At 40.6% G+C, this 144,179-nt stretch overlaps 1 protein-coding gene across 21 annotated transcripts; it reads left to right on the top strand.

The window, feature by feature from the left end:
• Positions 1–7,347: 7,347 nt before the first annotated feature.
• LOC141476950 (transducin-like enhancer protein 4) lies at positions 7,348–105,577 on the top strand. Of its 21 annotated transcripts, XM_074165886.1 has the most exons (21): positions 7,348–7,392; positions 7,826–7,923; positions 9,102–9,165; positions 10,589–10,633; positions 39,241–39,303; positions 48,332–48,436; positions 62,446–62,650; positions 83,567–83,575; positions 85,761–85,768; positions 91,735–91,854; positions 92,419–92,472; positions 93,120–93,272; positions 94,527–94,659; positions 94,885–95,078; positions 95,262–95,338; positions 100,071–100,320; positions 101,403–101,650; positions 102,552–102,699; positions 103,297–103,447; positions 103,771–103,847; positions 105,470–105,577. In XM_074165886.1, the coding sequence occupies exons 1-21, from the start codon at positions 7,348–7,350 to the stop codon at positions 105,575–105,577; spliced, it is 2,355 nt and encodes a 784-aa protein (XP_074021987.1). The 21 variants fall into 21 exon arrangements, with proteins under 21 accessions (XP_074021987.1, XP_074021986.1, XP_074021988.1 ...); XM_074165885.1 differs by lacking the exons at positions 83,567–83,575; positions 85,761–85,768 and adding an exon at positions 76,170–76,179 and having other exon boundaries at positions 62,446–62,654; positions 94,885–95,084; XM_074165887.1 differs by lacking the exons at positions 83,567–83,575; positions 85,761–85,768 and adding an exon at positions 76,170–76,179 and having other exon boundaries at positions 62,446–62,654.
• The last annotated feature ends 38,602 nt before the right edge of the window (positions 105,578–144,179 follow it).

The following is a 144,179-nucleotide window of genomic DNA, read 5'->3' on the forward strand; positions in this document are numbered from 1 at the left end:
ATGATGATGTAATTTGTGCTAGGAGAGCATGAACTGTCAGCTCTCCGGACCCAGGTGAACAGGGATAACAAAAAGGCAACCACATGTGTTGCTTTGACATAATCTGATGACTTAGCAATATTTTTCACATCACCCCAAAATATGCATATAATCTGTAAAAGCCCAATTTTGGCCATTTTCTGAAGGAAGGATTGCTACTTCCATGGATATGTCTGTGTCCAAATATAGAATCACTGTACATTAACCCATTGAACACAGAAATAGAAGCAGAATGCATTCAGTGGTTCTCAAAATCCATTTACCATTTAAAAGTTTCAATGCTGAAATACACTAAAAGTTTAAAACTGCCTGGACTTCTGTAAGACAGCAGGAAGTTTACAGTGTGACTAATAAATTTACTTGCAGCACATCATCTTGACTATTTCCATTCTGAATAATAACTGGAGAGGAATTATTCTTCCCATTTCTTAGGAAGGAAAAGTGTATTTAGAGCACAACCCTGGTTGTTCATCAGATGAAAAAACACTGCTGTCAAATTAGAGCTTTCCATTCTTTTAGAAGAACAGACATATATACACCAGCTATTTGTTGAAATCAGTCTCTGCTGAAGACATTAATCTTTTTATATAGTAATTCCATAGCTACTAAAAGAGATGTGTACATCTTACTCATCAGTGTTGCTCCTGGGGAAGGTGTAAAGAAAATAAAACTGTTTCACAATACGTAGTATCTAAACTTCCAATTCCTGGTGCTTGCTGATTCTGCAGTACAATGACAGCCCGCAAGACGACGTCAATATACAATTGAAGATTAAAAAACAAATGGTGTCTTTATCCTTTCAGTGCAACCAGGAAATTTGCAGTATATGATGTGAAAAAGAGAAGTGCAAAATCTTATTTACACTCTAAAAATAAGTTAAAAATCTTTTTTGAATTTTTGCCCTATATAATATTTTTGTGCTGCTCAGTTTACTCACTTTTGCCAAAGTACAGAAATGTAAAAGGGTCAATATAAGGAACATTAAACTAAAGATATATTACATTAATTTTAAATTATTTTGCTTTGTTTTGACCTGTTACCTTTCAGTATGGCTTTCCTCATCCTACTTAATGCACCTTGAACTTGTAAAATTAAATTGGTTTACATGGTTTTCTTGCAGGACAAAATATAAATCATTTGACAATGTTAATTTCCAAACAGTGGTACTTTCTCTTTTAAAATATTATGTGACAAAAATCCCCTTTTCAAGTTAATATTTACTTTTGAAAAGTTAAAGTTTTGCAAAATGTGGAGTAGTACTCATTGCATCTAAGAAATCTTGAGTCAAAGACTTAAAGAACTGGGTTTATTCAGTAATTAATATGTGCCAGAGGCTAAACGGTGACTTTCATTAATGATGTTGTGAAGGTTGGGATAACTTGCTTTACCTTCAGGGGCAAAGACTGCATCTCGGGTAGCACGAAGGCATGCTAAATCCATTCTCCTTATCTTCTAATACTGCTAGCAGGCTTCTAACACAGTAAGCACTGAAACCTGGTTAGAGAAGTTGAAAGGCTGGGTAAAATGGAAACCATGTGTTTTCACAGTCATCATTCCTGAGAGGGAAATCCTCATCCTTCTTATATTGGGGGTGAATGCAAGGAAGGCTGTCGTGTGAGCAGATGACTTCTTCCTCGTTATAACTCTAGCTTTCAGCGCTTAGACCACCCCACACTTCTTCTTATTAAACTATTTGAAGCTAAGAAAGATTTTGATCTAATGCTGCAAATGAACTGGGGCGACTTTAAGTTACTGAGATTAACATGGTTCCCATGCATAAAGTGCACTAAGAAATATTGTTGTATTCTCCTCAGGATTATAACTGGTTACCTAGCTGCAACATGACTATGAGGTATAATTTTGTGAAAACGTTTTTTTTTTTTGGGTCCAGCTTTGTCAGTACAAGCCATATTGCACACATTCCTTGTTTATTGCAAGCTAGAAGAATGTTGCCACACAATGTGGGATAATCAGCCTTTAGCAAATGCTGCAGGTGGGCCTCAAGACTAAGTCACTCCCTTGGCGAAAGGGAGGGGTAACTAGGTAGCATTCACATCTCAAATCTAATAAAAAGGTGTAAACGCAACTTAATGATGGCATAGCACTTCTCTGAGGGAGTTAAATTTTCTTCCCAAAGAATTCATCATGGGTTTTCCATGGAAAAAAAAATATTCCTTATTGCTTGTTCATAGATTTCAATGAGAAAGGGAGCATTGTCTAGGAAAAACTGCTATAATTTCAAATATCTGCCTAAGCCTCGGTATCGTACAAGTTTGCAAATTCAGCTTCAAGTATGTGATAGGCCCTAAAATGCTAGCCTTCCTGCAGAAAAAAAACCCAAAACACTTCTGTGGACTTTAACAGAGGTTTTCATGCCACATCCCAAGCGAGTTTCTTCTAAGTGGAACTGTGTCACTGCAAGAAGCCTGCATGCAACGAATCAAGCAGAAATAAAGTAAGACTATGAATCCAAACCACCAACGCCTATAAAACAACTGAATATAATGGGACTTTGGCAATGTTAAAGAATAACGTGAAGACTTTACTGAAAAATAGCTTGGAACATGCAAAACTTGTTTTGTGAGAGAGCTACATACAAACTGACGTATAAATCGTGGTATTATACATACTATCATAAATTCTCTTAGTGTGCATACTAGCTACAACATATCCCGAAGGTCACTAATCAGTAATTTAGAAAGTTTTAGGTATGTACTGAGACAGGGTCACTTGATAGCACTTGTAAAACACAAGAACATAAACCGTGTGTCATGCTGTTACATTCTTCTACCAGTAAAACCTGGCTTAACACCATAATTAAAAGTTTTAAGCAGAGAGAACTTCGTGCCAATTCAACTGAGGACCTCACTGAGTTTATCCTTTTTGAAAGATAAGAAGAGCACTTGTTACACAGTGCACTTAAATAGGTAGTACTGATGTAAGATTTACTCTCAGGCATTTTGAACGGATTGATTTATCAGTTTAACACCTTTATTTTTGTGAGTGTATGTGTGTGTGTGTGTGAGTGAGTACACAGCTGACAAAGCATGGTGACCTAGTAACTTGGTCCCAAAATAAACCGTAATAAATTGCAGAGCTAGGCACAACTCACTTGGTCTTCAGCTACAGTCATTCCAGACAGGAAATCTGTGGGGTTACATACGAAATGGCCTCAGGATTGCACCCTTTATTAAAGGTCCTCTGGCACTGATAAATCTCTGTATTAAGGTTATGACTCGACTATAAAAAAAATGTGAGAGTGAGTTAGAAAATCTCAGCTGGAAAACAGAGTTTCTTTTTCACCTATCCTGTAAAATGCATATATAAACACACACTGTTCTGTTCATTTCAGACCTTAGACTTTGAATGTAAACAAAAGCAGACTAGTTCTGAATTAATAGGAGTGAAATAACCCGTTGCTTTTCTTGAGATCGGGAGAAAAAGAATGGATGCGACGTTTTGCAGCCCCGGGCTCCTCTGTGATATTTCATAAAGGTTTTTCTACACCAGTCAAAACTCAGCACACTTACTGTGCATATAAAACTGCCTAAATATTTCTTGCAGTCGATTCACTTATGAGAAATCTTTAGCAAGATGTGTAAAACATTTAAGAGCTACCTTCTCCACTTGCTAGATAATAGTACAGGTTATATAACCTACCATAAAAGATTTTTCATAAAAGAAGGAAAAAACAAGGAACTTTAAATACAAAACAGCCTATATTTAAAGACCCATCAAGGCTGTGTCAGAAGTGACAAAAGACAGGAAAATAGAATGACATTGACATTCTGATCTTAATTCACATCATTTAAAAGTGGCAAGTTATAGTGCACTTTCTCTTAAACTTCTGAATTTCATGGATCTTGTCAGAATGCTGCAAAACTGTGCAGAAATAGAGAGTGATTAGTTATGTAAAGAGTTAAGTATGTACATATGCACATCTTGCTGAAGCTTAGCAAACCAAACTCTGCCCTCCTTCTAGGCACACAAATTCACTGAAGACTAATGGGCAAGCACCAGTAAAGAGTGATGCTTTGACAAACATCAACAGTAAATTGCTCTCCAAAAGAGGAAGGACTGTGTCTACCAAAAGGCTGTATGCATTTGCCTTCTAAGGTGTTAAATACCAATTCCATTTGAAGCTCTGTATGCCATGCCAAACTCATGGAGGGCGGCAAGGAACAGAGAATCCTACTGCTATCTTCAGAATTCGTTTTTTTTCAGATATAGTGTTTATTTTATAACTGGACTAGTCCTTTTCCAGGTTGCAGATGTGGTAGTAAAATCTGCTGAGCTTGCCCATCATGTTTCCAGAGATGCTTGCAGCTCTGTGGAGCGAGTTGTTTTCTTCTGTTCTTGCACAGCTTTCAAGCACTTGGGTGACAAGCATTTAAGCATTTGCAGATTTGGCAGCAATACTTCTGAATGTCAAGACTTGATCCTGACCACGTGAGGTACGTGGTGAACGTCCTCTATTTCAGAGGAGTTGGAAGGGCTCCGCTGCCTAGTGAAGGGTGCTCATGACCAATCTTTTAAAAGCATTTTTGGTGCTGTAAGATTTAGACACATGAAGTGTTTTTTGTAATTAGGCAGGTGTTTTATCTCCAAATCTTTAAACGATTTTTAGAGGTCTAACTCTCACTGGAACACTGACTATGAGCTTGCTAACTATGAAAATTCTGGTGGAAACGAAATGCACAAGTGGGCTGAAGGCTGGAGCATTGCAATGCCTGATGTGTAGACATTTTTGGTGGTATAAAAACAAAAGGCGGGAAGCACACGTTTTGGTGCATTTCCCAGTGGAGCCCTTGGCATTTAAGGCAAAAAATTTTCTTCAAAAGGATTCAGAATCCCTTGCTGCAAAGTCACCATGGAGGAAGAAGATTTTGGGTGACAAACTCTACTTGGGAAAGAGGGGGAATTTCCATCCCGCGCCTTCTGGGCATCAGCGGAAGCCATAAACGCCATGATCCCCTCCACCAGCGCTACTGCCACCCCACTTCAGGGCCCGCAGCCCCCTAACACCAGGCCCATCCTCAGAGGCCGGGCCAGCAAGGCCACACCCGGCTGGCACTGTCCCATCCGGGCCTCGAAGTGCTTGGCAGTTGCAGGCCCAGCAGTGAAGATCCGTGGGCTGCAAAAAGAACTCAACAGCCACAAAAAAAAAAAAAAAAAAAAAAAAAAAAGAAGTATATATAATTTAGCTACCGCCGGTAGGGGACCAATCACCGGGTGCCGGTTTGGAAACGACAGACTGAAGCACTCGAAAGCACAGCAGGCGCGGAGGGAAGGGAATAAACCCCAAGGCCGGGCCCGTCCCTCATGCGTGTTGCCAGCCGCGGGGCTGGGCAGAACAGCCGCTCTGGGCCGTTTTTGGGACGCAGCACCACAGAATTATGGTTTTTTGTTGTTGCTTGTTTTTTAGGTTTTTTTTCTTTTTTTGTCCTGAGGGGGTAACCAGGGGCAGGGGACTCACAGCGGCCGGGGTCTGTGGCCGCGCCGCCGAGGAAGGAGGCCTGGCCTACCCCAGCCCCACCCCGGCGAGGGCAGTGGGCCGCCAGCGCTTCTCGGGGCTCGCTCCCGGTAAGCAGCTCCCCGCTTCCCAGCGGCGGCAGCGCCGCTCCTTCCGACGAGCGCCCCCCTGAACGGGCCGGGGTCCACCCCGCCCGCCGCCCCCGGTGTGTGTGTTGGGGCGGGGGGGCAGAGGGGGGAAGAGGGGGGAGGGTGGCTTATGGGGTGGGGAGGGGGGTGTGTGTGGGTAACGGCACGCCGCGCCTGTCTCTTTAAGGAGCCGTTGCCCCCCAATTAGCGCGCGGCCCCTGTGGCGCAGGCCGCGGGCGGGGCGGGGCGGGAGGCGGGGCGGGCGCTCCCCCCCTTCCCTTTTCCCCCCTCCCCCCACCCTCCCCCTCCCGCCGCGCCACCACCTCGCGCGCGGGAGGCGGCGGGAGCGGCGGCAGCCGACACCGTCCCACGTTACTTTGATTGACGGCTGAACAAATGTTTCCCCTGTTCGAACGCCGGCGCGGCGAAACACCAGCCATCTGCAGGGCCCCGCCTCAGGCGGCGGGCGAACAGGAGCGAGGAAGTCGTCCGATTGGCTGCAGGCGCGAACGGCGTCAGGTCCCCACGTGGGGCCCTCCCGCCCTCCCCCCCCCCCCTCGCCCTCGGTCCCGCACGCCCATTTGTCAGCGGCGAAATGATGGGCATTAAGACAGAACGGCGCTTAATGTGCGACCGCCGCCGATTGGTCGCCGGCGACGCCCTTCATGGGCGGAGCGGCGGAGGAGGGCGGAACGGGACTGCGCCGCGCTGCCCGACGGGAGGTGAAGTCCCGGCGGCGGCAGAGGGGGTAAACAACGGCGGCGGGCGGACTGCGGCTCCCGGCGTGCCCCGCGGGCGGCGGCGCCTTCCGGCCTTCCTGAATATGTATCAGAATGTTAATGACCCGCCGCCGCTAAATTTGGGCAAAGGAGTCACCGCGCCAGAGCGGCGCGGAGCGGAGGAGGCGGCGGCGGGCCGGGCAGGACCGGGTGAGGTCCTGGTACGCGGCTCCGCTCCCTTCCGCCGCCCCTTCCCGGAGTTTCGAAAGGCGAGGAGGGGGGGAAAGAAAAAAAAAAAAAAAGACAAGACATAAATAAAGCAGCCCGGACCGTACCTTCTTTTTCATCTTTCTCGCTCTCTTTTAAATTTTTTTTTTTATTATTATTATTTGGAAGTAAAGAACTAAAAAGACCGGAAAAAAGCGAGCGGCCGAGCAGCGCCAGCCGGGGAGATGCGGTCCGGCCGGTAGGAGGGAGGACCGGCCCGCCGCACAAAAGGGTACCGCGCCCCCGCGGCGACAGACCGACCGACCCGTCGCCCGCCCGCAGCCGCCCTCCCCGCCGGGCCGCTCCGCCCGGCAGCAGTAAAAGTTTTCAGAAGGGGAGAAAACTGCCGGCGGGGATCTCCGGCGGAGCGCGGCGGAGGGGCTTTCCCCGCCCTCCCTCAGCCTTTCTCCTCCTCCTCCCTCCTCCTCCTCCTCCTCGCCCGCTGCCGCACGGGGCTCGCAGCCCGCCGGAGCCCGCGGAGCGGCTGCGCTCGGGAGAGCCGGTCGGTGCCGCCCGCTGACCGCCCCCCGGGGGATGTGGCAGCGGCCCCCGTGCGCCGCGGACCCCGCCGCCGTCGCCGCCGCGCCTCGTTGCTGCCGGCGGTGCCCCGCCAGCCCCGGGGCGGCGGGGCCGGGGCGTCCCTGCCCGTCCCCCCTGCCGCCGCGCCTGCAGCCCTGATCCCCACCGCTCCGGCCGTCGGCGCCCCCGCGAAGCGGCGTGGATGATCCGCGACCTGAGCAAGATGTACCCGCAGACCCGGCACCCGGTGAGTGGCGGCGGCGGCCCCGCGGGCAGCGGCTCCGGCGCGGGCACCGCGGAGTTGTAGCCATTTTCTTATTGTTGTCCGCCGCGCCCGCCGCCGCCGCCCCGGGCTGGGCTTTGCTCTGCCGAGTTGCCCCCGCACGGTGCCCGGAGGTCCCGGCGCCCGCACCGCTTCCCGCCGCTACCGCCGGTGCGGGGGGTCTGAGCCGGCGACGCCTCCCCCCGCGGCGGCCCCGCACCGCCGGTGGCCCCGTCGGGGCAGCATCCCGGGGCGCTTGGGGCATCGCGCGGGGCGGGCGGGTGTCCGGGGGCTGCGCCTCCGCCGAGCCCGGGGTGGCAGGGCCGCGGCGGGCGGGCAGGGGGCGGCGGGCGGAGGGAGCGGCGGGCGGGCGGGCGAGAAGGGGGCGATTAAAAGACCCGCTGTTGCTTGCTTGCAGGCTCCTCACCAGCCAGCGCAGCCCTTTAAATTCACCATTTCCGAGTCCTGCGATCGGATTAAGGAGGAGTTTCAGTTTTTGCAGGCTCAGTACCACAGGTAACGCTGCCGACTTTCGTCAAGCTCCGCGCCTCTCGCCGCCTTCCACCGCCGCTGCCCGGCGGGGCAGGGGCTACGGGAACCCCCCGACGGAGCCCAGGCGCCGGGGGGACCCACCCCGGGCGGGCGCTCCCCCGCCGGACCCTCCGCATCCCGCCGCCGCTCCGGGCCGGGGGTTCACCAGAGCCCCGAGCCAAAGGGTGCGGGCAGATTTTTTCGTTTTTCCCCACGCTCTGGTTTGTGGTTGTTTGGGGGTTTTTGGTTTTTTTTTTTTTGTTTGTTTGTTTGGTTTTTTTTGGTGTCTGGGTTTTTTTTTTTTAAATTATTATTATTTTGGGGGGATGGGGGGGTGTTTGGTGGGAAAAATATGTGGCTGGCTGGGCTCATCCTCTGCTTTTCTTCAAAATGCCGCTCAGGACGCGCATCTTGTCTTGGCTCGGCCCCCTCGCGCCTTTCATTGACATGTCAAGTGCTGATAACCTGGAAGTGAGGCGGCGAGCTATTTCATTATCCTTAGGTGGAAGAGCGCTGTGTCCTCAAAGTGACAAGTGACTTCTGGCAGGATTGCTTAGCGTTCTTCTGAAAACAAACTGAAAAACCAGCAGAGGTGTTCGTGTTTACCACGGTATTCCTTCAATTACCTGCAGTGTTTTCCTTGCAGTTCTGTCATCAGTAACAGAAGAAAAAAATAATAAAAAATCCAGCAACTTTTTGCTCCTTGAAGTCGTGGTATGCGTTTGTTTCCTTGGTGGGTTAAATGAAAACAAGAGGTGTTTCTAAAACTCATACACATAAAAGCTCCGAAATCCAAATTATGGGTTTGTAAGTGGCTTCTCCAGCTTGTTATAGGTACGAACCCCTGCGTGCTGCTTCTGCAACAACCAGTGTTGTGGTGGTTTTTTGTTTTTTTTTTTTTTTTTCGCTTTCTTTTTTTTGGGGGGGGGGGGAATACTCTCCTGTTTAGTGTTAGCAGTTTGCTTAGGAGATGAGGATGTTGCACAGTATTCTTTTGAAAGAGGAAAAGTACAAACCCCACCCTGAACTCCTAAGCAAGAGCTGGCATACACATTTCTGGGTGTTGGAGAAATGCTTGAAAAGGGGAGTAACCTGCGCTGAGAAGAGTGTCGGTTTTTGTGTTATGAAGTACCCATGCTTTTTTCTTTTTGTGTCTTGAACAGTTTAAAGCTAGAATGTGAAAAACTGGCCAGTGAGAAGACAGAGATGCAGCGACATTATGTCATGGTAAGCAAGCTGCATAACAAATTCAAAATGTCTATTAGCTTGGTATACTGAGACCGAAATACATTTGGATTGCTGGAGGCGAACAGAAAGATTATAGTAGTGCTGCTGTTGTTGAGGTTGCATCAGTGCTTCCTTTATAAATCCTTAGTTTCAGGGGTTTATAATTTGTTTGCAGCAGTTACTTTCCACACGAAACCTGCTTTTCAACGTTTTAAGCAATTGGGGATATTTCTTCCAATGCTAGCAGACTACTTGTCAGCCCTTTAAAGCCATGTACAACTTTTATAGTGTACCTGGGGATGATGTTTTTGCTTTTGCTGACTTCTCCCAATGATCATATCTCTGTAAAAAGATTCTGGATAATTTTTTTTTTTTTTTTTTTTTCTGTGAGGGGATTAAGCTAAAATTGTACATGTACACATACAAGCCCAAATCCCACTTCCTTAGAAGAGCTGTTGCACCTGGGCAGCTGGTTCGTTGTTTCACTAAATTCAGAATGGCAGGTATCTCAGCTGTGAAAGGGATTTCCTCAATGGTTGTGGTCTGCCTGGTTGAATAACGTGCACAGGAAGACATCTCTAAATACATAATTGCGTGATGGATCATGATAACTCCAGAGTAGCTCTTGCTATCTGCTCTTTTGTACAGCTATGAAGTAGTAGCCGTTTTCCATGTGTACCCGACAAATGATACTCCTGTGTTTACAAAAAGAGTAAAAAACCTTGGAAAATTCTTAACCAAGAGCAGAAGCAAATGTTAAGGCTTACAGTTGTCTTTTTCATGCCTGATGTGCCTAAGTCTTGGGGATTGCTTGGTACTAACATTACACATTGAACTGAGTTCCCCGCAATACTCGGGCAGAACAGGACGTACTTAGATTGGTGTGTCTGCTTTAGCTCTGAATTTCCATGCTCTTTAATTTTTTGCATCCCTGCAATTTAATTGTAGCTTTTTTGTGTTTTTAATTTAAAATACTGAATAACCGGTCTGTTAGATGTTGCTGATTTATATGTGTGTCTGGCTTCAAGCACTTTGGGCAGTTTTTTTGGCATCTTTTATGTGTGCTAGGGAGTAAAATCTTGAGCATTTTCTGTGTGGCTTTTTTCCTGTTTCTAATATTTGACTCTGGTTGTGGTTATGTTTTGTGATTATTTTTTTTTTGTTGACTGTTTTTTTGCTTGGTTTATAGCTGTTCCTTGTAAATTTGACATGAAGCAATGTAGATAAAGCAAAAAAAAAAAAAAAGAACCCAAACAAACAAAGGGTTGCTGTGAAATGCTTTTTTGAATTTCTCTGAGCTCTTCAAGGCCAGTAAATGTTTTGGGTCTGTATGTCTTTGCATAGATAATGTTTGAGTCAAAGTGAATTTTGGAATGGTTTTCACAATTGAAAGGTCTAATGGAATAATTTTCTTCTTTCTCAGTATTACGAGATGTCCTATGGGCTGAATATAGAGATGCACAAGCAGGTAGGTAGAGACTTTGCGTTGTGTAAGAATGCTCTGTAATTTCTCCCATCAGTCTTATAGCAGGTGTGTATTCTGCATGACTTGCTTTAGTTGTGTGCTTGAGTGCATTGGAAATTTTTTTTGTACCTAACCTGGCCCTGAAACTTCTGTTTTATGTGTGGTATATGGGTTATGGTCTTGGCTACCAGTTGTGCATTGTTCGGTTGACTGTCCGCATGCAATCTCCGCACATGCCAGGCGTTCCTATGCTGCACGGGGAGGGGGTGTGTGCGTAGGGACGGGTGTGTGCGTGCGTTATTCACCTTCAGATCCATCTGACCTCGAACCTTTGGGATTTGCTTTTCGGGATGATAGCTGCATCACAAATGCGTATTAGGTGTTGAGGGATTTGCATTTGTGTGCGGAAAAGACTTCTTTCTCTTCGGTTAACCTGGACTGATTTAAGCTGGAGCTATAAAAGCAGTTGATGCACAGCCATGTTCCTGCTTCCCTCAGGCTGCTTACTTGGACCTTTGTCCAAAAACAGCATCTCAAACACAAAGAGTAAATGAGCATTCTGAGAGGATGTTAGCATGCTTGGTTTTGTGTCTTGAAGTCTAGCACTTAGGCCAAGATTAGCAGGAGATTAGTCAGATGGAGCATGATAGTGTAAATCAGAGTTTCTTATTCAGTAATGTGTGTTTTTAACCTTCTCTGGAGGAGAATGAATTAAACATCTGACCTCTTTTCCAGTGAGGGAACTTTTTATATGGCGGAGTTTAATACTGACAACTCATTTTAGCGAACGGTTGAGCAATTCGCCAGCATTGCTGGGGAGTGTAAACTGCAGAAATAAAGAAATGGTTGGATGGGAGAAGAAAGACCATCTGAAAATCGGTTTGTATGCATTTCCGTTCAAAGTTAGGGATTTGGAACTTTTCTGGGTTGTAGAAATAGGATTTCTTTATCTTGCTGAGAGCAGACATACAAGTCAAATGTTTTTTCATGTTATTTATTATATTTTGTATTCCATTAGCATCCCAATGCCACAGACCATGCATGCTAGGTGGCATGCAAATATGAAAATGGTGAGATTTCCCACCTCAAAGCATTTTGCACCCACATCTCCAAACTGGTGGGACCTTGTACATACATGTTATTTTACAGGCATATATATAGACCTTTTGAATTCGGATAACCTTGTCACAGGTGCCTAACCATGAAGACTCAACAAGTGTGTTTAACAAATGGTTGAGAGGAAAAGGCTATGGTTGCAGCTGATCAGACTGTACATATGTACCTGGTGACTCTCTGGACCTGATTCAGGTTGCGAGTGCTGGTAAAAGACTGGCCAGTGACTCAGAGGTGTTGCGTCTGTTCTCTAATGAATAGCCAGATTGTTTCAGGTCCCATTCAAAAATGAAAAAAAAAGAAAACAAAAACTCCAAAACCCTCCAACCAAACAGTAAAGTAGTAGATACAGAAACAATTCACAAAGACCAGAGTCCTTACAGGCCACCTACGTAGCAAATTCTTACAGGCGTTTGAAAGCAGGCATAGTAGTCAAACTTGTTTATATTTCTACATACCCTTGTTTTTACAGTAATTAGCTGTATGTAGACTTACACTGACTGCACAAAATTCTGTGAGACAAAATCAGCTTGCAAGTGCAATGTGTAATTAAATTGTTTTAAGTGAGGGGAAAGAAACCCCCAGCAAAAACCCTTTTAATTTCTAAATGCTCTGCTTCAGAAATTATATACAGTTATGGTGATAGAGTCGTCAGTGATATTCTGGAGAAATTAAATACGTAGTTACAACCAAGTGTGGGGATTACAAAGAACTACATTTTAATTAAACACCTTTTTCCATTACTGTTCAGTCTGTTCAAATTAGTAGTTTAGGATTGTACTGTCATGCAAAACATTTAAATATTTTGTCAGATGTTGATTCAAATTAGATGTGGCTAAGAAACTTGTTCACTATCATTCTTAAATCTGTTATCAATTTCATCTCTCTCACGTCTCCCTTATTGCCACAGTGGGTTGTTTTTGGTTTGTTTTTTTTTTTCATTTCTCCATTTGCTTCAGCAACTGCAAAATATTTCCAATCTTGCTTTATGATCACATTGTTAGGGTCTAATTTGATACGTTATATAGATAGCGTTGATTGCTTCATTTGATGCGCATCAAGCTTTTTTAGTCTTCCACCTTAAATTCCCTTCTCTTCCTCTCCCATCTTTGAATTTTACTCAGCTGAAATTGAGTGATTCACCTTTTTTTTTTTTTTTTTCCTTTGCGCCCCCCCCCCCCCCCCCCCCCCCCCCCCAGCTTTCTAAATTCAATCATATCAAAAATCCTGAGGGCAGTTTATCACATTATGAAATACAGACAGCCCTGCAAACCACCTACTTATTATATTTTCTTTCTTTTTTTTCACTTTAGCACAGAGGCATATCTGTCTTTATTTGTTTTTCTGGGCAGACAGCCTTGGTTCCTCTCAGGTTCTTTTCCAGATGTACTCGCTGGATGCCCTTGTAATGGAAAGCAGGCAATAATGCAGTGAAGTTGCCCTTCGGCGTAATTGGGCCTAGTTCTCAAGATCAGGTTAGGCTTATTCACTTATTAGATTTGCGTCTCAAAGGGTTCAAGAGCAGGACTCCCTGGAGTCCTTGGAAGTACCCTAGTAATTGGTGGCCCTGATATTTGAAACCTTTGTGTGTTTTTCTGTTAAAGCTTCTGTTCTTCTTGGCTGCTCCCAGCCACAGAGTATTTATTTTTAGAGAAATTTTTCACTGGAACAGAAAATGATGGCTGTGATGGAGTCATGACTCTGTGACTTAGCAAATTGATAAAAGGATAAACGCGCAGAGAGCAGCGGTAGTGAGTGTGCCTGTGTGCCTGGTGGAGGGGGGGGGAGGGGGGGAAGAGCATCTCTTTTCCCACCCCCCGTGTGATGCTCATCATCAGTCATCCTGTGTTGATTTTGATAGAAGACTATTAAAGTGAAACCTATGGGGAATTTGTCATTCTGAAAGGAAAGCTAATGTAATTAGTACCAATTAAAGTACATTTAGTAAATTGGATTTAATCTTAATTAAGCCTGCATAATGTTGCCAATTTTTAACAATTATGTTTGAGAACATAATTAATTTAAATTTTGGTAACTGAGTAAATAGCATTAGACTGGTAGAATTAGTCATTTGTTTTTTTTTTTTTTTAAAGATAAGTGTGGGGTATGTTGTGACATGTGGTGTTACAGCCTAAAATAGTAAGCTAATTTTTGATATTCTGTTCTAGGATCAATAGAACTTCAAAATAGACACGTTACAACAACAACAAAAAAAGGCATTGAGTTGAGGGGTTTTGGGTCGCAGTATGAACAGATACTTCCCTACAGTTTTAAATTTCCATATTAGTATAAATATGAATGCTTGAGTGTGGTCTGAAGATGCCCATTTCTTACTAAGTTGCTTTTTTAACATTTGTTTTTAAGAGGCTCAGCGGTTAGTTTATGAATGAAAAGTTGATGTACTGATCTGTGTTTCTAATATACTGTCGCTACTTGGTGGTGGTGGTCATTTGGTTTAATTTCTGAAATTAGGCTGTTTTAATGTTATGGTAAACAGTTTATTTAAATTACTGTAATCAAACATGCTTGCTGAAGGTTTTAATTCAGAATTGCAATTATCGCTTAAAATAAGTGTCTGTATTTGGCTACAGATAACAGATATTTGTGAATGGGACTGATGGAAAGCATAAATAGGATACAGCATTCACTTTTTGATTATGTTTTTTCGAGGTGGTAGTACGTAAATTCTGAGTCGCTCTTTTTGGTTAGACCTCTGTCTTTGAACTAACGTGCATGCTAGAATGTTGTATTTCAGCGTTTTTGAAAGAAAATTCGGATCTTTTTAAGAAGCTGAGTATTAAAAAATAAATGAAACGACTTTTTAAGATCACAGTTAAAAAAAAAAAAATCAGTCCGATCCATGTAAATTTTATTACAAGACTTGGGCAACAACCATTTGAGTGCTGCTAAAATATTAATTGGGTAGAAATGAAAGGGCTCTGCTAGCTGATAGGATATCATAATCATAGCTGCAGCAGTTGATGGTAAATGATGATAAATGGCATTAGGAACCTTTTAGCAAACTGTAATAACTACGAGGAGGGAAGCAGTATGGATTTGCATTATATCTGATACCCTCTAGTACCAAGTGGATTGCCAATACTGCTTGTTTAGCATTTTCTAAGGGCAATAGGATATTGATTTCTGACTTACAAGGAACGGCTCTATTTTCGCCATTGAAAAGTATTGCAGGTTGTTAAGAAGAAATTGACTTGAAGAGGCCTGACTGCTGCCCATCATGGAGCAAATAAAGCAAAACTGCCGAAGCATGGTGGAGCAGCGAGATGGGGCCCTCAGCAATTTGTTGCTATTAATTTACCATGCTCGACAGCAAATCAATCGGCATCTACTTCATCTGCTGGAGAAAATGCTGTCCAGGGCAGATAAAAGGCCCTGCGTGGTACAGGGAATAGACTGGATTGGCCAAACGGAGGCTGCAGTTAATGTGTAAATAAGTGAAATCAAGGCCACTGTTGCCGAGAAAGCTGTTTTTAATTAGGTTGGGGCTTTATAGTGAGCTATTTAAGAAAGTAGTATGGAGAGTAAGGGGAGATTTATTGCCGACTGAGTTAATATATGGGCTGTGCGACATCCCAGCCCTGAGTCTGCTTGCTTCTTAAGCCTTAGTAAATTATTTCGGTAAAGGGGTAAAGATGGTAATCAATTTGTTTAATTTCGGGCAGAGTTTTGACTGTTTTTCATCTTCATGGCCTTAAAACACATATATCACAGAGAATTGGTTTGTTTATGCGTTATCTTTGTAATGGAAAAATACCTTTTTTTTTTTTTTTTTGGCAGTGGGGTAGGCTTGGCATGAATGTGTGTGCATGCATGTGTGCACATCTATTTTTTTTTAACACAGTCAGTAGTTGAGTGTATATTGTCTTCCGTTTGAAGAATAGCTGGAGAGCCAGCTAAAATTATACGGGCTGAATTTGTTTTCCATTATAAACAGTAGGAAAGATTTAATAGAGATACAGGCAGTGGGTAGTCTGGAAAACTTCAAAATGAGAGAGATTAGAAGTGAAATTTTGAAGACTGCAGCTCACACAGGACTATTAAGGAGGAAGAGAAAAACAAGTGGGTTTTCCATCAAAGTCGCGAAACGTAAAAAATAGGTTGTCAAATCAGTTTGACAACTGAGGCTTGTTTGTCCCAGTTTTAGGTTATTTAGCCTCTGAAGCCAGCAGAAAAGCTTAGAAGCTTATGAAAAGTTAGAAAATGTATTATTCTGCAGTTAAACCAGAAACCTTTTACTTGGTAATAACTGCTAAGTTCTGAAACGAGGTTCTGCGCTTTCTTTTCCTCACTGTATACCTCTTGCACAGCCTTTCTGTGGAGAGGTCCTGTTAATTACTGGGGAGCTTGCTGTTGCCACTTCTCCTCGAGTTACTGTTGAAATAACCTCTCCCCCTGCAACTGCAGAATAACACACATGAGGACAGGAACGTCTGTTTCACCCTGGTTTTGCTGTTCATAAGGAAAGGAAAGTGGTGTTTTCCCCCACTTGCCTTTTTGGCAGTTCAGACAGATGCTTAAGACACAGGAAGTAGCACAAAACGTGCTGAGCAAACTTTTAAATTAAGACATACACTCTGTTTTTACTGGCAAAAAGCTGTGCTCTACAGTGCTTAAACATAAAAGCGTTTTTCTGTCTTTGAAAGATGTTAATTGCCGTGATGCTGCCTCACTGACTGTGAGTTTTTGTAATTACAGCGGGGGCCAGCGGTGACCCTGTTGTTTAGGATTGCGTAGCACCTTCCCCCATAAAAAAATTCTTGCAGATATATATAAAAATACATTAAAAAAAATATATATATATGTGTGTGCATTTTATTTTTTTTTTAATGCAAGAAACTCCTTTGCCTTTGCTGTTTGCGACAAGGGGCACCTTTCTGTCACGAGCCCCCGGCCCCTTAAGGGCAGTGGTGGGGGAGAGAGAAGGCAGGGGAGAGGGAGCGGGGATGTGGTCCTCTGTCCACAGCCGGAGCCCCCCTCCCAGCTGGCATGCCGCTGGCTCTTTGGGAAATCCGACTCCGACATAAGGCTCCTGCTGAATGGTCAGAACTTCCTACCTGCCAGGAGAGGGACACTGTGCCACCATTTTGTATATCACAGCTTTTGCACCATTTTGTGCGGTGAGATTTGCCTTCCTCTGCGGGTCCCAGAAAGAAGTGCCAAAGCACAGGAAAAAAGCACTAATTAGCAAGGAGGTTTCAAAGTGGGGTATCGGGGTGCCCAAACTTTACAGCGTCAGTGTAAGCTTACTCCTGTCCCGTTGTGTATGTGCATCATGGTGGCAGTTCTTAAGTTATACGCGCTCTGATCTCGTTACCAGTTTTCCTAGAGGACCTTGTCTCAGCACACAAAATAGACGTTAGGAAAGTGGAATTAAGGCTGCAGGGGCGATTGTAAATCTGGCTTGAAAATGTTTGGCTGCTTGGCTCGACAACTGAAATAACTTTAAGCGTAAGGATTCAGACGTGAAATAACTGCTATTGTAAGCTCCTCGAGGCAGGCTTTCTGATTTTGGTTTCTGTTACAAAAAGCGAAGGGGGTCCTCACACAGGTCAATCACAATGTATAGCACGGACTCTATGCGTTAAAGCCAGCAAACAGATTTTGTGACTCTTAACACCAAGGCTGTCAAATATTGAGAATTCGGAGTTATCAATTTGGTCTTACTTTTTTAATTATTTTTTTAAAAAGGAGAGGAAGTGATGTACTATTTGCAGATGTAACAGAGAACTGGGTTTATCACAGACGTGGGCCAGTTTATGAACAGTGCGATTATAATTGTTACAGAAGCCATTTCTTTTGCTGTCTGCAGATTGAGCACATCTGTTGCCACTGACTTTCAGAAAACCTATTTAGCCACAAGGCACAGCGGGAGCAGAACAAAGATGATAATGTCAAACACAGGATGTATAAACCGATACTTGTGTTAACTAACAGATGACAATATACTTGAAGCTGAACCTATGTATACTCAAGAAATGCTATTCTATGAAGAAATAGAATGTTTGAGTTAAAAATTAATCTTTATTTTAAAATGCAAAAATATGAAGTAGTTTTAAGAATACCTATTTGTCTCTCTGTTTATCTGTATATTTTTACAGGTTTTGTCTTGGTTCAAGATGATATTTTTACATGTCCACCGTGTCCACTGGTACCTTGAAGTACTACTTCTGTAAATTTTTTCCCTTGATACTGTTTATCTTAGTAGTGGTGCATACTCTCTAGTCAGAGTAGCAGGAGGCATTTTGGCTCTATGTCAAAAGCAGGTGTCCATAATTTTTTTTTTTTAAAAAACATTTTTTAAATAAAACTGCAATATGTCACAAGTAGTAACCAGAACTCTAAATAGTGCTTTCTTGTCCATGTGGATAGGATTTAGACATAAGGAATCATCTTTCCTAGCCCAGGACAGGTATGTAATGCTCTGGTATTGAACACTGTCGTGTTATGGCTAAGACTTTTAAATGTGCAAATATCAGGCAAGTCAAAGTTATAGTCCCCACAGTAAACTTGAATTGGTCTCTTTATGGTTATGTATTTGTATGGTATGCTGTATTGCCATCTCCAAATGTTAAATCATTCCAGTCCCCAGAAAATAATGAGATTGATTGAAACTAATCATGCGATAAAAATAATAAATTTGGGGGTCTTTTTATTTCCCTTCTAATTTTAAGCTGCCAAACTGCGCTTAGCTCATGCTTCTTAGTTTTTCCTGCAGTATTCTTCCGTAATCACTTTTCTCAAGTAAAGAGTGAAATGTCCCAAGATCAAGGGAGCTGAGTATGAGATACAGCTGATAACTTTTGTCATAATTTCCTATTCTTAGAAAATGTGTGAGGTGTACTCTCCTAAGAAAAAATAATACCAAATTAAAATTACATACATGTTCTTTCTGGAATTGCTTGCTAAGTTTTTATGGATTATGTATCAGAAGATGGCACGGATATACTGGCAGCAATTCCCCTTTCTGTGTTAGAAGGAGAGGAAACACGGGACATGGTTTGGAGTGGAGGTCTTCTAACCTGGCCTCTCTCTTTCGGTCTACTTAAATAGTTTCTCTGCAGTATCTTATACTGCCAGAGGTTTCTGACATTTACTGGATGAAATTCAACTTCTTCAAGGGAGAAAAACCTTTCACTTATGTTTGGGTTTTGGAACATTGGCAATGAGAACATGTGCTTTTCTTTTTTCTTCTGTTTGCTTAAGAACCTCATCAGAGCATCTCACAGTTGAGCAGAAGTCAAAATCTGTCCCCTTCGTGCTATAAAGAATCAGCATAACAATAGGTCCTGCCAATAGGTTTTGTTTGGCATGTGTCATGTTGTGTGCTGTGCGCGTGGTGTGTATGATCACTGAGAGCAGGTAATTTTTGAAAATGCTACTCTCTCCTCCATCTTAAATACGATAAACTTTTCCTGTATTTACTCTGTCTGCTTATGTGCGTAGCTTCTCTTAGTGTCGTGGTTGGTTGGAGAATTTGCAAATACCAGACACCCCCTCTGACCCCACCCTGGCTTACTGCAGGGAGAGGTGGTTGTCTTAGGGCTGAGTAGGCGGTGATGGAGTAGCACCCTATAGAGGGCATGGTGAGGCTGCTGCTAAGACAGGCAGAAGAGTATTTCAGAAAGCCAAGGGGGCCCTTTCCCCTTGTCTTTTCTGACTTTGAACCCAAAATCAACAAACCGAAACAGGGCCAAGACATGCTCTCTGCAAATATTTGATAAAACGTGGTGGTATTGTAGGCAGTGATAGCAAATGCTATTGAAATTTAACACTGACAATTTTAAACCCAGGAACAGCAGCAAAAAGGTCCGGCCTGGGTCTGTTGTGTCCTCAAGGCAGAGAGCTTCCTCAAAACTCATTATGGGGTGTGTGTGGGGTTACAAGGAGAGGCTCAGCAGGGGATGGGGGAAGAGCAGGTAACCTGAAGCCCACTGAGCTGGCATGGTGGTGTGATCCTGGGGTCCTCCCTTGCAGCAGGTGGGAGGAGGCTTGTGTGATGGTGCACAGACCTCAGTGTCTGGAAAATCTGAGTTGCAGGGTGTTCTTCTTGACAGTTGCTCCATGGCTGAAGCCATCGTTTACCACGTTAACAGGACAGCATTATTTAACAACAATCATAAGGCAAATTGGAGTGTGTTTTTGGTTGGAAGTTAAGGGAAGAGAAGGCATTCTGATCACTCATTTTCTTTCTCATATCTCTCTGCTTCTTGGCAGGAGAGATGGAACTTCATTTTTGCTCATTCCTTATAACACAGATTAGCTAACTGAGGGCTTCCAGGTTAAAATATTTGGATATCCAGTTAACTTACCTGTCTCAGTAACTTCTGTTTGGTCACAAACCAGTTACTCCTTTTTAACACTTGACTCAAACTTTACCTTTTAAAACCCTGGGGAAAGTGGAGCAATCATTGAGGAAAGTTTTTGTCTTGGACAACTGTTTCTTGGACAAATGTTTCTTGCCATTTCTAGACTTTCACAGGAATGAATAAGGAGTTTTCAGCCATGCCTCGTGAATGAAACGCTTCTGGACTTCGATTTGAAAACAACGTGTTGTTTTCCTATTATACTTTCCTATTAATGAATGCAAGGGAGGCAAAATAACTGTAGTGCAGCCCAACTAAGGCTAGTGGAAGGAGGTATGCTTGTCCTCATGTTGTCATGAAAGCTGCTTCACTGAGGGCTGTGCAGGGCCAGGTTTCTGTCAGTAGCTCTGGCAATGTCTCTCACCGGTGTCCTGTCTGCCTTGGGAGATCCTACATTGCGTTTGAGGTGGAGAAGCCACCATCTAGCTGCTTGGTAGCCAGTGGCAGCGTGGATTCCACATCATCATTCGAATCCAGCAGCAGAGCCAAGCTATGTCATGCTTTTGGCTTTGAGAGGGATGTGGGGCTCCATGGGATTTTTATGGTGGCTGCAGGATGAAGGGTTGTGGGTTCGGTGCTCATCCTTTGTGAAGCACCGTGAGTCCGCAGAGAAAGCCAGTGTTGAGATCTGCTCTGTTTCTTGCTCTGGATGCTTGCAGATGCCTACCCAGCAGTGGCTGGACTGCCTCGCAGCTGGGGAAGAGGCCATTTTTAAGTTAAAACATATGACGACTTACCAGTTTTGGTTTCTCTGGCCACGAGCTCACGTTCTGCAGCACTTCGTGAAAGTTTCTTAGTGTTTCTGTGCCTCTGTCTCCCTCTCCGAAATGGTGATGATATTTACATGATAGAGAGTGGTCTAAGATTTAATTTGTTAATGTCCATTATTAGATGAGAGGCTCTAGTGAATCACACAATATTGAATGAATAAGTATTTGCTGTGGTGGGAAGAGGACTCTTTCCAAACCCGTGTCCACTGTGTAATGAGGTCCGTCAGTGCCTTAATTGCTGTGGAATGCCTTTTGTTCTTACACGCCAGAGGTTGACGGAGGTGATGCGAAAGATACTTGAATTGTCCTCCTGCCTGCTGCTCTGTTAATTGTATTTGGAGATAAAAGTTGGAAATATGGGGGGCTGGTCTTGTGATAACATTTGGAGAAGGAAAGCAAAGAGAATAAGGCCAAAGCTGGTCAAAACGCTTTTGCTGGATTTTTGGTTTGAGGGAGGAGGGCAGAGAACAAGGAATGATTGGAGGAAGCGCATTAATTGGTTTTCTTCTCACATCCCCTATTTCCCTGCAGTACCATTCACTCTGTATGACAACCATCCACTTTCACAGTGCCCCCTTTGAAAGATGGCACTCTGCTGATGTGTAAAAGAGAGTCAGCTACAACACCACTACTGTCTGCTTTCTGTAGTTTTATAAAGCATGTGACTAGATACAAAGTAGATGCCTCTTCTTAAAATATTAGTCCATAGTGTTTGAATAACACAAGAAGATTGGAAAAGACTTTGTGCATAAAATACACCCCGTGCATTTGTGTCAGTGTTAATAAAGGTTAGATTGTGTATTCTTATACTCAATTTACCCAGTAGGCTTTCTGTCCTAATTGCAGATAGCTGTTGCAGTCTGAGCACGTTGCTTATTTACAATTTTTATCAGTACTTCTTAATTTCTGGGGATAGACTGTATGTTTTCTTTCTCAGTCTTGTCCTAAACAGCAACAGTTACAACAGCAGCAACAAAATTCAAGCACTGATGAGGGTTTCTTGCTTATTTGTTGCTTAAAACAGTCGATGGAAGAGACACTGGACTTCTCCAAACATCAAAGGACTTCTTGTGTCAGAGTTACTTATGTATTTGTCCATATGTAAATATGGAGGTGTTACTCTTGAAAATAAAATTGCGTATAAGATCTTGATTTAATTCATTCAAGGGTGACATCCTGCTTCCTTTGCATCTTTCTGCTTCCATGTACTTCTGTAGATGGCTGCTAAGGAAAACAAAGCTAATAATGTGTCTTTAATGTGGACAACGTGAGAAGAAAGACATATTCCATGCAGCTGTACAAGACACTTAGTTCTTTTCCCTGTCACGACATTCCCTGGTTTATATCTACAGACTGGTGACACCAAAACATGCATCCTGTTTCAGTTATTGGTTGCATAAGAAAAAGTCTTACAATCCTGTGCCTGTGGCATCCTGGAAATTTCTGGGGAATGGTTTGTTTCTGATATTTTTTCTAAAACCAGATTTGACTGAGGATGACAATTGTTCTTGTTCTTTGGTTTGATCATGTAGATAGAGATGTAAACAGCAACAGCACCACAAGATTGTACAAGAAAAGAGCCCCCATGAGCATACACGTGGAGTGTTTTTTTTCTGAGGTTGTAGGTTTTCGCTTGAAGAGGAGTTTTCAAACACGTATATGAGATGCTTTTCAAACTGACATTAGCAGCCTTGTTGTTGTATGCTTCCAAAACTTACCTTTGTAGAAAGACAGAGGGCTTCCCTTTGCAGATACAAACGTCCAGCTTCTTTGCATGTGCAACCGTTTTTTTTTCCAAAATGGCTCCAGGCAAATGGACATACAGGCCTTGTGAATGTATGAAATTATGATATTTTGTCCTTTTTTTAGTTGCTATTTACTTAGCTCTGTTTTCTGACTGGAACTCAGGTGTGTATTTCTTCTAAAGCATTGATTTTTAACAAGTCTTTTTGTGGGGGAGAGAATAATCCTGGGATAATCTCAGTTTACACATTTTCAAGGAAAAATGCTGCTGTGAGTATGCACTATATTAAGGGTCATGAGGTTTGTTTAAGCCTGTGAGAGAACCTGCAGAGCCTGAAAATCTGTAGGCACAGGAAATACCTCTCCGTATTAATGTGAAGCAAAGCAGGGAGCTCCCAGGTGGATGAGATGCAGCCGCCATAGTCTGGGGCTTTGCGGGGGATCCAGGTACTAGTTTTTGGACTATGCTGTCAAGGGCTTCCCTTGAGACCTTGGAGAAGGCACTTAGACCACTGTCTGCAGCAAGACAGGAGTGATGTTGTGGGCACTTTTGCAGCAGTGGGCTGCAGGGCCAGCTGAATGAGGGCAGAGCGATGCTTGTGATGTGTGGGGCAAGTGAAATGATTCAGCTCGGAGCCAAAAGGAATCTAACATGTATGGAGGGTAGCTCATAGGGAAATGTTGAGATGACGGGTGTGTCTTAAATCTCTCACTACTTTAAAGCTGAAACACAAAAGTTGGTGCTGCCAGAACATGCTGCCTTGGCTTGGTAGTCTGAGAATCACTTTTTGAAGAGTGGTATCTAAACTTTATTTTCAAGTGTAAGCGTAGTGCGGATTTTTCTTAAACAAAAAATGAACAAAAAAGCCAGCAAAGGCAGCGCTGTTGGTTCATCTTAGTTCAGCTACTTTACTGGTGAGACCCACGTTTCTTCTCTCCCAGGAGAATGACAAGGATACCCAGCAGAAAGCTGTCTGGTTTGCATGAGATCCTTAATGGTTCAGTAGAGCTGAAAGAGGAGAGATGCATGCTGTGCTGTCGGCCTGGAAAGACTCTGGCCAGCTGGAAGGAGTTGTGCTGGGTTCCAGTCCCTGCCCTAAACCTATGTACATGTTTTAACCCATGGTGGTTTTTCATGTACGATGATTCTGAGGAGGAACTGGAAAAGTGACTTCCCTTCTCCAGTGGAAGAAGAATTGGGAACATTTCCTTCCCAGAGTTCACAAAAACCTATTAGACAGGGTGTTCTTCTAGGAGGTGGGAAGGAGAAGTAAAGAAAGAATTAAAGTCATGTACATAATGCTTTGAATAAACTCTTTAACCACTAAACTGTTACGTAGAAGTCTATCTGTTCTCCACCACCCCATCCCCCTTTTTTTTTTTTTTTTTTTTTATGTGCTGCTGCTGTATTTTATGTGGGAATAATTCTGGCAGTGGTTCTCAGCTCCCTGGGGACATGGGTGGAGAAGCACTGAGTTGGGAGAATTGCAGGGGAAGGGTGTTAACAGGGCTTAGTTGTGAACTGCATGCCAAAGAGCCTGGTCTTGTCGAGCTGAAGACTCTTAGGAACGTATCTAGAAGGGGGACTCAGAAGGGTTAATGGGGAGCTTCAGTACTAGAGATAGAAACTCCTATGCACTTCTGCTGAGTTCAGCACTACCTCATTCCTGAGTGTGGGGGGGAAGGGGGTGAAGATTTAGTTTGGGATTTCAGTGACTAAATTCATGTGGTGCTCCAGTCTTTATATTTGATAAGCCTTTTTTTTTTAAGATGCAAAGGTACATTTATGTATTTATAGGTATGGGTAGGTGTCCCCCTGTGCTTAAGAATTCTTGAAAATGTTCTTGAGCATCTCTCTGTTCCTGACTTTCTGCCTGAATTACACGTCTAGTCTGCTTAGGCATTTTTTTAAATCCCATTACATACCTGCTGGAGACTTCACCTCTGGCTTTCACTGCTTCAGTTCTCTGTCTGGGAACTGGAAGTAATACTACATTCTGAAGCATAACCCTTACCAAAGAGGAGCTTTTGGAGAGTGGTATGTTAAGAAATGGGAGGTGGGATGTTGTTACATGGAAGTCACTTAGAAATGCATGTGTTTATCTCTCTAGATTGTAAGATGCTTGGGACAGGGTGTTCTTTCCCAAGACAGTTTTGACCTCTTTTTGCCTCCCATGTGAATTCTGCTCTTTTCTATCCCAGCTGGAATTCGTGTGCTCTAGTGATGTAGCTTTCAGCAGTAATGCAGTCAACATTTTGGTTTGTATTAAGGAAGTTTGCGCTTGGTAATCTATTTTCTTCCTTTGTTCTCCATCTGGAAAATGAGATAATACCACTGTTTTACCTGTGTGGGATTTTTTGGGGAAAAGCAAACCAAACTTTCTTATCTTACGGTAGCGTGTCCCTACCTTCTTCCTGCATGCCCAAACCGTGGCAAATGCCAGAGGTGAGGCTTGTTGCAATACATGCAGTAGTTGCTGCACAGGGGGATCTTGATTCTCTGGTACAAGCAATCATATTGTAAAGCTAGGGAAAATACAGGGTTTGTTAAACCTTTCTGTGCCTCCTGGCCTTATGCAGAATTAGTCTGAGGTAGGCTCTTGGTGTAGATCTAAAGTAGCTAGTTTCCCAGCCTCTTTTTAACCTCAGTTGAATTTCTACCTGCCCATTGGGCAATGAAGCTGTGCAAGGCTCATTCTTCATTTATTTGTTGCAGAGGTTGAAGGAAGGTAATGACAGTGTGAGCTGTCAAAAGATTAGGCAAACCAGCTTAGTAGTCCACGCTGAGGATCACAGCTTTGGTTGAGTCTTCACTCCTCAGTATGTGAATACCCCACACGTGTGAGAAGCTATAAATGTAGTTTTGAGCATAAATTCGAGTTGGACTTGGAAAAGAAATCCTAGTCTGAGGGCTGGTTCAGCATAATACAGGGGAAAGGTTTGATATCTGGTACCCTCCACTGAAACACTTTGGTAGAGCAGTGGGGCTTAGATGATAAAGTAGGTCACTTTCTATATCCGAGCATCACTTTGCCACTAACTTTCTTGGTTACCCTTCCTCAGAAGGGTGCCAATTTTGGAGGCAGAATAGCTGTGAATTTAGCAAGACTGTAACATCTCTTAGTGTACAGTCTAGCTTAGTCAGTAGAGCTGGAGAAACCCTGGTTTACAACCATATCAAATGAAACGGGTTCTGTGGCACATATTGACAGTAATTTTATATTGCTTTGGGCTGCACTGGCGGAAAATGGCATCTATTTTTAAAACTTTGTTTGCAGGTAGAGAGTTAAGATGAAGTGGTTTTTGGTGCGTGTGGTTGGTGTTCAAGAGTATGCCTGAAGTACTCACAGGTGTGCTTTAACCACCATTGAACAAACATGTTAGGTGCTGTTAACTGGGGAGTCAGCAAGGTTTTACTGCGCTGAGTATTTCTCCATCTTCTGGGGCAGTTCTGCAGCTAGTTTAAGGTACCTTCAGTGTTCATGAGCTGAAGTTATGCTTGTGGTGGTAAAGTCACTGTATCACTTGTTGGTTACTGTTAAAAAATAACCTCTTTCTCACTTCTCTTTCCTTTGGTTTCACCTACGCAACATGATGTGTTACAGTAGTGAAAACTGACTTATTTCAATAAAGAAATAAGTCATTTGAACTGCCTTCCCTTTATAATAAAGGTTAATATTTTCCAACTTACTCTTTTATCTTCACTGAAGCTCATACAATGGGAATGCAGTCTGAGCTACCCACTAGTCATCAAACCTATTTCCCTTCCTCCTCCCCCTAGCCTTTTCCGTTGTCGTGAAAAACAGATAATGATTACACACAAACAGGTTTGCAAACAGACAGTAGGTAGTTCAATGATTTTAAGGTTTCCTTCCTTGTATTCTGGCAAATTTCTAATGCAAACAGAGTAGCACAACTAAGTCTGTAATTGTCATGGGAAGCTGCTGTTACAAAAAGGAATAATTATAATAGCTTGTGCAAAACAGATTCTCATAAAACAAACCAGATACAGCCTCTGTGTATTCTTGTGGGTAAAAATGTTAAGATTTGAATGAGTATTTTTCATATACATGCTTGCCTGAAACCTTTTTGATTAACAGGGTGGCAAGATTATAGACCTAGCAAACTAAATATGAAATCAACAAGCCCAGAGACTGCATTTTGGTAAACCATAGAATTACTCCAGGGCAAACAGCCAGAGACCCATTAAAAAAAAAAAAAAAAAAAAGACTAGCAACAAAAAAAACAGGCATGGAAATGTGGTTTTGCTGTCTGTCGTGCTGTCTGCTGTAACCAAAAAAACACATACATTGTATTATGAGTGTGTTTTTTTTCACAGTTTTGACCACAGCACTTAATTTCTTCATCTGACCACTGCCAAACTAGTATGTCCACCACTAATGTACACTGGTTTTTATTTATTTATTGTTTTGAATTGACTGTGCAATTGGGTATTGGCTATTTGGTTTACCAGATGATCTAACAGGTGGCTGCAAAGTCTAGTCGAAACTTGCAACCAAACCAGATCATGGTGCTAACCCGAGAGGTGAAAAGTTTAGGATGTGGTTGATAGCAATACGTCTCGGTTGCAGGGTAGTGGAGGAAGTGAAACAGAGAGCCTTCTGATGCCCAGAGAAGTACCGGTATCTGTGACAAGATGAACAGCTTGCCAGGAGTGCTGCTGTGTGGTTTGCTCTCTTAACTGTGCTCTTGTTTTCTGACTCAAAGGAGTGTTCACAAAAAGTCTCAGTGAGATGTTGTGTGTCTGACACTGAAGTTTTCTGTGCACCTCAGGTGGGCAGACGATAGCACTGGTAATGAAAAGGGTGATCCTGCATGTGGGTTAACCCAAACTGGGTCTAGGATGGAGTTTTCATTAAAAAAAAAAAAGTTTTTTTGGGGGGCTAGGTTTTAACTTGGATAAATTAATTGCTTGGTTCATCACATACCCACAAAAACTCTAGCAATACAAGGATGGGATGGGCAGGAGTAGCTGGGTTAGGGGAGAGCCTCTTCAGTGTCTGGTTTTATGCCAATTTAAAGTGCGTGTGAAGCTATGGCGAAAGCCTTCTCTCTATCTCAAGAGCAGATACAGCATAATTGGTGGGTGCGTAATCCATATTTCTGGCCCAGACATCTTTAACAGGGGTGTCATGGGTGCAAAATTGGACCAGTTTTATGAAGGAACTCTGTTTGACTGTTGCCTTCTCTGGTAAGAACACATTTAAGGAGAAATGCATTGATACTGTGTGGTTAATCTGTTTATAGAGTTACTTACCCCGTTCATGTGCTTACATTTGACCTACTTTCCACGTTCTAGATGTTTTTATTAAAATCTATGGGTGCCGTATTATGAAGAGTGCACTTAACATATGGTGCATCTTGAGCTTTTGTCTGAAATTAATGTAGTTCATAGTAGCTCTCCACACACAAAGTGTGATCTCACGGGGAGCTACAGCACTGGAAAAGGTTTCATGAAATCTACATTTCACAACCAGAGAGTTCCTCTTTGGTCCATGCCTCCTGTTTTTTATGGCATCTTTGTAAACTTCATGCTTCTTTAAAAAGTTATTCTAAGTTGAAATCCCTCTTGGAGGAAGAGTATTTGAAAACTTCAATGGTGTGGTGCTGTTGTAATTTAAAGATAAAAGTGATTTATTAAAAGCTGCTTGACTCAGAGTCTGTCCTGGCAGAAGTTTTACTGGGGGAATGCCATTCAAATGAATTGAAGATAAAGATCTACTTAGTGCATCCAGCTGTCTTGGACAAGTGAATTTCCTGAACATATTAAGCATACATGTCCTACAAATGCCTTAGCATTTGCTTTGCAAATGTGTTGTCTTAGGTAGGTTAAAAAGAGAATTGTAAACTGCCTATTTATTTTAGATGTACTTCACTAGCAAAACTACTGCTTGTTAAGATATTTGCATGTTGGAAGGATAAAATTACCTGTTCTTTCCTTGTTCTCCTTCACTTAGGGGAAAAATAGCAAGAAAACCCAGTTGCAGGAATGCTGAAATTTGAATAGAGTTATTTTCAGCAGAGGTAGTTATGATCCACAATGATCAAAATTATGAGCCATGACAATTCATATCAATATTTTCTCCTCAATAGGAGTCAGAGCTACAGAGTGTTGTTTTGTTGTTGCTCTCAGGAAAGCAGCATTCTGCTGCATCAAGAATCCCCTCCCATTAAGCTAGTTGTTGCAGCAAGTGTTTTACATAAAAAAATGTGAATATGAATCAGTATCATCTGAGTGGTGGCATAGAAGTGTGAAAGTCTGGAACTTCCAGTCTTTTCTTGTTGGATGAATGCACTTGCTTTGCCAGCTTCTTGGTACTGTCCCTCTTACTCTCAGGGCAACCTGCTCCAGAGAGAAGGAATTGGGATCCTGACTGGCAGTGTCATCTTACGCGGTTTGGTGTAAACCCTGGGTGACAAGGCTGGTGACGATTCATCCTAACTTGCCCATCCATAGACTCCTGCAGTATGGAAGTTCATAGCTGGTGCTTCTTAAGAAATGTGGCATTGCCATCTCAAAGCATGAGGAAATCATGAGTCAGCACCTGAAATGGAAACTTGTGGGTAAATTCAAAGTAAAAGAAAACGTGCCCTACTTATACACCCTTAGTGTTTTATATCTTTCACTTATTGAGTGTTTATTTAAAAAAAAAAAAAAAAAAAGCTCTCTTGGTGGTAAAAGGGAGAAAAGTGTCCTAAATGTAATCTGATTCTCAGATGATCACTTTATTCCAGAAACTGGAACTTGATAAAATACCACCAAGGAGTAAGAAACATTTATCTTCAGAAAGAATTAACAGGTATCATACTTCCACTTGGTTTAAAAATTTAGATACTAACATGCCTTATTTGAATGTGTCATTGCAAGGACCCAAAACTGAAGCTTGATTATAGCATTCCTATAAAATCCGCTGCACTGTTCTTTCATCTCTTTTGAGATGTTAAAATTATGCTTTTGTGTACTGGCTGAAAAGGGGCAGGATTTTTATCTGTTATGCCAAATACAAAAATCTGTTACTTTAATCTATGGAAATTGCATCTGAGTATTGCTCATTTTCATAGTACAACAGGAAGGTGCAATGGAAAAGGAGTTAAAATGTTCTTTCCTTTGTGCAGACTACTTTTCCTTGAAATAAATACCTTTTTTTTTTTTCCCCTGGATTTCTTAAGCTAATTGATAGCTATTCACCACGTGTTGTGAAATTGCTGAGTACGAAGAAGAGATGAGGGATTGAAGGGGAAACATGACAAAGTTTTCAAACACTGTAAGAATTCTTCTAACCAGACCTAACAAACCCATTGAATAGATCAGCGTGCTGGTTCCTAGTATGTATATCTTTTCTGGAAGCAAACATAATCAAGAGTGATTATCAATGAATCAGACAGGCTATGGGCTCCACCTTTCATGACCTGCAGGGCTGAGGCGGGTAAGTAAAGGAAACCAGAGGTACAAGAGAAGTAAGCTTTTTCCTGATGCAGAAGAGCTGATTCATGACCTCCAGATGAATCTGGAAGAAAATAAATTGAGTTCAGCAATCACATTGCTTCTCTTGTTTTTGTGGGGGACTTCTCATTGCTGCTTTCATTAACTTTATTGATCAGCTTTATGGAGTTCATTAAAACCTGGAACAACACAACACTTGCTGGAGAAACAAAATTTTCTTCTTTCTTTTTTGTCATATTATTGCGTGTTACCATTGGCTTCAGTGTTTTCTGCAAGCTTCAAGACTGAACAGTACAACCTTGTAGATGTAACTGGAAGTCTGGCACAAGCTGTACACTTTTCAACTGTGATAGCATATCAGCTTCTCGGGGATTAACATTTGGAGCGTAGTGCTCCAGAGTAAGCACTGTAGCCATAACACAGGGAGTGGATGTAGGATAATGGGTACCTATAGCTACTTCTGAGTCTTCCTTTGTGTGCATTTGCAAATGAAAGGTAAGTACTGGTGGGGATCAGGAGTGGACACTGACAACTCTATTTTGTAATGGGAAAATGATTTTAGTGTTTATTTTGGGGTAACATTTAAAAAGAGCGTCAGAAGCCCCTTTCCTAAGCACCATATATGTAAATTTTAAAAGCATGATTTTCTTTTGGATTCACCTGCTAGAGGTTTTCAGCTGTTTCACAGAATCACAAAATCACAGAATGATATGGGGTTGGAAGGGACGTCTGGAGATCATCTAGTCCAACCCCCCTACCAATAGAACAGGTTGCACAGGAACTTGTCCACGCAGGTTTTGAACGTCTCCAGAGATGGAGACTCCACCACCTCTCTGGGCAGGCTGTTCCAGTGCTCTGCCACCCTCAAAGTGAAGAAGTTCCTTCTCATGTTCAGATGGAACTTCTTATATTCAAGTTTGTGCGTGTTACCTCTTTTCCTGTCACTGGGAACCACTGGAAAAAGACTGGCTCCATCCTCTTGACACCCACCCTTTAAGTATTTATAGCTGTTGATCAGATTCCCCCCTCAGCCTTCTCTTCTCCAGACTAAAAAGACCCAAGTCGCTCAGCCTTTCCTCATAAGACAGATGCTCCAGGCCCCTAATCATCTTTGTAGTCCTCTGCTGTACCCTCTCCAGCAGTTCCCTGTCCTTCTTGAAGTGGGGAGCCCAGAACTGGACACCGTACTCCAGATGAGGCCTCATCAGGGCAAGAGTAGAGGGGGCGGATGACCTGCCTCCACCTGCTGGTCACACTCTTCATGATGCACCCCAGGATGCCATTGACCTTCTTGGCTACAAGGGCGCATTGCTGGCTCATGGTAATCCTGTTGTCCACCAGGACTCCCAGGTCTTTTTCCTCAGAGCTGCTCTCCAGCAGGTCAGCCCCCAACCTGAAATGCTGCCTCCTTAATATTTTTCCAGGGCAGTTAAGGACACCTCAGATATAAGCCTACTGAGAACAGGTTTTGACTTTCTCTCACCTGTGTTTTTTGTTTTTTTTTTTTTTTTTAATTAATTTTCATGGTGTACGCATTGAAGCTACTGATCTGCAGTATTTCTTTCTGATTGCTTTTTCTGCTGTCTCTGAGAAAGAGAGTATGAACTTGTGATGTAAATAAATAAGGGACTTTCTGCATCCAATTAAATTAAAACTGCGTGCTAAAACCACTGTATACGTATAGTTGCAAGGACAGGGTCAGACCGGCTTGTGCCATTTCCAGGAGGTGCAGAAGAACAGTGGTCAGGCTCTTTGGAGGGATGTGTGAGGGGAAGACTCAAATGGTAAGGAAGTGGTGACTGTGCCTGTGCTGCTGTGTTTCAGCTGTTAGGGGAAAAATTAAAATGGGAAATTCTGGCCCAATTGAAGCTGGGAGACAGATGTAAAAGAGTGAACTCAGTGTTGAAGCTGCCTTAGTGTGATGCCACAGGTTTGCAAGCATAGTAAAAAGTTTTGTTGTTTTTTAAACTATGAAGTCAGATTCCTTCCGTTGGTGGGGAGTGGTGGAAACTTCTCATCCCTATGTTATGAGGCCATACTCCACAAAACAAATACTCCTGTGAATTGCTGAGGATTGCTGGTAGATAAAGGGATAGTACCTTATAAAGGACTAAAAAGCTCTGCTGATGGAAACAACACCTCCCTTGGCAGTGTCCTCTTCTTACTCATTTCTGTCTGCTTTTTCAGCAAGTCTTTCTTGCTGCCTTCAAGGAAGGGAAATGGAAGCCAGTCCATGCCATTTCAAGTTCCACTTGCAGCCTTCTTTCTGGATGCTCTGCAGATGCTTGTGGCAGGGCAGGGCAGGGAAGGATGCAACTTGCTGCCTGGTGGCAGCCTGAACAATTGAAAGACTATGGGGATCTCCAGGCTGTGCATTTCTATTCCCCTACTTGCTGGTAGAAGTTGGTACTAAGAAAAAACATCGACTTCTTTAAGTGACAGGCTTGAAGCGTGTTTATATGTCACCGTACTTGACTTGCTTTTTATTGTCTTAATCATAAATGATTCAATATATATCTTTTCTTGCTCAGTTGAGCTCCACGTGGTTCTTGAGACATTAAATAAAAGCCATATCTTACCAGTTCACTTCAGCGGCCCATGGATTGGGATGTACCTTAGAAAATTGATTTTGAAAATTCTGCCACTCCAATTTATTGCTTATGTTGCTGTCTGCAGTATTTTGTGCAAAATAAGCACCTAAATTAACTTACAAAGTGTAAGTATCAAGTTTACAGTACTTCATGAGCTTAGCTGGGATATTTGTAAAGAAGCTTGGCAGGAAAGTGAGGTGGAGAATGTACCCATGGTTATTCAGTGGAGTCTGGTGGTCCCACTTGCGTTCAACTCGTACATGCATTGCTCAGATTAAATCCCCTGCACTTGACAAATTGGCTTAGTGAAGAAGTTTTCTGTTTAGTATCCTCACCAGAGAACGTTTCCCTCCACTCTCTTTGACTAGAAGACTCAACTCTTTGTGCCTCCGTTTCCAAATACCATTCCTTTAGGGCTGATGAGAAATTTTATATTCAGGGCTTGCAGTATTTCCTCCAGTTCTGTAGCACTGGAGTAAGCACTTCCAGACAACAGTCTGTGATTAAAACAAAACACATTCTTCTTTATGAAAGAAGAGTTAATTTTCTGTGAAATACTAAGATTAGCTTTTTTGCTTGCTTTATTCAGAATTGTGCTATGTCTCATACAATGTAATAATGTTTTTTGTTTTCACTAATTTGTGAAATGCTTGTTTAGATATTATGGGTGTGTGCATGTGTTCTTGGTAAGCACTTAATAAACTAGATGGATCTTTTTGGCAAAGGCTGCATTGTGTAGAACAAATTAAACCTGAAATAACAGTTGTTTCAGATTATTTTTCTGAAAGTGTAATTGCATATATTCTTTTTCCTACTGGCTGCTGAAATGGGTTTCCCAATAGTGTTTTATTATTCTGTTTTATTTCAACAATACACATATAGTAGTTTTGTTTCCATTCCACTGACAGACCTACAGCCTCCAGTGGTAATTCTTTACCAGCAATTTTTTATAATTGTAATAACTATGGAACTTTGTGAAATATAGTGGAAATATTTTCTTGAAGTTTATATACTATAAATAAAATCCTAATTCTCTTTTTTCCCTCTGCCAAAAAAGAATGCAAATGGAGGTTTTTAAGCAACAAATTGATTCTGAACTCCCTATGTATTAGAACATTTCTGAGTATTTTAATATCTGGAGTTTATATGACTCTTGCTTCTCTTTTAGACCCCATCTGTGCTCGGACATACGCTGAAATACTTACCAAGGCACTTAAACACACTCTCATATTTTACTGTGTGCTTATGTCCTATTTTAGCTCTGTGCGGCAAGGGTAAATTGAATTAAACCCCAGCGTTGCTCAAACGGGTTTAGGAGTCTAATGGTCTGTCAGATGCTCCCCTCTACATACAACTGGTAGCTGCAGAGCTGTGGTGGTACCCCGAGGACCAGGTTTGCTGAGCGCCCTTCAGGGGCTGGGTTACCTTGCAGGACCTCAAGTGTAACCTTCCCCACAGACTTATCTTCTGAACGTGTTTCAGAATGCTTTGCAGGCACTTAGGAACTCAGGTCAGGCTTTTAGGCATATTTAGGCAATTAAATACCATTTAACCATTGGCTTTGGTCTAAAAGGCTTTGGTGGCTGAATTGGCAATTTAAGCTATTGCTCTTGTGTTGTATCACTGCAATAATGCTGAAGGACTGTTAACTGTTACGGCTCTTCATTCCTTTACTTGGATCAGATTCTGGCACAGTTCTTTGATTATTGTCTCTTTATAGGCATAACAAAATGATAAAGTTATTAGCATTGTAGTTAATAAATATTTAACCTTTCTCTTTAAAAAAAAAAAAAAGATGCCATGCAAGTGACTATGAAAAAACCTCAAAACTGTTAAATAGTGTCTTTTGTAGGTGTCTCCCAAAGGATGCAAACAAAACAAGCTTGTATTACATAGTAAAAAGACAATTCCAGCCCAAGCCTTCCCTGCTTGCCTCTCCCTCATCTTTTCTGGTTCCATGCTGTTGTGTTTTTATGCAAAACCAAACATCTTTTGTGTTTAGGGAAAGAAGTAATAGAAGTGTCGGTGTTTGTTAACATATTTGACAAACTATGGCAGGAAAAGCTATCCTTTTTATATTTTGGCATGAACAATCGCCCTTTTATTGGACCATTAATGCTATTTCAGAGCATCACGCTGTATCCACAGGCAATAATTTAGCAGCTGTTTATCAGGAGCTTTCATAAAGCTTTGAATAGTATTATAACATTCAGTAACCCTAACAACAGCATTTCAGAATCTGTGCTGGTTTAAATGGGATATCCGTGAATGTAGTTGTTCAGGGATGCGTGACCCACATAACCTATAAATTTGATTGGAAGTTACAGTGCTGGCATAGGCTGATGGATAGCAGATTAGAGCCCTGATTAACCATGTGATTCACAGGCTGGGAATATATTGTCCTAAGAAAGATTCATCAGATGCAATCAGAATTTCAAGTGGTCAGATGAAATTCAAATGTGCTGTGTGCTTCCCATCCCCCTGTCCCCCCCCGCTTCTTTGTGCTTTTCTTAGGTTGCCCTCTGTTATTTATTTATTTATTTATTTATTTTATTTCCAGAGCTGAAAAATACTTCTTTGATGAATCTGCTCCTCACCCTAAAGCTGTCTGTCTGTTATTCATCAGAAAGCAGGTCGCAGTTCAGTGAGCAGAAGAAAAGATTTTAATAGAAGCTGTGCCAAGGGCTGTAATGCATCATTTTAGGGCCCTAATTACATTACAATGACAAATATCAATGGTGACAACAGCAATAACCTACATCCTTTAATGGCTATGCTGGAAAAGGAGTTTGGGCGCTGCGCCATCAGATTAGACTTGGTTTCAAAACATAGGCCGTTAGAAGTGTGTGTGTCCACAGTATTACTGGCCTATAACTGAAGTCCAGTGGAAAGGCCTGTAAATAAATGATGCCTCTCTAAAGCCTGGTCCCATGGGACAAAAGAGGCAAAATTAGATGACCATGCAAGCAGCCGTGTTTCCGAGGCAACTTTGGCTTTCCATGTGAGGAATTGGCTGCCTGATTCTATGAAATCATACTTTTTCCTTCTCCTGCCAGTTAGGCTGATCATGAAAAACGCATTGGGCTGACGTCTGAGAGAAAAAAGAAGATCCTAAGCTGGTTTTCAAATGTAGAGTTTTAAAAATCGGTGTGAGTGTAGAAATGTGAAGTAGTCTCATGTCCTATTTTGTGTCTGACTTTGTACCTTATGCAAAGGAGGAGTTCCCAGGCCCTTTCTAGTGGCAGTAGGAGTCGGCCTACCAAGGTGCTAACTTGCGTTATCGGTACCTGCACCTTCAAGTTTTAGGGTGATGTCGCAAGAAACCCACTCTAGCTAGCTTCAGGCAGCTGTCTCCTTCCCTTGTATGTTTTGCAGTAAACAATCAAGCTTGTTCCTGTGGTGTTATCCTGGACAGTTAATTGCAGAAACAGTTGTGTCAAGGCAGAGTGTACTTTGTATTTACTATGTGAAAATGTCTGGCTTCAGATTTTTGGGGTCTTTCATATCATTGCTTGAACGTACACAAGTGTTTTCCTTTATGGCTTCCTGCTGCTTATGGTCTCCAAAGGTAGCTGGTTTGTGTCTTGGTCGTGCTGTGGCTCTTCGGTCCCCTGCTGCTCAGTGGGGCTGTTTCCTTGCTGCCCAGGTGTCGAGGGTGATAAAGCATAACTGTACGCACGCACAGGCAACTGGGATGCTCGTTGTTAAAGGAAGTGAAGACCGTTTTAATAAGGAAATAGTGTGAACACTCGCTTCAGCATAGCAAGGGCTTCTCGGCTTTGCTGTGACTGGCCCAGCGGGCCCCTTGCCTAGCTGAGAAATGCTGCTGGGGAACGTCTCGGCATCTCTTGAAGCTGTTAGCAAGATCTTTTTCCTCCTCCGTAGACTGAGCTGGGTGCTGTCTCCAGCAGCTCACTTTCCTGCCTACAGCATGAAAAGACTTGCTGTTCTGCACTCCAGTGGGATTGATATCAAGAGGTTTATTACGGTTGTGTAACTGTTCATATTCAGTCACCTGTTTTCAGTTACTTGCAGCTTTTTGGAAGACGCTTTTTAGCTTAACATTTTCCAGGCTCAGAATCTGCCGGGGGTGAATTTTTGTATAAATACTGAGCAAATATGTTTCAACCACTTTTTGGCCAGGAGAGCAGTAGAAGAGAGGTATACTTCTTCTGTTGGGGAATGGGGAGGGAAGTGATCAAAAGAAAAAACATCATAGTTGAAATAGCTGGGATTAAGTACCTTAATTGAGAAGAAATGCCTCAAAGTGAGTTAAACAAAATTATTTTTGTTGACTGAGCTATATTCTAGCTGAACTAGAATTTACAGGTTTGATGGAGAAGTCAGTAAAGTTTTACAGCCTGTGTTACTCAGAAGGTCAGATAAGACAATTTTAACAGTCCCTTCTGGCCTTAAAATCTGTGAATCTACAAGCCTTTAAAAATTACACGCTGAGCTCTTGCATGGCACTTCGAACTGGTTTTATACTCAGTTCCCAAACAGTGCAGTAGAGGCATCCAATGAATGTAGCTGTGATAGGAGGGTGGTCTTCTGCTGAGCACAGCCAACGCAAAGGCTCCCCCCAGAAGCTGCACAGGAGGTGGGAAAGGATGCGACAGGAATTCTGAAGTTGTGTAGGAGGAGTAGTGGAAGAAAGCATTGCATGCCTTTATTTTTTACTAAGGCAGATATGTATGTTAAATGGCAGGTCAGAGGGGCTTCAGCTGAAGCCATGATGGCAGCACTTCGGAGTTTTCATGTGGAAAAGCCTCGAAGAGCAGGATGTGTGGTTTTCTGTTTGGTTTTAAAGCACTCAGGAGATTCCTCTAAAAAAAAAAAAAAAAAAAAGGCAACGTGGCTGGGACCCAAAATTTGGAAATGACTAAATTAATGGTGCTTGAACCTCTAAAGCACAGGTACTTTGGAGCTGTGCATTATATGACGGTCTGCAATTCCTTAATCAAATATTGTTTCTCACATAATGCTGTATTGGATAGTGCAGCCTCTCTGGCTGAAGCTTACATGCACACATCTTGTCGTTCCCTGTACTACTCTGTGTAACAAGCAGTTCATAAATCTCCATGTCAACCAGTATAGTGAATGCCATCTATTTAAAGGGGTGTTTAAGTTTTACATTGTGGGATATCTGATACAGGCACATACAGACCTTTGGAATTAGCAGGTAATTTAGCTTTACAGTGAACAGAACATATTCTCAAGTGTCCTTTAAGGTACCTATGCTGCCGAATAAACAGAAAAGGTGTAAAAAATGTTTTAAAGTGCATAGCTTTGACGAAATGAGGATTTGCATAAACGGTGAAGACCAGGGAGAAGATACTGGGACAAAGTAACACAGAAATTGCTGTATAAATAGCCTGCTGGAGTTTAGATGGATTTCAGAGAAATGAAGGACTTCTATTGCGAAGTAGCATGTGTTAAGTCGAGTGTATCACAGTATGCACAAGGGGGCAGAGTTAGTTTCACATGTGCCCTTACCTCTAGCGTACCATGTCTTCTGGTTATGCAGCTGTGTAGCTGTAATATTGCCTGAATCCAGATTTATTTCATAAGTGGTTCTGGCTTTTTTACTGCTAGTTCTGAGCCTTTCTTTCCTATGGGTTCTTTTCTAAGCGTTCGCAATTTAGAAAACAGCATAGCAAAAAGGCTGGAAGGGTTGCTGTTAAAAGAAGGAAGCCCAACTTGCACAAGTTTGTATGTCTTCGTCATACAGTTAGTGACTTTGCAAGAGGAAGAGCATTTTGTCCTGACCCTGGTTACAATTTATTACAAGAAAGTTATGATTTATTGTAAGAAAGTCTGTGTGGATTTAAATAGTCTGTTTCTGGAGCTATAATTCTTGTGTTATCTCCACATCTCCTCTGTCTCTGTTGAGATTTGCAGATTAAATACACAGAGTAAGAATTCATCTACGGGGTGGAAATAGAACATTGTGTATTATTCATTTCTGATCACAGCTGCAACTGAAAGTAACTACTACTTACCTCGGGTTTGATAGCAGCATAAATATAATACAAGACTGCAGTATCCCCTTCTAAAATACGTGGTAGAGTGATTATCAGTGAAGTTGTATACTGTGTTGCTAATTTTCTCATCATATGCAGTGTTAGTATAGAAGTAATTGGTTTATTTGTTCCCTTCGCTTACAGTGGCATTGCTGTAATTTGAAATGATCCTTCTTTTTGCCTCTAAGGGAAGAGCTTAGTTCGATACACAGTATTTTTTGTATGTTTTTTTTTTTCACATCTCCTGAAGATTTTTTTAAAATGCTCTTGATTGCATAATCAGAATTAACTTTTCTTTGTGTCTGTTCTAAACTATGTTTTTTAAGGAAAGCTTCTTAGCCAGAAATTACTAGCTTCCTAGGTATTGTTGAATTGGTGTCCACATGCTTTTGTTATTTTGATAATCTGTTCTGGTCAGAGGATGACTAGAGATACCAAACAAATGTATCGTCTGTGTTCATGGGTGACCATCACATCTGAGGATTTATATAATTGAATTTATTTCTTCTTGTCACTTGCAGGCAGAAATTGTCAAGAGGCTGAACGCTATATGTGCACAAGTCATTCCCTTCCTGTCCCAAGAGGTAGGTAGTCATTTGTACTGGTGCTAATCTGAACGGTTGCCCCATCATTATCTATTACAAAAGTGGGACTTTGTGGTGCGGCTGTTTCTTTATGAATCTCTTCGTGCTTGTAGATGACTTTCCACTGTGCTGTTATCACTGTAACTTCATTATCTTCGCCATTATAATATTTAAATTTATTTATGAAATGGAATGTGGTATAATGTGCTAAACAAAATTTTAGTTGTTTAAATGTTTAGCTGTTATGTACAATGCAATTTTTCCTACAATTATGACTTTGTAGGTCTGAAATCAGAGGTTAGCTTGCAAAAATGCTAGAAAGGCATGATTTGTACTACGTTCTCGGCAGCAGGCATTAAAGTTTGGCAGAAACTTCTATTTTGGTATACCAACTAGTGATGTTCAACACAGTAGGCATAGAAATGCAGCTTTTTTCCTGCCTTTTTTCTCTCTACATCCTGGATTACTTATTACCTTAAATCCTTTTATGTTTTCTGTGTATTTGGGGAATATAGACAGAAGATTGAAACTCACTGTGAGCTAATTTCTCTAAGCACTAATTTTCTCCAAATTATGATTTGCTGGTATTACCTCGAGTGCAGTGTAGATACTTTGAGGGGCACTGGGATTTGGGGGAGTTGATGGGAGCTAGCGAGGGAGCCTTGGAGCGAGAGGCATGTGTGAAGTACAATGAAAGCGTGGTTCATGAAAGGAGACCTTGGGTGCGTGGCGGCTTCCCCGGCCCACCCTGCTGGAGGAAAGAGGCTGGAGACTGGGGTGTGCTGGCGCGGGCTGGCATGCCTCTATTTAATGCATGGTTTCATTTCAGTAGAATCTGTAGCCGAGAAGTCAAAGCTGGAAGGTGGATTTCTGTGCATTGCATCCGTAAAAGATCGTGCCTGAGAACATGCTGCGACTCTTTCTCCCACCTTTTCAGTTGTTCCGTAAAGTGCCATTGCTTTTCAAGAGAGCTGCTTATCCTGCTGCAAACAGGAGGCTGTGTGCTTCCTATTAGCATTCAGCTAATGCCCTGCGCGTGTGCATCTGTGTGTGTTTGAAATGAGAACAACGCTATCAAAACTAGAACCTGACAATGTTCATGAGCGCCGCTGTACTCTCTGCTTATAAAGATGGATTTGTGGAAACTAAATGATGTGTAATGATCTAGTTACATCGCTGGGGGACCAGAATTCAACTCCTGCGTGGATCTAAAATAAGTAGCTGTTGATTTTGTACTTTGACTGCTACAAAATCTCTCTACATCTGGTTATGGGGTTTTATTTTCTGTGCCGGAGTAGCACAGCATATAAAGATGAGGTGTAAAGCTGATTCATCCTCATGCTAAAGTGAGCACTAAATTGACATGATTTTGAAACAAAGGCAAGGGTGAGTACTTGGCAGGCAAAACTACGATCTTGGCAAATACATGGGATCAGCATTTCCACAGCAGAGGTATCTTCTCTAGGGTATGGGATACTGTGCTTAGAAACTTTGCACCAGTATACTGCTGCAGGTACTGATACTGCTGCTTTCAGCTGAAATGCTAAAAAAATTTTTATTGCTGTACACAAGTCACACTGTTCTGCCTGCTCTGCTTCGACCTCATGTGCTTTCTTGGAGTAGGTGTTTTTTACCAATTAGACAAGCAGAGGGATTACATGGGCTTAGAATACATTTGAAGAAAGATGTGTTTGATTCACAGTGACTGACAGATTTTGGCCTTTGATTTTGGAAATCCTAGCCTCCACCTCCTCTATACGCTAATGTGGAATTGAGGAAGAAAAAAAAAGAAAAAACAAAAAAAGAAAAAGTGGTAGGTTTTTGAGCTTTGATGTTAGAGGCATCCCACTGAGGTAGGCATGGGCGTGCTCCTTTTTCTCTGCTCCATATGCATTGTGCTCTCCTGTCCCTGGAACTAAATCACCTTGAAGTCATTCTCCTGAAAGTTGGTATTGGTACAGTTTGAGTCCCTGCCTTAGAGGGAGGAGGCCCTGTAAAGGCTGTGCATTGTACTCCCTTCTTTTCTTCCTTAAAGGAGAATCTCCCATATTTTCACATGCAGTAACATGGGAGCTATGAGCACAGGGCCCTGACCACTGTTTAACAACCTCCTGGCCATCAAGCTAGGCATGGAGAGCAATTTTAAAAGTAATTCTCGTCTTGGCCATTGCAGTAGCTGGTCATTAATATGCTGGTTGTAAGAACTACATCGGTAGACAACTGACATGATCCAGATCGTAAATTTAGAAAATGATGTTGTCCCACTTCTGTCATGGGTGCACTACCCAGTGAAGGCTTAAGCACACCAGCATCAGTGTGCTTAATGACTGCTGTTCATTTTGTTAGGCTTTAGTTCAGAGCTTTCAGTTAAGCAGTTTTAGATCTGAAAACAGCTCCCATACGCCTTCTGTGCTAGCGAGCCTCTGCTTTTTAAATCCGTGGCCCATAAAGCTCCCTTTACCTGTTTGCACGTCTGGTTTACCAAGTCTTACAGCTTTTCTTCTGTGCTTGTTGCACGATGTCAAAGCTCTTTGGGCTACAGGAGAGATGGAGAGGTCAAAAAAAGTTCACAACTTCAGTGTTTTTACATGCATTGACAAAACCAAAAGGGAGCACTTTCAAAAAGCCAGTGTAGATATTCGTCCCGTGTGGAGGCAAGTCTGATTTTTAGTTCACCTAGCAAGATTAGACAGCAGAGAGGGACTGAAAGCGGAAGCACAAAAAATTTTTTCACGTGTCTTGACAGTGTCACTGATAGTTTTCATATTGGTGTTAGGAAAATCTTGGTAATTGTTTGACCTGTTTTAGTAGAAACACTTGCTTAAATCAGTTTATATTGGCATATGCTAACGAGGTAAAAGAGAACTGGTTTGAGTATTCTGCTAGTCTTTGTTTCTATCTGTGTTTTTAAAAAGTGAGTGTCAATGCAAGCCTCTTTATTTCATCATCTAGATTAATAGGGAATTGAATTGCAGTGTGCTTTTGCTGTTTACGCATTTTGCATACAGTCTAATTGTGGAATAGTGGCTGAAAAATGCGATCAGGCTCCTTTGTATTGTGCCTGAGGGAAAAATGAACAAAATACAGTGGTTACATGCACTGATGGCAACATTATTGCCTCATAATAGCACCGGGTTAACTTGTCTTATTGCTTGTTAACTTTGAAGGAATCAATGGCTTGCGATAACTCACTTAGAAGTAAGAAATCGTGGCCAAAATCACTAGAGATCTCATGAAAAGGATGCAATTATAATACATCACCCTACTTTGTACTAGTGCTTTCTTTGTTTCAGGGGGCAATGAAGTAAAGTATTCAGGAAGTTCTCCAGATCTGAGTCAGTTTTACTGTGCTGTACAGTCATCTAAGCATGTATTGAAAATAAAGTTCCTAACCTTCCTAAATACACAATCAAGTGGCACCTTGTTTTCACATTGAGTCCGACTTAGGCACACTGAAAAACAGCACCAAGAGATAACGAGCTTCGCATTTTGGTAGGAGTGACTTTGTGGTTGAGGCATGAGATGGACCTCAGGGGTGATATGTGTTCAGTTTCTGCTGTGGTTGCAGGCTTCCTGTGTTGTGACAGTCATTTTCCACCTCACTGTGATGTTGTGAGATACCAGTCTGCTCAAGTAGTTCCTATTGCATAAGGTAAAGGGGGTGCCTGCAAGATTGCAGGGTGAAGACATGGGAGGTTGTTAGGACTCAGTTAACATAGTTGTGGTCTGCTGCAGTTGTTACAGATAATTTGATGTTCACATCATCGAATGATCTAGCCAGTAAGATGCAATTCATTTTGGGTCTATAGCCTTAGATCATGCCTCTGCTAATTTACGCTGCGTCTCCACTGAATGTACCAGCTGCAGCACAGTGTGACACTTGCACAACCCTGTGGCTTTCAAGTTGGGGCCAGTTCCTGTCTGGTCAAAGTGATGCGTGCAGCTGGCTGCAACCTGTGGCTATCATTGTGGGACCCTGTGGGCTAGTGAGTGCTGAATGACCTCATGTGCTGGATAGTGGTATTTGGTATGGCTGGAGTTACTCGTATAACATGGCTACCATCTTTTGAGTAAATATTGACTGTGTTTATATTCATGAGACACACAAGAGCTTGCTGATTTACAGCTAACAACACAGTTGTGACAACCTGGAGCTCAGCACAACCTGCAAAAGCTGTTTGAGAAGCCAAACAAACGTTCACGGTATTGTCCCCTGTCAACCTCCGTGGAAGCATTACGTAGGCTGGAGGAGGCTGTAATAAACTTTTTCAGAAGGTGCACTTTCTATTCCAACTGCCAGTGAACTAGCTAATAACAAGCTAGAAGGATTGCTCTTTAATAGGTATCTACAGTTCCCCATGCACGATAAGGTGGTCAGATATATTTAGGAGTATTTCGAAGACCTGTAGATGTGGACACAGCTTACGGACATGGTTTATTGGTGGACTTGAATTGTTAGGTTAATGGTTGGAGTTGATCTTAAAGGTCTCCTCCAACCAAAACGATTCTATGATTCTAAGTACAACAAAATGCCACACACTGGCATGTATGCATGCAAACAAACATACAAAAAGGAAATGCTGTGTGCAGTCTTTTCTATTCACTTTAATATTAGTTGATGGTTTTCGTGTTACAAGATAGATATGGGCCATAATGTGCTGGCTCTTCTCTGTAAATACATTCCCTAGAGGTGCTTCTGAAGTTCGGTAAATTTGGATGAAGAGTGTGAGATGCATTATATAGAAGCAGAGCAGGAGTCCTTATGTGCTGTCCAAAAGGAAGTGGTTGTTGGTGATAGAGATGTGAGAGGCTAAGAAGACAAAATTATTTTCCCCCATCTTAGACTTGCCCCAGACTAGAGCTGAAAAAGTAAGTACAAGGAAGCTGTCAGGTAAGTGTAATCCTTCTACCAAGGAAGGCATTTTATTAGCAATTTATGCATATATTGTTAATAACGTTCCTACATCTTTACGAAGTGGTTATTGTGTCATGTCTGAGTTATGGTGCCTGGGTGCAGTGAACCTGCTGGTTCCATTTAGTTTTCTAAGCGTGTGCTGTTCTCCACAGTAAATGTGTGTTTGCTCTCCAGTTCCCACTAGTTTTTGGCATGGCCTTGTCTCTTTACGCTGTCTCTGGATCAGGCTTTTCAGAACGGCACTGCTGAAGTTCTTAAGGAAGACCAGGCCTGTACTCCCTCTAAACAGATAATACAGCAACAAAATAATATGAATAAAACATAGCAGAGCCCGCTTGCTTCTGCAAAGTAGATTGTTCAGTGAGTTTTGATTTGGATGTTGTTGGCGGGGCTGGAGACAGACTGGAATTAGGTGGTTTTAACAGCAGCATCTGTGTATGCACGACAAGGGGAATTTTGTTCACTTGGTTGCTGTCAGCACAGTTCCTGGTCATGGGGGGCCGCAGGGAGCTCTGACATGGTATGAAAAGCCCAGGTATTTTCCACCCTGTTGCAATGCCTGTGCAGGAGCCAGGGCTAGGTGGCAATACAGGGTGGTGAGACATGATGGTGAAAAAGCCCAAATCCTTCTTGTGGTCTCTGCTGTTGCTACCCACCGTGAGACTGAGAGGAGGTGATTTTCCAACACGAGGCAAGTGCAGACACACCGCTCATTACGGAAAGCAAAAAGGGGTGAAGAGAAGAAACAGGGAAGAAGTTAAAAAGGAGAAATGATACTAGTCTGCGTGACAGGTGGGGCAGGGTATTGAGTTCATTGCTCTGGCCTGTTAAATGCAATGCAAAATACTGTTTTCCCATAACTGAAGAAAATGTCATTTGCTTGTGTGCACAGAGGAAGGCTAGCATTAAACGTGTGTGAAAGCTGCAACCCTGTGTCTATATTTGGTTGGTGAAAAAGTAACCCTTTTTCTTTTTTTTTTTGTGTTCTTGCTGTTTTCACTTGGCTGTAAATCACTACGTGATCACTTGATGGGCAGGCTAATGTGTGCTGCTGGGTTTTAACTTAATGCTGCTTGTTATGGCCGGGGAAGGCGATCAGGCAAGTAAGCACTGGAGCCTTCTGTCTTTGGGTCCTCCACCCGTTACTGGGGTCAGGGTCGGTAAGGTGGAGCCCCCCACCCACCTCGGGTTCAGAAACGCCAGGGGGCAGCTGGTGGGCTTTGCCCTCACCACAGGGAGACTCTGCCTCCCCGTGTCTGCATCCACTGGAGTGTGGGGTTTGCGCCTGTGGCTCAAGGTAGCCCTGGGGTCCCCTGTGGGGTTTTGGGGAGCTGAGCAGTAGGCTGCTTGGTTGCTGCGGCGAGGTGGAAGTGAAGTGATGGAGAGGCTAATTACAGACCATCTAGTTTGGGTCTTTTGCATACTATGCCACTGAAGATTAAATCAATGTAAAAGCAGCTAGCAATAGGCGAGTTTTAATTGTCTCTACCGTACCTAATTTCAGTTCAGCGTTACAAGGCCCATGGGTTTTCTCCTCTCTGTGAAGGCTTGATCCCAAACCTATTAGAATCAATGAAAGATGCCTTGTGTGGATGCTTAGGGAATTTCTGTCTTATAGTGCTTCCCAGCAGTAATCTTAAAGTGAGATTTTGGTACTCTACCCTTCTACCTTATCTTCCCCTCACTTGGGAGCAAAACAGTGTTTTTCCCAAATACTCATCAGAGCCATTCTTTGTATGTTTGCTGTAAAGGAAAGGAAAACATTCAAACTCTTGTGGAGTTGACTTATTTCCAAAACCTGGATCAATATTGGAGTAATTTCTACAGTAACTTTGATGTTTTCAGGCTGGCTTTCTGTAGGTCCCTCAGAAGTTTTTTCTTCCCCCCCCGTGGCCCTTTGAACAGGATTTAAGTTAAATGGGTGTCGGAATTGAACGCTCATATATACAAATCGAGAGCTAGGTCACTTTCTTTACCTCAGTGCAAAAAGCATTGCCTAGGAAATGGTAGGAAAACAAAGACAACTGTAAACTTCTCAGTAAATAATTATTTATTTTTTAAAAGTAATCTAGAAGATTTTTAAAACCCATTTTTGGGTTTGGTTTTTTTTTTTTTTTTAAATTACTTGATCAGAAAAGCTATGACCCATTTTCGGTGTGGCTGACCTCCACTAGAAAGTGGTGGTGTAATTTTTATGACCACCCTGTTGCCACACAGAGCCACATGTCACTAGACTTTCACCTAGATAATCAATGAAAGCTGTACCTGTCCTTAACGTATGATGACCTGGAGATGATAACACATCATCAGGAACTTCGGGCTTGAGTATTGTAATTTCCTTTTTACTGGGTATCTGTGATGGTGATACACCCCGAAGTTTTTGTTTGTTTGTTTTTTGTTTTGTTTTCTGAATGCCAAGAACACATTTGCTTGTGTGTCTCCTGCTTTTTGTCCTTTACATTGTCTGCTTATAAGTGACAGATTTGGTTTACGTTAGCGCTGTAGCTTTAGAAAACTCTAAATGGGACTGCTGTGATTCTGTTTGCAGCAGTATGTTATTTACTCTCCTGGCATTTTCTTTATTTAATTCTTCTTTGCTTAAAAACAAACAAACCTTAAAACCATTTTCTTCCTCCAGGAGTGTTTCTAAATTACCTCCTTCATTATTTGCATTTATCCATTTTTCATAGTTGAGGTCAGCATGTCTTACGGGTAGATTTTTAGACTTGCTGATCCTCACCCTGAAGGCTTTTATGGGAGAGAGTCTATAAGTGAAAATGCCATTTTTGTTTGTGCATTGCAGCGAGAACCAGCAGATCTGAGACTGCTGAGCCTTCCAGTGGGGCTCAGGGTGCTGCTGGGGGAGTCTTTATGATGCTCTTCGCCCACTCGTTGTGTTGGAGGAAGTCTTGAGGGTTTGGGTCCCCACCTTATTTTGTGCAGCTTTCTGCCCCTGGTAAGGAGGCACGGGAGGTGTTGCTGCATGGCTGGTACCGTGGCTCTGCTCTGCCTGTATACACAGCTGTGGGGGGCAAGCTGGAGGCTTTAAGAGACCCTCTCAGCCCTTTCCTTAAACTTTGCGCCAAAGAACAGCTAGACGTTGGTTTCGACAGAGCTGATGTTTCATTGTTACGGCTTCAGCACCTCTCGCGATAGGCAAGAGCTCACTTCTCTACCTGTTCAGCGTGTGGCTGTAAATCAAAGGTGACTCACTGCCAGTGCAGATCGCACAACCGACTTGCAGTTCTCCCTGACTCCCCCCTTGCACCAATTTGTTGTGTGTGATCCTGACCCTGTGAGGCTGCCTCTGCAGATGAATTTGCCACTGGTGGAGCTCCGAACAGGCATGGTTCTGCTTGCAGGATGAGGACCTTATTTTATTTGTAGTTGTTGTTTTCAAATAAATATCAATCAGTTTTCAGCATACAGCAATTTTGCATTTACTGCAGGAATACAGTATCACTCAGACTGAGATAATATAACCACTGAAGCTTGTAAACTGTGTTGTTAATTAGACCATGTGTTTTTGATGGACTTTTTAAAGCTATTAAAATTTACGTGTTGGGGATTGAAATAATTAGTTCTCTTTCACATGTTTGACAGAATTGTGAATGGCATTTTAAATTCCTTTCTTACGGTTGAGCTGCTTTGAAATGTACCTAGAAGAAGAATCTGTATACCCTTCAGTGATGTGGCTGCCATGTGCTTGTTGAAAACACATACCTTTCTTTTCCAGTATGCTTTTTTTTTAAAAAAAATAATCAAAAAGTTTCCTTCCAAATACGCCAACAACATATTTTTAGTTGGCGTGCAAATTCAAGAGCACACTGTGCTGATGAACAAAAGAAAGACAGTTCCCCGTTTAGCCAGGCTGTAAAATAGCTCTTTGGGGAGCAAAGATGTAATTCCTGGCAAGTAAGTAATGGCATAAAAAAGCCCTCCCCTTACCTGATACTCTTGCAGATCAACACAGAATGTGACTGTCTCTGAGAGAACAGTTATTTCAAGCCCTGCGTGTGTTTGAAAAGCAATGAAAAAAGATAAAAGGAAGCATCTGTACTTAATAATTTATAAAATAAATAATTTTGTTCTGTTTCTGATCTTCATTTACAGCACCAGCAACAAGTGGTGCAGGCTGTGGAGCGTGCCAAGCAAGTGACCATGGCAGAACTGAATGCAATCATTGGGGTATGTGGTCTTTCCGTTTTAGCTCTAATAGTGCTTGTAAATAGCTTTTCTTTTCCTTTCTCTCTTGTATGAACTCATTTCCATCAGGTGGGCAAAAGTTATGGGCAGTTCAGTAGCTTGATCTTCCTAAAAGCTGGTTACTACATGAAAACTTTTGCTTGCACTGTGCTGGGAAGATTAATGGGGTAATTAATGTCTGTATTGTATCCATTCCCTGGAGCTGGGTCAATATCTGTTTTTTTGTTGTCCTTTTTAAGTAACATTGCTTCCGTTGCATACTGCCTGCCAGTTTGCTTTTGCTGCCACCGTAACAGGTTTTTCCCATCCCTGCTGCCCAAATATTTTTCTGGGTGGTGGCTCAAGACTACGAATATTTACTGCACTTTTTATTTTTGCATTAAAAAATAGCTGTTGCTTTAAAAAAAAAAAACAAACAAAAAACAAACCAAAATTGACAACAAAATGACTCGTCACCTGTATGATCCTAGACGCCCTGCTCCCAGTCATCTAAAGTCATCCATCTGTGTGGAGCCCCTCTTCTCAAAGCTTTACTGTTAGTGGTATGAGCCCGGTATAGCGGGTTTTATGGATGTGGGCAGCCACAGTATTTACATTTTACAATTGGAGAGGAAAGGCATAACAATGAAAGCTGTGGCTGTTCGCACTACATAAAATAAAGGTGAGAAGTCATAGCTTAATAGCACATTATTCACATGTATAATTATGCAGCTGGTGCAAGCAGTTGTTTAAGTTATTCTAATGAAGACACTACAACTGTACTTCCCATCTTCTGCGCCCTCCCAAATGCTTTTTCTTTTGTGTATAGATTATACATAAAAGTCTTTTCCTTTTTTTTATTCAGTGTATCAAACACACTTTGAAATGCTAATTATTCCATTTACTTTCATTAAAATTCAAATTGCTGAGTGAAGATGTGGATAAGGGTCGCCGAATAATCAATTTGAAGTGAAGATACTGCTTCAATTATGCCTCTGTCTTTTAACAAGGAAATCAGGACTCTCTGATCATTGCTGATGGTAGTGTAGAGCAGTGGTCTGATTGTAGCTTGTTTTTAATAGGCTGTTTCTAACTATTTTGTATCCCTCTGACCACAAGAAAACACTGGTAGTCAATTAGTAGATATAAATGGAAAAGAGTAACCTTTATTTCCTCTGAAGTGCCCGTTAGAAAGAAGGGGGTGAATCGGAGCGAGTCGTGTAGAATCATGAATAACATTTGTTGTACGTCTTTTACGCTCCAGTGGGGAGAGTGGGAGATGAATAATTTCCCAATTAGTTTTCATTACCTAACCAAAAATATTGCCTTCTATTAACATTCTTTGCATAAAGTAAGTAGCTACGGGTTGGCTTCTTTGTTAAAGAAGTTCTGTATCTGTGTGCTGCATGTGTGTACGGAGCGCGTGTGTGTGTACGTGCACGTGCTGTTCTATGTTAGTGGGTATTTGCACATGCATGTGTATGAATACTTCACAGTCTACTTGTGTACATTTTTGCCATTCAGCTTTGTATGTGTGAGAGAGACTGCAAAAAGCAATTTGCCATCTAGTAAGGAATAAGTTGATTGATGTAAAATATGTGATGTTATAGATACTGGCTATTGCACTCGTTATTTAAGTTTATCCTGCCTTCATGAACCACTAAACCACACGGAATAAATACAAACAGACTAGACACTTGTCTCATAGCCTGGCAGTAACTTCTATTGGTGTTACCCCACCAGACAGAAGTAAATTTTCTGTTTTGTTTGTTGCTGTCTGAATTTATCTATTCAAGTCAATTGAAATTCTATTGCCTGAAATTTTCATAATGTCTGAATTTTGGTTTTGTGCATTAAAATAGGACAGCTCTCACCTGCCTCACAAGACTGATTTTTCCTTTGCTCTACTGCCTTTTTTACTCTCCTGTTTCATGTTGACTTAGGAAATGCTGTGTAGCCCTCTCTTTAGTTTTAGAGAAACAGGAGCAATATGGACTGAAAATTTTGTGTTCATCAGGTTTAAAGAGAAGTAATGTAATGCAATCTTTGAGATTCATGAAAAAAGATGGAATAAATAGGATAGCAAGTTTTCAAAAAAGCTTAAGTCCTAGTTGCGTGGATACCCACAATAATGTTATGTCTGCACTTAGAGAGATTTAAAATCTAAAAATATAGCATGGGACTAAAAAAGGCTTGTCATACTTTGTAAAGTGAATACCAATAAAAATAAAACAAAGGACGTAATTAGAAATCATGGCTTTTCTATATCTCTAATTATGTTGTCCTGTATTATTTTGCAGTTTGATAAGTCTGACAGAGTTCATGTTCTTTTAACCGTGTGATATATTAAAAGCTTCTGAAGTTCATTTGCTCTCTACCGTTTTTAAGAATACATCTTTTAGTTACCCACTGATCTGTGTACCACGTGAAGACAGAAGCACTGTTTGAGTTTTTGAAATACAACCGTATCTTACGTTTCTCTGTGCTTTGGGGGGGCCTATTCAGTTCACCTCAGTCATGGTAAACCCTTTCGGTTAGAACAGAAGAACCCTGGGTTTGAGTTTAAAATGGGATTTTACCAGAACAGAGGATGGCACAAGAAAAGCATCAAATGTGTGCAAATCACGTCTCTCTTTGTGTTTCACATGTATATATTTTTGTATGAATGTGCTCTGATTTAATGGAATCTGATGAAGCACCTTTTAACTTTGCAATATTATTCTATCTTCATTGGTAAATGAACCAAATCACTGATCCGTGCAGTTTAAATGCAAAATACTGAAGTGAGCCTGGAACCCGGAGAGACTGCTTGTTCTCCTGACAATAAACTAGTTGTGTTTAATGGAATGAAACACAGTTATAATGACTTCTTTCACAGGTCATGTTCAGTTTAAAACTGTTGACGGGCTGAAACAAGTTAAATATCATTTATCTTCTTCTGGGGAAATGCAGAGAGAAAAACTAAACTAAAACTAGGTATCGTAAGCATGCTGCAGGAAGACTGTGAATCTGCAGGCATCCAGGCTCTGCATCTCGTGTTTGCCTTGGACAGTATGGTACGGCATTCTTGCTCAGGGCAATTTATAGCGCACATCCAGGTTGGGTGTATTGGGATGAGCAGTGTGATGTATCCAGTTGATCTTGTCACATGTCATAGCTGCTGTGTTTTTAAATTATAATCTGCAAGATCACACTGTTGGAACCACACACAAATTGTAGCCTTAAATCAGTAATATGATCTAATTAGAAATGATGTTTACATTTCCTGTATTATTAAATTGAGACATCTAACTCTCTTAAAATGTTTGGGCTTTGGTTTTTTTTACATCCATTATAGTATACAATCGGAACATGCTGTGTGAATGTGGTTACGTTTTAATAAGGGAACCAGGGAATTAACTTGTAACTTTATAAGAATTTTATCAGTCTTTTTTTTTTTTCTTTTTTTTTCTGTGTTTAAAATAGTCAGTTTTCAACTGCAGTTGAGTAGTAAGGCAGAAGTGGAGGCTACTGCTTGTGTGCCTGTTTATCACACGGAGAGAGATAAATGTACCAAAAACTTAAGAACAGGTATGTGATGGTGTTCAAAGAAAATGCAGTTTAGCACAAGAAATGCTGAACCTCAATTTTTAGCAGTGACATTTTAATGATAGGAAGTCTGCAAAATTATTTGCCATCAATTGTGAAGGCAATAACAAGCCTTGGTGGTTTTTCACACCCTCTGTGTTAAGTGCTTTCAGAATGACAGCGTAAACTGTGTTGGAGAACTCCAAGGAAGTAAAACTGATTAAAATGTTCATGCTTGAATGGTGCTGATGGAATAGTTCATTTGGACTTTCTCTACCTCCTGCAGCTCAAGCTGAAATATTAAAATTCAGTGGATTTAAATCTCTCTCCCCTCAGCTCAGGAAAAAAACATTACATTTTAATAGGTTTTAAACTCATAATTCATTGGTTTGGAGCAGCACTATTAAATCTATTTAAATATTACTTGTATTACTAAGGAAATGATTTAAATTATTTTTCCTGTGCCATTCCATACATCTGAGTGAAAAAAAAATAATGGTTTTGGTTTAATTTTTAAGCATTTTGTTTTATTATGTCACTTTTATTATCTTCTTTAAAAATAAACAAATGGCAGTTACTGGAAGAAAGGACTCCTGCATTGTCACATGTAATCATCAAGCTATAAAGTTCCTTCTTTAATACACTGCTTGTCACAATTTCTACCCAGTGTTTGAGGCCGAGGTGCGTGTTTGACCCATCTCAGAAGATGTGTAATTTTTGGTTGCTTTCAAGTGACTAGTCCATTTTACAGCTGTGGAGAGCAACGCCTGTTTAAAAAATAACAGTACGCTGTCACAGGCACGGATACCTTTGAGAGCGTGCAGCACAGATAAATGCACGAGTCATAATAAAAACTTGGCATCAGTGCATGCTATCCTTCCCGTGGCACCAGTGGTCCAGGGCTCCTGCCGCCAAATGCCGAGGCGCTTTTTTGCATTGATGCTTAACATACAGAGGCATCTCCCACTCCCCACAGAGGGTGGGTTGTTTCTGCCTCTCGTGTGTGCTTGCATTGAGGAAGAGCGAGGGGTTTTTGGTTGAACCAGAGCAGCTGAGGGGGGAATGTTTTGATTCCAGCTTGCATGGCAAAGTCATTCCTGCCAAGGAGCGAGAGCTTGAAGGAGGATGGGGAAGGGCAGTAGAATGAGCAAGTGTGTTGTAGCACAAGGGCAACAGTCACTTGTCTCTCCATCCCATCCGTATTGCTTGTTCAAAAGCCTGTTAAGCTGTGGTTGAAGTTTAAATGCTGTGAAACAAGTTGGCCACCTGCTGTATGTTGTACACAGGTTGTTACAGTGGGAAGCTGGCATAGGAGATTGACTTAGTGGTTACGTGCTTTGAGTTGTCTTTGTGTACCCTAAAGAAATGTTGAAGTTCATTCCTTCATGTCTAATTACTCTAGTTCGCTGTTTGTATATTGAGGATGTGTGATAATATGGTCCTGCGAATTTTTTAACACTGCCTAGTGCTGACTGAAACTGAATTATAGAAGGAATTGGAGATACAGAAAGCTGTTGGGTGAGCACTTTAGGTTTTGAATTATTTATCTGAAGTCTGGCTAGGTTAAAAACGCCTTGTTTTTTGGAGGAAAGAGGTGTTTTGTAGGGATTTTTCTTCTTCTCCCCTTATTCCCAGGTGCCAGCTTCAGAGAGCGCCTTGCAGGTGAGGCCTAATTTAAATAAATCTTTTCCGTATGCAGCATTATCCTGATTTAAAAAGCTGAAAATGAGGCATAGGATTTTTTTAGGGATTTTTGAGGGAATTAATTAGAATGTAAGTAATACCAGGTTCCATATTTATGCAAAAAAAACACTCCAAGGATGGATTTTAAATATTGTTGCTGCACTTGGAACGTGCTGCCTCTGTTTTCCTCTTTTCCTCTTATTTTCTGTAGCTGTGGTAGCTACTGAATTTATATTGGTCCATCACTATATGAGCAGTCAGTAACGTTGCAGTGTGAAGTGCAGACCACTTACTACAGCTCACTGCCAATATGCTGATGCCAGAGGCCCTGCTCGTTATGCTTAAGTAAGTGCCTGTGACATGAGCGTTACGGCTCACATACTCTATCTGATCAGGCAGGAGAGCTGACTTCTGCCTCCATGTTTCTCAAGGTTTTCCAAACCCTGGCACGAAAGCTATGTGACCATCATATTATTTTTTTTTTTAAATTTAGGATTAATCAGTGCAGATATAAAGATTCCTGCAGAGAATTTTCTCCATGTTCTACAGCATGAATGTATGTAATATTTTCAATATTTTATTTAGGACTTAATTTTTGTATGCTCTCACTTCACACACAGTAGAAAGGAGAAAAGGCCGTTGCCAAGGTGGTCTGTACTTCAGTGTATGGAAGCTGTCTTCAACCAAATACAGATTTGCCATACCCCATCAGACTCTTGGTCCATTATATGCTATATATTGCCTTCAATGATGGCCTTATACCGGTGCTTTGGAAAAGAAGAAAAAGTATATAAAAGATCTGTTTGAAGTATTGTGAAGGCAGGCGCTTCCCAAAAATGCTTCATTGCAAAATCAGCAATGTTTATGTACTCAGTGGAGATGCAGCCCGTTTAAATATGTACCCTTATTGTACAGTGTAGCCTAAAGACATTTATTATTGTGTCATGGTGTCATACCACAGAGTACTGATATTACCCCAATATATTTGTCATCTAGACTTCTTCCCAACCACAGGGGACTAGGACTCCATACAGTGGATGAGTTAAGCATTTGCTTTTCTTCAGGTATGTGGGTGTCTTCAAACTTAAATGTAGGCTAAAGCAAGGACTTTAGTGCTTAACTGAAATGGACACTAAGGTACTGCATAAGGAAAGTATTTCCAGATGTTAAGTTCATCCATGAAGAAGGAATTTAAGAGGTCTTAAATCTTTAAGTTGTCTCATATTTCAGAATGTTTTGCTTTTGTTAGTGAGACAGTTCCTTGCTTATTGGTTGGTGAACTTTTCACAGGCATTGCCTTGGTATATGAGTGCATCACAAGCATTGATGAACTTACTCCGGTAATGTTTCTGAAACAAGGGAGTACTGCTTTCCCTATTCACCTTTGGAAGGGGCTGAGGCAAAGAGAACAAGTGGTCGGTCCACAGTCTTGGAGCTGCAACTTAAGCCCAGGTGATTTTGGTCCTTGTCAAGACCTTCTTGTATCAAAGCTGCTGTAACTGGGTAACTGCACTAAAGCAAAAGAAATTACTGTAAGTTTCAGTTATTTGACTAATGGGCACAACATTAAGCAGACAGAGCATTTCATCTTTGAATGAAATCTACTTGGAGAGAGGGAGAATGGTGTCCACGTGTCCTAACACCTAGCGTTCACCTGCGGGAAGAGGCTGCACACCACCAAGAAGGGCAGGCATTACAGTGCTCTATACAGGACCAGAGCTGCACCAGAAGTGGCAGCCTTTAAAGATGCAGAATGGGTTGGAAAGAATATTATGAATCCAGGCAACCCAGATTTTTATCCCAATCAAAGACAATTTGCTGAAATGTAACACAGTTTGTGTGTTATAAGCATGACTAACCAGTGTTAGCACTTACTGAGGTATGGAGCCTGTGCTTCTCAGTAATTGCAATCCAGAGATCTGACTTGCTAAGGGATGACTTTGAAAGATGCCTTAAAGAAATGCATGTGTGATATGCATAACATGCATCTCTTTTATGCTAAGACTACAAGGCTCTTAGACTATACCTGTGAGGAAGCTTAGAAGTGAATTATAGTTGCCACATAAAAGCTCTGGTGGTAGAATTGCTTATAGATTTAGCAACTCAGGTTTCTCTGTGACCAGTGGCATTATTTAACTTTTCTTCTAGCTTTTGTTGTTTGATTCATTATAGATCCTGGACGGTACTTGTTTCAGTTTTCAGTCACATTTACGTAGCCTAGGGTTTCAGAAACTTTTTTATGTGAGGACCCTACAAGAAGCTTATTTAGGACTCTGCTGGGAAAAGTGTAGGCATTGCTCTCATCTTCTAATTCTAAAGAAAAGAAGACCAAGATTCACCAGGTCACAACAGGTCACAAGGTCTTTTCCTACTGTCAATCCAGAGGAGAGAAAATGTCTTCCCAGTGTCCGTGGGTAGGACATGAGTGGAGCACTTGGTAAATAAGATACTTGAACCAATGTGCACCTGCCTATCCAGAGCTGATTTTTTCCGTCTTTTCATCTGTGATAGAAGACACACCGCCATCATTACTCTTTTCTCTGCATTCGTCTTTGTGAAAAGGTTTTGAAGTTGAGGTTTGCTATGTGTGGCACGTTTCACACCACTGGCACTCTGTATGGCAAGACCTTGAGCAAACTTGGATTTGGTGCTTTCTGCATTCTCTTGCAGGAGATGTGGATTTTCTTTTCCTTGACTAACAATTGATGGGGGAGAAGGAAGGAGAAGAGAGCTTAAGTGGCATGATCTATGTAAGAATTTCTGCCCTTTATTAAATGATAATAGAAAATGATACTAAAGAGCCTGATTCCTCTTCCCTCTGCCCCCAGTGTGAAATTAAGGTGGAGAGGAGTCCTGCAAGCAGAAGAAGGAACTACTGAACTCCAGGATTCTGGGGGAAGGTGCCCTTGGCCTTTTGCAGGGGACTAGGTTTTTCCTTTATTAAAATGCTTGTCTTTTTTACCACAAATCTTTTATTTGCTAGTGGGTTGTATTAATTTTCTTGTTACTTTTGTCCTATTGTCTACACTGTTTCACTGAATGAAAAATAGTCATGGGGGGAAGGGAGGACAAATAGTGAAACATGTATCCTGACAGATGTTCCTACATATATGATTAAGAACGGAAATGTGCTCTGCATACATTGCCTTTCATCCCACAATATGATTCGGGAGATGACTTTTTGTTCCTAGATCACTTAAAAGATCTTTGAGGCAATTTGTAGAGGTATGATTCTGATTGTTTCTTTGTTATTTATGTAGGAGTTCTAAATGCTCCCCTTCTGATTAATGACAGCTATTGATTTTTTTCCTTCCCCCCATAGTTTTCTCAGCGGAGCTTGCATTTCTCCTGTAGAATCAGCATCCTCAAAGGCAGAAATTACTGATTCTCAGAGAGTAGGAAGCTTGCCATTTGCCTTTTTCTTTTTAGTTTTTTTTAAATATTACTATTGGTCTCATCCTTATTCTCTTTCCTTTTTTATTGCTCTTCATTCTTTTTCCTAGATTTTGTCTAACCTGTGCATTCATTCCCCTTTGTGAACAGAAACAATGTCTGTGTTTTCCAGTAGATCAGCTGCGTATGAGTGTTTAAAGTTCCCACCAACCTCTGATACCTTTCTTTCATACTGGGCACGTTCCTCTACAAAATGATCTCTCTCTCTACACTACATCTGTACCACAGTCTCTTTACGGTTAACCAGTCATTTGATATGTATGCATATAGCTCCAGGACCGTTCCACTGGAGGAACTGCTGCATGACTCTTCGTAGGCTGTTTTGCTGTGTTTTTCTTAACATCAGAAAACCCTTTTTTGTAATGGTATGCCAGCAAAGAGAGAACTGTACAAAGGAAGTACAAACAGTGCACGTCATGTCAGGGGTGTGAACAGGCATGAGAGATAAAAATTCATGTCATACTGAGCACACTCGTAACTGTGTGCGCCAAAGGACTTCCATTTCTTGCTGGTCTTGAATCCACTGACACTGATACTGTGTACTCTTGAGCCATTGTTTTTATGTCTTTATTTCCTCTTCATCTTGGTTACTCTTGTATCTGTATGCTGTTTTACTAATGACTCACTCTGAGCATTCAATCACTTTATCTAACAAATTTCAAACAAACACCAAAGCTATTCTATCCAGATTTTTTTTAGATATCTTCCCAGCAGTATTGCAGGTATGGGTAGTGCACGTGCATGTGTATAGATAAAAAATATCTTTTTGAGACATTAGTTTATTAACATTAGAAATGTCTTCAGGTTAGAGGAGTATGTTCAGGTTGTTTGGATAATGGCTGTGAGCTTTCAGGGTCTGTAAGAGGAAAAGTGGTAGATTACTGCGACACGGAGCTGCTTGGAAAGTATCCAGTAAAAACTTGAATCTTTTCCAGGAAAATAGGCTTTGAATGTGCTGACTATAACAAGAGAGCATTAGAAGTGAATTTGTTAGTGGGTTTATTATCACATTTTACTTTAAATTTGATCTCTTAAGTTGTGTTGGGAAAAGAATTAAGCTAAGCATCAATATTTAGAATTGCAGTTGTAAAAATTAGTGATACTCAGATAAGACCCGTTTGCAAAGCCTTTTTACCCATTTGGTTAGATGTGGCTTTGGAGTTATTTTACTCCTTACTGTAGACTGCCCAGAAGAATATACAGAAAATTAATAAAAACGCAAACAGATTTTTATTTGACATGTGTTACTATTTCTTGAAGGACTTACTTCAGTTTTTACTGCAGAACTAATTTGAATTATCGTCTTCCAAAACTTATTACCAAAAAGAACTTGAGTCTTCTTTTTTGGCTTCTTTCTGATTGCTGGGTTACCCTCATTCTTATATTTTTCTGTATTGGATGTTCCTTAAAAACATTTCAATCTATTTTGCAATTTTGTAGGGCATATTTCTTGGTAGCTAACTGTTGCTGGTTTTATTTTTAAATAGTTCTGGAAAATTTACAGCATAATAAAGCCTGGTGTACTGCCTTCGCAAGTTTTCGCCTATTTTGCATTGATGCTGAAAATGTATGCTTGACTTTATGCATACTGTAGTCAACTGTGATGGGATTGTCTAAAGTTACACCACATGCTAAGAGTTCATAAATAACATGACTGAGGATAACAAATTAAAGAGAAGATGGAGGAGTGGGAAGTGAAAGCATTACAGCAACATCAAAAAAATTATGTGGTTGCTTTGTTGGCTCATTTTCAGCCTCTCCTTGCAAGTTTTTAAATTGTGTCAGATTTTATGATCTAAATTCATGGTACAGGCAGAAACAAACGTAAACTTCCTTCCACAGTGGAATATTTCTGTGTGGGGAGAATATCTTGTCAGTTGTCTTACTCCTCCGTATCTTTGGCATTTTAATGACTAGGGGAGACCACATTTTTTTTACCGCACTTTATCACTAACCTGATGCCAATTGGGTTAAGGAATTGCCTGTGTTTTTATTACTTTTCCTGTAACCAAGCAGCTGCGTACAGGCCACCTGAGAATCTGGTGCTCACAGTGACACCCATGGGCAGTGGAAAAGCAAAACCAAGCTGTGAATGTTGTGGGCATTGTAATATAGTAATAGATCTTAAAGGTCTGGAAATGGCAGTTAGAGATGCACTATCATTTGGTCTTTTCTAAGTATGCCTATTAGCAAACAGTGCTTAATTATGTGATCATACCCTTTTTTTTTTTTTTAACTTTTGCTCTTTTATATTCTGAGAGCAAACGCCTGCCCAGTGTTTCACTTGAATTCTTGTCACTTCTGGTTTTGGGCCACTGCCTCGCTTTTGCCATACAACGTTGCTCACTGTGTTGGAGGACCTCACAGTCCTCTCCTGTACCAATGCAATCCTAGTCTATGACCCTCCTCCTGTTGTTGAACTTTTTATCCCACCCCGGTCTAGCAACGTGCATAATATTGTCTGTGTTTTTGTGGCACAGGCATGTGAGTCTATATTGGAATTTTGGGTGTTAGCTTAGATTTGTTTAGCAGTCTGGTTTTCATACCAAATTGTTTTCTTTGTGCCATCAGAATGTGACTAAATGGCACCAAATTTCTGCTGTATCAGTGAATTACACTTTTGTGACTGTGGGGGCATGTTTTTTCCAGATTTCATGTTCCCATCATTTTCCGTGGAAGAGCTTGATCTCTTCAGAAAAGTTCTCCATGGAAGGAAGGCTGTGGGTTGGGTTTTTTTCCCTGCTCTCTCCAGATATTTTCAGAGCTCTCTGCAATTCAACTTGCAGTGAAAACGTGTCAGTTCTTGGCCCAGAGGGAGTGGGCCAGCCATGCTGTTCTGGGTGACCTCAAGTCACTAGATACTGAGGTATCATTACCCATATTGCTCTTAATACCCCCATTATGTCTGGGAGGCATTAATGATGTTTGGCGCATCCAAGGTGTGGTCCATGCTGCTGTCTTGCTGAGCTATGCAGAGAGATTCCTGACAAAGCAGCAGTAAAAAAGAGGACTGAATTTGTGGTGCAGTTTTCTTCAAGCTCTTTGGAAATCACCCTGTATCCACAGAGGAGATAATTTAGTGCAAATTGGGCAGGTCAGTAGGCAGATCTCTGTGGATTGTACAGTACTGTGCAATGAGTGTCGCTCAGCTGGCACACATTGGTTGACAGTGAAATAGTTAACGTGTGGAAACCTCTGTCATTGTTGATATTCTCAGGCTCTTCTCAAAGTCTTTGCTTCAAACCACTGTTAGATTCAAGCAGATATCTTCTCGCAGTGGTTTATACCATGTTCTCAAACAGGAACAGGAAATTCCTTATTTAAAATGAGACTTCAGAACGCAGGTTATTTTGTCCATTCCTTTTCCTTCTCTCACTCTCCTCCTCCTACCCGAAATCAAGCATGCCAGATTGTTCCCTTGCTGTAAGGCAGCCCCATTCAGACTCTGAAGCTAAACAATAAGCTGTTGGCTCTTGCTTCATTTTGTTGTAGTTAATTTAAAATTCTGAGAAAAGAAGCATCCTTCCATAAGAGCATCAAAAAAGCAAAATGTGTTTAATACTTTCTATAAGAAGGAGCACCTGCTGGAATGACTCAGGTTCACAAGCAAGGAAAGGACTGAGCCTTCCCTCTTCCACCTGGTAAAAGCTTTTTTCTGGTTTTCTTTTTTTTGGTGCTTCTTCCCCTCCTGCCGTTTTTTTTATTTTTTTCCTCACCTTCCTTTTGGATCATTCCCCTCTGTTCCCTGGCACTGATCTGGGTCGGATGACATGTTCGTGCCACTGCCAGTCTGATTCCTCTGGCTGGGTTGTATTTCCCAGAGTAAGAGAAGGATCTGTACTTTCACCAGGAGGGTATTGAGGGTGGCGTGCATGCAGTGTGCCACACGAGTTATCTAGCGTGCTGTATGTGACTCCCAGTTTTTTTACTTTCAGCTCACCCTTATGTAAAGATTCATGCTAGGGAGGGGAGGGAAAAATCAAGTGAACACCACATTTATTGTCTCTTGATTGATTGAAGAGCTGGGTTGCAATGTGGGAAGTGAATTTAGGTTCAAATGAAAAACAAAAGTAGGACTTGAATCTTCACGATTAGGAATTTAGAATGGAACGTTTTCATTCAAAGAAAGTTAAGTTTTAATTTGTTCTTCTTCCAAAGTCCTGTATAGAGACATGCAATGGGGAGAGAGCAATCCTAGAGGACTCCTGATTCAATTTATCATGAATCTTGAGCAGTGACTGCCTGAAAACAAAAAGGAAATTTCAGTGCTAATCTGGTTACTGTATGAACAGCAATTAGTTGGACAGTTAATGGGCAAGTCTTAGACCTGAACAGATCTCTCTTGGGATATATTTAGCATAACTTTTTCACCTGTTTGTTTTGTTGGGTTTTTTTTCCCCCTGCCTTCCCATTAAGTGGCAACAAACAATCTTATCTACCCCACAGTAGTGGGGTATAGTATAGCACAGAGCTTGATGCAGCCCTGGCTGAGGTCAAGCACTCCAATTCGAACCTCTCAAGGGCTTTCTCTATGTGTTGCCAGTGTACTGGTAAAAATGACTTTAAACTCTTGTCAGTGCAGTTACTGGTGCATGCATCACAGTCCCACTCAAATAAACCTGTCACAACACAGAGTCAGCAGCTAGAGAAGAGTACAAGGGCAGGCCTCTAGCTTTTCATTCGAGCATCACTAAACGTGCACAGAGTGCCCAATTATTTCAGCATTATTGAGCAAGCCTACAGGAGGACCCAAGCCTTGCTACATTAGATTTTCTTTAGTAATTTGCTCAAGTACCGCTGAGGACACTTAAAGGGCTTAAAATGGTGGCTGCAACCAGTTTCCTTTTCTGGATTGTTAATTCAGGTTTTCTCTTTCAAATTAACTCTCACTGCATGCTGTGCAGTAGCGCTGGGAGAACTGTTTAACACTAATTTTCTCAATTTTCAGCTTTTTTCTTTTTTTGCATTATATAACTGCTTTTATAGTTACATATGTTTTGATTAGACATGTACGTAGTGCATTTCTGCTAGAAAGAGTAAAATGTAGTATCACTGTCAGAGAAATAAAAATTTCACCAAAAATGTAAAATTCCTATTCCTTTCCTTTATTCTTATTTTATTAAAATTTTTTTGTTGCTCTTTTTATTCAGCCTGAAGTTTAGTGATTGTGTTGTGTCCAAACATATGGACGTTTTTAAAACACCAGTATGTTTGTGAGTTGATACCTGAATCGATCGGATGCATTGGTTGATCTAATCAATCACATCTGATGTACAGCATCAATTGGACAACCCCTGGCTCCCCGAACAAATTCAATATCTGTGTTTCGTTTTTCACAGCAGCAACAACTCCAGGCCCAGCATTTGTCACATGGACATGGTCTTCCCGTGCCACTCACTCCACACCCCTCGGGCTTGCAGCCTCCAGCCATCCCTCCCATTGGCAGCAGTGCTGGTCTCCTGGCACTGTCCAGTGCACTGGGGGGGCAGTCCCACCTCCCAATTAAAGATGAGAAGAAGCACCATGATAACGATCACCAAAGAGGTAGGTGCTGCTAGATGAGTGTGTGTCTTCATACGTTTCTCTCTTCTTCTTTCATTTTCATGAAACTCTCCTCTTAAAAAAAAAAAAGGGGGGGGGGCAAAAAAAAAAAAAAAAAAAAAGACTTTTCAAAAGTATTCCTAGCTAATTGCCTCAGTGTTCATTATCTAACAGTAGCCAGAAATTGTGTTCAAATGCTAGAAATCCAGTTTTATAAATCTGGTGGTACAGTATTAATAATTAACTGTACAGAAAAGTTAACATCTGTGCAATTTATTATTTAACAGACATCAGGATTCTTTCTTCTGAGTATGATAAATGTGTAATTTTATGTAAACTAACTAGTACTTTTCTCTTTCTCTCTACCCCCACCTCCTCATCCCCTGCCACCGCCTCCTCTCCTCCTTGCGCACGGGGGCTGCTCTGCGTGCAGACAGAGACTCCATCAAGGTAGGACTTCATTTTGCAGATGTAAAGGGTGGCTTCAAAGAGCTGCACGCTGCTCTTTCTGAAGTGTGGCTCAGTGGTGGAAAAAGTCGCAAAGTGAAACTGGGTTGTCAAGCTCATGCTGATGAGCAGAGCCCTGCGTAGACTGTGTATCATGCTTAGAAAGTGTCTAGTAGTGGGGACAGCTCGGGTTGCAGGCGACGTGCCGTCCGGTGGGTTTGGGGGAACAGCATTGAGGCTGTTCCTGGATATAAAGAAGGGGCTGCCCAGGGTCTCTGCTCAAGCTTGTGAGACAGAAATAGTTAGCCGGTAGTTTTAGGTCATTTGGAGGCTGTAAACTCTAATTCTGATATATCCTAATAATGCAGTTAATGGAAGGAGAGCTCTGTCACTTGCAGGGGAGGGGTGGGCTGCTGCTCACTGTCCTTGCCAAAGCAGTTTGAGAGCAGTGAGCTGCCATCCCCTACCCGGACAAGGGTAGTACTTACAGTGAGGATCCTACCTTCTGTTTCCAAAAGTTAATTTTCAGGGTATGAATGGCTCTGCAGCATACATGTGTGCGCCATCCCATGCATGGTAGTGTTTATAAGCAGATGTAGGGCACACCTTGTGGCTTGTGTAAATTTAAGCATTCAGTGATGCATACAACTACGATTCAGCGTTTGTGCCTGGATGCTAGTCCATACTGGATAGCCACCGGAGTCTTTCAGAGGCTCCTGGGCTTTTAATGCTGCAAGTGGGGAGGTTTTGGCCGTGCCCTCTCCTGGATCCGTCTGCTTTCATTGCTGCTGCTGGCCATTTACCAGCTTGCAGCAGACCTGGTTGTTGCCAGCTATGCGGTTAACTACCCAGCCCCAGGTAGCTGGGTGCAGTTACAGAGGAGACTCAGTGGCTTCCACAATTTTCAGGAGCATAAGATTAAGTCTTTTTAGGTGATGGTGAGTGTGAAATGGAAAATACACTTCCCTTACAAAGGGCCAAACCTATGCCCGCCTTATTGAGCGCTTACAACCAATTTGTCAAGTTTTTAGTGGTGCTTTTTTGTAGGAAGGTGTAATTTATTATTGGTGTTGGCCAAGTGGCAGAAGATGTGTTTACAGCACGAATCTTGGGGTGCATTAGACAAGATTACCAGGAGCTTGCCAGGCAGATGTTACTGGTGAGCCCCAGATGACATCAGGAGGAGCCGGTGTTGGGCACCAGGCTTTGCTCCCGCCAGAGACCTGTCTGGCCAGGGCTGCCGTGCAAGGGTCTACACCTTTGCTTCCCCAGCAGCTCCAGGTGAAGACTTGTCCCGTAGCCTTCCCCATACTGCCACGGGCAACTCTGCCACGTCCCAGCCGAGTGCAGCTCAGCCGATGGTTGTCAGTTTTGCTGTTACCCACATGGCTTTGCATAACAACCAGGAGCTGACAGGAACTGTCAGTTTTTTACAGTGAGCAGCAAAGGCACTGAAGCTGTCTACCCGCAGACATAGGACAACAACGTGTCGGATTTCACTTCAACTTCCTTGTCATGAGGGCTAGAAACTGGAATTACCGCTTTATGCAGCAAGGCTGAGGGCAGATTAATGTTGATTTCCCTGGAACACCCCCTGTTTGCTGTGAACAGATAGGCTTAGTCCATTTTCTTTTTTCCTGCACCCAAACAAACGAGTACAAGTAAGGCAGATACCTAAATGTGGGAATATAAACCCACCTGATTTCTTCAGCGATTTTACATACCTGTACAGTTGGAACCACGAGCGTTTCACTCGAGAAGGTGAATGAGGAGAACTGCCAGTATATGCCAATCACTGTTCTTAAACAAAATAGCTAGTAATGTTTCTGTAATGTCTGTGGGGTGTTGGGGTGTTTATGCTGGCATGGGTGTTTTGGGTAGTGTTTATACCAAAGAGGCTGATTTTGCCTGGGAGTGATTCAAAGGCACTGTTATTCATACAGCTTTGAGACAGAGAGGAGGGCGTCCCTACTTTGTGCCAATTTACTTTGAAATGATAAGTGGATGTTTGTCTTGCATGGTGTTCAGGTTGTGAGTTGGCTTGTGTGTCAGCATTACAGGGCTTGCTGCCAGCTTTGCAAGGTGAAATAGTTTGCTAATTTCCTTAAATGTTTTCAGTGATGCCCAGAGTAGCAGTTAGTCGCTTGTTCGATCGATCTGTCCTCCCTTAAGTGGCTCCTGGTTAAGAGAGGCTTTTTATGATTGTCTGCTATGTGACTTGAGATGGTTTTTGTCAGCCAGAACGTGCCAGTTGCCAGCAGCTGGAGTCTGTGTGCTTGTATGAAATAATTTATTCATGCAGGATAATGCTCCTTAACATTTAACAGGTAATGAACGTGACATAAATTTCTTTCTTGCTTTTAATTTTTCCCTTTCCTCTTCTAATGTGCAAACAGGCAGCTCTGGTACTCTAAATAGTAAGTAATTTTTGGCCATCTGTCAAAAGAAAATTTCAATACAAATTTAAATTAATGGTGCCTGAAATTTTTTATAGCTCCTCTAAAAGCCTCTAATGTGCAGAAAATTCTGAATCTGCTGGTAGTAATTAGTGTAGCATGTAATGAGGATATGGGCAATGTTATACAGCCCCAGTGTAACATTTTGATATGGTAGCAAAATTTTGATTTATACAAGGTTGTGCCTGGGTTTAATTGTGAGAGACACTTTAAAGTATTTTCTTGCTGATACAGATTATTAAGCAGGGCAGATTTTAGAATAGCTCATAAAGTGTAAATTTACGCTTTAGTATATGATTTAGATAATGAAGGTACCCTGCCCATTTCTACAAAGAAAGGAGTTCAGCTGAAGTGTCCTGCTTCTTGCCACCACTTCCAGCGCTTTGGATTTGCTGGGCTGCTGTCTTTGTGAAACTTTTGTCTCTAGCTGTGCTGGTCCCGATCCTCCTCCTGGTTCAGGCCAGGGAAAAGGCAGTTTGCATCACTCCTCTAAACATGATGTTTTCTGCCTGGTAAGCCAATGCGGGCTCGCATCTGTCCCAGCACCTTCCTGGAGCGAGCAGTTCACTGCTGAAACGAAGTAGTCGCCTTCCAGATGACATGAGAGTGTCCAGGAGCAATTCCTGATCAGCGTTGGCACAGCAAGCTCCGTGGAGAAGTGTGGCTTTGGGAGAGCTTTGATTTCATGTTGGATTCAGTCCTCCGAATCCTTTGCAAAGTTCGAAGTGTGGGAAAACTCCAGGGGTGGTAAACTGGGTCACGGGAGCGCTCTTTGTGCAGCGGCAAGGCTGCTGAGCAGACAAAGGGAAGGGAAGGGTGGCAAGTGCCAGGGCTGTGCTCAGAGCGCAGCCCTGGCTTAAGGGCTCTGAGGGAATATAATGTGTTTAGACAGAAAGACAAACAGCTCTGCAGTTAACCGAGCACCTTTTCACAGAGGGCTTGGTGTGTCCACTTTTCAAAGCAGTAAAACTTCTTTAAAAAAACAAAACAAAACAAAAACACAACCGAAGGATTGTTCTTCAGTGGGTTCTTGCTTGCTAATTGCACCCCATAGGATTTTTCCACCTCCTGCAAGAACTGCTGACAGAGGAGGCATGTCATTCTTCCCAGCCCTGGTACCCTCTCTGGGACAAATGGCAAAAGTTTCTCTGGTCCCTAACAAAGTCCCTTCTGTAAAACATACCTTGTGAAGAAGCTAAGGAAGCATTTTGTGTGCAAAAGCACCACCTGGCAGAAAGTAGTCTAACACTAGCAAGCACATCCCGTGTCTCATGCTGTGGCAGCTGGAGTGAAGGAGCCCCCCGATGCTGGCTGGGCTGCAGGCCTGCCAGAGGTAGCCAGGATATCCCTGAGCAGGTTCTTCAAGAACTTGAGTCTTCTGAATCACTGCCTCCTATGCAGGATTCCTCTCATGTAACTTGTTACCATATCTGTTGTTTTCTGTATTAATTGAATAAGGAAAAATACTGAAATGGTGCGTTGCCTTTGCTGGGTTTTTTTTTGTTTGGTTTGGTTTTTTTGTGGTTTTTTTTAACCTGAATTGTAAATTATTTGAGGCAGAGACCATGCCCATAGTAAGACTTGCCACCGTGGTGGAGACTCTTCATTTTGGTGCTGGCAGCAACAAGTGCCAACGATTAAAAGCTGCGGTCTTGTGGCAGGAATAAAATAGGTTGTTTGAGATTCCTCTGGAAAAAAAAAAGTTTTAAATGAGAGGATCTGAAATAACACATCAAATGCAGGTTTGGGATGAATTTCTGTGCAACATGCTAGTGAACTAGGAGAAGTCTGTCAGGACAAATTCAAGTGGGGTTAGCAATAAGCTTACTTTTGCCTTAATCTGTGTGAAGGCTAATAATAACACGGGGCAGATAACAGGGAAAGTGGATGGGTGCTATTCCCACTTTCCATTTACATTTGTGGTGGCAGGTGCTCCAGTGCTTCTCAATTTAGCTTCTTGAGCTGTTAGCCACTATTAAGTGTTTAGACCTCTGTTCATTTAGTCTGTAAGTAAGAGTAAGCTGCTTACTCCTGCAGCTGTAGTTTGATACTTTAAAATAAATAAAAAAAAAAGTTGTATGAGTGTAATGCTTCTGGAAAGAACAAAGCAGTTTAAAATCAAAATGCCCAACATGTATTCCCAACGTGTATTATAAGACTTTTGGGTATTACCAAATGTAATTACATTGCTCAAACTTAGTTATTCTGCTGGTAGAGGAATATCACATAAACTGCTGTGAGGTACTGCTGTGGACTTTGTCTTAATTGTCAGGTTTCTTTTAAATGAGACTTCCTCTAGTGGCACAAGTGTCGTGCCAAATGTCTTTGCATGCAGTATGTATGTAACAAGCCAAAGAAATGTAGTTATCTCTTAGACCCCTAAAGAAATTTACAGGATTTATTTCCTGATCATTTTGTTATTTTGTCACTTTAGTACCATTCAGCTGAAAAGTGCTTCACAGGCTTGTTAAAATCCAAATGTTTCACACTCGTGTCATGGATTCTGCTCCTGCCGTTCTCCGTTTGGAAACGAGGCATTGTGTGTATTTTGCTTTCCGTAATGATGAAGCGGTAGTTTTAAGCTGAGTATATTTGAACTAAACTTTGTTCTGCGAGAGCTGTGTTTTTGATCTTCGTGGGTGTTTCAGGGGTAGTGATATCAAAATATAATGAGTAACTTCTGTTGGCTTGCGATACAGTAATTTTTTCAGTATTAATTGATATCTGCCTCTGGGCGTGTAAGCTGTGCCGAATGTAACAGGTGCCCTAATTCCAGAAAATGTGTTGTAATTGTTTGTTTATGGAACAGATGAATAAATATCTGTGGGGCATAGCTGGTCCTCAGGTGGTGAACGTGAATGGATTAATGATGTGATTGGGTGAGACATGCTTGTTTGTTGCAGTCTCGTCCAGTAACTGTCTGCTGAAGCAGAACAAATATTAATTAGCAGGGTCCTGTTTGTTGTCTCGGTCTATCTTATGGAGCTTATTTTTTGGCGCTGCTTTTTTTTCTTAATAACCTTTTCATGGCTAGACTTTCGTAGCACGTCATTCAAGCCCTGTGGTTTTTAACAGATTTTTGGAAAATGAAACTGAACCTCAGGTGTGTATCTCCGTGGTGTGTTTTTTTTCTTTTCTTTCCCCCCACTTCCCACCCCAACTGAGTTTTACATTTCTTTCTTTCATTCAGTGTCATATCATTTGCCTTTTTAATGAGGCCGTCTGGGAATTTTAATTTAGTGTAGAGCATTTGTACGAAAGTAACAGCACATACTCTGGTATCAAAAGAATTAGCTACTTCTGCCATTTTCAATGGCTTCACCTCCTTTACCCAATAGATTTTTTTCCAGCTTCTGTGTATAAGCTGTACACTGGCGTCTTACCTTGCACCCTTTTGCCAGTTACCACAGGGTGACTCTTGTTCGGTGGTGTGCCCACATTTGGACAAACTCCTGCAGCTATCAAACTTTGTTTTGCCACTTAGTGATTTAGGGTCACTCAAACATTCTCTCTCCAGATGCTCTTTTCACCCAGGAGGCAAACACTTACATGGGCTGTAATTTCTAACCTGAGCAGTCATGTCTAATTATTTCCATGGCAACAGACTGTGATGTTGATAACACAGGATTATGACTTCACGTCGTAGAGTAGGAAGAGGAAGTTTGCTGGGGTGAGGAGGTGGGTGGAAAGGTCTTCTCTAGCGCAAAGGCTTTGACAATGTAATAGCTGGGGGAAAAGAAGCAAAGGGAGGGAGTGAATTTGTTTATTATCTCTTTTGAAGTTCTCCTCATTGTAAGCGTGCAATTAAAATCATACTTTGAATGCTGGCATTGATGGCTTACACCAGTTTATTCATGGTGAACGTGTCTGGAATGAAGAACATGCTTGCAGGTCGGGTTAAATAGGTGTTAGTCAAAGTAATGGGAAAAGATAAACAATACTTACCATTTTTTGTCAAAGCGGGACACAAGCTAGATGGCTGCTTTTTGCCTTATAGACATCTGTTGGCGCTGTGATACATTTTTTTTGTTGTTGTTGTATTGAGCACTTAGCGCTTTGATTTTGAGTTGTCTGTAAAACCCTTAGACCTAAAGTAACTCAAACAACCCTTACTTCTATTGCAAATCCTTTGTTTGTATTGCAAATCAATGGATTCCTTGAGCATGCTGATTATCTGCTAAAGGGAGGGAAGGAGGACAGATTACTTTCTGGAATCAGCGATTTAGATGACATGTGTTGGAAGTTTCTGTCCTCTGGCTAAAGTCCCTGAATGCTAGTAGTAGGTTCATATTTGTATTGCTATTCCAACAGTCAAACTGTTGTCAGTCTCTTAGGTTGATTTTAGATTCTCAAGTTATTATGCAAGCTTGTTGAGTACATCATGAATTACAAAGTTTTAGCTGTGCTTTGAGGGAAGAAGCAATTAGGTCGGCCAGCAGGAATCGGCCATTGAGGGGAATTTGCAGGAAAGTTACACCGTGTCTCCTGTCTCTCTCTGGTACAGCTCTAATTGAGTCGAATAATTAATTAAATATCTAAAGCTCGATTAGCCTATTCTGCATAGCAATTTGAGAAGTCCTGTGTTTTCTTGAGCGACATTTGGCCTTTTGAAGAACAAAAAATTGGAAATGCTAATGTTTTTCAGCCAACTAAGGGAAGAAAATAAAAATGTCTCCATAGCAACAAAGCTTCTTTCTAGATGGTTTCCTGAGATATTCCTGAACCAGAAGCAGATGTCTGATTTGAGAATCTCGCCTCCTTCAATGTAAACAAATAACTTCTAGGCAGGTGTTGGAAATAATATGGAAATCCTATTAAGGGGCCCTGGGTTCCTGTCACTCAGGAAGCCCCTGCCACAAAAGGGTTGGTTGTCTGAATAAAGGAGGCAGAGTAAATTCTCGTTAGGCTTTAGCTTTTCCCAGGAAATGATTGTCTCTGCGTGCTCTTTCTCCTGTGAGCCTGAATGCAAGCGTTCCTTCTATTGATCCCCGCTGCCACCCTTGCTTTCTCCCTCTCCTCTCCTGCTGGATTAGCGCTTGATGTTGGTGGTGGCAGCGGCTGCTGCTGCTTGGGGCGTTGTGGCATTTGTGATTTTAACCCCCATCCCTCCATCCCCAACCCTGTCTCGGCCAGTGAGAGGACAGCCAGAGGAGATGTCCAGTGCCAGCCTGGAACGAGGAGAGGATGGGAAGCGGGTGATGGGGAGGCAGAGCAGATGAGTCCTGGGCAGCTTATAGCTCCAGCTTGTTTGTGTGAATTTATAGATGATGTTGTAGCCCTTGGCACTGCTAGACCGAGCATCGTCTGGACATGGGATTGTGCTTTTCCTTCTTCATAGGGACCATGGCTTTGGAGGGGCTGTGGTAATGGTTTCGATGTGTGTAGCTTGCTGGTGTCGCATGTTGGAATTCACAATGAGAGTGTGCTTTTTCTCTTAATGTATCTAGGAAGTTGTTGGGTCTTTTTTTTTTTCTTTTTAATTCTTTCGAAGTTTCTGAGAAAATGTGCCTGCTGTCAGTGGTCTGTTAGTCTAATGTGACACTTGTGCCACCTTAGCACTTGCCGGTATCAGTTTTGCCCCCAGACCCCACTGTGCTGAGCCCTGCACTACCACAGCCCAGGGACCAGCTTACCTGTAGCCTAGAGGCGAAAACTTCAAATCCGGGCATCAGGTGGGAGCAGGCGCTGAGGACACATTTTCCAGGGTTTCTAGGCTGGAAGCAGACACTGTGTGTATGCGTGTTCCCCCCCCTTCTCCGTCTCCACTTTTCTCAGTGTGCCAGACGTGCATAGTGATGCTCTTAATAACACTCAGAGGGTTAAATGTGGATAAACACAAAACAAGGCTTCTGAAAAGCCTGACGATTATCATGCAGCATTTCTCGGACTATAGCCCCCGAGACGCACTTCATAAAGCCAATAAAGCGCACACCGGTGGTCTCCCGTTGCCCTGGCAACGGACCACAGGGCACCCTGTGTGTGAAATGCATGAACATCTGCGAATTAATCTTTTTTAGTTTGTTCTTTCCTTGGCACCGGCGGGGCCACGCTGGCTGGCAGCGGTGGGGGCTGGGCTGGAGGGTCCCCCAGGGATGCCCCCAATGTCTGGCAGAGGGGGTGAAGCCGGGCCCCTCCCGGCAAGCGCTTCCTGTGGTGGAGGGACGTGGCCTGATGGCGCTCTTGCAGGGATGCCGTTAGCTTGCTTTTGGCTGCACAGGGGAACAAATAAAAAAAAATTCTCTTAACACATCTCTTGATGTGTTATTGGGCTTGTCGGTCTGCCATGAAAAAAGCAATCTGAGGGGAAAATTGAAATAAGTGCTCGTGTCCGTACCGCAGTTTACTGGACTTCACGACTCCCGTGCTCTGCTGTCACTGGACCGTGGTGGAAACAGAAGTCGAGGGGTACCAGCTCTGGCGCAAACCACAAAATGGAGCCGTGTAACTGCCGGGACTGCGCTTGAGAGATGCAAAGCCCGGGTGGTAACCGCTGCCTCCCAGAGTGGTTACCCAGGGCGGCAGGGACGCGGGTTCCCCACCCCTTCTCCTCGCCCCCACCGCAAGCACCGCGGCGGGATGCGGGGAGCGGGATGCGGGTCTGGTGTCCGGCCGCCGGCTGCCAGCGCAGGGCTGGCCCCTCCGCTCTCCACCGAATCTCCGGGAGGACTGTAGGGGGAACACTGTGTATGTCGTATCATCGGTGAATGCTGGATGTAATCAGTGTTTTAATGAGGCATTGGAAGTGAAATGCCGCTTTAATCTGCTAATTGCATTAAGAGGACAGCAGATTGCTCTGTATCACTTCTTTTTGAGCTGCGAGCTTATCAAAGAGTACCGTGGTGCTTTTAAGTGAGGTATTGCAGCCAGTCGGACGCTACTTGTTTGCATATGAATATATTAGCAGACACAGCTGTACCTCTGTTTTTCTGCCTCCCGAGAGGCAGTGAAAGCAGCTGTGGGAGTTTCCTTAACACGTACTTACGAGTAAGTGGGGCGGGAGGGAGGGAGAAGGGAAAAATTTCGACGCGGTTTGTTCCTTTCTTCATGCAGAGGGTGAGCGCTCGGCTGTCGTAGCTTCTCCGTGCAGTGAAGCAGCCACTATATTTTTTCAAAGGGGACATACAGCCATTTCTTTACTGTATTAATTTGGCCAGGTCAAAGTAAATAGTAACACTGATTTTGCTGGCAGTGTCCTTCCTGGTCACACTGGTGTGTACTGCAGAGGTGCAGTGCAGGGCCAGGAGAGGTGTCTCCCTATGGCAGCTACCCCCTGGAAGGAGAGTTGTCCACAGGGGTGTGTGGTGAGAGTTTGGCAGACCACATGCAACACAAAACTTAGCAGCTACAGCAATGTATTTCTGAGTCTTTCGCTCATTTTATTTTAATAACAAAGTGGCCAGACTGTATAGAAATCATTGCTTGCATTGAGTTGAAAAGCCAATCCTGACCTAAATAACATGAAGCTTTGCCTTGTAGTGTTACAACACCATTAGGCAGGCATTAGTAAATCATTGTATTTGGCTTGCAGTAATTACAGCTGTGTGTTGGTGTTTCTTGTCACTCCCTGATATGTTTGCTGAAACCATACCTGTTGATGCTGTATTTCTGTCCCACTTCTCTATTTCTTTTGAAAATAACAAACTGCAATTTATTTTAGCCCTTGAGGAAATGAATGTTTTGCTTTTCCTCCCCTGCTTCGAGAAAAGAGTTTCTTGCAATGGCCTGCAAATATTATTTTGTAATGAGCTTTGCTGTCCCCTACTGCAAAATATGAGAGGAATTCTGTCTGAATAATTTTAAAATAATCCCTTTAAAATCAATTACAGTAAACCTTGTGGGGTGAGAGAAACCCTTTTTCCGCCATTCCCTTGAAGTACAGTTTCTTTCCAAGTGCCCTGTCAGGGTGCATAATTGGCATTAGAGTAGCAAAGGCACCCCGCTTTCAGCACAAAGGCAGCCTGTCCAGTGTCGGTTGGTGCCTTTATAAAAAGCCCTGTATGCTCACCACGCAGGTTGCCTAAAAGTTTCATATCACACTGCAGGTATTTGAAAGCAATTATGTATTTAGCAGACCTTCTGCAGGACCCTTGCATGCTTCATGAAGGTTTTCTGGTAACTGCGTTTTCTCTGGCCACGGCAAAGACTGGAGGTGCCATTTCCTGGGGAGTACCCTTCTTCCTGCTCCAGGGGATGAGGAAGAGGAGACATTTTTGTGTGGTGTTGCCTCTCTTCCCTGTTATTTTTAGAGTATCTAGCATCAGACTGTGCAGGTTTTTCCCAGTTAATCAGTGCAAGTCACAACCCTTTTCATATCAAATGTTTTCTGTGCTGTAGTACCTCTCTGTTGTGCCTTTGGTCTCCATGGACCCTAAACCCTTTTGCACATACTGCTAATGACTGTAACAGCACTGCTAATTCCGATAAACAAATTTAGCGTTGCAAACAGCAATAACTTGATTTATAATAGTAAATTTAACTGAAGTTTCCCACTAAGTGGAGGAGGGCTGAAACAGGTACTAACAGCTGTGGGAATCACAAAGTAACGGAGCTGTGGCTACTGTAGACAAGTGTTTCATAATTGTTTTGGACAGAAAGAGGAAGAAAACTTTATTTGATTGAAGAAGGCTTTTTATGTTGACAACACACAACTCCAGAGATTGCCACAGTGCAATCACTGTAAAACTGCTTGTTTTACAAACAAAATATGTTACATTCTAATTATAAAAACAAAAATGTGTGTTTTAATTTGACATACAGACAGAATTTCTCTTACTATTTTGCTAAGTCTTAAAACTGCCAGGGTGTCTTTCTGGAATACTAGTTACTCAGCATGCACAACTGCTACTCTAGATGTCAAAACCAAAATATTTATAAGTGTATTTGATATTGTGTTCTGGCTCAAGATATGTATCCGTCCAATACTGCACTGTGATGTATAAGTAGACTGGTCTTAGAAAAAACATTTGTTCATATCCAAGGTTGTTTTTGCCAATAGTGAGATTAAATCAAAACAGGCACCACTTGTTACCTAATTTGCTTATTTTCTTAAAGTTTACTTAAAGTTTAAAAAGAATATGTTAATGTAATGATATGGTTGTGACAAAAGCCAACGAAATCGAGGAGACAGACATCTGGAGATGGCTGTTTCCCACACTAAAAGAGGCAATTGAATTAAAAGATGTAGTTCTTAGCACTTGGTTCTATGCTGTATGACTAGTTTCCACTGCTCTTTGAAAGTGTAAGCATGAACCCTCGTGAAACCTCTGGAGAAAAGCATGTGAACATTCGCCTTGTGGCTGCAGAGAAAGAAACTCTAAGGTGGGTGACTAAGAAGAGGTCAAATGAGCATGTGGGGAGCAGAGGGGGAGAGATGTGGGAATAAATGCATGTTTCCTCTCTGCATCCACCTTACTAACTGCTGTGCTTATTTTATCCACGTTTTACATAGTCTCTGGAGAGACCTCTTTTACAACTCGCGTGAGAGAAGAGGAAGAAAAATCATAGGCAGTAGCCTTGATTATGCTGTATAAAGATCAGGCAGCTAGTAGACCGAGGCATGCCTAGTGCTTGTCTGTTAAAAGCTCTTTGCTCTTTATACAGTGACACCAGAAGCAAGGTGTAGGAAGGTGTTAATCCTCTGAACCCTAACGCTTTCCAAGATTATAGGTTACCATTGTCTTCTGTTACATGAGAATTTGCCTAATGTTTCCTTTTCTCCTGTCGGACATCTGGTGGCTCCTCGGAAATATTTGAAGAGCCATCGTTTAGTAGTTTACAGGGAAAGCCTTGAATAATTCACACAACAAATGATTAGGCAAGCACTTCTCTATCTAACTGAATTATTCTGCATGTTTGCTGAAGCAGTTAAACAGGAGAACAGCATTTCCTTCTCCGGAGGGTTTACAGTGGTAGTATTGACCCACCTAGTTATTGGGTTTCAGCCTTTTGTTGACACTGTTGTAAATGAAAGCAGCCTGGACAGGCACTGAGCAGCTGGGCTGGATAATTGTGAAGGATTCATGCTTGTTGCTGTTACCCCCAGTGTTTGTAGTGGGTTGTTTGCTTTTACTTTTGTTGAACTGTTGACAAAAGCATTAGATACAAATGGGAACAAATAAAGTGGTGAGATGCCAGGAGGGCTTGGCAGTAATGGTGGTTTTCCTTCCGACTTAAATGGGGAATTTCGACATTTATCTGGATGGGAAATGGAAGGTGTGTTCAGCATTTGTGTGATTCCCCCCTCCCCTTTCCCTTCCCTTCCTTACTGCTAAATATGTTTTGGCAAACACAGGTGAATAAAAACAGAGTGGAGGCAATTTTGCCATTGCCTCAACGCTTTGGCACCGCATTTTTGAGGCTCTTTCTGACTGTGGATGTCTTGCTGGGCAAATCCAGTTCCTGGCATGAGAGGATTAAGTATAAAAAGGGAAGGGGAGAAAAAAAAAAAAAGAAAGAAAGAAAGAAAAGGAGGGGGAGGTAGAAGGGGTAGAGCTGAGAAAAGAGAGGATTAAATAGAACAGTATACACTAAGTAGTATAGCCAGCAAAATTGAAGTCATTTACTGGAACGCTTTTAATTTGGTTTAAACAAAATACTCTTTTGTATATTCAAATGGGGAGTAGCTCAGCTGTTGTGAAGCCAGAAAATTAATGGTATTTTTAGTGAAATAGCAAAAGCATGTCAACAACATAGCTGTGGATGATAATGTTGGCATTTTATTCATGAGGAATTATCAATGCAGGTTACTGGACAACATAGTGTGACTGGAATGATTGAGCACAGGGGGGAAGTGCTGTCCTTCTATAAGATGATTTCATTTTGCATTTAGTCTTTCAGGAAGAGAAGGAGAGAGAAAGTAAGCATTTTAAAAAAACATGTCTTGAGACTGCCTATCCTTGTGATCTCTGGCTCCTGGACACTAACCTTTTTAGCTCTGTCTAACTTAAGGTTTTGTCATTGCTTCTTTATACCAGGTGTTCTTTCTTGAGGGGAGGCAGAAGAATAGAGTCATGTTAGGATATCTTTGCTGAAAAGACAGTTTGGCCCTGGAGGAGCTGCAAGTTTGTTCTAACCATCTCTGGCTCTCGAGTTTTGTGACTGAGCATTGTTTGCTTGGGACCCTTAATGCATTTAACGTGTTGTGAAATATGGTTACCTTGGCCGGTCATGGAGGAAGTTAGTGTATGATCTGGAAGGTCTTATCACTTGGCAGGAGAGATACTTCATATTTGTTATCCTGGCTATAGTTTTCTTGTAGCAATCAACCTTGAAGTGTTGTCAGGTCAACTGGAAAGCGGCAAATAAAATTCATATGGCGCAGTGGTGAAGGCACCACTGCGATGAAAGGAGAAGACACGGTTTTGTATTGCTGTCTGAAGGCATACAAAGGTAGGTAGGTATTTCTTGCCTCTGCTGTAATGTGTGCATCTGGTGGTATCTGAGGTGCTCACAGGGTTTCAGAGCACCACAGTTGTCATACGCAGGTATTTTTTGTTGTTTGCCTTCATGCAGCTTCAAGTTGTGCTAAAACCAAATGCCATAGTAGCAGGGTAATCGTAGTGTTTATAGACCCACTTTGAGCAATCATCCGCTAGTGTTTTCTTTATTCCCCTTTGTTATGGTTGCCATATTGTTCCTAGCTTCTTCACAATAAGAAAAGAAAGGAAGCACAAAAAGAGATAAGGAAGAAATTGCCTTTTATTGCTGCCATTGCTAAGGTTTCTTGTAACATGCAGCTTGTTTGTTGTGCCAAACCACAACCCTGTGGACGTCAGCAAGAAACGTTTTGCCCAGATGTTAAATACTGTGGGATCAGGGCCTGAATTTGTTATTAATCCTACAAATATTAAAAGAAAGTGAAGAAATATCAAGCTATTTCCAGCAAACATGTACTGGGAATGGTGTTACTGTAAATATCAGCTTGTGCATGATGAATCCCCAATTCTTTTTGACTCCCTCTTTGGGGAATACCCTGAACAATTCTACAGGGGGCGAAAGAAATTCTCATAGCAAATTTCAACCTTGAATGAAGGAAAAATAGAAATCTCTGAAAAGCAGGGACTTAAACCCCAATCAAAACAAGTATATTCCGTAATCATGTCTGCATAGCATTTGGGAAATCCAGTTTTAGATCATCTAAATTGTGTGAGAATTCAGAAAAAAATAACTTGCAAATGTTCCATGGCATTGCCTGGATGCCTTTTTAATCAAGCTTGGATACTTTTCTGATTTCATGTGAAACGCACTTTCCACTGTACTTGGTCATACAGAGTTACCTCTTTAAGCTAATAATCTGCTTTGCTTGCAGACCTGTGAGAAGGGCCCCAAGCTGTGCTTTGCCAGGAGAAGGCACGACTTTCAGGAAGCCGAGACCTAGAAGCAGGAAGGTGCTTCTGGAAAGAGTTTGCATTGGAGTAACAATAGTTTTGAATGATTACAGGAGCAGGAAGGAGAGAGAGAAGTGGCATACTGCATAGGCTGAGTTTGGATTGGACTCGCCCAAGTCTCAAGGCAATTATGCATCACAGCGCAAGACTTTTTTGCATAGTCTGGTGTCAGATAGTAAGAAAATGGAGTGTAAACTGGCCAGGTAGGAATAAGAGTGGAGATGGGAAAAAGCATACAATATTGTAGCACAGGAAACTGAAATAATGAGAGAGAAGTAGAAGCATGACAGGGAGGTGATGCCCTAAATCAGTGTACAAAACCTTTAGCACAGAAGGTCTTTACTGGCAACTTGCCATGAGCCAGTGGGCTGCACCTATTTTGCATATAATTTACATTGGATTTTAATCAGATAAGTGCACACCCTGTTTGTTTTTCTTATTTATGGAGTGCTGCACTGTGTAGCATAAAGCAATAAAAGACTATGTACATGGTGGGTTATAGTAAAAAGAGTGATGATGGGAAGACTGGCTCTGCATTTTTGAAGTCAGGGAAGTTTATCTGACATCTGGCTGTCTTTGAGAAGGCCTTACACATTCTGAAGGTTTGAGATTATGAGGAAGCTGCAAGTTGGGCTTTGTTCACATTTCAAATACATAAGGTTAATTTGAGGAAAAATTATTTCAAAGACAAACTTGCAGGTAGCACATTTCCTGGTTAATTTTGTTACGCACGGGTAATTTAAAAAACAACAGCAACAACCACCAGCAGTATTTTCTTCCTGAGATTTTGTTCAGAATATTTAGTTAGTTACATCTCAGATGTAGTGGCTTTAGGGTCTCACCAGTTTAGCTGATGACAGTTTTACATATGATGCAGAAGTCTTTCCTCTTTTACATTTCCTATGTCTGTGTGATACAGATTTACACAAACTAAGAATGGGCTAAAGTTATTATTTGTAGACATACTAGTTTCTGGAGTTTAGTATAGGCAGTCAGTTATAGTAGTTGGATTGCTCTAGTCATCTAGTTGCGTTTTTGCTGATACAGGGAAGACTGATTCTGTCTCCGCCCCCCTCCTTATTTTTCCATTTCAGTCTAGGATATTTAATGGATCCATCCCTCTGATACTGGAGTACCTCCAAATCTTCAATGCATTAATCCTCACAACAACCCTGTAAGGGAAAGAAACTCTCTTTAGGCTTCTGAAATTATCCCTATTTTATAGATAATGAACTGAGGCATGAAGAGGCTTAATTGACTTCACACAATCAGATGAAGGAGCAGCCTACTGAACCTAGATTTCCCAAATTTCCCAGTTTTCCATCCTTCCCAGTTTTAGGTTTTTGCTCAAATACCAGCACTGCCTTGTGATCCATTTTTACCTAATTCTTCCTTTTAAGACCTATTAGTGGATTTGAGTCCCATTCATGGCAAGTGTGCGCATGCGTCTTTCTGGTGATAGCTCATGCGGACTAGTTTGCCTGCTCAGTTGTTTTGGGCTAATTCCGGTTTCAATTGATTACCTCATGTCTGCATGTTGTTTTTTTTCAGAAGAGAAGCTTTGGTTGAATTTTCATCCTTCCTCTGGGTTCGACTACATTGCTCTTGTGTGGTGTGGATCCCTCAGTACCGCACGGGGTTGTAGATGTAGCAGAATTGGTGGAAGCCCACTGCACTGTTGGGAGGGTCATGGCAAGCGGAGCATGCCTGCGATATTCCCCCCCGAGGCTAACCAGCCGTCACATAGCATGTATACACCATGCCACGAAGCACACCTCCGAAACATCAGGGCTAATGCTAAACCCACCTTGGTAGCCCACCACGCACCAGCAGCATGGCTGAGCTGTTACCCATCGCGTTACCTCTGGCCTGGGGCCACACTAGCAGGGCTCTGCAGCTTTCCACACATGGAGAAAGACTGTCAGCCACACAGACCAGGATTGTCGGCACAGTGCTCTGCTGCCAGCTAGCAAGGTGCCCAGTGCGAGCTGCTGCACAGCTGGAGGACTCTCCCAGGCTTCCTCTGGTGCTGCTGCGCAGCAGGCAGCTCCAGAGGTGGATGTGGGAATGTGATTTTTGTCAGCAGTGAAAGTACCCTGTGGGGAGAGCATGTAGGCAGGGAAGAAGGATTTCCATCTGTGGGCTGGAGCTCTGGATACAATTGTGCCTGCTGTGAAAGAGCTTGTTACACTTTCTCACTGTAAGGGCTCCATCTGGTGCTCTAGGTGTCTTTAAATGGAAATTTATGTTGACTGTCAGAACTAAAGTCTACGCACAATGAGCAGTCTGAAGGTCTTACCAGTCACAAGAAATGCTGAAAGCCTTTCCTTCACCTCCCACCCTGTAATATAAGGGGCAGGGAAGGACAACCTTTTGATATAAGGGGCAGTGAAATGGACAGTGATGGACTGGGCAGGTTCAAATCTATCCCCATCATAGTAGGAAGCAGCAATGAAGACCCACTTTAAAATTCAACATTTTCTCTGTCTTAGGGCAGGATTTAGCTTATCACTGAGAATAAGGAAGGTGGCGTTGCAAGGAAACAGTCTGCTGTTGCTCAAGCAGCCCAGATGTTGGTTAGTAAACAGTGGTGTGACTTGCAACTCAAACTCTTAAATTCTAGCAGGAGACTTGCTGGCAGTGCTTTGTGTACTCGATGTAAAAGTTCCCACTCTCTCATCAGGACAAGCGTGCCCTACATTGTTGTTAACTTTGAAGGTTGGTGTGTGCAGAGGTCATCATCATAGTTAAGCCTTGCATTAGGAAACACTTTGCCAGCTATTCTGACTTCTGCTTTGAAAAGTCCTGGTCTTGGCAGCTTCTAAGGAGAAGAAATGCACTGACAAACTGCTGCAATCTGGGATATAATAACCCATTCCAACTGAGAAACCCATTTTACAAATTATCCCATGCATCCTTCCCAGCTCCTTTTTTTTTTTGCCTTCTCACCATCTAGCTGCTTCAGTCTCATCTGGATCAGTCTTTACAACTGAAATAATTTCTGACTGTGCATAAAATCAAGCTGTTTGGTTAGATGTCCATTAAAATTTTAACGACTCCAAAGCAACTCCAAAAATGCTTGTCTTTGGTGTTGCACTACCTGAGTGAGTGGTGGCTAGAAGAAATTTTTCATATTGAGGAAAGCTTGAGGAAGCTCTCCGGTAGCCCTCTAGCTCCTGGTTTTATAGTGCTGCTTGGGCCTTTGATCTTTACACTCTTAATTGGCTCAGAGGGAGGTTATTTACAGTCAACAAGAAAACTACCTTGAAGTTGTCATTTTAATAAACTTGTTACTTGCCAGCTTCTCTAGAGGCATCCCAAATGGAAATAAACATCCTTCATTTTGTTTTATAAATAAATTTTAAAAATGGTTTCCTAGACAACCTTGATGAAATGTCAACTTCTTCTCAGATCTAAACCCACACCATAGGTATTGTTATCTCCATCCCTGCTGGGTAATTTGTACACTGCAATAGTTTGTTTGGAAACATGCCTGTTGTTCTTTAAAATGTACTTAATGCTAGATTAGAGAATATAAGACTTTTTTTTTTTTTTTTGGTCTCCTGTTTCTACCAGCTCATTTCTAAACCATTTAAAATAAAGAGCTTGAGCATGTATGGTATTTAAAAAACCTTTCACATGATGTTTTTAAAACAGATCAATTTCAGCATTAAAGTGTTAGGAATTCAGCCAAGGAAAATTCAACTCAGGATTGTATAGCTGTAATGATAATGTATTATACCCGTCTTCCTTGAAAATTATTGTAACCGTAAAGTTGAACCTAGTGAATTACATAATTTAGGAGCGTTTGCCAGAATGCTGTTTTAGGGGGATTACTGTAGTCTTCCCTTAACAAAAGCAAAGGGAAAGATGGATCGTATTATGAAGTACTTAGATAAGGGAGAACAGTCTTCACAAATTATCTAAGATAACTCATTTGAATAGAACAGAAGGTCATGTGTGTGTCTGCCAGTTACCACACTTAACTACTTGACAGGATGTAGGGGGGAGTAAAAGAGGGAGATTTTTGCTTTTCTACTCCTCTAGCCTGAATTAAAAATGTATTGGCGGCTCATTGCTGACATCAAAACATTTCCAGCCAGCCTGAAGTTAGTATTTGATTGTGCTTTTAACGTTTAAAAAATTAACAGCATGACCTGTCTAATATAAATAATGAAAGGCCCAGAAAAGTAAAAGCTACCGCTGCTTCCCTTGGCAAAGCTCTAGGATGTTCAGGAGTTGTAATGCATCTAAAAATCTGGCGGAAGGGAACTGTGTGTTTTATTTTTCCAGTCTTCAAAATACCTGTTGTACATATAATGCGCTATTATATACTGATGTAACTGCTTTAAGGCTTGACTGCAGGACCTGTGTTCCCACTACTGCTCCATCCATTCCATTTACCAGAGTCCTTGATTTGAAGAATGAGACTGGGGGACAATTATTTTTGCAGCAGGCTGATGTCCAGATTCAGGGTAGCGCACAGTAGGCTTCTAAAGTTCAGCACGTATGTACGTTCCTCTGATTTTTTTATCTGTCTGCCTTGTGACTTCCCTGAGATCAAAGTGTGTGCCTCAAATCTGGCATCTGCTTGAGTGCTTTCCTGGATAGGATATGGGATAATTTCCTGAACGAGGGTCTTGGGAACGCAAGTAAGGGAGTCTGGATGAAGTGAGGCAGATATAATGGGCTTGGATGTTATTTGGACAGAGAAGCGAACAGTAGTGCTCAAAGATTTCTAACTGGAAGGTATTTTTATAGGTGGTTGAGAGAATGTTTTTCTTCAAAATCAGCATGACCTGGAATTTGCAAATATTTAATAGCACCTGGCCATGTTTTATCCACCTGCCTAATTAAGAGACTGGTTGGTTAATAAATTCTTGGGTGCTTAGCAGTGTCCCTGGCTTCTTAAATTACGTAGGATACTAGAAAAGCATAAAATATATCAAGTCTTCAGAAGCCACACAAGATCTGACAGGGAAAGAGATGAGCGAATTGCCGGTCTCTTAGTTAATACCTGAGAAAAACACGTGAGCATGTTTCTGCTGATTGAAGCAATCGGGATGTGGAGTGAATGTTTCTGTTGAATTTTAGGGTGCTTTTTGTAATCATGGTAGCCTCTTGAAGGCTACATCTTTTGCCATCACTTTTCTACTGATCAGGTCAGGAACAAATAGGATTAAAAATGGGGGAAGGGAGGGAACAAGTCAGAAACTGTGGAAAGAGATCATCATCTCTATCTGTGAAGTAGTCAGTTAAAACAATAATTTGCTTTGTTTTCTTATCATCTCCTAGGTCATCTCTGCAGCAAAACAACTACAAGATCCTTTAAAGAAAAACAGGCAGAAGGAAAGAAAATGAAAGTGGTTTTCTCTGAAGGGTTGATACATATGGATAGATTGGAAGGGAACAAAAATGTGAAAACTCAAAAGTGATGCCGTTGCCATCAATATAACCTACGTTAGATGTAACCAAAACTAAGAATGTGGGGCACTGCAGTACCTGATTGAAAGCAGCTAAACGGAGTGTCTCATGGGACTGTTGTCAGACATGGTCTCTGTGGTTTTAATGCAGCAAAAAAAGGCTAATTAGTGCTAGGTTATATCCTTCTGGTCAAAATGAAGAATTAGATAGGGAACGTAAATCCCGGGAGAAAGTTGTTAGGACCTGTCACATGAAAACTGAATCCACTTAGCTATCCACGGAGAAGGAAACGCTTAAAGTCTGATCATTACTCCTTTAACATGGAAAATCTGGGGGGCGTGGGTTTTTACCTCCTAACCTCTCTTGCCGGTACTGATGAGATTTTTATAACCCCTGTGGCTTAAGCTGCTGCAGGAAAGTGTTTGCATTCAGCTTGGCTTGGTGCCGTACAGTCCATTTTAATCACTGTGCAAAGTGAAAGGATAACAGTTTTACTGTGGTGCTCGGTCTGAAAAGAGGGTTCTAAGCAAAAGCCGGTTATTCTTCAAAGGGATTTCGTGATTCTTGCAGATATTTTTTAGCAAAGTGTAAAGCATACTGACATAGGCCTTTAATGGCTATCATAAAACATTCCCTCTTTAGTGTTTTCTTACTTCTCTAAAAACTAACCAAATCACCTTGTGTGTTCTGTTTAAATTCAGTCACTATGAGAATGTAATTAGTGTTAATATTCTGAATATATGTTGGATGTTGGGAATTTTCCATGCATGTCCGACAATCGGCTTTTGAAGAAGGCTCACAGAGCGCTGCTGCTGCTTTTCCTTGCCTTGTGGCACGCCGCTGAATCAAAGTCCGTAATGCAGGCTGGTGGTTATCCTGCTCTCTCCCTTTCATGGTGGTGAGCCCACAATTAAATTGCTGCATTGAATGCTCCGGCTGGTTGAGCTTTTTCTCTTGCCCTGTGATTGCGTGCTCTCCCTTGCTCTTTCTCCCTAGTTAACTCCCAATACTCTCCTCGCTGTTGCTGTTTCTATTTTGCTAGAGCTGCTCAAACTGTTTCAGGTCTCTGCTGAAGGAAATAGCATGAAAGATCAGTAATTGGAACCCCAAATAAATATTTGAGGAGAGGAGAGCTGTAGTTCCATGTTTCCTTAGCACTGCTCTGTTCCTCAGATTTCCGAAGATGATTATACTTACCCTCAGTTCTTCTGAATCTCTGTAACTCGGTGGCCTTTGACCCCTCCGTTTCAGTGTGTCTGATATTGGATAAAGTAACATTTAGGGGTTTGTGTACTGTGATGACCAACATGCAGGTTTTTCATGGATTTGGGCATTTATTTTCTGAAATGGCAGCAGCAAGTTTTTTTTCTGTCTGGAAGCATTTCCAGGCTTGTGCCATTGTTATCCAGCAGTGCTTAATCTTTTTTGGGATCATTAGGGATGGAATTCCTTTGCAGACTTCATATGCCCTGGGGCTGACCCGCTGTATTGCCTATATCAGTTGCAATTTGTGCCTTAACACCTTCTTGCAAATCTTTTCACTCCATCCAAATTACCTACTCTGCTGTGTGCTGAAGCATGTGGTCTTAGTTTGGGGTCTGTTCAAAAGGGGAGGAGGTGGAAGTGCAGGTGGTGAATGGAGAATGGATCAGGTGAATTGCTCTGTGGATTAAAGGGGAGGATGTTTGACAATGCCTGGGTTGTGTTACCATCAATTAAATTCAATATTTACGAGTTGGCAGATGTGGACAAGAGCAGACTTGATGGTAAATGTAATCTGTGAACTTTGAAGCTTCTGTAAACCTATCAGAAGTGTTTAACTCCTTTTCCTGCCCATCTGTTTCTTTTTCTTTTGTTCCCTGCTGAAACCAGGTCCTTTGTTCAAACTGTCTTACGTACCAAAGGGTGCTTGTTATTCTAGCCACACTCCTTGATTTCACTACCTTCATGTGCCTGTGCTAAGATACACTTTAACCTAAACCTGTCTTTCGTTTTTGCCTCACAGCTGTGTTCCTCTACCGCTTCACTGCTTGTACTTAAGCTGCATCGGTTCTTCTCTCCATCCTTTGACCCTCACAGTGTCAGTAGTGATTAGGCCCTATGTGTGTTATGTCCTTCAGCTGGTGATTACTGGAGAAGCTGTATTTTAAAGGATTTATTGCAAAAATCTGTCTGTGAAAGGCTAGCCAGAAGCCCTCACCATTGCTTTAAACAACTACTTTTCTTGCCACCAGCATGCACCTGTACACCAGGAAGGGCCAGAGAAACAACAGCACATGCTGATAGGATTATACGTTAAAATTGCTAGGTATCTCCAACTTCCGCTGTGTGGCCTGCTTAGCTTTTCCAGCAAATTGATAAGTGTATGTTGGAATACATGACTGGAATTAACGTGTACAGCCGGAGTGGTTTATTGTGCATTTTATCACCCATTTCATAACATCTAGACTTTGATGCTTTTAATTAGCATAGATTAAATATTGCAGTGGTACCACCAGGGCAAACAGTTCACCACTGTAAACAGTTACACAGATATTTTTAAAGAAATTACACACACATATAAATAATATACATACATATCTATACTTCTGTGCATGTAAAACTTTTGAGAACATTTGTATTTTGAAGACTGGCTGCTGACCCTACACTTTCTCTTTATTCTGGACTTCTTATCAACATCTTATTGCTCTTGCAGCAGCACTGCACATCTCGGCTTTGATGTTTTTTATGACACTTACCCACTAATTAACTTCATTAATTTTGCAATTAGTGAAGTTAATTAGTGGGTAAAAATGCTATATAAAACTTCAAAGTTTGCATTTTAATCATAGTTTGTATTAAAAATAATTATCACACGCTTGATTACTAAACTCAATCCAGTTAGCTCAGAGTCATGTGATAGTAAAACCAGCTTTGTTCTGTATCTTTCCTAGCTAGTTAGTAGCATTTTTCACTAACAATTACTGAGAGTTTGTCTGGTATCTGAAAATACAGCTCCAGGGAAAAAGCAGCGAATGAAACGAAAAAAAAATAAAAAAAATTGATCATGGTATGGCTGAGTGGAAGTTGCGTTTCAGCTTGGGTAAGTAGAGATACAAGTTGGAAAAGGGGGAGCTGAAAATACTAAAAGAAGTTCACTGTGACTGGTGATATATGTGGCTACCAGCCCCCCCTCCCTCCTTTGGTGAGCCATTTCAGAAGAGATGTGCTCCGGGCTGTACTACCTGTGTCACCTTGATCACAACCCTCTGCATGTACCTAAGGGGAAAGGCATGGTAAGGAAAACCCACTTGCCTAAGTAAGGACAGCAAAGTGGGGATGTTGGAAAATTAAAGCAAAGAACATAAAATCCGTGAGGCTGGAGTGGATACTGAGATGTAGTAATAGCAGTAATAGTAATGTAGTAATAGTAATAATAATTGTAACAAAAAGGCGTAGTAGCATTGTAGGTGTGGGTGACCTTAGGAGCACAGCCACTATGCAAACACGCCATATGGTGCCTATAGAGCAGCCCACAGCGTTTCACACCTTCTCCCTCAGTTTAATAAATGTACCTGTGCCTACAGGTGTATGTAAATGAATGCATTTTTTTTTTTTGGACGGATGGATGTTTCTTAGAGCTACGCAGAAGGTTTCATTTGTGGGAGCTCTTGATTACAGTTTTCGCATGGTCTCGGTGGCCTGTGCTGGACTGCCACTTCTTCTCACCCAGGTGTTTCTTATGCTCTATCGTGTCAGAGCAATCTTTTTTTTTTGTTTGTTTGTTTGTTTGTTGTGTGTTTCTGATGTAAGCCAGTTTTGTCTTAGAGAGCTCAGTGCTTCAAGCCTGAGCCTGGAGCAGTGCCTGAGTCTAAGCTCCAGTGCTGGTACGTCCATCTATAACATTGGCACCAGCCAACCAAGCAGTGTTACTGCCTGGTCATTTCCCTGCATTGCATATTGTATCCATTTTTATAGTTTCTTTTATACTTTCACCAGACTTTATAACAGCAATAATGTCATTCAGATAATTATACAGTAATTGACCGTAGCGTTGAGCATCCTTGGCTTTTACTGCAGTTTGCTTAATACTTCAGGATGGTCAATTATCTCGTAATTCCCACTTTGTTGGGAATTATTGTTTTAATTATTACACTCCAAATACATCATTTTGGCATAGTAGTAAGGGTACGCTTGGGAATGGTCATATTCATGAATGCTTTAAAGAGGTACCAGCTTTATCATGTGGGAGGGCTTTTCATCCTGTCATCTCTAGTCATTACTTTTAACACTGATTTCATTTAATTATCATTTCATCTGCTCAGGCCAGGTCTTCATCTGCAGGAGCTAGCATATGGGGAGTTGGAGCTTGCAGGATTTGAGAGCAGTTGGATGGCTGTACAATCTGACCATATTGATTTCTTTTCTGCTGTGTTAACAGTGTGAGTCATCTATATTAATGCAAGTAACTTCCAATGGAAGTTTGGGGTAAAACGGTGAATTTTTTTTTTCTTTTCCTAGCAGTCTGAAGTATTAATGATTGCAAATAGATAGCGAGCACGCTGATGTTTGCCCCGTTACTGGTGAGAATTTTACAGCTGCATGAGAGGCTTGTATGACCCTCTTTACATTCATTTAATTTGTGCCTGCGTGGCACTTACACTCCACCAGGAGCAGTGTCCTGCCAATGTTGGAGAGAAAACAGTGTAGTCTTTGCGGTGGGAAATCTTTTCAGTTAGCACTGTGCTCAGCACTGCCCAAAACAGAGACTGAAGCATAGCATACCGTGCTTTACAGCCTGGTGCAAAATACGGTGGGTCCAGTGCCAGAAACACGCTGTCTCACTTCTTAAGCAAATTATGTGAACAAGGCAAAGTGTTCCGCCTTTCTATAAATGTTTATGTTCAGTTGGTTTTTGTCAGCATTTTGTGGTGTATTTAACATGCGTTAAAATGTTCTACCTAAGCAAAATATGAAAAACAGATACATTTTACTGAAACAGAAACTAAATGTAACCTACTTTCACCAAAGAGTATTTTTTCCTGTGTCTGATCTAATTATTGTATGTGAGCAAACTCAGTGTTGGTTAGTAGGAAAATGCTACTATCTAGTAGATTAACGCATTTTATTGAAGAAAACAGCAGTGTGAAAGAACTTTATTTCTCTATAAATTTTAATAGTTACTAAAATGAGGACTCTGGCCCATTAAGTTACAGCCTGCCAAGTCATAATGCTAAATCACTTAATTTCTCTAAGTAGCTATCCTATTCCAGCTTCTTAAAGGCAGCTGTTAGGAGAGCACTGATGTTTTAATCAAGGAACAGGGAAGAGTCTGACAGCTGAACAGTGTGCCTCGATGGAGGTTTTCTTGCACAGTCTGCAATTATATGGATGTCTCTTGGAGTATTGTAGACTTGCACACCCAGGAACCAAGGTGTGGGTGGGTATAGGATTATATGTAGGCGTCTGATGTCAGTGGAAACCATGAGGACATTGTTACGTCCCAGTGTTTCTCGCTGAAGATAGATCCTTGAAAGTGTTTACAGGCTGAAAAGCTATTGCAAACAATAGTGGGAGCACAGTATGCATAATGATAGTGTTGTCCCACGCACACTGAAAATAGTAGGTGTTGGGTCCATATGAAGATCTAGAGCACAGCTCTTTGGCCATGTGTGTGACATATCTTTATTACTTAGCCTAAGAGATAAATTTAGATCTGTCAGCACCAGTACCAGAGATCCCATGAAGTCAGAGATCTTTATGTGGCAGATGCATTACATTTTGAAGGGAAAAGACACTAGTACTGCAGGGGTATTGATTGACTGGCTCCATGCAAAGAAAGGGGTAGGACAGATAAAAGTGAGAAAGTTTAGATTTATTTGTAGTAATAGACTCATGAGGCAAAACGTTAATCCTAGTACACTGGCCAAATTTCAGTTTGGGAAATGAGATTCTACCCACTGTCAATAGGCGAGTTGTCTCCATTTTTCTGCTAATGTCAGGTGAGATACCACAGCAAAATCTTTTCATATTGGTATCAGGTCTGATCCATCTGTCAATGCCCGATGTGGTGCTCATCCTTTATGTGCTAGTGATAATTAGCTGCTTTTTCATTCTAGTAGGGAGCTTTAATTTATTACTTTATTAAGCAGTGAAATCAAAGATTAAAATGGTATCTATAGCACATAGCTAACTAGATTGTGAAAAATTAAACTATATATTTTCAAATTTATGAAAATAAATATTTCTATTTAAAGAAGTGCAGTAGTTTAATTCTTTAGACACCACTCTAATTTGTAGTTTACTGGTGATTATTTTTCTTCATTTTAAAGCAAATTGCTTTCTGTAGGGTGAAGTTGAGAAATAATGAATTGAATTCACGTTACAAGTGACTGCCTCCCAAATTATAAATGAATATAAATGTAATAGGAACATACTATTACAGTCTTTTGCAAAAGACTATGCTATATCATTATAGTAAACAAATACATTTTTCAAGCCATCAGTTCATTTAATGTTGCATTTCTACTTGGCCTTTATTTTAAGGGCTTCTGTGCCTACTGCCACTACTGTATCCAAGTGTCTTAACATGTGTTGTCTCTTCAGAGCAAAAAATAACATTGTTAGTTTGTGTCATTTGCTATAACAGTTGATTAATTACCTGCTTTAAAGCTAAATCAGTGAACGTATTTTAACTTGTATTTGCTCAGGATGGGAAATCCTTGTCTACCTATTTTATACTGTCAGGGAGAGAGAGAGAGGGAGGGAGGCAGGCAGGCAAATGGGAAAGGCACAGGCTGTGTTCAGCACTAACTTTGTTCTAAAATTTTTATTTCCACTTAGTGTACTTAGAGGGTAATTAACAATTACAGATCAAAAAGATGGAAGATCTTTACAAATTCCACCACTCATTAATCTGAGCTGCTGTTGACAAGCATAGGAAAATTTAGAGAAGTGGAGAGGAGGATCTGGTGTCCCAGCAGGGAGAAGTGTTCTCTCATGTGACTTGGGCAACAACCACAGCTTAACTTCTGTGGTTAAGTGTTCTTAATCTTTACCAGAAATTTGTTGTGTAATAAGTTAAGGAATAGAAGAAATTCTGTAATAGCAATGGAACAGAAGTTGCACAATGTAAATGCTAATTTCTTGGTTTGCGTTCCTGGTAGCAGCTATAAAATAAACCTAAGGAGGTGTGCACTGAAAATCCCAAAACCAAGTTGCTGTGTTGTACAGTTTTATGCGGAACAACATCTGCCCATAGCGCATGGAGGAAGAACTCTGAAACCAGTGTTTCTGGATGAATGGGAGGATCTAAAATGTGGCAGTAATGACTTTTTTGGTGGTTGTTCCTCCCACCCCTTTATATAAGGATGACAGAGAGATGGAAACAATCAGCAGGGTTTCAACTGAGAATTACTTTAATCTTCATTCCTGTCAGCTCCAATTCTGCAAAATGCCTGAGCAGATCCTTACTTATGTACGTTCAACCATCGGCTTCAGTGTGAGATAAAGTCTAGCGCATGCTTAAATGCTTTCTTGAATTAGGTCCAAAAGCTGCTGCTAAAATCAATCCCAGAGGGAACTTTGCATCTTTCATTACTTCCTTTTGTGTACCAAGATACAGGCTCCATCAAGCTTTGGAAATACGGTAGGAGTTGATAAATGTCACCTGCCCTGTTTAAAGGAGTAGAGGAGAATTGTTGGATGACAGTGCACAAAGTACATATTACTTCCTTTCTCTCCTGTCCCATGCGTGTGCTCTTTAATGATCATTACTAAGCCAGGGCTGCAGAATGGCGACAGACTCACTGAGCCACTGCATTGTGTTTCTGTCTATTGCAGGCATAGCCTGTAATTGTAAAAGGTGCCAAAATAAAATGAGTTGAGGTGTTTTCCCCTGTTCTTTACTGCTTCAAGACTGTTCAGAAGCTTGCTTCTTCCTTTGCTAGAAATCTTAATTCAAACCTTTGCTGAAGTGTGATTTACCTTAAGACACCTTGTTCTTCTTGATTTACACAGGCAAACACCCACCCCCACCTCTTCTGGGAGTATTGATTTAACCCTGTATATTTGTAGAGGAAACAAGCCAAAGCCAGGCCAATGCACAGTAGGCATAAAATGGTCCCAAGAAGCTCTACGTTCACCCCATTGACACTGCAGATGGAAACTATGATCCATTGGTTGATTGCCTTTATTTGTCTCTTGCAATGCATTGTGCACTTTTAATACAAGACACTTGCTGAGTAGCTATCACTGATTAAAACCCAAAGTGCTATCATGAGAACAACTCCAGATCGTATTATTGGGCTAACTTGTATTGAGGCTTAGTGACAAATGAACCACTGTTTCGAATCAGCATCTGATGATGTTTTCTTCATCTCTTTTCTGACTGCAGAGCTCTTCTGTATCTCCCTCAGCCAGTTTCAGAACAGCAGAAAAGCACAGAAATTCAACAGATTATTCTTCAGAGAGTAAAAAACAGAAAACAGAAGAGAAGGAAATAGCAGCTCGTTACGTGAGTACATTGACTGCATTGTGCATTTTGAACTTAAGTGTTCCTCTTTAATTTCACCTGATTCCTGCTGCATAATTAGTTTTAAACTTGAGGGTCAAATTTTTAACAGATTCTTACTGCCTGTCTCTGACGTCTATGCTGGGTGGAAGGTTTCAGTGTCTAGGATTGATAGTGTTTTTAACAATATAAATTCAGAGCACCTGGAAGGCATGTGACAGGAGGACTGAGCATTAGTTAGGCTGGGACTTCGTAGATCTGGACTCTAGCTTGACTCCGCTTCAAAGTAGCGCAGAGCAGCTTTGGATGAGGATTTTCATCCTATGTCCTTGTTCACCAGTGTGAAAACTGAGAAGAATGCTATAACTGTGGCAACATGTTAAGCAGAAGCCCAATAGACGACCTAAATTTTATAATTGTATTACCACATAAAGCTTGGTAAAAGTAAATGCTATGTTGCATTGTTGTGAGCAGCCTTGCCTTTCATTGCTTTATAGTTTCTTAGTACTTAAGAGATGTTTGGATATTAAATGAATGTTTTTAACTCATTGTGACTTGTCGTTGCAGGACAGTGATGGTGAAAAGAGCGATGACAACTTGGTAGTTGATGTTTCCAATGAGGTATACATAATGGTGTTTTTTCTCCCTTACAGTGGTGGTGGTGGTAGGGATGTCTTCAGACATTTCTGTGCATATTGGGTATATGAATAAGATTACAGCCTTTGCCACCATAAAGGAGCTTGGAATGCCTGAGGGAATCCAGTCAGGTTGTCTTTCTTTAGAATGCAAATCAGTTCTTTAACATTTATTTCTACAAAGAACCTTTTTGTTTCTTGTATGAACCAAAAGTTGAGATATTTGAAGCCAACCCAGCACAGCAGATAGGATCCAGCTTGTAACCATATCTGTATTTTCTTTCACTCCAGCCATGACTTTATTTGTGAACTTTATCAGGTCTGCCAAGTGCCTCAAACCTTTTCAATCTGTCACCTGACAAAGGATATTTACTTGCCTATTTCAATATCCATAGATTTTTTACATTATTTTTCATGGTTAATAGCATCAAATTTTAAGACTTTCTTTAAAAAAAAAAAAGTTGTCTTTCATTATCCATCTTGATCTTACAGTTTTATCAGTTAAATCAATTAAGAACTGAAGGAAGATGTCACTTTTTATGACAGATCTTCATTCCAAAGTGAGAATTGCTCAAGACAAGCACTAGTGTCTAGTGTGGAGTTATTATACTAATCCACATTGCTGATGTTTAGGATCCTTCCTCTCCCCGGGGGAGCCCAGCACACTCTCCACGGGAGAACGGCTTGGACAAGACTCGACTGCTGAAGAAAGATGCACCGATTAGTCCTGCATCTATTGCATCCTCCAGCAGTACTCCTTCCTCCAAATCCAAAGAACTTAGCCTTGTAAGTGCTTCAAAGTGCTCCTGACCCATGATCATATGCTGAAACAAGTGCTTACTGGATTTCTGTCTAGACACAATTTGGATGTCCACAGCTATCAGTAAAGACCTATGAACCATCAATTTTGAAGTCGTTTAATTTATCTCTTCAAGGGGATTTAATAAAATAGTGAGGAGAAAGTCCACAGCCTTTCTTTTTGGGATAGGAAGAGGTTATTTTCACTGGTGGTGTGGGTAGATGATAGATATGCTGTGCTGAGAGATGTTTTTCTCCTCCCCCATATGAAAAACTGTCATTCTGAGAATAAATAAGAGTACACAGGGGTTCCTTGAGCTGTTTTCCTGTGCTGTGGTTTATAGCAAATTCAGTTCCCTGCTTGGATGCAATTTGGTTGTTAGCTTTGTTTGAATTACCAGGCCATATACAGCAACAATAATTTTTATTTTCTATCTAAAAAGTAATCTGTCATTTACAAGAGCCTTCCTTGACTTGCATCACAAATAACAATGCCCAAAAAAAGAGAGCTGCCTGCAAGTTGGGGGTGTTCTTTCCTTTCCTGTTTGTGACCACAATTAATCACCTTCCTGAGCTGCACAGTAACTCCCTTCTCAGTTCTTCACAGGTCAGGGTATGCGATTATTTAAAGAAATAAATAAAAAGAAAGCTTAAAGTGAATGTAGTGCTCAGGAAAGGTGGATGGAATGACAGGTTCAGACCTGGGAGTCAGTGGTTTGTCTGATGAACAACCTTGTCACTGCACAGTTCCTGACTTTATACCTATCACTGTCTCGATACTGTGTTTCCAGCACCACATTTGGGCATGAGTTGTTGGTCAGTTGTGGGCTTTTTTTCTGCTCCTCTTCTCCCCACAGCAGTAGCCTCTCACACAAACTCATAATCGCAATGGGAGTGGGTCCACCATGAGCTGAGTGAGACTACCAACAAATTTCACATATGCTGCCAATGTAATTGTTAGGTGGCAGTGATTTTCAGTCATTGACCTCATTCTGAATCATATGGATGCCCCTGATGAGGAAAGCTTTGACGTCTCTAGTTAATTCCCAAAGCCATTCTGTCTTTTTCAGTGTCGCTGCAGCTTCTTTTCATTGCCAGGGACTGTTGAAACCCAAACCTGAAAGCTATGTATCACTAATCACGCACACTGTGTAATTACGCACGCTGTGATTGTCGTTGGCTCTCTTTGCAACCACTGGCTAAACTAACAAACTCTCTTCCTTTTTCCTTTTTGGTGATTAGAATGAGAAATCTACCACTCCTGTGTCTAAATCAAATACCCCAACTCCACGGACTGATGCCCCAACTCCAGGCAGCAACTCCACTCCCGGACTGAGGCCAGTGCCTGGCAAACCCCCAGGTGTGGACCCACTAGGTTAGTGTCTGTATATATCAATGGTGTGAAACAGGCTACCTTTAAATCTACAGTGATGAGGCAGTATATTACAGCTGCTTAAACTGGATGCTGAGCTGGCTCTTCAGCAATCTAATACAGCATATACACATATATATGTATGTATATATATTTTACTGTTTGGCAAAACCATATTTCACCCAGGCTGGGCTGGCTGTGTGACTTCTCTCTTTTTTCCCCTCATAGCTTCAGGTTTAAGGACACCTATGGCAGTGCCGTGTCCTTATCCTACTCCGTTTGGGATTGTGCCACATGCTGGTATGAACGGGGAGCTAACCAGCCCTGGAGCTGCCTATGCCGGTCTGCACAATATTTCCCCTCAAATGAGTGCAGCAGCTGCAGCAGCAGCAGCAGCGGCAGCTTACGGGAGATCTCCGGTGGTAAGTGTTTGCTGCTAATGCATTCAGTGTTGAGAGCAGTTTATATTAGATGTAAGACCTGTATCTAGTTCGGTTTCTTTGTAATTTGGGGAGTATGCTGTGGAAAACATGAATTAAGCAGTCTTCCTTTGCCTAACTCCCATCTTTAATATACCTTTTTCTTCTGCTTGGGGAAAACTATAGGTTGGTTTTGATCCACATCATCACATGCGAGTCCCAGGCATCCCTCCCAATCTCACAGGCATCCCAGGAGGAAAACCGTGAGTAGCAAACATTCAACTTTAAAAGTTAGTCATCTGTTGAAGTCGCGTTCCCCTGCCAGTTGGAATTCCCCTTAGCTACTGAAAACTATTGTGTGAATGGAAATAAATATAGCTTTTCGGCAAGGGCAGGAGAAACACTGTTTAATCTTAAAGTTGCATTTGTAAATTTGTTTTGAACATTAATAGTAGCCGACAAGGAGTGGTTGATACAGAGTAAAGGAGATAGAAATAAATAGAAAAAGGAAAGGAGCTGAATTTCGAGATGTTACATGCTGAATCTAACTGGTTGCTCTTATATGGAAAGGTGAACCGGAAGGAGATCTTGGCCTTCCATCTCTATTGAACTCTGCTTCTCAGTTTTAAAAAATGATTTCTTTGTTCACAAAGGCCTTGCAATTACTGGCAAACTTACCAGCTGCAATAAACAGCAGTGTGCAGAGAAAGGAACACTGAAATGTTTTGTTTGATTGAAAATACCGGAAAGAATTATTGTATCATAATGTTCACATTCATCCTTGATGGAACTGACCGTAAAAGGTGACCTGCTCTACCAGGCTTCGCTTGTTGTGAGCCTTGGAAAAAGAATTACACAGATAAGAAGAACTCTCTGCTCACATCCCTCTTGAGTTAGAGAGGGGGAAAAAATAAAAGTGATGCAAACCATATTGATCCAGATTTTATGTAAGGGTCCTCCACTTCACTTGTTGCGTGACATTGTGGGAAACTGTGACCAGCTAATACTGGAGAGTTTGAAGGGAAGGACATGTTTGTGCCATTCCTTCTCTCACTCTCGTATGTATGAATGTGTTTGTGGAGGAATGGTTGGGGGGTACTCGCACGGTTGCATATATGTGAGTAAATGCATACGCTTACCTGCCAGTGAGCATGTCAACACACAAGATTAATAACATATTATGGTGACAAGCAATCAGTTCTAGTGCCTGTAACTCCTCTTATCCATATGTATCACACAAATCATAAACCATGCCCAGGTCTTTCAGACGTCAGACACTAGTTACCACCTCAGGTTGACTTTCCTGCTAGTTGCACTGCCCTGTTAGCTGGCTGCATAAGGCGAGTATGGAAATTGGTGTTCAGCAGCTTCTGGACCAGCCACTTGCATTGAAAATTTTGTGGGGTATGGATCTTCATCCTACACCTGCAGCAGGCACGTAGAAGTGTCTTGCAATAATGTTCAAATATTTGCTGGGTTCAAATTCATCGCTGGTGGAGTTGGTCTCCCGGAAGGAAGGGTGATTGGCTTTACCAGGCTTTGCTTGCTGTGGTCTGAGAAACGGCAATATCAGGAGTGCAGAGACTTCCCTGCTCACATCTCACCCGTGTTAGAGACGGGGGGAATAAAATGTGAGGCAAACTGAAATCAAACTGGTTCAATTCTGGTGCATCTCCAAGGTTTTTGAGTGTTATTGACATATTGATGACTGTTTTAAACATTTAAATGTAACTGTCATTTGTCTGCCGTAGGGCCTGAAACCTTTGAAATCTGTGGTTGTTTTAGCATGATTGCATTGATTTTTCTTCATCTGAAGTGCAGTACTTTTCACAGCTATCATTCAGGATTGTTGCTTTCTCATTTACGCTTCCTTTTCCCTTGGAGCGAAAGTTGTGTAAATTCTCCGCACTGTTGAGTGTCTGTTGAAATGGAGCAGGCAACATGTGGCACATTGGGGATCTGGCCCCTAGTAACTCTCATTTCACTTTGGAGATATATCAAAACACTGAGGATTGTACAATATACAGGTAGAAAAGGTAGCTAATGTGAAAAGAAGAAAAAAATGCTCACCAGGTGTTTATAGTGTCAGATATTTGTAAGATACTTAGAGTACTTCAAATACGCAACATGCGGTGTTAGTTCTCAGAGTGGGAAAAAAAACCCAACCACTCAACAACCACAAAACCAAATGAAGCAACAAAGCAACAGTTTAATCATATGTGCTGGTATGGAGTAATGAATAGACTGAGAATAATGTAGTCACAGATCACTCCAGATCTAAGCTTTATTTCTGTAATTGTTAAATATGTTCCCTGTAAGCATGCTAAAAATTGCTTTGGCCATATGTCCAGTTGGCGGCCAATGACGAGTGGAGTTCCTCAGGGGTCGGTACTGGGACCAGTGCTGTTCAACATCTTTGTCGGAGACATGGACAGTGGGATAGAGTGCACCCTCAGCAAGTTTGCCGACGACACCAAGCTCGGTGGCACAGTCGACACGCTGGAGGGAAGGGATGCCATCCAGAGGGACCTGGACAGGCTTGAGAGATGGGCTCATGCAAATCTCATGAAGTTCAACCAGGCCAAGTGCAGGGTCCTGCACCTGGGACGTGGCAATCCCAGGCACATGAGCAGAGAACGGCTAGTGAGCAGCCCTGAGGAGAAGAACTTGGGGGTGTTGGTGGACGAGAAGCTCAACATGAGCCGGCAGTGTGCACTGGCAGCCCAGAAAGCCAACCACATCCTGGGCTGCATCAAGAGAAGTGTGGCCAGCAGGTCACGGGAGGTGATTCTACCCCTCTGCTCTGTGCTTGTGAGACCCCACCTGGGATACTGTGTCCAGCTTTGGAGTCCTCAACACAGGAAGGACATGGACCTGTTGGAATGCGTCCAGCGGAGGGCCACGAAGATGATCAGAGGGATGCAGCGCCTCCCCTATGAAGACAGACAGAGAGCTGGGGTTGTTCAGCCTGGAGAAGAGAAGGCTCCGGGGAGACCTCATAGCAGCCTTCCAATATCTGAAGGGAGCCTACAGGAGAGTCGGAGAGGGGCTCTTTGTCAGGAAATGTAGTGACAGGACAAGGGGTAATGGTTTTCAATCGGAAGAGGGGAGAATTAGATTAGATATTAGGAGGAAATTCTTTACTGTGAGGGTGGTGAAGTACTGGAACAGGTTGCCCAGGGAAGTTGTGGATGCCCCATCCCTGGAAGTGTTTAAGGCCGGGCTGGATGGGCCTTTGAGCAACCTGCTCTAGTGGGAGGTGTCCCTGCCCATGGCAGGGGGGTTGGAACCTGATGATCTTTAAGGTCCCTTCCAACTCTAACCATTCTATGATTCTGTGATTCTATATAAGTATCATGGCTCTGCAGAGAGTGACTGCATACAGAAATCAGAAAAGATGATAATGAAGATCCACTTGTTTTGTTAGAGATTTCAGGTGACCAGCAGCTGCTTTTTTCAGTACCTTACTGCACCAAACAGGAATTAGGGAGATAACGAGGAGGATATTTCAGATTTCTGCAGTGATAATCAAACTCTAATTCTACTTATATAGGCAGTTTGCTGCTTCTGACAACCACAGAAATCTGTCCTACCTTTCCTGAATGTGTTTAATGTCAAAAAATATAGAATGATGATATGATCTGTCACTCAGATCTGCCAGAACAAGAAACAGAGCTCAGGATGGGAAGAGTATATAAAGCTCTGGGAATAGGGCAAAAAGGTGAAAATGCAGTTGCATTTTGTCCCACTAAAAATTATTGTTCTAGTGTTAATGCACTATGAATCTTAAATAACAAATTCAATAGTTGAATTCTGAAGACTGCCTTCTTCAGTGACTTTGAAGCAACAATTAAGGAAGTGATCTTCCTAAGTATTCTCATTAAATGACTTTTCCTATGATCTTTTCTCATCCCACCACTGTGACAATGGATTTTTTTATCACTTTTATGATGATTTTTTTAGGTCTAAGGAAATTAAAGCCTTCCGTTAAGCATATCTTGGTCTGTGTAGGTGAATCCTCTTATAAAGTTTGTGCTCTTGTAATAGATGTGATATGTCAGGTAGCATCTCAGAACAAGACAATTTCACAACCTAACTGTTCTCCCTGGGAAATATTTTGAGATGAAGCTGTTGATAGGTTATTCACAAGTGGCATAACTGGCAGTCACACAACACATTCTTTCTCAGTGAGAGCCCTGATTCTGGCAAGAGAAATTGGGATTTGTATTTGTTGTGTCAGGTCCACACAAAAAAAAAAAAAAACCCAAGGAGGTGGGGGAATAAAAAAAGAAATGAAAAAAAAAAAAAAAAAAAAAGAAAAGAAAAAGACAGCAAGTCCAAACGAAGTAAAAAAAGTTTCAGGGCATTTTTGCTGGTCTGTCATGTCAGATGTCAGCAACTGTGCCTTGAGGACTTAACTCCTTCACAGTGGAGGTTTCACTGCACCCTTAGATACAGTGGTGGGCAGTTTCACTCAAGGGTCATGGGACCTGTGGTGCAGACAGGACAGCGTGGCAGCAGTCCAGCTGAAGTTTGCACATGAAAGTCAGTAAGGGAACAACCAAATGCCCCCTGGCAGTTAGCTACCTGCCATGCTCTGCAGGAGCCAGCCAGCTATTTCTGTCTTCCAGGAGGCCCTGACCCGACCTGCCTTCCCTTCTCTGCATGTGGTGGTGTCCCCGTGCCCCAAGTTTAAGAGTAGTGTTGTGTATCCTCACTCATGCCAGAAATCATAATTGCATGAGCTGTAAAAGCTCGTTTGATTGGTAGATGATGCTTGACTTTCCACATTAAGAGTAGTGAAGTTTATGCTTAGAGTGCCATGCTATAAATAAATAAATAATTTCTGCTTCACATGATTAAAAAGATTGCAAAAGGAGCTGAGTGCACAATATGAGTGCCTGCCTTGGAAACATACCTTTAATTCTGTTTTCCTACATAGGCTTGAAGAAAAACTTCATAAATCACCCCCCGATCTTTTTCTTCCCCCCTCAGAGCGTACTCATTTCATGTAAGTGCAGATGGCCAGATGCAGCCGGTTCCTTTCCCTCCTGATGCCCTCATCGGTCCAGGAATCCCCCGCCATGCCCGTCAGATCAACACTCTGAACCACGGGGAGGTTGTGTGTGCAGTTACCATCAGCAACCCTACGAGACATGTGTACACGGGTGGGAAGGGGTGCGTCAAAGTTTGGGACATCAGCCACCCTGGGAACAAGAGCCCTGTCTCTCAGCTGGACTGCCTGGTGAGTGAACAGCAGCATACAACAGTGGAATAAGATAGCAGGTTGTGTTAAGATTGAAATGATACCTTTAAGGTACAAAAAACTAGTGGCTATTTGGGTGCTGTCGTTGGTGTCAAAGCTCGATACTTCATTTATAATTTTGTTGTTTCTTTTAGAACTGAGTTTGAAGTATGTTCCTTGTCATACTTGTGGTTTTTTCCCCCCAATGAATGAAAACATCTTTAATATCTTAAAATTGTATTGGTAGGGAGAAAGATCAAAGACAGCACAGCAAATATTGTTTATAAACTTTGACATTTGTTGGCAATCTTAAAGCTTGATATCCTATCATGCTAAAAATTGCTGTCTTGCTGCTGTGTTCTCTGAGAGTATTTGAAGATTGTGTCACATATTTTGTGTCTGCCTATGTGTGTGAATGCATTGCCCTGTCTTAATGTGACAATTAAAAATATCCTTGAGTGTTATTCACAAATTATTTGAATGTGATAACAAGATGAACCATTGTTAGCAGCTTTTCTCATGTCATTTACCAGTTCTTGGTAAGATGTTGCTTGTTACAGAGGCAGTAAAATGAGATCTGTGCAGCACATGTAGACATATAATGAATTGCTACACAAGTTGCTACACAAATGAAGAAGATTGCCCAAATATTTTCCTCTGACATCTCCTAGATGGTGGCAGCAAGTCTCACTGGAACAGGGGGGTGGGAAGTGTGCAGGGAATTTGGTACTCCCCCATGCCGAGAGGTTAATGTGCTGAAATAAACAGAGTATGAAAATGTAACTTTCTACCCAAGCTGTCGAATACAGCTATCTTGAATTGTTTTGGGCTGGGCTCAGGTCTTTGCATTTTGATGCTAATTAAGATTAAATATCTCTCACTACCAAATTTTGTAGATCAAGTTTAAGTACTTCCCTAATGTCATGTAATTTTCTGGCATTAATACACTTTATCATTGTCATAAGTATAAATGGCTCATTAAAACCAGGAGGGAATACAATACTTTTATGGATTTCTGCTCTCATGTTAATGCTGTTTTCCTTTCCTCATGAGTAATCTCTTGATGGCTTCTGTCTCCACAGAACAGAGATAACTACATCCGTTCCTGCAGATTGCTCCCTGACGGCCGCACCCTGATTGTTGGTGGGGAAGCCAGCACGTTATCCATTTGGGACCTGGCAGCTCCAACTCCTCGCATCAAAGCAGAGCTGACATCTTCTGCTCCGGCTTGCTATGCCCTCGCTATCAGCCCTGATTCCAAGGTCTGCTTCTCTTGCTGTAGCGATGGGAATATTGCAGTGTGGGATCTGCATAACCAGACTTTAGTAAGGTAGGTCGACAGAACTGGATCTTTGGGTTGTGAAGAGTTAATTAGACACGGCTCTTATGTGCCTTTCTGTGTACGTATGCTGTTTTCTTCATGGTGCCTGCATAGCTGCTTCCAGTATTTCATTGCAAGGCAATAGCCATGGTAATACCTTGACAAAAGTCTATATATTTGTTTATAGTTTTAGAGTGTTTCATAAGTCCAGGCCTGTTGAGCAGCCCATAACTATAATTTCCTAAGATCAGCTGGTGTTGACGCTGATGTAGGTTCTTTTGAACAGATGGTTTTCTTTGTGTCCCTGCAATACTCTGTGGTCACACTCCAATCTCTTTAATTGGTGCTCCGTCAGATACGTCTTGGGTACAGAAGTGTGTAAATTACTGCATTGCAAACTTAGCATTTTAGGAGTATGGGCTGTTGCTCAACACTGATGTACAATAAGCTAGGAACCAGTCATACAGAGCTGCTCTGCTCACTGCACTGTGTGTTGTGATATGTAATATATCGGTATTGCGATGAACAGCAGGCTTTTACTCCGTGATGTTCCCATTTAGAAAGCTCTTTTTTTCCCAGCTTTGTTGGTGACATGCAGATTCTTCTTAAAATAAGTGAATTCTGATGATCGTGCTACATTCCTTTATGGGAAGTGGGGTATTTTCAGTCAAACAGTGGGTATCACACAGTCAGCAGCAAAGATCCCCAGAGCATCTGACTCTTAAAGTGTGCTTTTTGAAGTCAAATTAGCGCTTAGCTGTCTGGCCTGATTGCTTCATCAATTCATCATAAAACTTACATGGTTGGCTGCGTGTCAGGTACCGAAAGAAAAAGGAGGCATTTTGTATACATGCTGAGAACCAACTCTTTCCAGTGTGAAAATGTGCGTATCTTCCTTCAATATTTTCAGGCAATTTCAGGGCCACACGGATGGAGCGAGCTGTATTGACATTTCTAATGATGGCACCAAACTATGGACGGGAGGCCTGGACAATACAGTCAGGTCCTGGGATCTCAGAGAAGGGAGACAGTTACAGCAACATGACTTCACATCGCAGGTTCAATCTCAGAAGCTTTGGCGTGTTAAGAAAAATCTGTCATGGTTTTCTAAAACAAGCACTTCTGGTTTTTGGTTTTATTTTAAAGCAAAAAAAAAAGCAGACTCAAAGAGAACTCCAAAGAATTTTTCACTTAGTCTCACACCTTTTTTTTTTTTTTTTTTTTTTGATGTGGCAGCTAAACATCTTTCTGGATTATGACTATTTGACAGATTAGTACTTCTCCCGTGAGAGTAGTGGAGAATCCTTTTTTATAAAAGAATTGCCAGATTAAAGTGCTCCTGTGTGCAATCTGTTCCTGGTTCTGTAGATTCTTGTTCAAAAATATTTTACGAAAATATTTTTAAATGCTGTCAGATAAGCTAGGACATTAACTTTTATAGCTTGATTCATTGCTTTGCTATTACAGTTTTAATTGAGCTTTGTTTACATGAACTAATTTATCTTGATTACTATAGTAATTGGATTATCATGTTTTTAAAACTGTAGTAGACCAAAATGTGTTTTTGCATAGTGTTAATAGTGTGGCAAGAGTAGGTTTTGAATATCTCAAGCTCATTCCTTTCCTGTTTGAGGCATGTGCTGTGTTAATTCCAGATCTTCTCACTGGGCTATTGTCCAACTGGTGAGTGGTTGGCAGTAGGAATGGAGAACAGTAATGTCGAGGTGCTGCATGTTACTAAGCCGGACAAGTATCAGCTGCATCTTCATGAGAGCTGTGTGTTGTCACTCAAATTTGCTCACTGTGGTAAGCAAATCTTTCTATGCCAGTCTTTTCCCTCCTGAGAAATTCCTTCAAGATTACCCTTAAATGAAAATAGGGGAATAGTTAAAAATTTGATGTTAAATTTAATTATTAAAATTATTTTAAAAATTCTGTATGACTACTTTTTTCTGTGAACTGCTTATGTTGTGATTGAACATCGTAGTGCAACCAGATGAAAATGTGGCTGTTCTTTGGGTGTGTTTTCCATTAATGTGTGAATGCATTGGTTTTATGATCAATCTGTTTCTTGGGGTGCATTCCTTGAAGACAAAATACAACAATAACACTTAAACAATCTGTTGCAGGCAAATGGTTTGTAAGCACTGGAAAAGATAATCTTCTTAACGCCTGGAGAACACCTTATGGAGCCAGTATATTCCAGGTAATAATCTCCTAAAATATATTTTCCACATACATTACAGTGTAGTAGAACTGCACATCTCAGGATCTGTCATTAGCTTAAAGAGTTTTTAAATGAAAATTCTTGGCTAATTACTATGTTCCTTTAAAACTTTGTCTGTAATTAAAGAGAGATGTGCTTTTGTCCTTTTCTAACATTTGGGTAATTTAGCTCTTACAATAAAGTAGCCCTTTAATCCAAAATTGTTTTTAATACCCTTCTTTCTCACCACCTTGTGCGTCTGGCTGTAGTACAGTACCCAGGTTGTGATGTTAGGTGAGTATTCACTGAAGGTCAAAAATGTAGCTAAAACAGTGAAAGTCATACTCAACAGGTGTATTTTTGTTGGATAAGATGCGTAAAGTTGGTGGATGGACAGGCAGACTCCTGAGTTGAAGACTGTAACCTTACGGAGGAGCTCTGTGGAGTGCAACTGGAAGTTGTAACCTTTGTAGAGTCTTTAATGCCTCTGTGCCCAATGTTAATGGCACTTCAGGGCCATTAAAAGCAAGTGTGATTTTTGGCATGTCCTTCTCTTCAAGTACCTCTAGACTGCAAATTTTTTGAGAATTAAGTGGTATCCCAGTTTAAATGGTCAGGTCTCACCCATACTGATACCTGCCGTGTCTCTGCCTTTGAGGACAGCACAGTTTGCCTTGACATGAGAAAGCTGAGGTCTGAGTTTTCTTAGTGGAGGCTAATCAGCTCTGGAACCACCTCCCACAGAGAGCCCAGATTGTCCTCACAAGAACACATCGTCCTTTAAAGTGATGTTAAAACCCCAGAGCAGCTTTCTTAATGAGGGGTAGAGAAAGAAACTTCCTGCACAGTGCAGCAGAGTTTCTTGGCAAAACCCCAGCATGATTGGGAAGTGTTTAGCTCTTGCAGAGACAGAAAAGAATGTGGATATATGTAAAGAAAACATGCACTAAAACAGCAAGTGGAATGTGACAATACACATCATCTCAGAAAAGGCAGAAAAGCTGGGAGAGACAGAGCTACTGCATCCTGGTGTATCCTGTCTCCCGTTCACCTGCTGTACACTGTTGCACATCATATAGCACCACTGTGTCTTTTCATATGTGCATCCTCCCTGATACTAGAAATTCCTTTGTGCAAGACTTCTGTGTTGAGGAAGCGGTAGGAGAAGATGCAGTTACTTCTGTGGATGCTCTTTGTTTCATACCTGTGCGTGGGTAGGGCTTTTGTAGTGCTTCTCCATATGGATTTCTGGCTTACACAAAAAAAAGAAGGGAAGAAGGTGACTTTTTACACATTTTTATGCGAAAGCTAACATATAAAATATCAATAAATGCTCATTGCTCGTAAAGTGTACAGAAAGGACTGCTTTTTGTTTGATTGATGGATTGTCTGTAGGTTTGTAACATTCACTTTCCGCTACTGTTTTTATTGCTGTAGAACTTTAGGTAGAACAAGTTTGGAGAAAGTCTTGTAGCAAAAGCTGCCACTACAGTACTGTTATTTAAATGAGCTTTTGGTGTAAACTCTTCCAATTCATCTTCAAGCCCTTCTGGACTGAAGGATTGGAAAGACATAATTTTCTTTCTTCCTTTTTTTTTTTTTTTTTTTTCCCTTTCTCGTAGTCCAAAGAATCCTCATCTGTGCTTAGCTGTGATATCTCTGTGGATGACAAATACATTGTCACTGGCTCTGGGGACAAGAAAGCTACAGTCTATGAAGTTATTTATTAGAGACAAATCCGAATGCAGACAGAACTCCTTCTCCTAGCACTTTGCTGTATATTCCTTTTTTTTTTTTTTCTTTCTAAACTGAGAACTTAAATGCTCATCACAGTCGTGGAATTTATTTTTACCTTCTTTACTTGCTATTGATTTGTGAATGCTCATTAAGAACCTGTGATACCAAATTGTCAGATACCTACTTGGAAGAAGATGGAATAACCATACTTAACAGTGAACTTGGCTCTTTAATTATGTATTATAGCTGTAATGTATTTATTTTGTTTAAAGAAGGCTTTCTAACAATGAACTGACTAAATAAAGCTGTCTGGCCCGGCTTTAGTTTAAAATGTGCATTGTATACTTTGTGTTTTTGCAGGTGGATAAATTGGGGATCTTGGAGAAGGATGTTCAGGAGATAATTAAAGTTACACTAAATAGACTTGTAGTTTCTATTTAAAAAAATAAACTTTGTTATATTTTTTAGTCCTGTTCTTGGATGAGACCTCTAAGTGTTATTACAGTATAATTATTTGGTGGGAAGATGCTGTATCTTAACTATTTTAGACAGTCTTGGAAAATTAGGAAATTGCAAACTGTAGCCAGTAAACTACATGCCTGTGATGAATGGCAAATTCAGTTCACATCTAAATTAAATTCACTTTAAGTAAGAATGTGCTAATTTATATATTTGCAATGTTAATATAGCATCTTGTGTACAGATTTGTTCTCAATGCTTTTCTGTTGATAAACATAAAGCATTTTGGTGTCAAGCTAGGTTTTTTAATATAAACACCTCTCTTTGTTATATTGTAGAGAGTACAATAAGTTGCCTCAAAGAATCACCTTTGTTACTTCTGGAAACTTTTACAATGTTTCCTTGAAAATGGGGATATGTGTCTTTGGGCAATTTTTCAATTACAAGAGATTATGAAAAATATTTGATATGTTCTTTGGAAACTGCACTGAAATAAGAATGGATGCCTACCAATATACAAACTACAAAAGCAATGACCTCTGAGGTAGGATTTACAAGAGTACTCATTCCGACATACAAAAAGGAATGGATTCTCACTGGGATAAGGACTTGCTTTGTTCGCCAGCAGTTCAATCCAAGTCTTGATTGGATGTCCCTAAAACGGACGCAGACTGAGCCATTGTGCCAGAGACAACGTGTTATCTTTTTATGTTGTTGTTGTTGCTGTTAAACTATGATCTGTGACTTTTTTTTGAATGCTTTAAAAAAAATCTTTAAGTCTGTGGATCTGCTGATGTACAGTGCCTTTGCTGCTATGGATCAAAATCAAAAGACCCGTGTAGATAAATCTTATTGTATAAGTAGAAAATTACTTAATTTCATACTAGAAATGGATTGATGCTGCAAGTTAAAATGGACTGTTCATTGAAGTTCCAAATGTGGTAGCAAAAAATGGTGTCTTAAGTGCTTAGTGTTTGATGTCATTAACAGTTTCGTAATACTCTACATTGTAGAAAGATTTTGATACTAAACTGTGTCATTGTACATAGTTCTAATGCATTGTATTGACCACCAGTACTTCTATAATGGTAGATTATTGTTTGTGCATTCAGACTTTTAAGCATTAAACATAAGTAACTTCTAAGATGAATTTTTCTATTTTTTTTTTTCCTTCCCCCCGATTCTTTTTGGATGTGATAGTCTTGGTTATGTGTGCTGAATGCTGTCTGTAGCGACAACAGGCATTCAATCGCAGAGCATGCCACTGCAGATACTTTGTGGTTTTGTTACTCAGAGGCAGTGTAGAATTTCACAAAATTTCTCCAAGCTAGCAAAATCAATGTATTTATAGTTTCCCAAGTTACCTGACTGCAATGATTCTGAGCTCTTGGAGGCAGCAGCCACAAGGCTTTGCCGTCTCCCGTTTGTGTAGTTTCTGGTCTAATACAAATCTTTACGTTATCCGATACCTGGGAGGGAGTGAATCTATGGGATGATTCTATGCCTGCTGAAGCATGCGGAGCTCAGCAGGACATGGGGAGTGGTGTCACACTGCAGCATCACACCTGGGTTTCCCCATCCAGAGCTAAAAACTGTTCATGCCCATGGAAAGGCTTCTCTAAACAACAGTTGGGTTTAGATCAAGAATTTAACCCAGCTTCCATAGAGTTAAGACACAGGTTAAAGTGAACTAGAGGAAATTAATTTACATGCTATTGGGGGAGGTGGGAAGGGAAGGGTGGGAGGAATTGTGCTATTCATAGCAGGAGAAATGGAAATGGAAAAAATCCAAGAGCAAATTGGAATTAAATCTTTCTCGGGTAACCCATTTCTGAAAAGCAACATTGTGCATGTTGGAAATTTCCAGGCATGGGAGCCTGTTCTGCTGTGGTTTGACTAGCGGTACATGAATCCAGGCTGAGAAATTTGTTGGTTTTTTTGAAATGACAATACAAGACTTAAGCTGATGAAGTCATTTACCTGTACTGTGAGTGACTGAGTAATAGTTGTTGATGGAGGAGAGCGTAGAGGCAAGTTTCTCTCACAGCTATCAGTTTCCTTAGCGTTAACGGTGAAGAGTTTTCCAGATGCCCCTCAGAATAATCTTAAGTTTTCACTTGTATTGAGGTTCTGTGCTACTTAGTACAATAACGCTTCATAAAGGTAAACATGATACAGATGCTTTCTCTTAATTGTTACTCTTGTCTGAAGAGATATAATTTACCTGTTATTATATTGGAGACAGCTTTTATTTTCAAAGGCATTCAAAAATTTAAAAGGCTAGGGTGTACTGCGTTTGCTAACAAAAGAGGAACCACCTACTTAATGTTTGCAGAGGATGTTATATTTTTATGTAGTACTTCAGGCATAAGAGATTACTTAAACCCCCTAAGATAAAGCCTTCTTTTAAAAAGAATAAAACATTGCATACTCCTGAATTTGTACCAGAGCTAGTTTTGACAGCAAAGTAATATACTTTTAAAGCAGCCTGCCATATATCTGTTTATTAGTGTTTGTATTGATGGCTTGTAAACAGTCTAGGAATTAAATGCGTTAATCCAGGATTACTGTAGTTAAATATGTAATCATCCTACTTTTTTTCCCCTTCAGGGTTCAGAGCAAGTGAAAGAAGTTACAGAACTACTTTCTGTTTTTCAGTTAAGCATACATAGGGTCACCTTCCTTTTTTATTCTTCAGTACCACTGCAGAGCACAACTTTGTGCAAAATGTTTTGTTGCAGGTGTTTTTTGTGCCACAAACATGTGGCCAGCATACTCCGTATTCAAGGTACAGCCACTGCTTTCTCTGTATTTTTCTTCTCCTCTCAAATGTAGTTTAGTGCAACGATACATTAGAAAAGCCATTTCTTTCTAATCTTTGTATCCTTTTTGACTGGCCAGTATAGACATGTTTAAGAGGAGCACTTTCCATCAAAATAGTATTTTCTAAAAATATGCAATTTAAAATTGTATTTCTCCTGCTTGTTCTTAGCTGAAAGTGATTTTTCTCTCTTACTTCTTTTTACTCAGTTACATAAAAAAAAAAAAATATATATTTTACAGGCTGTGATTTTCCTGTATGAGAGATTTTTAATTCTGCAGTGGAATAGTTCAAATTAGATTTCGTGCTTGTTTTTACTCTGGCACTTGAAACATATAGGAAATTCATTCTTCCTGAAATGTTGATAGGTGTGTAGGAGAAACAGGGAGGTATCTGTGCAGGTCTACATATGTCTGGAGTATCTTCTACAGAAACAAAGGTCATATCCTGTGCACAAATGAGCTCATCTGGGCTGAAGACAGCAATGACTTACACGACTGAAAATCTAGCTCACTACTGTAGGAATAGAGGAGACCCAGTCAACCCATTTGGCCTGGGTTTTTTTGGTCCTTTGAGCCTCTTCTACTAGCATGTTTATTTGTGGTCATCCCTACTGAAATCTGATGTGACTTACTTCTACTCAAGGATTTATGCTCTGAAAGAGTGAAAAGCAAAAAAAAAAAAAAAATCATTAAATAAAATATGCTCAAGTTTTTGTATGTGCAGGAGTCAGGAAATTCAAAGCAGTAGCTGGGGCTGAAACTTTCTCATTGGCATGGAATATACTACATCTTTGTGGCACCAAATTAGCACTGAATACAACAATACAAAATATGCTTTAGAACATCAAGTATGGCTACTGAGAAAAGTGTCACTTTGCATTTTTCAGAGCAAATGCACTCTGAAGAGCTCAGCCAAAGAACTGCTCAAATGTGGGGTATGTGGGAGGAGTAGTTGCATTCAGTACCGAAGACCGTTTCTGATATTAACGTGTCGTAGTGACCACAGTGGTACTGAAGAGGGTTGGGCAGTATGGGCTTGCTGTGCAGCCAGCCAGTTCTGCCATGTATTTACATGAGAATCCCCTTCCCAGGCATAGCAGGAGATGAATTCTGGAGTAGTCTGCTGTAGAAGATCATCTCTGACAAGCTCTTAAATAATGCACCTGCCACGTCTGCTTTTGAACCGAGAGTTACTGAACATAACCCTTGAGATTTCACGTTTCTTCTGGTATTTGGAGTACAGTGTTTCCACCTCAGCAAGAAATTTTTATGTCAAAACCAATAAATGTTCATACTCTTACCAAATGATTTTCTGTCCTGGTTACAAGGAAACAGTATTATAGTATTTTTTTTTTTATTATTAAAAATGGTGTAGTCTGACATTTACAACATGTCCATAAACCTGCTGTCAAGTGCAAAGAAGCTCTTTTGGGGGGTCACTTTAACTCACATGGTTACATTCTAAAATGTTGTTGCAGAAATGCATTTTTTCTTGTTTTGGGGGCAATTACGATATTGTATGCGTGGCATACACATTAAGGGGGACTGTCTTCTAGTTACATCAGCATCTGTGGTTTGGACTTAGCCGATTGCCCCAGAATGTTAAAATGCATCTGAAGGGTAAAATCAGTAAGTACAAATATTTAAGGAATTTTTAAAAAAATCTGCTGTTCTACAGTAATTATATTGACCCAAACTGTCTTTTAATGTCATATCAAGGTAAGCATCTGTATTACACCTTCTTTTCATATTCAAATAGAAGAAGGGGTGGAGGAATTTAAAGCTAATCTTTACCTTTCAATCAAATCTGTTCTTTAAAAAAAAATACCCCAATGCTAGTGCTTGGGGGAGTAATTGTCTTGGTTTTATTGTCATTATTCTTGAATAATTTTATAACAAATGTGCTGTGGCACAATCCGCAGTAATTCTGTAAATTGAGATAGGTGATATGGCTGCTATTAAAGGGCAGGTTTTAGTGCTATTGAAAAATGAAAAAATGAGCATGACTTGATGGTCAAAGGTGTTACCTCATTTCCTGAGCAAAAGCAACGTGGATTTTTGGCAGTATATTTGAATGCATTCGCATGTCTGTCCAGTATGGCTTAGGGAAACTTTAAGGGGTTTCAACAAGTCTGTCTTGATTTTATTACTGTAATTTAGGATGTGTTTGATGCAAGAAATGGTGCGTAGGGATGAATCAGGTCCCAGGGCCGCAGGCAGGAGGTGCCATGCAGAATGGGCTGCTCCACTTCTGATTCCACACTCTGCTCTGCGCTGCCTGGCATGTAGTGAAATGATTTGCGTTAGCCCTGTGTAAAGTGTTTTTACGTTTCTCTGCATGAAAGGCTTTATCTAAAGGCTAGCTATCCGTTATTTAGAAAAATTTTCACAGCTGTACTGAAATACAGGGAGACATTTTCTGTTGGGGAAAGAACAAGGAGGATCTCTGGGGAATCAAGCATTGCAGCCCCTTATCAAGCACTGTAAATGCAAATGAGGCAGTTGCACCGCTGCATTGTAAACTTTCAGTCTTCTGCTGGAGTGGGGAGAAAAAAAATCCTGAAATACAAGGTATAAAGATAAGAGACTTCCTTGTGTTTCAGCCTGGCTTTAAGGCATTAGGTATGAAGTCCAATTTACCTTCATTTTAGAATAAACAAACATGAATACTCTTGTGATATTAATGATGGCGTGGCCGGCCATCTTACAAAAAATAGTGACACTGAAAGAATGAGGATAGTTACCAGGCTTTCTCCTCTTCAACACATGAAGCAATATTATACAAAAAAATCTGCTCATTTTATATATAATCTCCCAAGTGTGGACAGTCATGTTAGTATTTCAATGAAAATATTTTTTTCCAAAGCAAAATTAACGTCATTCTTCCACTTACATTTGCACACGTCTTTGCCTGATTAAAAAAAAAGTCCCACCTCTCTTGCAAATTAGCTTATTTCATTCAGGCTTTTAAGAAACAATCAGAATAGCTTCTCTACATCATAACAATTTTGGAGTTTTCTGGGATTGTGTGTGACTCCGCTGCTATTTTCTCACTCCTTCCTCCCCCACTGAGAACCTTCTTGAAGGTGGTGTTCAGCTCTCAAGAGATGCTGTTGCTTGTGGCTTGGTCTTGATCTCAGGGTTTGCGCAGAGAATGGGAATGGAAAGCATTCACAGGATTTGGCTGGCTGTAACAACTGCTGTGACAGCTGTTATAGACTCATTTATGCCTCTTTCTTCCTCTGAGCAGTCTTAAATAAAGAGATGCGTAGGAGCAGTCCTCTGTCTAGCTGACCCTGCTGCTTTACCAAGTTTCACAGGTGCTCATCAGCTGGAAATGATGGAGGAGGAGACGGAGCTGGGGGTCCAGCTGGGCTCAGCATGCCAGCAGGAGACAGCCATGAAAAAGACAAATGTGATCTGGGATGTGTCAGGAGAGGCATTTGCAGCAGAGATAGGGAAGTATTGCTGCCATTATACAAGGCACTGAAGAGACCTCACCTGGAATAGTGAGTACGGACCTGGTCACCCGTGTTCAAAAAACTTAATTGAAAATGGGACTGATAGGGAGAAGGGCCTACCGGGCAGGCTGGAAAATCAAGGGAATGGAGAATGTGTCATGTGAGAAGAGCCTACGTCCTTTTAATGTAGCAAAGTGGCAGACAGAGAGCAAATATAAATGCTTCAAATGTCTATTCATCAAGGGTGAAATGGCATTACAACTGAAAGATAATGCTAGCACAAAAAAACAAGTGAGGAAAAAACAGTGGAGCCTGGAACTGAAGAGGCTCCTGTTAGAGCAGGGAGGCCCTGAAGTGGGTTTCCAATCCGGAGACCACCGAGAAAAAGCAGACTGCCTTTAAGATGAAGTATGATAGATTTATGAAGAGGTCCATGTGACAGAAGGGCATCGATGTCCATAGCCCATAGGTCTCTTCCAGTCCTTCCTATGTGCTTGACCTGCATATACAAAGGATGTATAATGGTAATGGAATGAAGGAATGTTTGTTTTGAAAAAAAGTTTGGTGTGAGGGAGGGAGAGGGGGAAGGTGCATGAAGAGAGTGGGAGAAAATGGCTGTCAAACGGAAAATGCTTATTTGGATTGTTTCTCTGCAGCTGAAAAGTGAGCAGTTCTGCCTAGGTCTATTTATTATGACATTGCTTATCTAAAAACAATAGTTAAAAAGAAAACTGCACATTTTTCAAGCTCTAATGCAGCATGTTCCAGCCTACTTAGACGTGCTGGGTTTGTACTCCATCAGCCCAGGCAGGTGATCTGTTTTCTTTTATAGGTCGAAGCACTTGGATTTTTTTGAGCTTGGAGATATGGTGGAGGCTTCTCCTCCACGTCTATCACAGGTCATATCCGTAGCACTTAGGTTCAGTGGAGTATCCCAGACTGCAGCTATGCAGACTGATAGCTGTAAGCTGCTCTGAATAACAGCAAGGGAAGAGAGGAAAGGTGATTTTGGCTGCACAGGAGGGAGGCAAGATGATTACAGTTTGGCTTAGTCAGTTGTACTGGCGGCTACTGTGCAGTGCTGTGAGAGATGTGGCTTGAGGAAGAGGATTGCTGGGGATCCCTTTGCTTACCGTGTCAAGAAGAGTAGGGGAAAATGGTATTAAAAGCCAAATAGTTCCATGTGAAACACAGATAGCCTTCTCACATCAGGCTAAGTTGTACCAGCCTGGTAAAATTTACCAGCATCTTCTAGATCAGGCATTTCTTTTCTTAATGCCTAGCAAAAGGAAAAATTCTGATCCTGTCAAAAGTATTTGTTCATATGCAGGCTGGAATATGAACATGCATGTACAGGCTTGATGGATCACGAGAGTTGTTTCGTATCAGCTAACTTTTCTTTTTTTCTCCCCCCTCCCCTCTCCCCATACCCCCTTTTTTTTTCTCCTTTTCAAACATAGTATTTTCTGAAGCTGATCATCACTCCACCAAAGAAATCTTTGTTGGGGATCCTGCATAGCTTTTCAAAGAACTTGTTTAATGTACAAATAGTAACAACACAAGAAAATTCTGAACTGAGTTTTACGTGGCCTCACACCAGTTTTAGGTATATATTAAAAAAAAGGAGTCTGATGCAGTTGATGCAGTTGAAGTTAGGTACCTGGAATGGTACTCAACTGGAATGCAGCAGGTCAATAAGGGAACACCCAGAAGAAATGAGACAAATGGATGGCTGAATTTTCTTATGCAGAAAATAGTCATGAGGCTGACTGTAACTGCCATTTAAAAAAAAAGCCACAACAACCAACAAATCAAAAGACAAGAACTGTTTTCCTGCACCTTGAATGTACATAAGAGAGCACAGGCACCTGTGCTTGGTCACTCCTGTGTAACTTTTCATCACTCTGTTGCAAAGGCTTATGAGAGGAGACTGCTGAATACTTTTCTGGGGACCCAAAAGGATAACTGCTAGCTATATGGTCACTCCTGTTGTTACTCCTGACATCATTTACAGCAGTTTTCCCTTAGGGAATCACCTACAATAGCTACTGACATTTATATAGCACCTTTGTCCAGTGCACTTGACAAACCACAGCACAGTCCAGGGAAAAATTTATTGCTGAATTCCAGCCATTGCTGGGCTGATGGGAGGCAGCTACTTATCAGAGGAAGCATACGGACTAAGGGATAAGTAACTCCATATTATTTTGATAATACAGAATAGTTACTTCTTGTTGTAAGTAGGGATGTGTTCTGTGATGCACTTGGTCATGTGAGCAGGTTTTGATAATTCTTTGTGATTGTCATCCGTTTCCCAATCCAGTTGTTCACATGTGGCAGGAAGATTTCTTGAGAAGGAAGGATGCAAAATGATCATGGAACATTTACGTTTCTCTTCCTATCTTTCACTGAAAGCTTCACCCACCTTCGTGGCACTGAAATACTTGAGATTTAAGGAGCATACCATCAGTCTTTTCTGCCTGGCAGTCCTAGCTGTCTGGGTACAGAGGGACTCTGACTTCAGGGGCATACCATGTGGCTTTCACCCTCACATGATCTGGTGATCTCTCCCTGCTGCATCTCACTTGCAGCTCTACGAGTTCCAGCCTTAGGGCATTCTCATGCCTGTGGTAATGGCATGAGAGGCAAGGAAGTCTGCCTTTGCCTGAAAATATGGCTTGGACTGATTGTAAAATGGGAACATTTTGAGTTCACAGAATCACAGAGTGGTTTGGGTTGGAAGAGACCTTAAAGATCATCTTGTTCCAACCCCCCTGCCTGTTCCTGCTTAGAGTATTGTAATTTGGCTCCATATTTTCTAGGGTTTGTTTATAGCTTAATTTTAATTGTGACTGTTACTTCTCATCACACCTTTCTCTGATATCGCAATGATTAGTTAATCCCAGGGGATGATCTTGTGGGGTTGTGATCTTGAGTTCTTACAAGGGCTTTTGCCTCAGCCATCGCCACCTCTGAGATATGCCCTTTTTCTGAGCTATAGTCTCAGTGAGTCTTCCAGGAAAGGGATTTTGTCTTTTATATCACTTCCTGATAATCTTTCTCTATTTAAAAAAAAAAAAAAGAAAAAAAAGTTTTATGTAGGCCCTTCAGCTTCTTGGGACAGCTTTCTATTGTGTCCAAACAAAGACTCTCAGTAGCTTGGCAATTTCTGGGTTTGCTGTACTTGCAGCTCAACAAAAAGTACAAATCTTTTCATTATTGTTTTTGCTTTTTGTAAGGACTGGCATAATTGAAAATCAGAGTGTAATGTTCCTTTAAGAATGTTACTCAATTTGTTCAAAAGGTATGAAGTTGGAGGTAAAGGAAAATATTCATTCATTCTGCCTTTTCCCCCACAGCTTCGTGTAGCCCTATCCCAGTGTTGGTTTGTGGCAACGTATTATTTATGGGAAAAAATGAGTTTGTGTTCCAGATTAAGTGTTTAAGGTACTCAGTCACAGTGTGCATGCTGCGTAGTCCTATTGACTAGTCCAACAGGATAGATGTTTGTCCTTCTATTATTGGTCTTTTGCTTAATTTTGCAACTTTTCCTTAATAAAGAAAAGGTTTTGTGTGCAAAGGAGACCAGCAAAGATGGTGAAAGTTCTAGAGGGCATGACTTAGGAGAAGTGGCTGAGGACCCTAGGTTTGTTCGCCTCGAAGAAGGGGAAACTGAGAGATGACCTCATTGCTGTCTACAACTTCTTCATGAGGGGGAACAGAGTAAAAGGTGCTGCTCTCTTCTCTGTTGTCTGAAGATAGGATGCAAGGGAATGGCTTAAAGCTCATCAGGGGAAGTTCAGATTGGATACTAGGAAAAGGTTTTTTATTGAGAGTGTGGTCAAGCCCTGGAACAAGCTACCCAGGGAAGTGGTTATGGCCCCAAAACTGTGGGTGTTCAAGAAGTTTTTGGACAACAATCTTAGATATGTGGTTTAACTTTTAGGTTGCCCTGTGTGGAGTCAGGAGTTGGACTTCATGATCCTCGTAGGTCCCTTCTGAGTTGGGATATTCTGTGATCCTCTAAGTTACAGCTAGTTGAAAACTTAAAAAAGAAAACATAAAGCCTCCAAACAAACTAAAAGTACCTCAAAAAAGTTTTATGCTTTTCCTTTGTGGAAAACCTCAGATAATTGATAGTAATTCACTTTTTAAATTGAGATTTTCATCTGGGACCTTTCTCATGACTCAAAGCTCAGTTTTTGGTGAAATAAGGAGCTCCCTTTCTGCATGTGGGCACCCTGGGCATGACCCTAGGTGAGGTGGGAGGCTCATGTTCAGTCCCCTGATCTGCTGAACTCAGCAAGAGCTTGTGTGTTGGCTGTCGTCAACATTGCAGGCTATTGACCCTAGCCATCAGATACATACCTGTGTGTCTCTGATTTTTTCCTATCTTGTTTCCTAGGTTGCAGCATCTTTGGATGTGGGGATTGCCTTGTTTTCTGTGTGTACAGTGCCTGGGCCTCTCTGAGATCTTGATGCTTTAGCAGAACATAAATCAAGTTGTGTCCTTGTTGCTACTGAACCTCTACACTGAACCATGGGCCAAAAGGTCCCTCTAAACTTATTGCAAATTTTTAGTCTGTTTTACAGTTGATTTTTATTCTAGACTTTCACATCAATTGGTTATGATGGGTCTGGGACTCTCTTTTGCTTTCTTGGGGTTTAGGAGACGTAATATCAGCTCCTACAATCCTATTCTGGCCAAGATAGAAGATCTTAAAAACATGTTTGTACTGCTTTCTCTTAGATTATGTATGACTACAACTGTCATTTCAGCTGGAGTACGGGATATTAGACTCCGATGTAAATCAAATTTCTTTTTTCTGTAATGGCTGCAACAGGTCAATCATACCACAGTGGCTCCTAATCAAATAATCTGATAATGTCCTTCATTTAAACTTAGGGAAAATTTGCTATGAAGCTACTTTAACTTAGCTTTTACATCTTATTGAAATATAGTTGATAAAAGTGCTTCTTTCTGAGACACTTTAATATATCTATGGATTAGAAGTGGGAAGTGTAACTATTATCTTTTACTTAGGGATTCATTTATAAACTACATAACATTATTTCTGTGCAAGATTATATAAAGAACAGAAACATATTTTAACATATCTGCTTCAGGAAATTTGAGGTAAAAAGAAGGATAGTGTGAAAACCTGACACGTCTATAGATATTCCAGAATCCAGAATGCTTTCACGTTGTGTCTCATTATGCAGAATCATGTATAAAATGAAGTACCTCCCTGAGGGATATCATAATGTCTGTCAGTTGGTGTTTGCTGCGCACTATAATGTTAATCTTGGAGGTACTAGTCTCTTAGGAGGACTTAATGTAAAAGGGAGGCTTCTGGTAGTTTCCCAGGCAGACCAGAAACTTAAAATATTAAGCTTACTCTGAGTGTCTAAACCTCCTTCTAATAAATAGATTATCACAACTGGAGTCTTGTTTCTCCTTTTCTGAACCCAGATTCTGGATGGGTGAACTCTGACAAAAGACTGCATTGTAGTTGAAAGCCTTCTCTAGACATTGTTATGTGAATAGAGGGCATAGCAAGTGTGTAACTGTGTCTCTTTTTTTTCTTTCAAGTGCGTCTTTGCTCATCAGTTATAAAAACAGGTGGTGGTAGTTATGGAAATCTGGTTGCTGTATGATATTTGGAGTCCTGTATATTTTCTGTTCTGTCAGTTAGGGTAAATGTGGCATTTTCTGTGAATGGAGATGGTTGAAGGTACTTGACGTGCTCTAGGAGCTGGAAGATGCTTTCATTAATTTACATGAGTATCTTTGTTTGCATTTCTATTCCAAGGCCTGCTTAATATGAAACTGATAAAAATATATTTGCTTTTATTACAGATATTGTTTATGTAAGGATTTGAGACAAAAATGGTGCCAGTGAGGTAAATATTGTGCAAAAGTTAAAGGAAACACTGAGATTTGCTAGAAACAGTGTTTTTCAAGGTCCCCTGCTACTAAAGAGTTTTAAACAGCCTTTTAGTAACCATAGGAAAATCCATGATTGTTTACATAAAAGCATTTCAAGCTCTTCCTCTGTTATAAATTATGTGTGGTGAGTAGGTACGTTAATGTTTGCAGTAAATCTTTTTATCATGGTAAGATAAAAGGAATATTTATAATTTCCTTAAAATGTATTTGGTTTTCAGTAGATAAAAGATTATGAAGTTATTCCTCTAAAGAGAACTATATTTCTTGCAGTTGTTAAACCACTATCAGCTGTATTAAATTGATTAGCCTATTTAAGTGTTTCACCTATCCAGTAGTCCCTTTGGTTGCATGCAGATAAACTACAAATGAATGACATGTATAAACCAAATATTTTCTCTTCAACAAAAAAAAATGCTGTCATTTTCATTAAGGATACACTATGTATAGCCTACAGTTTCCACTAGTTGTTATGGTTTTTTGATGGCTTATTTACGGCTGAATTCTTTTTTTTTTATGTAACTGAAAATTCACAAGGCCATATGAGCCATTATAATTCAAGATGTTAAGGTAAAATACTATTTTCTATAAGCATCTGTAAACTTTGATGGACATAGGTTTGACCTTGTGCAGGATGACCTATGAGTGGCCTAGGCATTAGCTCGAACATGTGCCTGATAGTCAAAGAATCTGATGCTCTTCTGTTCCAAGAAGTAGCAAAATCCCCAAAACATTGTCATCTCTTTTTAAAGATGCAATCAGTTTTAGCCTGCCTCCCTCTTCACTGCAGGCAATCTTATTTTTGCAAGCTGCTGCTGGGAATGGTATTTCTTCCTGGCAAGGAATGTTTTGTTCCACTTTGCTTTGCCTTATTTTCCACAGGACATCAGTTTTACTGAATAAAAAAAACCCTCACGAGTCCAGTCAACTACCTGTAAAACAGGATGGTGGGTATAACTGTGAAGATCCTCCCGAGACACTGGCAAGACCTCTGTGTATCCTGTCACACTCCTGACACTGCGTTGTCATTTATCCCAAGCAGAGCAGTTATGCTGCTGGACAGCAAAACGGGGTTGATATTTGTTGTTGATACTTTTCATTGCGGTGAGTTAAGATCAGTGCTGCCCAAGTGACTGGTGATGTACTTACTTCTGCTTGGTCCTCCTGCACCTTACAGCTTTCAAAAGAATCTGCTGTTTGATACTGAAGTAATTGACACTATAACTGTTCTCTACAAAATTCTTTTGAAATTAAAAATGAGCTAGATCTCTCAAGTTGGGTTCTTTTACATAATACATAAAAGGTGAGTATGTATAATAATACAGTAGATGTGTTCACTCATTATGCTATAATTCATTTCATGTCCTATTGTGAGGTGCCATTCTGTTTAATATCTGTAACTTGCTCAACTGAAGCACAAAAGTAGCATAGCTGTAATGCAACCATTCAGAGTGATAAAGGATGACACGTTTTTCTTAAAGGGACAGTCCTTCGATTTTCATATAGCCTTGCTTGGGCAAATTACCTTTTATTTCCATGCATTTTTGCTTAGAGAGAAAGCCTGAGGTCCAGAGCCAAGATTAGGGTATACAGTTAGGCTTTGTAGTTGCATTTTTGAACAACTTTGCTCATATGGCCCTGTAACTAATACCTGTGTTATGAAAATGCTTCTGACAAGTGCATTCTTTGAATTCTAATATGAACCCTCAAAAAAAAAAAAAACAAAACACCAAACCAACAAAAAAAAAAGACCCACAGCCCAACCTGTTTTCAGCTTCACAGAACAAAACATGGTAGAAAACTTACTTTGAGCTTTGGCTTATTTTCTTTAGCAACAAATCAAATGTGAAGTACAGCACAGGTGGGAAAGATGATGATAAAAACCCCTTTTGTTCTTATAAACAATATGTTGCTGAAAGGAGTGCTCAAAAATACAATTCATATGTTATATAAATATGTATCTGGAAATGCGAAGGTACAAACATGGAAATAATACCTGTATACAAAAAGCTAGGTCTGCACTCTCCAGAAGATAGGTGAATGCTGAATTGCAATCCAACAGCAAGTATAGGTTCATGAAGTTAAAAATAATTGTTATTACAATTGGACCAGTTGTTAAGACGACCAACAGTCTTCAGTATAGTTTGATCTGTATAACACTTGCCATGAAATACTTGAAATACAGAACACAAAAGGACACTCACTGTTAAAGAAGGAGATCTTTGTTTAAGCCAAACAAGACTGGAATACGATTATTCTGTTTGTCTGCTCTTCTCTTTCTAATGTCCAAAGAAAATTGTCAGGTGAATGTGGTTTTGAAGCTGCCTTTCTTTCTTAAACATCGATTTTTAAAAATAAATACTGCAGGCAAGCCTAAGTGGATGAAGGCCTCATTTGGTCAGTTCCCCCCCCGCAGTATTGTAAACAGTCACTTTTTAATAAGCTACTTTAATGTTGTGGGGTTTTTTTGTTTTGGTTTTTTTTTTTTTTTTTGTGGTGATAGAAGCAGAGGAAGAAAAAGAGGAACATGAATAGCTCTTTAACAGATTTCACAGACTTGTTCTTTTCTTCAGCAGAAGGAGAATGGATAAATGCCACTTATCTGATCTTGTTCTCTGAGAATTCCTGCCAAAGGTCTTAAAGAGAGTAGTTTGAGGTTTTTGTCAGCATTCAGACATCTACTTATTGATTATGATGTGGTATTTTGTTGTGTGCACTCACAAAGAAACTTAACCTGAAATGCTCTTAGGTCAAATCAAGTAATTTACAGAAGCAGCAGAAGATCAAGAGCTAAGCCATGCAAAACCACAATTGTGGTAGGAGTGACTGGAGCTTTTAGGAGAATTTAATTTGGCTGCAACAGTGCTTATTAACAAAAGAGTATTTCATAAAATTTCTTGTCCATTTCTTGTATTGGGACAACAGGGACCTAGTGATTGCTAGTGATGTGTGATTAGATGAGCTTGAGTGGTTGCAAAGAAATGCTGAGCAATCTTCCCAAAATATGGAAATGTGCTTTAGAAGTCACACTGAAATCTTGGTTACCTGTGTTCTCAAAATGACAAGAGTTATGAGTATATAAGACTCTCACCAGGTGCTACCAAGTACTGGGTCATATGTTGCAGCAGTAATCTGCCCATTAGGAGAGCAATAACCAAGTGTAAAAGGTATTTTCTATCTTATATTGCTCTTAACCACCAGGGAAATAATCTCTTTTCCCCAGCTCAGCCTACTGCCACCTCACACTTCTTTTCTGCATTAAAAAAAATATAATTATTCTGAAGTCTACTCCTTACTAATCCACTGTGGGTGTGAAAATTATTCGGTGTTCTGATTTTCAGCCAGTACTACTGGCTGGGAGAGACTTATGGGAAATGCGATGTGAGAACAGGAAGAGGCGTTCCACTGAGAAGATGGACTGGGTGAGTGGGTGCCTGGCCCTAGTGCCACTTTCTGCGGCTTTCAAGGAGACCTTGAATTGCAGAAAGGCAATGGAGAAGGAAGATCATCTTGCAGCACTTTGAAAGCTTCAAAAGCTACTGCTGACAGGTGTGCAAAATTTAGAGCAATGTGTTACAGCATCTCATCCCTAATTTAGTGCTAAAGCATGTTTCCAAGAATGCGCTGACTGTTGCAGAAACCACCAGTACAACGCTGAGAAAGCTCCTCTCAGTGAAAGCAACCATGTTAGAGAATAGCTCCTGCTATGGGCATAAAATCAGTGATGGATATTTGCCAAGGGGCAAATGTTTTTGGCAGCTCAGGAAAGGATCCACAAAAGAAAGTGTGTTACCACAAGAAAGACTAACACTTGCCTCTGGATATATATCCTGGTTTGTAGAAAACCAGTTAAATACAGTGACTGAATCCTTTTAGTGTTTTGGGTTCTTTTATTTTTGGATTACATTAACAACATTTCAAAGTGTAAAAAAATTTTTTTTGCTAGTATGAAATAATGAGATTCTTCAGACTTACTGTAGGTCATACATTATTTTATGCTGTTCACATTGTGTAAAAATATTTACGATATACTCTGGAAGTGAAATAAAGAAAACAGTCCACTGCCTGAGCTTAGATTCTAACTAGTTTTATAACAAGTATTAATCACTTATAAGCCATAAGAAGTATTACTTACTATAAGATTTAATTAAAAGAAAGCAATTAGAGGGGATATTTCAAAAGCACCTGGCCATCTCAGTCCCACCATCTTACAATAGAAAATTTGGCAGATAGAGTACCTTACTAAATCGTGCTCCTCTTTCAATACCAGGGTGAAAGTGAAAGGGTGAATGGCTTCACTTGAGTATTTAAAACCTTTTGGATTTTAGATATCTGAAACAACCTAGGCTAGAGAAACTTCTAGTATGCCTTAGGTGTTGACTTAACTCAGGGCAATAGATTTCTTTACTGAATATGGTTGGGGTTTGGGCTTTTTTGGGGAGTTGGGTGGGGTTTTTTTGTTTGCTTTGTCGGGGTTTCAGAGCTGTATGCAGTATTGCATTGTTGAACTTTTCTTGCAGTCTCACAGAGAATTATTAGACATTTGCATAAAGACACTGACTCTGCATCAGGCCAGTTATGCAGTCTGAAGTTAGTCAGTGTCTCTAAATGTTTAACAGGGCTGTCAAGCAGGATGCATTACAGGTTATAGGCCGTAAGTAGATAAATACAGCCACGTGCGATTCTTGATGGCAGTGATATTCCTTCTGACTGCTATCTCAAAGGAATAGATCAGATAGCATGGACTTCTCACACCATAGACAGGTGAGTGTGTTTTCGGGGCATTTCATGCCAGGCATGTCCCCATTCTGCTGTGACTGCTTAAAAGATTTTTTTCTATTTTTATTTTTTTTTTTTTTTAGGTATCAGTTTTAACTGATCAAGTTATACATGTTTTTCAGCCTTTCTGATGGCTGTTTTTTTGCATTTGGTTATTTGCAAAAGTCATCAGAGGTTTTTTTAAGATATGAGCTTGCTGATAGCTCTATGTTTCATCTCTACCACCTAGTCCTTGTTCATCCACCTCACATATGCAATGGTGTTGTTTTGTGAGATCTGTGTACTGTGCAAATCATATACTATGTTTATGAAACAACTTTTTTTTTTTTTTTTTTTTCCTCTTCTCTTTCCATCCCATTTTCCCCTTTGAATCTTTGGAAGCTTCCAGGGCCTTCTCATTCAGCAGTACAATAAACACGTTGCTCCTTGATGAATCTTCTTTAATGCTTCAGAGAACCTGATAATCAAACTGGTTACATTAATCAGATAAAGGAAGGAATCCTGATGGTAGGTGAATAAATTCTAGTTCAGAAGAACTCTGATTCAAATCTTGAAACTTAGGTTAGACTTTACTACAGCAGGTGAAGAAGGCTAGGGGTCTGGGAGGGATTTCTGTTTGTCACTCTCATTCAAACTGGGGTTTCCAAAAGAACTACAACCAGAACTCTCGAGTTGCTTAAAAGGATCAATTACAGGATACATTTCTAGTCTGGCTGAGATCTAATTTATATCAGTTTTATCCAGCAAATGTTATTACTCTTCCTTGTTTTATTATTATTTTATTTTTTATTTTTATTATTTTGTTATTTGTTATTACTCACCCTTGTTTTCATTGCTATAATTTATATGAGACCATGTAATTATAGTATTGTTGACTGAAAGTTAAGTGTGTATGGTGTGTGTTTCTCTGTGTGTGTGTATTTCAACTGTGTGGAACATTTTTAGATTTCCTAGGACTTTTCCCTGGTTCTCTGGTTCAATCTTTCTGCTTCATCTGTTGCAAAATAAAAGAGCGAGTGAAATATTTCAGAGAAGAATTGTGTCTTAGATATCTAAGTTCTGTAATGTGGTGGCTCTTGAAGTTCAGGTGAGCCTGAAGTGATTACAGTTCTTAAAACAAAAGTCTGATCTTAACAAGATTTGATAAATACCAGTACTTTTGTTTTATCTTGGATAAAGGAGAGAGGAAATTTCTCTGTGTTGAAAAGAAAAAATATTTTTTTGTGTGTTATATCCTTTATAATAGAAGAGGGTTTGTACTCCTTTATTTTAATAAGTCACCTAAAGCTCAGCTTCAAGAAATCACACAAACATATATTTTCATCCTTTTCTGTACATCCTTTTCTTCCTTCTATGTGAAGGAAGCTTTTATATGTTCTACAGAACTTGTCCTTTTATTTAACACTCTGTTTGCCTAGCAATTATATTTGTTCCTTGTTAGTGTATTGCAGTGCTTGTATACTGTATGTAAACATTTATGTAATGCCTTTCTCAGAGTAGGAGAACATGAGACATAAAAATCTCCTGAAACTGAAAAGAGAAATTTTATGTTCCTCCTTTATATTTGGAAATATATCATAATTTATGATATTCCACAGTGTGAGTGGAAGTGAGAGAAGATATATTCAGGATTTGATTAGTTTCCTGAAGGCCGTCAACTCCAAAGACATCAGTGATCAACTTACTATTGTCAACTTTCTTAGCATGAGGACTTCTTGGTTTTCGACAGCTCTTTGGAGTGCTTGTGTGATTTAGGGGGCTGAGGTGATTAAACTGTATGGTCCTGAGTGCTTATTATCACTGGTGTTCTTGGGACTGCAAAACTCAAAGGCAAATGGATGAGCAAAACTGCTGAAACCTTGTCTAGTACTTGCATAGAGTGTGACATTGTGGGAATAAAATAAATTTTCTTCTGATTTGGTGAATAACTCTAAGTGCAGTTTTCAGAGTTCAGAAATCTTAATTTATCTGAATTGCAGCCCTGTTCTTTTTCAGTTTGAGAAAGTGTTCATGACTGTTAAAACAAGAATGAAAAATATGAGCATGAAGCAGATGTTACTTTTGCCTGCCAGACCCAAGAATTGGCTAACACTGATTTTACCCCTGTCTAGTACCCACAGATAATGCAGTATTTCTGAATGAAAAGGGTATGAATTGGATCTTGAGAAAAAATTTTTACATATTCAGATAAATAAATGGACATTGTAATTCTTAGTATAGATTCAAATGGACAAATTCTTTGAATATTCTTTTTTTTCTTTTTCTCATTCAGTTTATGTTCACTTAACATACTCTCAAAATACCGTGTACTACTGGAGTAGTTTTTGGAAAATAGCTCTCCCTGTGGACACTGTATCCCTGCTTTGTGAAAATTGTAGCATTTCCATGATAAAGCAAGATAAATAAACATGCCATTTCAGAAATAAATGCCGAGGGAGAGAAGAAGGGAGGTATCCTGCAGTAACCACTCCAGTGCTTTTCCCAAAATAGACAGGCCTCTAGTTTTCTTCAAGTGAAGATCAGTCTAAAACATGTTTAAAGGATGCCAACATTTCTAAAAAATGATAAAGCCCAGCACTGCCTTTGTTAGTGGCTAACAAAAGCTTGAGTATGGATAGTCAGATTAACAGATATTTTGCACCATGCCCAGCTACTTCTTTGGTGAGAGGAAGTCTGTGTTTCTAGTAAGACACTGGTCTGAGGCTTGGAACACAGCATTTGCTCTTACTGATGCCAGGAATGACCTCAAACAGTTTGCTCTGGTCACATTTTGGCAAAAGGCTGAAGTACAGATTTATGTCCCACGGACATAAATCCATATTGCAAAGGATCCAGTGACCGGCCCCAGGATTGCAAAACACGTTGTTTCATGGAATAGAGAGAATAATCCTACTACTACTTAATTTCTAGAGTGAAAAAAGAGGGAAAATACCAACCCTTGTCTATCCCCTGTTTTCTGCGTGGTCCACTTGCATTGTCAGCTTTCCAAGACAAATACATCCTTTTTGTAATGTCTCTGTCAGATGAATTGGTCCATGCTATCTGCTGTAATCACTGGCTCCCTAGCAGTTGTGAATTTCCCCTGAAATTTTTTGGCACAGCTGTTTGAGTGAGTATTCTCTAACCTGTTTCAACCAAATGACAGAAACACCTACTATTAAGCCTGGTTTTTGCAGCTAATTTGGGTAATTTAGGCTCAGATGAGATGGAGCAGCAATGTCATCTGGCAGCGTGTAGTACTGAGAAGCAGGGAGTGGTTGCATCTTCTGTTGGCACTGCCATCCTGTTTATGCGTCCAGAGCTCTCTTGTAGACAAGATAAACACAGTGCAGCTCTTTGTAAAGAGATCATCAAATAGTACAGCTATAGAAAATTCTGTCATAGCTTCTTTTGTAATTGTTGGTCTGTTATTAGATGAGTGAACTAGTCTTAATTTTTTTTTTTTTGTTGCATTTATGAAATCTTTATTTTTTTCTTAGATCTGAATACAGGGGATTTTTTTGTCTGTTTACAATATACCTTATAGGTGGACACATAAGATTTTGGCAGGGTTACCTGTTTGTTATTTTTGAACACTTAGCCAGAGTATTTTGTGTCTAAAAACCATATATATAATTTTCTCCTTTAAAGCTGTAAGAAGTTATTTGTCAGTCAATCAAAATAAAAATGTCAGAAATGCTAGAATTTTATTTTCATGACTGAAGCTGCCAATCCCTTTCTAAGACAGTAATATTACATTTTCAGTCTTACTAACTTTCTATTTTACCATTTAAAAATTCATACAGAAAAGATATTTAAGAACAACGTAATGTTGCATTACTATGTTCTGAAAAGCCAGGAAAGCCAAGTGCAGCATGTATGAGACCTCAACTCATAAACAGTCCTTGCTGTAGTTACACCCAGATTTAGGATCTGCTTTTCATGTGGGTCTCCATTTCCATTCTTATTTGTGTCATTAGCCTTTGAAATGGGAAATTAAACTAAACAAAATTCCTAGGAGGTGTGGGAAATAGATAGACTGCTTTTGGTTTCTTTCATTCATTCCATCTGTCCTCAGCCAGACCCTTCATCTCATTCTCCAGCTGAAGTTCTTTGCAGGAATTAGTTTGAAGATTGCTGATTTTTTTTTAGCTTATAATAGACAAGGTCCGTAACATTCTTGCTTCTCGCTTATAAAGTTGCTATGTAAGATCTGAGTATAGTCATCTGCTCTCAAGTTTTCTACCAGCCTTAGCATTCCAGATGGTGATCTATACATAGGCCTGGTTGGCTATCACCACAGTCTTTTTGGTATTGCCAACTAAAAGTCATCTTTAGGCAAGAGGTGTTGAAAATCCGTAATTATCTCTGTGCGTTTTGCTTCATATTCTGTTTTAGTGTTGACAAGGCATTGCTGTTGCATGTTTTCAGTTTAGTTTTTAGTTTAAATCAGGCAGCTGCATCAGATCATTCTCATTTGTCTCAATGCATTCATTGCTGTTGGGGTTTGGTTTTGTTTAGAGTTTTTTGACAGTTGATCTTGTTCTTAGCTTATTCCTGTTTACAATTCTTGGCTTTCTTACAGTTACCACTTATGTACGGACATATATATGCACACTACTTTTCTTAGCTTTGAGGGATAACTTTTAATTTTAATTCCTTCAAATGTGCTATATTTTGTATCATCTGTTGTTCTTTGTGAAGTTTCCAAACTTTTACATGATGTATCACGTGTAAATTTCAGATCCCTTAGCTATTCCTTTCACTCTGGTTGATTCCCATCTACTCTAGTCTGCGGTTCCTCCGTATCACAATGGCTGATCATGGAGACACAAACATACACTCAAGTGTGCAAACCTGTCTGTATACATCACACACAGACCTGAAGATGGATCTGCTCCAGTTCAAAGTGTTATATCAATACTAATCAATCATTTTCTGTCATCCAAAAGATTATTTATATATTTTCCAGATTAGAAACTTAACTTGTCAGATATTAATGCAAGTTATTTTCACCTCAAATATTATTTCAGACCCTTGAAATGAAATATGAGTTTTCTTTAATGTTTTTAATTTTATTTTTAACCTTTTTTATCTACAGAAGGGACTATTCCAAATAAAAAAAAAGAAAAAGGAATTTTATTCTTCCGAGAGCCTGTACTCCAAGCGGGACAAGGCTAAAAGACAGAGGAAGACAAATGTGAAGGCTTTATGAGCAGCTCTAACAGGGAGAGACATAATTGTACCCGTGCCTGTACTCGGCCTCGTGTATTTCTTTCTCCTCAATCTGAAGGTTTGCACCTCCCATATTGCTAGAAAAACTGTTTATATGAATGCTCTGTACACTGCTTGGGTCCAAATGTACCAGATTAGCTAAAACAGTATAAAGGGTAGCTCAAAAGGAGTGAATTTGATTCATTTTGGAAATGATATGTTAGGAACCTCAGCTGGAAACATTGAAGGGATAGCAACTTTCAGCGGGAGGAGATGAGAGTCAGCCAGGAGGGGAGGGCGGCATTACTGAGCATGGTAACTTCTCCTTCAGTACAGGATCCTGGTCCCTCCCTGTAACTTAATCACATCTCTACTAAGCAAAGAAAACCTCATCTAAGAAGAATTATTGTTTGTCATTTTTGTCATTTCCACAAATTCCCTCAGATTTCCAAAAATAAAAAAAGAACTTAAGACTTGAGGAACATTCTAGATAAAGAATGCACTGAGATTCTCAAAGATTAAAGAAATTAATAAGCTGGACCTCAAAATAGCATGTAATAAATGTTGAGTAATTGATACTGACTTCTTTTTGTTTCTTTTCTGGTTTCTGCATGTGATGGTTGGGTTTGGGCATTTTTTTATTGTTTTTAGGTTTTGGACACTGTTGGCCCATGTAAAAATATGATTAGAAATTTATATTTCTCTTAAATGTCAGATGAGTTTTTATCTAGTGACTGGTGTTTAGGCATGCTGACTTAAAAATCAAACCAAAAGAAAACAAACCCCCTCTGATTAACAAAGCAGTTTCTAGTCTGTATTCTTTTGGTGGAAAAGGTGGAAACACGGAGAAATTGATTGCATAATGTCTTGACATCTGAGTCTTCAGTTCTTTTGACATAGATATAATTAATAGCATACCAATGGTCATTCCATCAGTGTGCGATTTCTCTTCCCCTTAATAGGTAGGAGGACATGTTGTTAATTGTATGAGTCAGACAGAAGGCAGTGTTTGACTTTCCCAGGGCTGTGTGCGTGTGGATATGGGGATCCTGCATGTTTTCTGGCCAGAAAGTCGAAAGAAGCTGAAAGTGTTCATCTCGGTATTATTAAATTTAATGTGATATTTCCTGTTGATCTGGTGAAATCAGGACTGGATCTCTGTGTATGCAATAATCTATGATATGTCAGTTTACTGATGACAAAACAATCCTACTATGCAACTATAAGTGCTCTCTAAAAGAGAAATAATATGACAAACATCAAAGGGTAAGCTGACACTGGTAAACAATCATCAATTATTTAAAATAATTCTGTAAAAAACTGCAATACCGTATCAGTCTCAAACACGAAATGTGAGAAAATTAATTATTTCAAATCACCTTCACCTGAAATTGAATTTTGAGCCGTATGTTTCCTATTTAAAATTAATCTTTGTGGAAGCTCTTTTCATTCAGTGCTAGTGAGTTTATTTTGAACTGACTTGGTAGGAATACAAAGGTTAGCCATCAGTCTTCTGCTTCTCGTGGAGAATGAGGGTATGTACTTTGTAGTCTTGGATTTATAATTATTCAACCTTGTGCAATCTTCCTTATGCAAGCTATCCTTAAACAGAGGCAGACACAGGGCACAAGTTTTTAGTTTGTAGACAGTCTACCCCGTGTAACTCCAGTTGTGCAGATGTGCTTCAAGCATTGTATATTAGTTTTGAATTCAGGGGTACTGTGCACGTGCCTCAGCAGATGCGTGAGAACATTGCTGAGATTTGTCGTGATATGAGGCTTGATCCTCCTGTTACTTTCATCTGGGTGGTGCCAATGATATAAGGCTCTCTTTAAACTCCAAATGTGTAAGGACTGCTTGTAGGAGTAAGTTTCCAGGAGTGTGGAACAGATACCCTGATTTCAACCATATTTTCTGTACAGGACAGCCATATAGCTAATGAAATGTACAGTAGCCCAGTACAATAAATAAACCTGGAGGAGGTTTGATTCTACAGGTCTTCTCCTGCATATAGGACTGCAGCACAAAATGTTACACACTTGAAATTTTAAATCCTCAATACTGTGTTATTCCGGACAGTACCTTGCTTTATCAGATATGTGAAATAAACAAACCAAACAAACAAACAGAGAAGGGTTACACAAGAATGAAGTAATATATTAGCCTTTCTCTCCTTTTCCCCAGGAGAAAATGTGCCTTAATGTAAATAGCCTGCTGTTAAATTTCTAAAATATCTGTGGTTTTAATTCTAACACCCTATGAAAAGGAAAATAAAGAGGATGTTTCTATATACTTTATATATTTTATAAAAATATATTAAGTGCATTATTTTTTTATTCATGGTCTTGGTGTTTCTATGCATCTGATAGTTTGGCAAAACAGTTCATGGGAAAATGTTAATGCCATAAACTAGTAAATTGAACTATGACAGGCAACTGCTGTCTTCTAATGCTGTTGCTGTTTGCTCTCTACAGCTTGTAGGACGTGAGAAAAAAGGCCAGGGATTCTGGACAGTTCATAAATCCCAACGTCCACTCCCTCAAAATGCTTTGAGACCGAAGATGGAGATATTCAGCTCTTCCTTAACCCTTGTCATCCTTGGAGCTAAAGCACTTTGCATTGGCAAGCTGGTGTGTGCGACGTGTGTCTCCATGGCAGAGTCGTGCCTCCAGGTGCAACTGAGGTATGGCCCTCAAAGGAAAGGAGGCCCATGTTTGGTTGGCATCAAGTGCAAACTGCCTCACAGTTGTGAAGCTTTGGACACACAGGGAGGGGAATGGTAGCCTAGAAGAAAAAGAAGCTGGGAGGGTAAGACATGGCCATGCAAAAGAAGTGGTTTCCACAATGTATAGCAAGCCCTTTCCCAGTGGTGGATGGTGATGAGCTCAGCTTGGCTCTGCCCTGGTCATACAAACAGCCAGAGAGCAATAATGGTATTATTTAGAAGATATTTATGCTAATGTTGCCTTCACAGTTAACAAGCTAAATCTGCCAACAACGAAGGCTTTTAAATATTTACTACTTTGCTTCTAAAGCAATCATTTCTGACAAGCTAGGAAGTAGCATTAAAGTACTATGGAAAATGGTTTATAATCCTCTTATATTTAACACTTGTATTTCTGTGGTCAAAGATGATGTCATTTTTCAATGGTTGCCAGCAGTCATATGCTCTGAAATTACAAATAGTGCTAAAGGAAACCTTCATTTGTCAAAAAAAAACAGATATTTTTTTTGCAAGAGATTTCTCTATGTGATCTTCCAGAATACCATTGTGTCCCTCATAAAATAAATACTAAGTGTTAATCCTTTTAGCCTTATTAATCATTGCAGAGCTGTATAGTGCTACTGTTACTGTCCTCGTTTAGTTTTTTTCCAAGTAGCATGACAGGATGCTTTTTAAGGATGCATGGGCCCGATATTTTGTCTATGTCAAGGAAGTTTTCTTTATAATCATTCATTTCAACTGTTGAAAAGGAATGACGACAATGAGAAAAGCATCTGAGTGTAAAACACTAGTAAGATATTCTTGTTCTGAAAATTCTGAATATGTGACAGGTTGTGAGCCATTGAAGCAGACTTTGTGAAGCATAACTTCACGTGCAAAATCTCTGTTCAGCATAGCACTTAAGCATGCACCGAAGACACTTTGCAGTCTGTGCTTAAATTTAAACATGCTCTTGTGTTTATTGAATCTGGTTCATGATACACATCCATGAATACATTTTTTTAATGAATAGTCTTTTTTAATGCATGTTTTCCTTTTCTGTAGCTCACCAAGCCTCATTCATTTTGGTACCCTCATTTTGGTTAAACATCTGTCCTTTTCTGAAATACTGTTTCAGGAAGACAGGGCCTTTCCTCATACTGTGACTTTTTGATTGTGAGAATTTGGTTTCCACCTCAACAAAATTTTTGAGAGCTTGTGATGCTGGTTGCCATTTTTTCAGTCTTATAATTTTAACTTGCATCCAGTAAAACCTGGCTTCCTAGGTAAATAAAGCCAGCTTTTACTGGATGCAAGTTAAACAGGGTTGGAACTAGATGATTGTTAAGGTCCCTTCCAACCCAAACCATTCCATGATTCTATGATTAAATTGGATATGAAATAAAGGTGATCCTGAAGCAGAAGATAAATTTTAGTTATAAACGTCATGATTGTTTGCACTACTTTGTACACAATAGGTAAACTGCTGCAAGGCAAAGGATAATTTGTTTTGGAATTAATAATCCTAATTTTAAACAGGAATAAATTACATCAGTTTATACTATTTTATATCAGGCTATCAAGGCTGCATCAACCATAGTGATATGTATGTCACCAATGTGACAATGTTTGTACAGAAAATCTCATTATAGACAAAAGCCTTAGAGACTCTCCTAAAAGTAGTGGGCAGCAGACTTGATAGGGATATATGACCCTGTCCCCTTTCTCGTCTTGTGCACTCGAGGGAGGGTAGGTGGTTGGGCTGGAGGCACCGCTGCTGTACGGGTTGTAGAATCAGGACAGACTTGCAGTATATGGCTGTAAAAAGAATGTGGCATTGGTTCCCTGGTGCTGACCGCTGTCTCTTCAGCTCTATCCAACCAGGAATGTGGAGGGAGGGCAGCCACAGCGCTGTTGCACAAAGGTGCTCCTCTCTCCATCAGGGCTGGAGGGAAGTGGGCAAGAGGACAGGTGCCTCCAAAGCAGCTGGCCTCAGAGATGCATAGTCAACTGCATAGCTGATGCCTGTCAGCTGAAGATGCAGCTGTGTGCCCGGAGCAGTACGTTCTGCAGCTTTTCTCTGCTGGGTGCTTGTCCTGCTGTTGTTCATATATCCCCCAAAGCCTCTCGAACTAACAGAACATTGTCCACCTCCCACATGGTTTCAAAAAGGTGGGATCTGCCCTTTTTCTAGCAAAATTTTGTCTTTTTAAAATTGGGTTATTATTTCACACCAGATCAAAATATTAATCTTGGTTTTAATTCAGGTTTGTTTAAACTACTTTTATATGCTCCCTAGCCTTCCATTAACATTTCTACATGTTTATGAAAAAGCTATTTTATTTTTAGTCTTTCAGGTAATCTCTACCAGATTGTGAAAAAATGCAAACATCAAAAAAAATATTGGCTTGTGTAGTTCTGCTGTAAATGCTAGTGCTACACAGGAAAAGCATCATATTTCTCTGTTAAATTTCAAAAAATGATATAGAGGTATAATTGCTTGTCATAAAATAAAATAAAAACTGTATTTCCAGATAAACAAGTGTGGAGTCCAGCTTTCCTGACATCAATATAACAAATATAAATTCCTTGTTATTAATAGATATTGCAAAAAGTGCTGTTTCTTTTTAGGAGGTAAAAATTCATTAATGAAAAGTGTGAAAACAGTCTTGAAACATCAGTGTGTTTGTGCGTGACGTATGCCTACATATAAAGATTACTTTTACACTGTGTCTTTACATAAAATAAAGAAAAACATTAATAATAATGAAAATGATACATTATCAGAAGTATCACTAGAATTTATTAGAGTAAACTCTGGCACTCTGAGTTCCATTTGAAACACACTTCTTATGACCAATTTATAAATGTCTAAAGAAAATACTTAGAAGAAAAATGCTTGCAAACAGGTAGTCACTTCATTGAATCACTCTCTAATAAGTTTCCTTGCAGTATTTTTACAGTTACTGTATTGCCATGCTTATTCAAAATCAATATTAGTGTCAAATTCCATCCAATATACATTGGGAAAAAAATCCCTATTATTAATCTTTTTGGTCAAACACTAATTGCCACAGATTATAAATCCTCTATTGCAGTACAGTATTTTAATACCGTGGTAGTTAAGGTGTTTGTCACTCTTGCCATTTTATTTATCACCTCTTTCAAATATATGTTGAAAAATAAGAGGTATGAGTCATGCAGACAGACACTTAACCTATGTCTTTAGGTCTAAGACCATCATAAAATTAGAATATGGGGTTTTATATAGTCCCAAATAAATTCAGCAGTTTGCTGAATAAACATCATTGTGTGATTTAAAATAAGACCTCACTTTGGAGTGTGTAAAAATCCCAATGCATTGATGTGCAGTGTCAATAAACTCAACTCCTCACTGCAACTCTTGTTTCATTATTATTAAATACAACAGGAATTCCTGCTTTTCTGCACAGTGTTGGAATCCCCTGTACTGAAACGTGACATGGCTATCACTGCAATAATCTTTCTCACTGTATCCTGGAGAACTCTCTTTACCTTTGCACCCTTGAAAGTTGAATTTTCTGAATCACTGGAAGACAATTAACAGTGTTGGTTGCCTGCACGATGTGCACGGTTCTTCACAGCTTGGGATCTGAAGGACCAGTGTTTTTAGCTTACCTGTCATAGTAGAATCTGATTCTACAGATTAAGCAATTTTTGAACTTGATGAATTCTTTGACCTGATGGTAAATGGCAGAATATTCCAATTCTGTCCAAGACTGTAGAGCCTTGAAGAAAGGACTGACAAGTGTATAACCTTGTTATGTGTATTAATCTATACAGGTAGTTTTGGTAAGATAAGTGATTTGCAATCCAATAGTTGAAATTCAGTCAGAGTTCTATTCCTCTCTCAGGAAATATTAAGTCCTCAGTGAAATCACTAAGTGAGATATAATAACTGAGGAAAGAGATACAGAATTGTTTCTATCATTTAAACTGCAATATTGAGGATCGAATGTAATTAAAAAAGTATTTAAACAAACCAAAATATTGAACTTTCTAATTTTTGATAAATATGAGGTGAGCTGCAGGAAATATACTGTTTCAGATACTCTGGTAATATTAGTCTTACAGATTTCTCTTAACAATGCATTGTATGAATATGGAGCAGAAAAAAAATGAAAGCTAAAGATATACCAATTTCAGAAATGAAATTAAAGCAGAGCAGATTGTTAAGGAGAAGAAATGTGTGACAATATTTACAAATTGCTTTTTGCTATGATTAGTATAAATGGAAATGTTTCCCCTTTACTTTTATGCATCAAGACTGACTAAATGTTAGAGAAATAACCTAGTCATGTTTTGTATATTTCAGGAGAATGATTTGTTAAATTTGTGTTTCTTCATTTTTTTGTAAACTGTAAAGCAACATTAATGAAGATTTATTGTTGTCAAAGGTGCATCTATTTTAACTACTTCAGCTGAGTAAAATAAAGCTACTGTCCTTTTGCTAAAAAATCCCAGTCAACAATTTTATTTCACTTCTAGTGCCTTGTATAGATTTCAGAGTAAGTTTGATCCTTACTGACCTTTTTATTTTAACTATATTTTCTTTTATTCAAACCCCTAAATTGTCTACTTATACAAGTAAGGCCATCATTAAGCAAAAAGACCTCGTGTTTGGACTAAGGGAGCTGATCTTCTCTGGAATCAGGTGCCCTGTTGTAGAGAGGGGGAGTCAGCTTAAATTCTTACAAACAACCAATGAATTTGTTCATTCTCAATATACCTCCGTTTCAAATGCCTAGCAAATCTATAAGTAATGGGAGTGAACTGCAAATTTCTGAAATAAAAAAACTTAAAAATAAACCTTAGAAGTGGTGATCTGTGCCATGGATTCAACTTTAATTACTGAATACAGAATATTCACCCTTGTCCTTTCAAGAGGTGTTACAGTTATTTCTAACCGTGTGTTTTGTACACAAAAAGGGTATATTAAATGTCACAAAACCCCTTTTTTATTTAAATCCATGGGAGCCTGAACTCATTGTTTCTCTTCAGTAGGAAAACAAGTTCCAGAAAAACTTGAAAAAAAATATTTTTAACTATGTGAGTAACTAAACCAAGCACTTAAAAACCGCACAATGCCATGAAACATGAATGTGTTGTAGTCCAAAAGATAAGCGTCAAGATTCTGTAACAACAAAGGAGGAATGACTTTTTAAAATTATGACAGTTTTTCAGGTCAAGGTGACATCAAAGCTGTCGCAGAAACTCAAGTTATGGTCTGTGAGTCGTTGTTCACTCTTCTGTTCAAAATAGTTTTCTGGCTGGACTAATGCTCCTCAGTAACTGTAACAGAAAAGAAATAAAACATAGCTATGAACTATGACTAGTTTCTTTTCCCTCTTGCCCCACTGACCTGTTAGATAATTAAGCTTCTCAAAATATCTTAAAAGTTGTCTCAAAATGTCTGCCTGACAAACTGACGTGAACAACTTGCATTTTGTTAATGATAAAATTATGTATGAGAGCTTGGAAAATTACAGTTTTTTATTTCTGTTTGATTACAGACAAAAACTGAATTAAAAATTGGTAGCAGAATTTCAGCAGGATTATAGAGCAGTCTTTCTAAATTAGGAAAATATTTTTGGTGGATTGTCCAAGAGGCAATTGACCAGTTGTATTTCAGATGTTTCCTGTGTTGTGGGGTCTTCAGTTTTAATGGACAAATAAAAGCAAAAACTTCTAAATGGGAAAATCGTCTGATGCAGCAGAGGAACTGTGAGATTCATGTTATAACACTGAAGAATCAAACTGAGTTTGAAAATTTGTTTGCAATATGTTGACATATTTGAGTCTGAAAAGTAGGCAAGCTAAACTCTTCCCTGGCCTTCAGGGGGTAGATGGTGGGTCTACACTCTCCAGATAGTCAAATACATGAATAAAACAATCAGGGCTGAAAATCTATTTTGTCATAGGCAGCAAAACAATAATGCAATTAATCAATGAAAAGGACTTTCATTATTGCATTTAGTTTAATTTACTGTCTCACCATAAATAGAAATTTTGGGTCTGGCTTGCTGAAATTACTGCTTGCATAGGTTTTGTGACCTGTTTTCACTCAGCTCAAATACCGGGTCTTTCTTCATAATGAAAAGGTTGTTTATGTCTAGTTGTCTCATCTGCTCTTTGTTGTGTAGCCTATAGGACAGTTGGGGGTCTCTAAGTTGCGTGTGTAGAAAGAGCTGAGAAATGCTGATGGATATGGATCAGCCCTTGTCCCTATATTTTCAACTTGTTTCGCCTGCCTTATTTCTGGAACAAACCCGGCAAAGCTTTTGTGCCACGGGCAGCTCACACAGACCCCGAAGCACCATCCATCAGGGGGCAAATAAGCAGAGGAGCTAAGAGCTTCCTCTTGAAAAACCGGGGTGGCACAGAGGTAGTCTCATCTTTTGGGCCCCTCTGGACCACTAAAACTTGTGCCACGGCATGCAAATTTCTCCCTAGGAATTTTGTGATGGGATTACTGGGTAGATTTCTAGGGGCTGGTGGAATGAAAGACACTGTTCCTACTTCACAGGGAGGAGATCTTGAAGGCAGGGAGAGACTGAAAAGCAACCTGCCTTATATTCCCCAGTATCATTCAGTCTATTTCACTTTGTTTGCTAGAAATGCCCTTTTCCAAGTCTACTACCACAAGTTTAGTAGGAGTTGGTTTTTTTGTTTGTTTATTTTGTTAAAATAAGTGACCTGCCCCTGGATTACTGCTGGAACTGGAATATAACACATATTTTCAAAACCTATTTTGCATGCTATTTTAAATAGGTGACTGAAAAGGAAAGATGTGTGAATAACATACTCTCCGTGACAGCAGTGGTGAATCAAAACTGTGAGTGGGGTCGACATGAAAGGAGTAATGGACTTTGAATCAGACTGGGCATAACTCAGAAGCTTCATGACCCAAAAATTGGTGCAAACATTTTCTTTGATTTGTGGAGAAATGGATTTGCTTTTCCGCATCTTGCATGTTGGATGTCAGATCTGCCAGAGCCGAGTTTTATCTGCTTTCCCATTCAAGGGAAACTGTCATATCTGTATGATGTCAGCATGAAATCATAGGTCAGCTTAGCTGCTCCTGTATGTGAAACATCTGAGAAGCTTGCAATAAGCTGTAAACCCAGTGATTTTCATGTTTGTTTTGCATGCTGTGAGCAAGTTTGTTATTCTCTTTCAGACATTTTTTGTGTACTCTGATTGCAAAAAATTTGTATTTCTTTCCACTCAAAGAAACACCTAGTATGGTAAAAAAAAGCAATACATCTCTTCCCCATTCTGATGTGGAATGCTTCTGTGGGAGCTTTTTTGTTCTGAAAGGGGCAAAAAACCCAGTAGGTCAAAACCTTTAATCAGTTTGTCAGAAAGAAGTAATAATTAGGCTAGAGGCACCTAGGAGACGAATTCCGAATTCCTGCATAAGGAAATTTTTATTTGGTGGATCTTGGCCCTGGATTTTGATCCCCATTTGTGCAATAGGGAGTATTGCATGAGGAAAGGCAAGACTTCACTCTTAAGTACTCATGGTTTAGAAAATATGAAGGTCTTTATTCCCAACAGCAAAATTTAGTGGGGTCTGTCAGCAGAGCAGAATGTGAAAGAAGGTGCAGAAAAGTGGAGATCTGTTTCTCATAATCACAGGGCTGGAACTGGTCCATGTTTCTCTACCTCTTGCTGTGCCAGCCACTACAGACAACTTAGTTTGGTATAGATACCTTTTTGAAATGTTGCCCGTGTGTCCTGACACTGCAAAATATCAAGCATCTCCTGTCATTCACGGTACTTTATCAGTTGCTACTGGCGTAGACAGTCAGTGTGAACCTTCTCAGAGTAATGGCCTCTCTCTCACAGACTACATGCTTTTAGAAGAACCATGAATGATATTTCACTATATTCAAAGGAAGCAAGTCCTTCTTCAAAAAGACTCACTATATTTCATGTGAAGTTTTTTAAAAATCCTGTATTTTGTTAACAGCCCTTTAGTGGGAAAGGGGGAGAGTAAGGAATGAATAAATAATTAAATTATGCTACTCCTTAGAACAGGTATCTTGATTTATATTGGATCAAAGGCGAATGCCCTGATAGTGATATAGCCTTGAAGACTTAAAAAGCTAACATTTTTGCATTTATCAGAATAAATTAATTCCTGCCAGCTTGACAGAGGCAGACATCTCCAATCTCTTGGGTCTATAGTCCACAAAGAGTCAGATAGCTGAAGGTTGTACAAAGCTCAGAATATTCAATGTTGCAGGCTCTTTGTGATGTACAAGGCTGGGACTCTCATTTAACATATCTTTGCATGATGTCTAAGACATTTATATCTCAATCTAGTCAGGTCCTTTGGATGCTGAAGTACAAATGATTAAAAATGTGCCAGTGTCAGAAACATTGTGAAAGCCTATTCCCATTAGGTAAGTGGAGTCTACGTATAAATAAACAATTGCAAGAATTGGGAGTTTTGTTAGGTGGTGTTTATATGTGAAAATGTGCCCACATTCAATTTCAAGGAGGCTTTGCCTAAGTTTTCCTTAAATATATTGCCCTTAGTGTATAAGCTAATGCTGAGGAAATATATCAGTCAAACAACTTCCCTCTCTGGTTACTTTGAGTTGTTCACCAGTGGAATAAAATTCTGGAACAGGCTTCCCAACTGGAGTAATGGTACAAAAGTGGTCTTAGTGTTCTTATGAAATCTGATTAATTTAAGAGTAAGGTTATAAGTTAAGTTCTTTCTTGATAATAAAATATGGATCTGTTTCTTATCTTTACACCTCAGCCTTGTCTTTGTACCTATGAAAGAAACCATCATATGAAGCCACTGCAAGACGTAGTAACACAATTTGACATTTTTATTTTGTTAAATGAAAGAGGTGCTAAAAGAAAACATTAGACCACTTATGGCACTTTCAAACACTTTTGGATAAGAAAGTAACTATGGATGTGTTTGGATATATTTCAGTCTTTCTAACAACTCCACTCTGGATCATTACTCTGGAGGAGCCTAATTCTAAAATACCTAGACCATTAGTTTATTTTTTTCCTATTATGGAAATTGTCACATAATTTCCTACATAGTCGGTTGGGGTTTTTTGGAGAGGTTTGGTTTTCCCCTGCCACCCAAGAAAGCAAGGTCATCTAAACACTGGTAAGAGACAATGGATTCATAGTGACCTCCAGAGAGTTAGAGGACCACTTGACTGAGTGGTACAATCCAGCAGACAACTTCTCTTTATTGCTTAAATACAAATGGACAGCTAAACAAGTAGAATATGTGAATGTAAGAGTCAAAGGCGTCCTGAAATAAGTGCTGAATTAAAACCTTAAAAAAAGGTTACAGAGGACAGAACAGTGCCTCTTTCGTTGACTAGTTAAATTTCACTTGCACTTTTAATGGACATCTCAGTAGGCAAGGTCAAGAACAACACAAGGGACTATTGTTACATGTGAAGCTGAGCCTAGTTTATTAGGAACAGGATACAGACTGTTCACAGATAAGAAACCTGAAGACAGGCATATTCTTTCAAAAGAGGAAGTATATGAATAAAAATTCTATTTCATGTCATCAGGAGACTGAAAAATGTCATCATAGATGAACTAAAAGGGAGATGTTCCAACTCATGTAAAAGGAAAAATTAAATGTCTCAAAACTGATGTAAGCCAAATTGCTGGCTTAGAAATATAAAATCAAAGCTGTTGAATATTACTTAATAATGAAGGAGCAGCAACTTTTCCCCTAATACATAGATAAAGGAACTGAGAAATCTAATTTGTTGTAAGACTTACTAGACTCTGTTCTTATTTTTCAAGTATTGTGAGAGATTATTATGTAAACAGTTGCATTCTTGACAGTCAGTCTCTGTGGTCAGTTTATTATGATTAATAAGTGTTTGAAAGCAAGTTCCAGTAAATCATTCTCATTGCTGTCAAAAAGTGCACATTTTGTGCTGCAAGATGTTTGCAGTGCCAGTACTCTGGACAAAGAAATGACAACGATTTCTTAGTATTTTGTACCACCATCTAGTATACTGACGTCATTTCAGTTTAAATTCCTAACCTTTTTTTTATCCTGCTTGAACACTTCGCTATCCCTATGGATTTCAAAACATTAAATAGAACTCTAAGGTACAGGGCATGATGAGAGGGAAACTGTATAGATTAACACTATTAAGTTATTTGTGGAATTTGTAAAATCAATTGCAAGTCTTTCTACTTCTTGCTTACTTGCATTTAAATAAAAAGTTGAGCACATTTCCTCATGCTGTACTTAAAATACTGCTCTCTCTATAGTCTTCACCTTCATCTTCATGACTGATGGAACCTGCTGTAAAGAAAATCAACAAATTTTCTTCCCTCATTAAGCTAAGATCCTAAAAGCACAAATGAATGACTGCCTTCTTCATTTAAGTGCAATCTATCTGTGTTTATAAATGCATAATTTTATCTTTAAAAAAAATATCTCTATAGGTTGAAATCTTGCAATCTGACAGAAAGTAGCAGGAATTACTACTTAACCAAGTGTCCCTGGTCTACAGGACACATATGGAGGGCAACAGACCATGCTGGACATGACTCGTTGGCTGAAGAAATATGTTCTGGGTTGCAGTTCTTGGGTGTGGAGAGCACAGACTGAAGCAGGAATCCTTATTGCACCCACAGTACTGGCAGGAGAACACCAGGTGTAAGTAAATTATCTGAAAGATTAATGAAATCTTCACCAATGTGATTGTGTAAAACACCTTACAGACGGACAAAATCTTTGGCTCTAATTCAGCAAGTACCAGAATATGTATTTAACTTGAAACATGGAAACAGTCCATGTAGAACTGCATCATCATATTGAAACATGTTTTGAAAATGCTTACATCTACCATCTTTCAGCCAGACCTGTTGTAGCTTGCCAGTACTCCTTTGACAGGAGCTACCTTTTATTCTGATCAATCAATGTTATTTCCAGCAAAGGATGGAGAAATACAGCCAAGGGTGGGATGTGAGAAAAGTGTAGGAACTGCCTCTGCAGCATTGCTCTTTGCAGAGTACGTATTAAGTCTATGACTACATGTGACTGGACCCTTTGTTCTGAACTGCCAAATGAAAAGGACCTAGGGATTAAGTGACTTTGCTCTCCACAGAAGAGTCTTGGCAGGAAAAAGTGCCTCCTAGGGAAGCCTTCTACATTATCAATCTGTTATTGGCAGGAGGACTAGTAAAAATAAGCTTATTCAACATCCTGCTACATGAAATTCCCAGGTTACTGTTGCCAATCATGTACCAAAACAAAATAAGTTCCACTCAGTTTAAACGTGTGCTTATACATAGACAGATCTGGTTTATTAAATGTGGCATCATTAAAATCTCTCTAGATGGGTAATTAACAGCATGAAGTAAATTAAGCAGAGACACACTGTATCTAATTTGAGTTACTGTACACTAGTTCCTTAGTGCATACCTCCAGAAATTGGCACGATGGAATGTAGAAATAATTTTTCTTAATAAGAAAAAATTAGTGGCAATGTCACAGAAGCTCATTGGAAGCTCATGCCATGAAATTACTGCAGACATTGGAGACATCAGCATGCATTTTGGTATCTGCATTGCATTTTATAAACAGGATGTATCAGTGAAAAGCTTATTGCTGCTCTTTTTTCTGAACTGTTATTCTGTAAAAGACAATATCTTATAATGCATTTTAGTTACATGATACATGTTTTGTTAATATCTTCAGTGTCTTAACCACTTGATTTGTGACAGCATTGGCAGAAGGCTGCAATATAAGCTTTCAGGATGTGTGTTACAGACGTGTAAACATCTGAAACTCTGTTCTAGAGAATGGATGTCTACCATAGGCCAAATGCAGGACAGGTACAGTAGCAGTGTGAGGATGTAAATCGGTGCCTTTGTCAGCCAAACACATCACAAATTTCTTCATGGAAAAGAAATAGTTTCTTCATAATTCACATTGCTTCTGCTTCTGTTGTTGACTAGGAAAGGCAAGCCATTTTCAATTCTTTCTCCACGGCGTAGTCAGAGCTTTTACTTGTGCCTGTGTACAGTTTTGCAACAATAGTTGTGTTTCTGTTGACACCTTCTCTACAGCAAGAGCAAAACGGGACAGTCAAGTGTGATTTTCTAACATACAGTTTTTGCTCTTGGGGCAGTCTGATAGCATCCCTAAGTGGATGAGTTGTCTAAATTCCTTTTTCAGTGGTTGCCTTAACATTGCAAAGACGTAGTTTACATGTAGATAACTACTATGCACTAACTGAGTTGTGCCAAAAATGTAGTATAAACAGAGCACTTTCAGAGTTAGCACAAAGTCAATCAGATGAGGTCAGCTCCAGGGGCAGGGTACAGATCTGACCTTACCTGGGTACTTCAGTACTTCACGGGAAATAGTGAACATGCTTTGTCTGCTGTTAGGATTTTTGAGTGAGATAACAGTTTTTTTTGTTATTTGGTTATAGAAAAACAAAAGCTTTCAGTCAGTCTAGAGAAAGTCTTAGTGTTTGCCTTTACAAATTCTCTCTTAAAGGAATTTGCTGGTTGAAACATTTGCTGCAGAAGTGATTTTTAAGCAAATACAAGACATGGCCATTGGAAAAAAGGAACACTGAGAAACATAATTCCCAATCCTAAGAGTTTTTACTAGAAACTTCTGGCTAAAGTTTACTTCCCATAATTGAGAGCCATGACATCTGTCTGTCCTATTAACAAGGGTGTCTCAGTCTCCAAATATTCTGAGTGAGCAGCTCTGATCTATTTCAAGTTTAATCATTATTCTTAGAAATTTTAATTTAGGAAAAAGATTTTAATGATGAATTAAGCTAAGGCAGCTATAAATTGGGGTGAGTTCACTCAAATGTGACAGAAACAGCAACCATATTGACTCCAACCATATTGACTTTTCTCTTGAGACCTTGTCATGATTATTTTGTCCATCTGCAGTTTATTTACCTCTGTCCTTTAACGTTCTTACCTATTGTTTTTATTAGAATAGTGCCAACAAACCTCCTTTGTGAACCAGAACCCCATTCTGTTAGTCCATGTATAAAAGCATTCGAAGTCATGAAAATTGTGCGATGTGTATAACAAAATCTACTTTTCACAGTCTTGTTTCTGTTGGTGGAACACCCTGCAAAAGACAGTACTTTGTAGAGCCAAGGTACGCACAGAAAGCTAATATGCTTGTATGC

The sequence above is a fragment of the Numenius arquata genome, chromosome Z, assembly GCF_964106895.1.
Source record: "Numenius arquata chromosome Z, bNumArq3.hap1.1, whole genome shotgun sequence".
Classification (NCBI taxonomy): Eukaryota; Metazoa; Chordata; class Aves; order Charadriiformes; family Scolopacidae; genus Numenius; species Numenius arquata.

Coding starts and splice junctions, on each gene's coding strand:
- LOC141476950 (XM_074165885.1), top strand. CDS start 7,348: ATGATCCGCGACCTGAGCAAGATGTACCCGCAGACCCGGCACCCG. Junction 39,304..48,331: donor TTCCCTTCCTGTCCCAAGAG/GTAGGTAGTCAT, acceptor CTTCATTTACAG/CACCAGCAACAAGTGGTGCA. Junction 102,700..103,296: donor AACATGACTTCACATCGCAG/GTTCAATCTCAG, acceptor TGTTAATTCCAG/ATCTTCTCACTGGGCTATTG.